The 144179-nt window shown below is 35.8% G+C and overlaps 1 protein-coding gene across 2 annotated transcripts; it reads right to left on the minus strand.

Annotated features, from left to right (window-relative positions):
• Positions 1–13731: 13731 nt before the first annotated feature.
• Positions 13732–115591, minus strand: Atp2b1 (ATPase plasma membrane Ca2+ transporting 1). Of its 2 annotated transcripts, none has more exons than XM_042693293.1 (21): positions 115425–115591; positions 72885–73313; positions 62128–62325; positions 54284–54538; positions 54071–54196; positions 49110–49250; positions 46630–46668; positions 45380–45541; positions 43774–43988; positions 41678–41920; positions 40007–40248; positions 36961–37198; positions 31171–31350; positions 29837–29924; positions 29403–29509; positions 27326–27517; positions 26891–27104; positions 26221–26432; positions 25089–25196; positions 23171–23353; positions 13732–16930 (listed from the first exon to the last, which is right to left on the minus strand). In XM_042693293.1, the coding sequence occupies exons 2-21, from the start codon at positions 73090–73092 to the stop codon at positions 16619–16621; spliced, it is 3663 nt and encodes a 1220-aa protein (XP_042549227.1). In that variant the 5' UTR covers positions 73093–73313; positions 115425–115591; the 3' UTR covers positions 13732–16618. The 2 variants fall into 2 exon arrangements, with proteins under 2 accessions (XP_042549227.1, XP_042549226.1); XM_042693292.1 differs by lacking the exon at positions 115425–115591 and adding an exon at positions 114758–115003.
• Positions 115592–144179: the final 28588 nt, after the last annotated feature.

A 144179-nucleotide genomic window follows, 5' to 3' on the forward strand; every position in this document is an offset into this window, starting at 1 on the left:
TCAAGACTGTTTGATAATAGCCAACTTTGGCATGAAGCAAAAGCTTGAAGCAAAAGCGGATTCTCTCATTTCCTCCGAGGTAGGTACATGTCTATTAAAGGGATTAGGCCCCCCCAAAATGTCTGAGTCTCTTTATTATATAGAGTAGAAGAAAGAAAAAAGTATAACTAACCTTGTGAATAGAGGTAGGTTATCTGTAAGAAACCATTCCAACCTTAGAGGCCTAAGACAATTACTATCGTTCATCGCTACTATTATTTCTCACAATTCTGAGGACTAACTTATAGCCTCCTACACAGTGGCAGGGGCTGGAGTCAGCTCACAGGCTTCTCATCCATATATCTGGTGGTTGATTTTTGCCATCATTTGGGACAACAGTTGTGGCAAAGTTGTGGCTCCCATAGCTACAGCAAATCTTTGCACATACAATGGACTATCTTACAGCTGCTGCGCCACTTCTGGTTTTCTGAGTGGTTTATTGGAAATAAGAGTCTCATGGACTTTCCTTCCTGGGATGGCTTTGAATCATCATCCTCAGAACTCAGCCTCCTGAGTAGCAGGATTACAGGTGTGTGCTACTGGCACCTAGCTAAGCACCAGGTTTTGAATACTTAACTTAAAAGCAGGTACCGAGAATACTTTTGTTAATAAGTTCTTTATGAATTACATACTAAAATTGTAACATTAAAATTGTAAAATTTCAGATACGTTAAATATATATTAGTAAAATAAATTTGTTTGTTCTTGCTTGTTTATTTTAATGTAGCTACTTGAGAATTTAAAAGTACATACGTTGTTTATATTCTATTCCCATTAGACAATTGAGCCACTGAGTAGGAGCCAGAGCATCCCAACTCTCCTATGAAACACCTTCTTGCTATCTAATCTCTGTGAATGACATGTGGCTGGAAAAGGAAGCAAGAGGATGGGAAGAGACAGCATTCTTCCTTACCTTCAGGAGGCTGTGACAGAAAGACAGCATTGATGGAAAGTTCTTCAGTTCACAAACCATTTCTTCTGTGGTGGATTATTTCTACTGCATCACAAGGCAGGATCTGCTTTTTGAAGCGATTAAAAAAAAAGACACATGTCAGCAGCCTACAGTGAATGCTTCAAGCTAGCTTTCCTGAGAAGATAGTCACTTCTTAAGTGTTGAGAGTTATGGCAAAGGGCCCACTCAAACCAGCCACTCTGATGACATTTTAAGAGGAGCCAATTAAAATGGCAGGGCTGTGCCAAGGGTGCCACATTATCTCCTGATTGACTCAGCACTTCCAAAGGAGGCTAAAATGTTTCATGCAGAACAGTGTTGGAGATGCCTGCAAATGAGACAACCAAGAAAATAGCAAATAGAAATAGCAGGAAAGGAAGTTTGCTCGTATCATAAATTATAGTGTGGTAACCTCACTGCCATCGTTTCTGTAATTCCTTTTTATTCTTTAAGTCAGCTCAGTTACATACATGTAAAATCAGACCTGACAGCAAATGCAAAGAAAACTATTAAGGCTGTCTTCTATATCAGAGGCTTTGAGACTCTGGGTCTCAATTAACCTTTGTAAATAAGAACTGACATTGTTGGATGGAAAATGTGGGGAGACTAAAATGTTTCTGAAGAATTTTTGACTATAAAGTAAACAGCCTAAGGGAAAAATATTAAGTCAGAGGCTGCTTCCGCATTCCATAAAACTGAATTCACAGTGAAATGTACTGTATAGTTGAAAGGCTTACACACATACAAAAATCATGGGACAATTTGAGTTTAATGATGATCCAAACTTCATGGAATTGTGTTGCATTTTACTAAGATAATTTTTTCTCTAATCATGTTAGATCCTGACATGAAGTTGTATGGCATTAAAGACATAACTTTGAAGACATTTATCTATCTGTAAGTCCTCTTGACTTTTTTTGGGGGGGGGAGGGGTCTGGTTGTGGGGCCTGAACTCTGGGCCTGGGCGCTGTCCCTCAGCTCTTCAGCTCAAGGCTAGGACTCTACCACTTGAGCCACAGCACCATTTCCAGCTTTTTCTGTTTATGTGGTGCTGAGGAATTGAACCCAGGGCCTCATGCATGCAAGGCAAGCACTCCCCAGACCCTCTTGACTTTTTTGTTACCAAGTTAACCCATGAGAAAACATTTAGTAGGTATGTTTTACTCATTTCACGATAGAAGCATTTTTGGTAATTAAACTGGTATGAGCTTTTTGTATAAATCAGTACACTGTTCTTCAGAGTAAAGATTCACTTTGCTTTACTTGGAAACACAAGGAAAGTGAGCTCAGAAAATTCATAGCATAATGAAGATGGCAAGGGGCAGGTTTTCAGTGCTAGGAAACATCATGTGAGAAGCACATGTGTATGCCACTGTTTTGTGGTCAATTTTCAAAAATCATATTCACCAGCATTCTCATTTAAATGCCTTTGCATATTTAAAAGCCATCAATCCATATCTCAAAGGATCTAGTTAACTAGGTAACTCTTTTCCCATTAGTTAGTTTCAGAGATTTTACTGTATTTTCTGCACTTCCATAAGCTTTAATGGAAAATGAGTTCTGTGCTACTGCTTACCTGATGAACTTGTCAACTAGGAAGGAAATGTCAGTTCCTCCGGCTTCTTTGCTCCAGATGTTTTTCGGTCTAGACTATTTCCATCTTTTGAGCTGGTGAATCTCCCAGTCCATTTGTCAATTTTGTGCCCAGGGGATTTCTCTGAAAGCCTTGCATTCCCTGCTTCCTGGACTTAATCCTGCCAATATCATTTGACAAAGTTATGATTCGACAAAGTTATGCAATGGCACTTACTGTGTCATTACAATGGTTCCTATTTTAAGTCTCAGATACTGGGGTCTGTGACTATGTTTGTTTTATTTTGAATCCCAGTCTCCCTTCTTGCTATCACAGTCCCTGCAAACAGAAGATGTACCATAGAGTTTTCTAGAACAGAATCAAAGACATCATGTTGAGGTTTTTATATGACAAGACAAGTTGGTTTCAGGCTGTGGGGTTCTGGTCTGCGTTCGTGTGGTTGGGCAGTTGGTCTTCCACATTTGTTCTTTGAGACTACTGTTACTTGAAGCTCTCCTTTTTAGTCTACTTCATCTTCCTCTTTCTGTTTATGTCCTCAAAATTTATGAGAATAGCTAGGACCATCAATGCTTCATTTTCAAACCACTGGGAGAGAGGCAGTCTTTATGGCATAATTACTGGGGATATTGTCTTGAAGCTGTGACAGTAGGATTTGAACTCAGGACCTTGCTCTCTTATTCAACTTCTCTGCTCATGCCTTCACCTCCATGTTGGGGAGTTTTAATCACATAATCTTCTCACTCTAGCTTCTTTTTCAGTGACAGCCTCACCCCTCTTCCTCTCAGCTGGCCAATTACTAAAATTGATAGTCTATGTCAATACCTTCATATATCTGTACAGGGTTTTTTTTTGTGCTCCATTGTTCCTTCTTATAATTTGGATTGCATTGGGCTATTCCTAATTTTATCCAAGTTGCCTTGATTTATAATAGCTGTATAATGTGCTAGATATTATATGCACATAGAATAAAAACCAAAATTTTAAGCCTGGATGATGAGGTTAACAGTAGATTTTCTTGTCAATAGACTTTACTAATTTAATAGTAAGCATGGATTATTCTTATAATCTGAAATAATACCCAATGTTATTTATACTTAAGAGAATTTCATAACAAATACAGTGCCATATATTTCATAAAAGTATTTATAATCTAATGTTAAAAGTAATGCTCCAAAAGGGAAAATGTGAAAAACTAAGATGTTTTCTTAATAAGGTTATTAGCTATAATTCCTTTTTCGGAGATATGTTCAAAGTAACTCAATTATCATATGATAGATTTCAAGAGAGCATTTTGTGTGTATATATATATATATATATATATATATATATATATATATATGAATAATGGCTCATTGATTTAGCATAGATCTAATGGTGTAATACTCTTGTCATGTGCTTTCCAATTCTGGCTGGTTTCCTTTCTTGAAACTGGAGGCGGGGGAAGGAAAAGAACACACCAGCAAAATGATTTAATTTGGCCATTTGTTATTTACATTAAGCATTGGAGAAGGAACTTGAAACTACATATAAAAGTGGATCTGTCTTTTATAAGTCTTTGAGTTCCTTAGCCATTCAAGAGGTACTGGAAATCTTTTCCTGATTACTGATTACAACCTACAGCCACCTCTGAATGCATGTTTCAAGGTTGTGAGTTTTCAAGGACAAGTTCTACTCAAGTTGTCTATTCCTGGAAAAAGGAAACCAGTCATACGAATTCAATACCCTCCCAACACTAAGATTTGCTACAAACATTAAAGCTTATTAAACTAAAAAGTTCTTCAGGTTATCAGGAAAATCTACTTTTAGGAAGTCGTGAGTCATATAGATAGTATTTTGTAGAATGGAAATGCATCCAATGGTTATTTATCCTAAAGAGAAAAACATTTATTTTTTGAGACCAAGTTGTACTCTGTAGTTCAGGCTGGCATTGAACTTGTAATCCTCCTGTAAACTTGTTGGATTATAGGTATACCTTACATACTGTAGTCAAGGACCAAAATGACAGAGAGAGAGAGAGAGAGAGAGAGAGAGAGAGAGAAAGAGAGAGAGAGAGAGAGAGAGAGAAGGAGGGAGGGAGGGAGGGAGAGAGAGGAGGGGAGAGGGAAGAGAGAAAAAGAGGGAGGGAGAGAGGCCAGCCTTATTTCAAGAATAACCAGAGTTGCTGGGCTCGCGCCTGTAATCCTAGCTACTCAGGAGGCTGAGAGCTGAGTATCACGGTTCAAAGGCAGCCTGGGCAGGAAAGTCCTTGAGACTCTTTATCTCCAATAAACTATTCAGGAAACTGGAAGTGGCACAGTGGCTCAAGTGGTAGAGTGCTCGCCTTGAGCTGAAGAGCTGAGGGACAGTGCCCAGGCCCAGAGTTTAAGCCCATGACCAACCAAAAAAAAAAAGAAAGAATAACCAGAGCAAAAACAAGGGCTGAATGTCACAATTTCAAAATGACTGTAAGGCTGTAGGCATATAGCAATATACATAGGAAGGAGACCTAAATGATGATGCAACTTAAAAGCAAATAATTTCAGTCAATTAAACAAGAGCATTTTTGAAAGTAAAGGAGTGGGCATTAGTAACAGGCTAAGATGACATAGCAAACTCATCCCTGCAAAATGGAACACGTGGCCTCCCTGCTGCGAAGAACAGACACAAGACACAAGATGGTAAACATGGGAAGAAAACAAGAATGGAGTTGGGGGAAATGCAAAGCTGCCTTTCTGCAGCTAACCAGTCATGAAGAACTGTTGTTTATTTTTTAAGCGATTCTAGTTTTATCAGAGTGACTGACCATGTATGCTGAATCTACTCGATAAAATGACTGTGAATTTGGCTGAACAGTTCTGGATTCACCCCACAGATGTTGCAAGATTCTTAATTTCCTTATTATAGAAGGGAGGTAGATTTATAATGACTTGCTAAGGTAAAATATGAAAGGAAGTAATGCTGTATAAGAAGGTGCTCAATCAATGTCACCATATACACTACAAATCTGCTTGCAATGGTTAAAGAACGGACTTCCAGCTTAGGATATTATGGGATATTTTAAGAGCTAACTGAATGGATGAGTATATGAATGAATAATTTGACATAAATTTCTCATTAAGGAAACAATGATTTTATGCTAAAAATTTAAGTATACTCATATATATTTAATGGTAATCATAAAATATTATTTCAAGTGATAAGTGGGTCTTTTAGCTCTCCAGAAGGCAAAGGATTCTAGAAATAAATTTAAAAATGGCAAACTGTTTGACTTTGATACCACCTCTAAATATAGATTTGAATTTTAAAAGTATTTTTATGTTCACAAAACCAACTAGCTTAATTGCTAATCTTTTTTTTTTTAATGTAAGACAAAAGTTATAAAAAAAACTTCCCACTAGTAAATTTCCACAAAATATACATTTCAGGATAGTTTTTGCCAACATATTAAAAAAATCAAAATTTAACAATCTATATGCTTAATTTCTTAAAACAGACTATTAGATATGTTTTATGGTTTGTGTATTTATGTGTGTGTGTGTGTGTGTGTGTGTGTGTGTGTGTGCACGCGTGCATGCACGTGCTGTGCCAGTCCTTAGGCTTGAACTTGGGCCCGAGTACTGTCCCTAAGCTTTTTTGCTCAAACCTAGCTCCACCACGTGAGCCACAGCTTGACTTCTGGTTTTTTTGGTGATTAATTGAGGTTAAGAGTCTCACAGACTTTCTTACCCAGGCTGGCTTCAAACTGCAATCCTTAGCTCTCAGACTCCTAAATAGGTGGCATGAGCCACCAGCACCCAGTGTATTTTGTTTTACAAAAGCATTTTGAGCAAGTAAACAATTTTTGCTATTAAGCATGTTTTTTTCTTCTGGTTCTGGGGGTGCACTCAGGGCCTCATATTCTTATCTTCTTGGTCACAGCTGGTACTCTATCACTTGAGACATACTTCCCATCTGGGACTTTGCTGGTTAACTGGACATAGTGTCTCTTGGACTTTTCTGCACAGGCTGGCTTTGAACTGTGATCCTCTGCTCTCAGCCTCTTGAGTATTTAGGATTATAGGTGTAAGCCACTGGTACCTGGTTCTAAACATGAATCTTGAGGGGACAAATTTACAGATTACACTTAATGTTTATTAATTTCTTTCCTTTCGGTATTATGGGTCTCAAAGCTTCCCTTGGCAGTTCCCAAACTTGAGCTGCATATTCAAAGATTTTACAAAATGTTAGGCATAGACCACAATGACTGAGGGTGAGCTGGGGTACTTGTATGTGAGCAGAAAAAGTTTAGGAAATACTGATTTATTTCATAGCTTATTATGGGGGGGGGGGGACTAGGAACAACAAAAGTAATTAAACCTGGGTAACAATCTCTAACCATCAGAACATGTATAGCTATTCAATTAGATGATTAAAAAAAAAAAGGGTCACTGATACACTCATTTTTTTCTCCACCATCCAAATGTGCAACAGGTAAGCAAGCCAATTCTCTTTAAAGGAAAATAGTGCTTATTGACTAAACACATAGAGAAAACAAAACAAAAAATAGCGAACACTATTACTTCTAATGAGATGAATGCCCTGGGCAGTTTTCACCAAATATTTGTGACCCAGTTAGGACACAATTTTCTTTTTCTATTTAAAATCACACTTACTAAGGAATGAAGAAACAAGTCTTCACAGTAGTATTTCAATTGCTACCTAATCAGTAGTACCATTTTGTATGGTATTCAAGTGCTTTTGTGTTCCCAAGTTTGTCTGAACTTTGAAGGTAGGGCAGACTGTAATATTCATGGTTCAAAGAGGAATCTGAAGACTAAAGGTACTTGCTGGTGCAAGGCAGAGTAGAGACCAGAACCAGGTTTGCTGACTGCTAGGTAAATGTTCTTCTTGTATAATTTGGCCTCTTCCTAAACCTTTTTGATTCATTAAGCCTTAGCACTTTATTCCACTTTCTGCTTATATGTTTTGTGTGTTGTGTGCCTGTTGCTGAGGATTGAGCCTCTGGCCTTGTATATGTAAGGTAATTAGTCTAACACTACCACTGAATTCCAGCCATCCATCCCCCCCACCCTTTTTTCCCCCTTTTGTAGACCAGGCTGACTTATAACTCACCATCTTCCAGCATCTACAATCTTCCTGCATCTGCCTCCTGAGTGCTAGGCTAACAGGTATATACCATGCACAGCAAAAAACAAATACCGCCCTCCCCCCCCCACCCCAAATCAATAGTGCTGCACTCTTGATCATTTCTTTCAGTCCTGTTATGTGAAGGAAGGAAGGAGGTAGGGTGGGCTGCATGCACATTGAAAATATACAAAAAGTGCAAGGAACATGGAGCTAAGGAAGGACCTTACAGGAGATGGAAAAACCCACAAACCACTTCTTGTGCTCCTGCAGCAGAGAGAAGGGTAGATAGTAAATAGGAGAGGTCACTGCTGTCATTTGTAAAGGGCTATTCAAAGCTTGTTGGGGGTTACATACTAGTTATGTTTTCTAGGAGGAAAAGAATATGGGGAAAGTTGCGATTTCGGAATATTCTTGGTATTGATGGATTGTGATGGAAGATATGGAGGGGAGGATGTGGGGAGAACAGTTAAGAAGCTGTGTGGGCTTGAGATAAAAAGGAACTAGGGTAGTAATGGTGAAAACAGAGATCCTGATAAAACAAAGGTTCCAACCAAGGAAGCCACATTTGCAACACCACAGGAAATGCAGCTGATAGAATTCCAATAAAGCATATCCTACTTGTGGATTTCATACTATTTAAATATAGGCTAAAGAACATTTAATTATGTGAGCTTTGATTGAAAAATTGTGTTAAATATAGGCCTGGTAGTGTTTTTGAGAAGCCAGCAAAGGTGGTTTACAGATCCATCTTGCTTATGTCTTTTACTTTTAGCAAATAGTTGCCTTATTACTAAAGGAAAGCTAACTTTGTCTTGGGCATCATTTTAAGCTGAGAAGGTGGAAAATAAATTAGATGACAAAATCAGAGCTATGAGCCGGGCACCTGTAATTCTAGCTACTCAGGAGTCAGAGATCAGAGGATGGTGGTTCAAAGTCAGTCTGGGCAGGCAAGTACATGAGACTCTTATCTCCAATTAACCACCAGAAAACCCAAAGTGGTGCTGTAGCTAAAGTGATAAGAGTGCTTGACTTGAGCTGAAGAACGCAGCGACAGCACCCAGGCCCAGAGGTCAAGCCCACGACCGAGATAAAAAATCAGAGCTATGAGATGACTAGAACAATGGAACATGAAATAGATTATAATATAGATTCAAAATCCTGCTCTCTGGGACCAAAACCCAATGAACAAAATTATGAGGAACAGAAGTCTCCTAAAATATGTGAAGGAAACAGAGGTCTGGTTAGTAGTAAAATGAAAAATACATACTGTTAGCAGAATTTTGGCTTGAGAGAGATATAAAGGTATGGAATAAGTTCAGAAAGGAATGATCCAGGAAAACAAACAAGAGACAAAATGTTGGCTTGAGTGTTTGTGAGGAACTAAGTATTAATTTTGACTATCAGCATTACTGAGGACTCTGTAAGACTGAGAGGAGGCATGAAGTTCAGAGGCATGATTCAGGTTCAGGTCAGGAGACAAGGCTGTCTAGGACAATGACAGAGCAGGATGAGAGAGCCAACTCAAGTCCCTTGGTGAGGATATAGACAATAAGGGCTAGTAGGCTAAAAGAGATTGACCCAACAAGACAGTGACAGTCATGCCTAGTGTAAAAAAAAAGAAAAAAGAAGACTATCAAATGTAAAACGCTTATGAAAAGCCAAGTAAAAGGCAGTATGGAGGAGACATTGTGATCTTCAACACTGACTAGCTGAGAATGGTCATCTTCTATTTGTAAACATATTGTTAAACATCACAAAAGTGAAGGCTACCAGGATGCATGTAGAAATGGGCATGTAGGCTACAAGCATGTGAGATGACTGATAATGGCACCAGTCTTGTTTCGGCTGGATGAATAAGACAAGCATAAAATTAATAAAGATAAAGGAAATAAAGGGCTCGTGTGAATCTTTGCGGAGGCGGGGACCATAAAGAAGCAGCAAAAGCTGAAGTGGAATAGAACAGGTCTGAAAATGGCAATTGCTTTCTGTGGCTTCCTAGCTTCCAACCCGTTTTTCAACTCACTCCAGCTATAGTGGCCACTATTCCTGCCAGTCCCTTGTACCTGCAAAAGGCTATCTATTGAAACTTAGGCTTAGAAGGCTCGTGGAGGGAGCAAGCAGTGGTGTCTTTATTTCCCTCAAGTTTCTGTTCAAATTTTCTCTTATCAATGAAGACTACATTGTAAAATACAACATCATTCCCTACTACCTGACTTAGGTTTGTCTCTCTCATCTGCTAGCACTCCCTCAAAGAACAGACCTTGTTTGGTTTAGAACAGTATGAATTCCTCACAAGAAGCACCAAATATTATGTGATTATTATATTATTAATGAATGAAGAACAGGAGGTATAGACAAAAGACATGAAAGCAGATAGCGGTTAATCTGGAGCATAGTGCAGGAAAACAGGGACAGATACCAAGGTAGTGTTCTACTTTATTAAAGTGACTCCAGGCTCCAGAGTCGGTGTGACTTCACTGTATCTATACTCTCTCTATCTTACCAAATATTAGATGTGAGACCTATCATCTTCCTTAAGTGTGAAGAAGGAAATTAAAGACTGAAAATTTTAGACAAACTACTGGTTTTTCTTGGAGAGTAGGCTTATGATTAAAAACTTAGTATACTAGATAAGTTCAAAGCACTTGGAATTTCTAGCTTTCAGAAAACACAGCTATCCTTGAGCTCATGTTCTTGGTATTTATTTCCCTTCATTTTCAGGCTATGCTTTAGGTTAAATACTCATAATTTCAAAGCCAGTCTTATAAAAAAAGAATTTTAATACATGTTATCATCAAGATACCTTAATAATCATAAAAAATCAGCAAGCATCTCACTCTTACAGAGAACCACAAACCATATATAAATAGTATTAAGATTGCAGTAAAAAATAGCTACACTTTTTTCATTTAAAAATGGATCAAGTTGCTGGTACTGATGGCTCATGCCTGTAGTTCTAGTTATTCAGGAGGCTGAGATCCGAGCGAGGATTGTAGTTCAAAGCCAGCCCAGGCAGGAAAGTCCATGATATTCTTACCTCCAATAACCACCAGAAAACTTAAAACAGGATTGTGGCTCAAAGTGGTAAGCCCTAGCCTTGAATGAAAGAACTCAATGATAGAGCCCAGGCCCTGAGTGCAAGACTAAATAAATAATTAAATAAATAAATAAAAATTTCCAGGCACTGGTGGCTCACACCTGCAATCCTAGCTATACAGGAGGAGATCTGAGGATCATGGTTCAAAGCCAGCCAAGGCAGGAAAGTCCTCGAGACTCTTACTTCTAATGAATCACTAAAATAAAAAAACGTAAGTGGAGCTGTAGCTTAAGTGGCAGAACTAGTGCTAGCCTTGAACAAAAAAGCCCAGGGGCAACACCCAGGCCCTGAGTTCAAGCCCCAGGATTGCCCACAGCCAGTGGATCATTTAAAATCCAACGTCCAACTCAGTCACTCTTTTGAGTTTAATATTAAAATATTAAGAATTTTCATCAAAGAAATTACTATTTAAAACAATGTATTTCTTGACTTAAAAAAACAAACACTAAATACAAATTTCAAAAACAAAAATGCATAGCATCTCATTGTGACAAATTTTTATTCTAAATTAAAAAGCAATAAAGCAATGACCTGTTACTTATGAAATGTCAAGTAAATACACCCATTAGACTAAATCATGAAATTCCCAAATCAAAATATATTACTAAAAATCCATTTCAGCTGGGCACTGGTGGTGGCTTATGCCTGGTAAACGTAACTACTCAGGAAACTGAGCATTGCGGTTCAAGAAATTCAAGACTCTTAACTCCAATTAATCACCAAAAAGCCGACAGTGGAGCTGTGGCTCAAGTGGCAGAGCGCTAGCCTTAGGCAAAAACAACTCAAAAGACAGCACTCAGGGCATGAGTTCAAGCCCCAGGACCTGCACACATACATGTAGAAATGTAGGCACATGTGTGCACACGCGCATACACGCACACACACCCCACACACAATTCTAGGGTTGAGGATGAAATACCTCATGGTAGAATGCTTGCCCACAAGCAAGCACAACTGAGGTCCTGGGCTCCATTCTTAGTATTGCAAAAAATTAAAATAAAAACTAAAAAAAAAAAAAAATCCTCCATTTGACTGAGTTCTTTCTCATTTTTGGCTCTTCTGCTACATTAAATATTCTATAAGGAATATTTGGATTACTGTAGATGCCTTAAGTTGCCTCAGTCTTTTGACCTATTTCCCAAGAACGGTAGGAAGAGTCCTAAAATAATCTCTTTAGAATCCACTAACAGGAAAGAACAGCAAAGGGAACAACTCAGATGTAAGGTGTATATATATATATATATATAAAACTATAGCAATGACCAGGGGCAACTAGTTCATGATCTTAAAAGGGTCAGCTTCATCTGTAAATCCCAGCCCTACCACCAAGTTATGAAGCCCAGAGCAAGTCATTCATACCTTCAAAGCCTCAGTTTCTACATAAAACAGCAGAAGTTCACATGACTTACAATATACCCATATGAAATGCTTAATTTAGGAAGTACTCTGTTAAGTTTATGTTGATTAAAACCCCTTTTATTTAGTTAAACCTCTTTTATTCCATTTACTTTTTTATTTTTGACATGCTAGGTTTGAACTTGGGGGTCCCATGAGTGCTATGCAAACACTTTACCATGTGAGACACACCCTCACTCCCCCAATAATCTTTTAAAAAGCTAATGATCTACAAGGTGACTTGGAAAATATGTGGTCTTGAAACTCTGACTTAAAAGTAAGAGAACCTTAGTCCTGCACTAACCCAAAGCCAGATGTGTGTTACTGATTTGGGAAGTTGAGGGGTAGTGCCAGGGAAATTGTGCTATAGACTACTACTGTAATAATATTTAAACATTTCAACTTTTAAGTTTTCATTTTGGAGCCATTAAATAATATTATTCAATGATGACAGTATAAACTTAGAGAAAACAGATTACACATGCACACCTTTAATATATTTACCCATAAAACACTTTTTTAAAATGGTAAACATTTCAAAAAAGTTGTTTATGACAAAAATAAAAATAAACTCCTGAGAGTTTAAGGGGCAAGATTATCAACTGCTTAAAGAGGAAACTACATGAATAAAGATAATTTCCTTTTTGGAATATAATGAGAGCAGTATAGAAACACAAACACCAACTTCCCTTATCCACATTCTTTATACTGGAAAAGCACTTAGTTACGAGATAATTTTTAGTTTAGGTGGCTTAATTATGTAAGGAAAAAGTATCTTTTTTGAGGGGGGTTTACCTATGTGTGTAAGAATAATTTAAAAAGATAAAGGTTGATATGGGATTTAGGTGTAAGTGTTTTAGAGTGGTTGGTATGCATAGGTTACAGGAATAAGACAGCTATGGTTAAGACAAAGTTTTATACAGGCATGCAGAAGGAAGTATATCAACAGCAAAAGCTTAAAGAAACTTCCCTTTCTTATTCATTTAGTTTTACAAAAAGAACACAATTTAAAATTCAGTCCTAATATACAATACATAAAGCCTGATATGATAAAATGAAAAATATTCATTCCATAAATATAACATGTGCCCAATAACTTACTAATTTACACTATCAAAATATTCATAATCACTTAAAGTTAACTCAGCATTTCAACATTGTTAATTTATGTTAATAATTTATTATAAAACCCAACTAAGAAATTTTATTCTTTTATCACAGTTAAGATAATTTTAGTGACAAGATTGAATTATGTAATGAAAAACAAATTCTTTAACTATTGTGGAAAACCTAGTCTTTCCTAAAAATGCTGTTCATAACTATAGAACTGATCTATAGGGTTAGAAGGGTTGAGGCTGTGGGTAGGATAGTAGGGGCAATGCACCATTTTCATTTTAGAGGCAACACCAATTCATGTAACATAACCATAACATTCCAAGTACATTATAAACTATCATTAATTAGAATTCAAAAATGTGAAGTGGAAAAAAAGTAATTCCAAAATATGATGTCCAAATCAATTTCAATATTCAAAAAGTTCAGTCCCCATTCAGAAACAGATAAACAGTATATTTATTAAATGAGTTAAGACAAATAAACTTTACAAATAGACAAATAATAAAAGGCTCAGTGGCTAAAATAGATGGTAAGCATCATTAAAAGAAATCAACACCATCACGGTATCTCAGTTGGCTTACATGTGGAAAAAGAAATTTTCAAAGAGCAATTTCACAGAAATGAAGCCAGTTTTTTTTTTCTTATAAACAAATCACCATTTCTTGGTTCAAAACTGACATCTGTTATGAAAATTACCATATCACATATTTGTAAGATGACAAGGAGTAACTCATCTTCAAAGTGCAAGTAAGTCTATTTACAACCACAAAAAAGGCAATGATGAGGAGAAAAGGATTTTTAAAAAATATACAAAGATTAAAAACATTTGGGATGTAAAATTAAACATTTTTTTTGGTTAGAGGATTAAAGAGAAAAAGTGATTGAATTACAGATGCTGATTTCAGCTATACATAATATATAATGGAATCTGAGATCTTTAACAGCTTTGCTTGCATTTTTTTTCCTACTTACATAATGCTCTGGAAATTTCTGGTAGAAATTACAGTGTCTCAAAGAGAGAAATACACACTAAGCATGTCTTGCTACTACTTCATAGATGTCATAAGACCGGTTTATGGATTAGAGTTGGTGTAAAAAGCCATTGCCTTGAGTTGAAAATGAATACTGTAAAAGCTCAATACAAATCCTCCAAAGCACATGCACTTCTAAATCATTTGGTAAGTACATTCATATTTAAGCATAACCAAAATAAAAAAAAAAGAAAACTGAAAACATTTCCCTTTTCTCTATTCCCTATGCCTTATAGGCTTCCTCAGTTAATAGGGTCAATTTTTAGAGTTGAAAGGGTTCTTCAAGATGAGTCTAGTCCACCACCCTCATTTAAGGTAAACTATTTCCCCAAGATCATGCAGAACATTAATGGCAAAAACCAGGACTAGAAGCCACGTCTTGACTCCTAGTCTAAATATGCTTCCAGCATATCATGCTACCTCTTTTTTTTACAGTATGAATCACTATAAATACCTGATGAGTAAATGTACAATGATAAATGCTGACAGAGCCATTGTATTTCTAAGTCTTGCAGAGGATTACTGCAAAGAACTGATGGAGAGAAAAAGATTTCCCCCACCCATCAAAAATATCAAGCACCATCAACTAACATTTCTTTTCTGGGTCAGCACTCTAGGATGTAGTAGTCCTCGTAAACTCTATGTCAGTCTGAGGATTGTGTATCTGGTGAAATCTGGGCCCTGATACAATACCAATTTTTAAAGGGTAAAGACAAGAGGAAAACAGGAGGAAAAGGTAGACAGGACAGAAACAGTTTTTAAAGAATCTAATTGGTTTAGAAATGGGCATTCTAGAATACAGTTAACTATTATATCTAAATATATCTGTTTAGAAGCTTTTCTACTTTTCACCTACTCTCATTTTACCTAATCTGTTTTTTGGCCACTTAATAAAAGACAATGATTACATTAAAAAATTAAAAATGTGAAATAATGTTTTAGGTAAGTTGTGGTAATTTTTGTATTCTGATTCTACTAGATTATCAACAAGGAATTAAAGCAGTACTTCATGGGGCTGTTACCATCTTGAAATTTATTCCAATTGCGATCAAAGAGAAAAGACTGATGCACCATTATATGCAGAATTGAGGAAAGAAGCTGAAATGTCTTTTTAAAAAAACATTGCCGTGTATTTATTTAGTAAAAGGGCATTTTTATTTATGTTTACAAACAAGTTCAAAAAAGAAAGAAAAACATGTATGCTTCTACTTGTTAACCTTTTTCAAAATGCCAACAGCCCTCATGCTGTATGAAGGTCTCTAAGGATTTATTAGAAAAATCAATACAATTCACTCACAGTTCACCAAGACATCACTAAACTAACATATTTAGACAAAAACAAAAAGGACTAAGGTTCTCTTGTAGTTTGATAGTTTGATTTAATTTGATTTGCCTGAAATAACAAAAGCATTTCAAGCATCTTTCATTATGTAGTTGATGTCCTGCATTAAACAATCTACTAAATTTTGAACAAAAGGTTATTAGCAAGTTTTCAAAAATTTTAAAAATTAAACAGTTGTTTCAAAACCATTAAGTAGTAAATGTATTTAAGAAACTAATTAGGACAGATGCCATAACTTTATTAGAACACCACTGCTCATGTTTTTTTTGTTTTGTTTTCTTTTTTTAAACAAAGCATTAGTGTTATCTATTTGGCTATTAGTATTAGCAATTTATCTACAATATTTAACAAGGTAAATTGTAGGCAAAAATTTAGTACAGTTTCAATAGAAACACCCCCCCCCCCTTTTTTTTTCCTGAAAATACAGCAGTATTTGAAGGACTAATTTTTCTTTGCATCAGTTATAAGGAAGCTTCCCATCTATGAACAGGAACAAAAAAAGTATCTACAAACCTTGTAAACAGATCTGTATCATTTATAAACATAAATAATCCAAATTATTAACAGCCAACAGCAGAAATGAAAGTATCAATTCAATGATCCAGGGCTCTTTGTCTTGCCCAGCTTACTCCTCCCTCTCTCCCATCAAGGACTGAGAAAAACTAAAGTTCTGCTAATACACTGTTTAGGACCATTCCACAGGTCACTTATACTGAGTTACTGTTTATCTGTCAGTTCATTTCTCCCACCCCACAAAAAGCACCCTCAGTCTGGCAGAAAGCTTTGCTTTTTTTTTTTTAAAAAAATAAATCTACATTCGTACAAGTGTGTCTTCTGTTGAAGTCCAAAGACAAGAATACTATCTTGTCCATCACAATATGTGAAAAGACCCAGTTTCAATTTGTTTCTTTACAATGCAGCTAGTGTGTTAACATTCAGCTTACAATCAGAGTGATGTTTCCAAACTATGTAGTGGGCTTCCTGGGGATGAAGAGGTAGCAGACTTGTTCATATCTATTGTAAGGTGAATTCCGCTGTCAACAGCATTGTTATTTTTGTTAGGAGAGGGTGGAGGACTGGAGTTACGTTTTGTAGGAGCATCGTCTTCAGCATCAGTGTCATCAATAAGGGGGATATGAGGCTCTGAATCTTCTATCCTAAACTCAGGATGTGTCATAAAGTTGTGAATCGAACTTCTTGATTCTGGTTTTTCTAACCCTTCATATAAAGAACTACGAAATGCATTCACCACTCGAATCTGTAAATATCAGAAAACACAGGAAGATGTCAGTACACTATTCAGTTAACTAAAAAAATGGTTCATTTATGAGTTTGAATCCACAAACAGCTAGGTATGAGTGAATCATATTTGCATGTAATGCAGTGGAACTTGCAATACACTGTAAAAAAATGAATATTTTAGTAGGACACTACAGAACAACAAAACCACATACTCTTAAGAACTAAGAGGTATAGATTCAAAGTAATATTATGAAAACCTCATTGTCAGTGGCTAAAAATTTAATAGCCATTTTATAGGATTTTTTTTTTGCCTAAAAAAACGAAAAACAAACAAAAAACTGAACCATACACAAGCTTAGCTGATTTGTTTTTAAATTAAAAAAGAATGTATTTTTGAAAACAATTCAAATAAGTTAAACAAAGTCAAGCACAAAGGGTTACTATTTATCATGCTAGGAATTAGGGTGTCACCGACTATGAAAAAGCCAAGCAAATATAAGCTGAATGTCACAATGAACTCACATCTACCCCACTACTCCCTTTATTAAAAAGTAAAAATAAAGACAAAACCCAAGTGAATATCTATAAAATGCCATTAAACAGCTATAAATATTTGAGTATATGCCATTTTTCTAAAAATATTCAGTGTGTTTCTCTATCATAGCTTACAACATATCACTAAAGTTCTTTGGAAACAATTTAAAATGTGAAAAATTCTACTGGAATTCTTCTGTCACTCAAGTTTGAAGACACAAAGTTTCAAAGTTTTCTGTAATTCACCCCTATAGACAGTGCAACAATTTACCTTTCTGCTTAGAGATCTGATGTACAAATTTAAAAGATGACAAAGGGTAAACTTTAAAACCAGGTTGTAGTGATGCCATTTCTTATTGTGTTGTTCAGATTAAAAAGTAAGCAAACAACAACAAAAGACAAAATCCAAATGGCTGAGTGCTTTTATATATCCAATGAAATACTGTATACTTCTGTTTTAATTCTAATGACTTGTTTAAAAAATAAAGACAACCTCAAATGCTAAGGGAAGATTATAAAAGATTAAGAAAATAATCTTAAGATAATAATAAATGGGCATTTCTTCATTATTTAACCTGTATCTCTTCATATACGTGTTTCAAAATTGGTTTTAAAAAATGGGATTTAGGGCTGGGAATGTGGCTTAGTGGTAGAGTGCTTGCCTAGCATGCATGAAGTCCTGGGTTTGATTCCTTAGTACCACATAAGCAGAAAAAGCTGGAAGTGGCACTTGGGCTCAAGTGGTAGAGTGCTAGCCTTGAGCAAAAGAAGCTCAGGGACTGGCAAAAAAAAAAAAAAAAAAAGAAAAAAAGAAAAGAAAAGAAAAAGGAAAAAGAAATAAAATGGGTTTCAGTTTGCCACTTACTAATGCAGGAACCCATTCAACGTGTTTCTCTCAGGTATAAAGTAAGAATCAACAATAACTACACCTTCTGGGGCTGTTGTGGGCGCAGTTAGTACTGCTAACTGATAGTAACAGTGTTAGCACACAAGTATCAATTCCAGGGCTTCTCAAAGGTGCAGGGGCCTGAGATCTCAACCTTCCCAGATGCTGTTGGGCCACAATCCACACATGGAGAATAGATGATCTAGTATATCTTCTTTTGTGATTCCATCATACTTTATAGTTATGTTTTACTCATGTGTTTGTATTTGAGCCTTAATCTGACAGAATAATAGCAGCAAATACATTTACTGTTCTTGTTCTGCCCACCCCTTTACTAATTAATTGTTTAAGGAATGTAAACAATATGCTAAACACACTATTAAAATCATCCATTTAATATTTTATTTTGAAATTCTACAATTCATAGTTTTAAAAAGAATGTTTTCTCTAGAGATCATAAAAATAATGATCTTATTAATAAAATGGTATTAATCAAGATTCATTGTACTTAGCCTGATATATGGAATTGTAACCTCTTTGTACAGTTACTTAATTTAATAAATGAAGGGAAAAAAAGATGATCTCCCTGGAGCTGTTTCAAATCTTGTATTTGACAAACTAGGATGGATTACTAATTCTCAGTAAAGCAAGGCCTCCAAATGAACCAAAGATACCTGACATTTAGATATTTCTAAGACTATTCATTATTAGGGCAGAAGTACAGTGAAATAATTAAACTTTTCATAAAACATAACACAGTATTTTGGGTATTCCTCACTAACACTTAGTTAACTCTGTACCTTAATATTCTGTGCCATCTAACACAACGTGCTATCAGCAAGGTTCAAAAAAAATTAAGAAAACAGCAATAATTACTGCATCTGTTTGTATGTAATGATGATCTCATTAGCAAGACGTATGCCAGTTCCTGGATATTTCATGTTCCAGGATTACAGGATATAGAATAAAGAAGTAAAACACCTCCAACTCTGATGAGACAACAGCCACCCTAATTCCTCTGCCACTCTCTGAAGTACACCTCTATTTATGGAAGTATTGGTCCAGGAACCTAGAGGCAGGTCTGTGTGTGACTTTATTTTATTTTTTTTCCAATTGCATTAAATTGCAGTGTTTCTGTAGGGCAAAAGACATAGCTAGCAGGATAAATAGAAAGCCCACAGACTGGAAGATGATCTTTATTGGCTATACATCAGACAAAGGCCTCATACCTAAAATATGCATAGAGCTCAAAAAATTAAGCCCCCCCACCAAAGAAAAAATCCTTAAAGAAACAACCACCTCATTAGTAAATGGGCTAAAGACTTCTCTGAAGAAGAAATAAGAATGGCCAATAGACCATGGCTAATGAAGAAATGTTCAACAACTCTTGCCATAAAAGAAATGTAAATCAAAACAGCATTGAGATCCTACCTCACACCATTTAGAATGCCATTATCAAGCAAACTAATAACAGATGCTGGTGGGGATGTGACCAAAAGGGAATGCTACTACATTGCTGGTGGGAGTGTAAACTTGTTCAGCCATTCTGAAAAGCAGTATAGAGGTTCCTCAAAAGACTAAACACAGGGCTGGGAAGATGGCTCAGTGGTAGAGTGCTTGTCTGGCATGCATAAGGCCCTGGTTTTGATTCCTTAGTAACACATAAACAGAAAAAGCCAGAAGTGGTGCTGTGGCTCAAGTGGTAGAGCACTAGGCCTTGAGCTGAAGAGCTGAGGGACAGCACCCAGGCCCATAGTTCAGGCGGCATGCCTGGCCAAAAAAAAAAAAAAAGACTAAACATAGAGGTTCCCTATTACCCAGCAATCCCCATCATTTACCCAAATAACCACAAACAAGGCTACCCTAAAGCAACCAGCACAACCATGCTATTGCAGCATTATTTACCACAGCTAAGATATGGAATCAACCCAGATGCTCCTCAGTAGATGAATGGATCAAGAAAATGTCACACACACACACACACACACACACACACACACACAAAATGGAATGCTATGCTTCCATAAGAAAGAATGACAAGGGGAGATGGGGAGTGGGAGAAAATGAATGGAGGGGGTAACATTGTTCTAAAAGAAATGTACTCATTACTAATGTAACTGTAACCCTTCTGTATATCTGCTTTACAATAAAATTAAAATTTTTCCCCCCAAGGTAAGAGTTTTGCTGCATTGTCTACAGCCTTGAATTCACAACTCTCCCAAATTTTCAGTCTTCCAAGTGCTTTAGATTACAAGTATGCCTGAATCTGGCTTGATTTGATATTTAACATAAAGTTTAGAACACAACTAGGACACAGAGTGCTGATCATTTTTTCTTAGATTCTGGATCAAAAGCTATAAAGAACATTTTGGAGATATCTGATAAAAACCTGGACCAGATATATCTATCTATCTATCTATATAATACACATATATATATAGATAGATAGATAGATAGATAATATGGCCTAAATATTAAAATTTTTCAATGTGACAATATATTATGACTTTATATTATATATATTATGACTATATATATGACTTTTCATTCTTAGAGATATGAAGTAGGAATGAATGAAATGTCTTGTCACTTTCAAATGGCTCAGTAAAAAATTATTCATTATCTGTATGTGTAGAGATGCCATAAAACAATTAAGATATGGGAAATGAAGGTGAAGAGTATTTGTATATTAATATTTCAACTGATCAATAGGTTTGAAAATTTTCAAATTTAACATTCTAGGGAGAGGGGAAATTCTTTCATGATAATCTCTTATTTTTGGCTCCTTATATGTAAGTAATCTGTGTTTCATCACCTTTGGGAAAATTCCAACTATTGGTCTGATTTTCCTCACCAGACTACAGGCTCTGAGGTTCTACAAAAGCCCTGACATTTAATATGGACTTCTCATGTAGGAATGGCTAGTAAGAAGCCTATAAAACCATCTACCTAATAGGGAGGCAAAGATGCAACTGACCTTTTTTTGTACTAAGCATTAAGCCAGGCATTATACTTACAAGTTCATTCTGGCAAGTAACTTTAAAAAAAAAACCAAAACATTCTTACATGTAAATATAATATCCCAATGTTACAAGGTCAGTTTGTCTTTAGAGTACTTTTTTGCTTTACACCATGCTACCTTTGCTTATTAGTTATATGCAAATCATTTAAATGCTAAGTCAGTGCTACATTTGCTTGTTTTACAATATTTTAGAAAACATAAAATTTACTTAAGCAAACAGTAAACAAACAGGCATTATGAGTAAATAGCTTATACTGTCCTGTTAACTTATTATCTTTCTAGCTTGTCAATATGTCTCTAATCCTTAGCTGACTGAAGAACAAAAAAAGAGAGGTCTCTGAGAAATACAAGTCTAAACTTAGGAATTTCAGCAATTTTGGCAGAGGAGCTAGGTTTATAACTTTTACTGCCTCCAACACACTGAAAATCCACAATGAAATCAGAAGACCCTAGTTACATTAAGATCATACAGGTTATAGGCTTTTGGGTATTTACCGTTTAAGGAAAACCTAAAAGAATGATTCTAGTCAATTAACACATATTAAAACATACAATAGTTTAACAATCAATCAAAATATATTTTCCCTATTTGCTTTTGAAACTTAATTGAACATTTTTAATCTATTGTATCATTTCAAATGAAATAGATTATACAAATGGAAATGAAACTAACTACCATAAAATTTCACCTCCCCCCCCCGTAAACAAAAACATACATACATATATAGCAAGGCAAACTTCAGGCTAAGAAGGCAAGCAATCAGCTATATTACACTCAGAACTTCAAGCTACTACTAACTTCATTTTCAGACTTGATAGGATAGAAATTGTAATACTATATTCATTTTTTTTTTTTGCTTTATAAATGTAATTTCCTTGTTCTATTAGATTAGTTTCAAGTCACATGCTTTTCGGAACCATGCAGTACAAAAACATTTAAAGGCATATACTCAAAAATTTATAGTAGTTTCACAAATTCTAAGCTACAATTTTATTCCCCATATTAACTATTAACATCTCATTAACATAGAGATAAGCTCACAGATTTCATATCTAATCTTTGGTTGCAATTGTTCCATCTGTTATCTAGCCCCCTAAGAAATAAAACAACAACAACGACAACACTTTGAGGTCTCAATCCACTTTACGAAAAGAAAGCTTTATGAAAAGCCTGAACAATGAATTTTAAACATTAAGGAGAAAATGAGAAACGTTAGGTGTGTGAAGTAGGAAATGTTAATTTCATGCACTTAGGAACACACACTCACACCCCACAGTAGTAGAAGCAGTAGAAGAGGAAAACACTACATGTGTAGGGGTAGAAATATTTGTTACATCATGATGCTGGCTGGCGATGGAGGGTTGCCGCCTTAGAGCCCCCTGAATGGAACTTCCACTCTGGAAAGCATTCACTACATCCATCTGCAAGGAATCAGAGATTGTGACAGCTTGCTCAGCAAGAGAGAGAGAGAACAAGAGAAAGGACCATTCCATCTATCAACATATAAAAAGTAAAGGAAAAGGCACTTTTTTTTTTTTTTTTAACAGAGCAGATTAATAGGCAAGAGTAGCATTTTGAGATGAAGGGGGAAAAAACACACTAGGAAAAAGGAACTTAGGGGCATATAAGACACATTCTTTCATAATCAGTTAAAAGTTTCACTCAGTCAAGCCACCAGTAGTATATTTCAAAAGAATACATTTTGTGGGTTGGGAAGGCTAGAAAGGAAGTTAAGGAGCACAGAGAAACCTCCTCCCCAGGTCAAAAAGCCCTTGTTCCCATCATCTTTCCTACCTCTCTACCAGGCCCATACCTGTGTCTGGATTCTGTTCAGACCTCTAAACCACAAGATCTGGCCACGTCGCAACTCCCTCTCGGCATGATCAATCTCCTCAACATCCTCTGCTAATTCCTCCTCAGGTATTTCTTCCTTTTGTGTTCCATGACCAGCTTCTTTTAGAAATTTTAAGCGACTAGTTGGAATTGTTGAAATAAGCTATAACACAGGGGAAAGAACTTAGAAGTAAGTTACATCAATTACAGCCAAACGGATCAACTTTATAAAAGGGTTAAAAGCTGGAAAATTATGACTTTACCAATGAAGCAATGAGAATCTGCTGATCAGATTTCTCTTCCAGAACAACAAATAATTCTTCCCTTAGTAACACAAAAGATTTAAGTTTGAAATATAGAAAGTTTTCTTAAATAGGAATTAGCCTAATTATATGCTTCCATATTTTAATTCACAATAGCAAACTATACAAACATGATTTAATATACACATATTTAAATTCCTATTAGTTATATTTATTTCAAATGAAAATCATCAAAGTTATACTGAGAAGTTTTATTAAATACACTTATTTTTACTTAAAGCTGAATTAATGGTGATTGATAATAACACCAAATAGTAACAGATATCTTAGAAAGCATAAAGGATATAAAATAAAACCACCAAAAGATATGAATTAGCTTATAAATATTAAAGTCATCCTCCCTCTGGAAGTAGAGTTTATCATGAGAAAAACAAGCACACAGTCAGACACAGAGTAGCTTGGAGAGGTTATAGTCAAATATCTCATATCACAAAAGTCAAATTGGTTTAGATATATGAAGTGACTTGTCCATGGAATGTTTTAAGACTCCAGGTTTCCTAGCCACAAAGCCAGTGTTCCTTCTACCACTGCACACTTAAATTCAATGAAGAATGTCAACATAAGCTTGCTACTGTGTGATTATGTATGTTGTATTCCATTTCCTCTTCTTGAAATTGGCCAGAATTTTTGGAGGGTATGTTCTGCCTACCAGAGAACATTATGAAATAATGGTTAAAAAAAAAAAAAAAAAAAAAAAAAAGAATGTGAATCAAGTAGGGATCTTCCTTCTAAGAAATTATCTGATAAGTAAGGAAAGCTTAGAACCTAGAAACACAATAAACAAGAAGATAAGACAAAAAGGAATGAAAAATGAGCTAAATTTAAGTAAAATGTGAAAGTCTAGCTTGCCTTGGAAAATGACAAATTCTCATGCACAAGTCATATAGCATGCTAACATGCATTTACCCAAACCTTAGCATAGATTTTTAGTCAGCTAGTTTTATAGTAAGAATAATGAGTTTCAACTAAACATTGTACAGGTCATTATAACTTATTTTTAAAAACAATGTCATGCATTTCCAAGAAAGTTGATGTGCATCTTGTTTTCCAGGAATTATAATATATACATGTTTATATACTCCTAAAGTTATTCAATCCAAGTACCCTAAAACACCACTCTATTTTTCAGATGCTATTATTTTTATTGAAGTTTTATAGGCAAAAGCTAAACATTTTTACTATGCTACATTTCAGATATAATTGCATAGCAAAATAAAGTGAATATAATCTAGTTTCATAACTTTATTCTGATAACATGAAAGTAGATCATAAATATATAAATTAACATTTTAACCAGTTGTAAATACAACCTATCTGTTGTAAGATTTGTTCTAAAAATAAGTTAAAAATAAACATAAGCATAGAAATAAGTATCCTGAAATAAATATTATATAATATTTGTTTGAATAAAATACAATGAATAAATAGAATAAAAAACCCCAAGGCATATCCTTAACAATTCTCTTACCTGACCCAAATGATTATGTAGAATTAAGTAGCAGAATTTAAATATACTGAAGAATGTTTTTAAAAAATTATTTTATACTTGAGCAAAAATGATGAAATATTTTTTACCTGGCCCCAGAGTAATGTTCCCATTCCTAGGAATATTGACCATAGCCATTGTTCTATTGAAAGTTCTGAACAACTGAAAGGTTTTCCACCAAACTGCACAATTATTATCTGGAGGAATAATCAATAGTAAGTTCATTGTAATTGTTTACTTTAAAAAATTCATGCTCTAAAATAAACTAAATTTATGTCCTCTAAAACTCAAGTTTACAACCACTGTTTTAACAGTCATAGCTAAAAACAGTCAAAGCTAAAACAATTAAAATATCTGCCCCAAATTTAAAATTTATGCTTATTAAAAATTTAAAAAATTCACATAACCAAGAGTAACTTTATACTTTTTCCAATGTAAGCCCATGTAACTACATTCCCTGATATTTTAATTCTTTAAATAACTCATGACTTTCACAAAAGATAATATGCTTTTTTGGAAAAGATCTTACTCCACGGAAAAGAGGACAAATGCAATCTACACAGCATTCATTCCTAGTTAACGTTTCAATGTTAGGATGACTATGAATGGACTGGAAGAGAAGAAAAGTGACCTGCAAAGTTCTATGAGTGTGGGCGAACTGAAGTGGCATGTTCTCAGTTGTCCAATGATATAAGTAAAATTCATATGCATATTCATAAGCATATTCATATGCTTATGCATCCTTACTTATTCTATGTGTCCTAAAACAGCATACATAGGAATATTAAGCATTAGATAACAGAACATTCCTTTCTTATAAGTCTAACAGTTCTCTTTGATATAGTTGTTAAATACTACCAAACATTGAAATTATAAAGAAGAATTTTGGTAGTTAACAGGATCATTTTTAAAATAGTCTATAAAATATTACAAATCTTACTTCTGTATTTATTAATTCTGTGTTTTGGTGTCAAGATTTGTATTCTTGTACAGAATACATTCAGTCAGATTATAGTTGACTTGACAATCAAGTCTGGATTTTAATAAAGATATATAAATCAATGATTATGAAACTGGCTAATTTAATTTTATAAAAAATAATCTTTTGATATACAAAGCCCCAAATCCAAATTAACAATAAATTTCCATCTCAAGGTACCAATTTACCAAATGTCTCCCACACAATAACTAAAATTGAACCTATGCCTTCCAATCACCCACCTGTACCACAAAGGTGCCTAAAACAATTGTGCAGAAGATGGCATTATTAAAGATTCCTTCGAATACATTTCTTTCACCATGAATTTTCCGGGCATTTATTTCATTGAAAAGTTGCATCAGCACAAAGGTATTAAAAACAATAGTATAGTGTTCTGAAGGAGGAGCATGCAAAGGAGCATTTCTTCCACTATCAATATCAAAAAACTTTTCTCCTGAAATAAAAAAAATTAGTTTTGTAATTGCCATACAAAATAATTTAACACTCTTCAAAGAAATACATAATAATAAAACCTAGATTGACTATTTCATCTGGAATGACAGCACCTAGGCCCAGAGTTCAAGCCCCATGACTGACAAAAGGGGAAAAAAAAGGAAAAAAAAAAAGAGAAGAAACGGATGCCCCTCAAACTATGATAAGAGTGTAAAATCACATATCTAATTTAGTGGCAGAGCTAAGATCAAAGATCTAGACTATTTCCCCCTGAATCTACCATTCTCCCAAGTTTAGTAAGTACCTACTGAGAACACGGAGACATTTAAGAAAAATGGGCAGTCAGAAACAGAATTTAGGCTCTTGAAAACAATCATAAGACTAAAACATATTGGAAAACAGTATCTTGGAATAGGGATAATTAACTAAAAAATTTATTTTAATTTATGAAATTCTTACCAGCAAATAAGAGTGTAAAAACTACAACGAGCTGATAGAATGCATGCCCCAAAATATTCTTCATCATTGTGCGTGAGATGAGAGGCTTATTTCTACCATAAGGTTTTCGAAGCAAGAGAGACTCAGTGGGTGGTTCCGTTGCCAGAGCCAGAGAAGCGAGCGTATCCATTATGAGGTTTACCCATAGCATCTGCACAGCCTTAAGTGGTGAATCCTAGAAAAGATATGTTTCCTAATAGACATTCGCAACTATTCAGGGACTCAGCAATTCTCAGGAAGCCTTTAGAGTTTAAAAAACTTAAGGAGTATAGATTTTATGTTAACAAACTTAAAATATTAAACTTCATTTTATTTAACTATTCAAGTACTTTCAAAAGACAGTTATATAGTGTTTGAATTAAAGTAAGCAAATTTTAATAAACAAATGTCACCTACTTGAGTGATACAAGCGCCAGTAAAAGCAACAATCACTGCAACAACATTAACAGTAAGCTGGAACTGAAGGAATTTTGAGATGCTGTCATACACATTTCTTCCCCACATGACAGCTTTAACAATGCTTGTAAAGTTGTCATCTGTGAGGATAATATCAGATGCTTCTTTAGCTACGTCAGTTCCTGCAATACCCTGTTAAAAGAAATTCCGAGTTAAGACTGTTTTATATATTCAACAGGGTAATATATAGTCGGGCACCGGTGGCTCACGCCTATAATCCTAGCTACTCAAGAGGCTGAGATCTGAGGATTGCGGTTCAAAGCCAGCTTGGGCAGAAAAGTCCATGAGATTCTTATCTCCAATAAACCACTAGAAAACCAGAAGTGGCGCTGTGACACAAGAGGTAGAGTGCTCGCCTTGAGCTGAAGAGCACAGGGACAGCACCCAGGCCCAGAGTTCAAGCCCCACAACCAAAAAAAAAAAAGGTAATATACAGTGAACAAAGAAGTTTAACCATTATATTTAATAGTGATCTAATGCTTAAGAAAGGTAATATATTTAAAGTGATATTGTTTTTTGTTTTTGGCTTATAACAAAGCAAATATAAAAACACAGGAAATAAAACTGGTTGTACAACCAAGTTTTGGGAAAAAGTTTTTTTTTTTTTTTAATGTTAAAAAGTATCCTTTGAGCTGGGAAGGTGGCTCAGTGGTAGAGTGCTTGCCTTGCACGCACGTTCCATTCCTCAGCATCACATAAGGAAAAAAAGCCAAAGTGGCACCATGGCTCAAGTGGTAAAGCGCTAGCCTTGATCTGAAGAGCAGAGGGATAGAGCCTCGGCCCAGAATTCAGGCCCCACAACTGACAAAAAAAAAAAAAAAAAAAAAAAAAAAAAAAAAAAATATATATATATATATATATATTCTTTATCACTGCTAATCTTGTCAACTGTCAAAACAGCAGTAAGAAACCTATTAAATGCTCACATATAGCAGTTTGTGACCCAGCATTCCTTATATAATGATGCTACTTACCTACAGAACACAAGGAAGAACACTCAATTAACTATCTAGTATTTTAAAAATATTATTGTACATAGTTGTACAAAGGAGTGGCCATTTAACTGACGAATACAATGCATTCAGTGTTACCCAGAGTAGCCCTTCAGCTATTTCTCACAGATCAAGTCATTCTGATGCAGCTATCTATGTATCAGGGTTGGAGTTGGGTAAGAATCTTTGGGTAAGAATCATTGCCTTTGGAGGAAAATTTAACCATATAATTTTCTGTTATCATTTCTCTCACTGTTGTTGAAAGGCTGTCTTTGGTGGGTCTTCTAAATCACCAATTTAATAGCCAAATTACCAGGGAACCAAACTATGCAAATATACACTTACGTACATTGCATTCTTTCATCTGAACCTTTTATGACCAGATTGTCTCTCAGAAGTCAAAGCTATTCATATTTAGGAAAATAACAAAGTACATAGGCCCCAAACTTTCTGAATGGCGACTTTCAGATATTTAAAAATTAAAAACACATTAATATGTTTACAATAGTTAAGAATATTTACCTCAGTTCAGAATAAATTTTGCAGTCAAATGCAAAACCTTTCAGTCAAATATAAATATTGACTAGGCAGCTGATTTTAAGAAAAAAAAATCCCTCAATGTTTTACATTTTTGGATTTGGCTATTGAAAGATTTTTTATCTGTATATAAAATGGTGGCATTCAATTATTCTTTAGAAGAAGTTTTTAGTTGAGTGGAAAATTCTCAAGTTGATTTTAATTTAAATACCCACCACTATGGTTTTGAAATGACAGAAAAACTAAGGTTTAGATGAAATAATGTATTTAAGTATTGCATAGGATAAAAGGTAAATATAACATAATTTTCTGAAGAAATCTTCTAGATTTCACAGAATCAAATGAAAGTAGAACATAAAACTTTATACTTATAAATCTTTTCTTAAACTAAGCTTGGAAGACATTGCTTAAGACCAGTATTAGTCTAGTTAAAACAAACAACCTTTTTACCATATCATATCTGACAACTTGAATAAAGTAGTTCTTACCATTGCAAATCCAACGTCTGCTTTCTTTAGCGCTGGGCCATCATTCGTACCATCACCAGTTACAGCTACAACTTGGCGTTGTTCTGAGACAGTGCTGTCAATTATACCTTAAATAAAAGTAAATGCTTGTGCTGTAAAATTATTTTAAGAAGGTAACTCTGTAGAATATTCCAATTAGTAACTTTAGACTGAAGGCTAAAAATGCAATTAAATGAACATAGGAATGAAGCTTCCTTATTGAGCAAGAACCAACTCTAAAAACTAAGGTTATATTGGGAATAATATTTTAACAGCTAAAAATAAGTCCAATTCACCTAAAACATCAAAAGAAAATGTATTTAGATCCTATTGGAATACTCAGTATCTAATTTTACGAAGCAGAACACATTTCTGTTACTTAGATATTTTGAAATAATTGTAAAAATTTCTCTCACCTTTAACCAGTGTATGTTTGTCAGTAGGAGATGATCTTGCAAGTACGCGAAGCTTTGGCCAAATCTTATCTATCCGCTCTTGCTCAATCTGTAAATTTTCATCAAAGTTTAAAATAAGCCAAAATCTAGTTTCATAATTCTAAACTATGTATTTCTAAACTATGTATTTTCTAAAATACTGTATTTCTCAGTGATTCTTAAGTGTGGTTAGTAGGGCAACAGCATCAGATACTCCTGGGAACTTGTTAGAAATGCAAATTCCTGGGCATTGGGCATTTGTTTTTTTCTTTTCCTTTCTTTTTTTGTGACAAGGTCTAGCATGTAGCCTGGGGCTACGTGTAAATTTGTGATTCTCTGGATTCAGCCTCCCAAGCACTAGGATTACAAGTGTTTGTTACCACCTTCACCACCAAGCAATTTGTGTTTTAACAAGCTTTTTTAGTGACTCATATATGCTTCAAAATCTATTGTTTGATGTCATTTTAAGATCAATTTTCATGGGCTGGGAAGGTGGCTCAGTAGTAGAGCGCTAGTCTTGCATGCATGAGGCCCTGGGTTCGATTCCTCAGCACCACATAAGCAAAAAGAAAAAAAGCCAAAAGTGGCACTGTGGCTCAAATGGTAGAATGCTAGCCTTGAGCTGAAGAGCTGAGGGATAGCGCCCAGGCCCAGAGTTCAGGCCCCACGACCGGACCCCCCCCCCCCCCAAAAAAAGATCAATTTTCAAAATTTCCCCCCACTGTCTGTGAAATTGGAACTTCCTTAGTCTGAGAAGTTCTAAGAGTTTGGGGGTCTCATAAAATACGTTCCACAAGCCGGGTGCCGGTGGCTCATGTCTGTAAAATCTGAGAATCACAGTTCAAAGCCAGCCGGGGCAGGAAACTCTGAGACTCTTATTTCCAATAAACCACTAGAAGTGGTGCTGTGGCTCAAGTGGTAGAGCACTCACCTTGAACTGAGGAGTGCAGGGAAAGTGCCCAGGCCCAGAGTTCAAGCCCCAGGAACCGCCCCCCCCCCCCCCAAAAGAAAAAAGTTCCACACCAGCCTCTCCAAACACATCTTTTCTTATGTATTTTTTCTTATGTACATTGTACCTAGACTCACAGTAACTACTTTCATAAAGCATTCTAGCAAGACAAGTTCATTCTCCTTAGGACCAATTTCTTTATCACTTGTCTCTTCACCTTCCATAATCAGAAAATTTTTGCTTCCTACAGTGTTAGAAGTTATTCAAGGTGCCTAACATGGTGCTGCACATTTAATATATGCTTGTTAAATGAAATTCTTAATATACTAAAAACATATTAACTAAAAAGCTTAAAAAAACTTCTTACCTCTCCCTTTTCATTTCGTATTCTTCTGTTAAAATCTTTACCTTCTAGACACAGAAAATCTTCCCCAGGATGTAATATACCACATTTGGTCGCAATAGCTCGGGCAGTATTAATATTATCACCAGTAACCATTCGCACAGTAATTCCAGCCCTCTGACATTTCTTTATTGCATCTGGTACCTGGTTTACATAGAAAAAAAATCCTGTTACAATAGAAAACTAAAATTTCTAAAGACAAACATCCTACTGAAACAACATGTATTTCTTCATAGTCCTACAAGTAACTTTACCTCAAGGTGGCCAATATTTCTTGAATTATTCCTAGTTGCCTTTTCTTTCCAATTCCACTGGCACAGGCTTAGGTCAGGTTTTGTTTTTAGCTGGCATCAGTTAATTTGTGTGCACTACTTATTTCTTAAGGCTTTTAAAGCATCTTTCCAGCTGGCAAAAAACCACTAGGCATTTTTTTTGTGGTTTGCTGTCTAAATTTCTGATTTATTGACACTTGAGTAAAATATTAGTGCTCTTTAGACTTAAGAGTTCATATTTTTCCCCTCAATCTGTATCTTTTAAGACTTAATTCACTTAGCTCTCAGGCCATGTGTTAATGACTTTCAAATCTGTATCATTCTCTTATCTCAGAATTGTATTTATATTTCCGCCAGAGAGATGCCAGTATTTGAATGACTAAAAAAGACTTTTTTAATAATAACAGAAATTTGGAGGTCATTTGTACTTTCTCTTCCATTTTCCTGCCTCTATAAACTCTTAAGGACCAAGGATTCCTATGTTTCTATCTCAAGCCTCCCTTGTAATGTCCTTATTGCTTCCTGCAATGCCTTTTTTTCTTGTACATGTGTTTGATACTGGGGTTTGAACCCAGGGCTTTCCATCTGCCAGGCAGGGGCTCTAAAGCTTGAGCCATGCCTCCAGAACTTTTTCTCTGGTTAGTTTTGAGATAGCGTTTCACTTTCTGCTTGAGCAGGCCTGGAATGTGATCTTTCCCAACGTGATCTCTACCTCCCAAGTAGCGAAGATTACAGGCATGCCCCCACTACTAGTATCTGGCTTGAAATGCCTTTTTTTTTTGCTCAAGGCAAGCACTCTTTATCACTTCCCTGCAATGGCTTTTTAACTGGTATCTCTGCCTTCATGCTGTTCTTCCTTTATATTAGCTAATATACCTTAGGATAGTTTTGTTTCACTCATTCATTCACTTATTCATTTATCCATTTTTTTGTGGTACTGGAATTTGAACATATGCCCTTATTGATGAGCCAGACTTCTATCCCTTTTTCACATTGGTTATTTTTTAGATATTTCTGCCCTGGTGCGTACCTTGGCTCCCATCTGCTTATTTTAGATTCCCTTTCATACTTAGGAAAATAGGTGTGCACTACCACATCTAGCTCTTGGCTGAGAAGAGCTCTTGTGAACTTTTCTGTCTTGGCTGGCCTCAAACTTTTGATCCCTTAATCTCAGCATGTAAAGTAGATAGGATTGCATGTGTTGGACATTGGTACCAAGTGTGGTAGAGCTCTCTTAGTTATTTATTAAGTTATTTATTTGTGATACTTGGTATGTCTTGAACTCAGGGACTTGTGCTTGCCCAGGCAGCACTTTGTTGCTTGAGCCATACCTCCAGCCCAGCTTTCTACTGGCCATTTTTAGAGACACAGATGTTTGAACTTCAATCTTCCAAATCTCAGCTTCCAGGGTAGCTAGGATTATAGGTATGAATCACTGGTTCCTGGCTGTAGTTCTTTTTCTAACGTACCAGTATACTTTGTTTAAAATACACAGTAACTTAGTTGTTAAACACAAACCACAAAAGTTCTCAGTGTCAAAGAGTATTACAATTCAGACTCAGAATAGTTTTCAAGATTTACTAAAAACTCTTCTCTAAGGTACACAAGTTGATTGATGAATAGTCTGAATAGTGTATATAAGTTATTTGGATGTCTCTGCTACAGCAGTTTTGTTTTTTTTTGCTTGGAACATTTTTTCCTCTCCCTCTCTAACAAGATAATCCATGTTGATCCTACTAAAGCAGAGTAGCATATTCAAATGGCTACAGGCCATGCAGGTAAAACAGAAGAAAAAAAAAACATGCTGAAAAAGACAAACACAATAAATGCCTATGAAAAAGCCACTCAGCTCTGGCCTATTTATGTCATGGTACAATATTAGCTCCATGTTAATAGACTTTAAGATTATAACAGAAAAGAAGAAGGTTTCAAGTGAGAGGATTTGAGTAGTCTCTCAGTATTTAGTATTTTACTCTACCAACCTTCCTCAATTTGATGGAATGTTATATTTCTGGGGAAATACTGTTGTCACCATAGAGGTAATTTCCAAGGGTAGGGCACAATTCCAGACAGGAAAACACCTAACAACCAACAACTTACACACGTATCTAAATGTAAATATTTACATTATTACATAAGGCCCTCTACCCTACTATCTTACTGGAGGGATATTACATGCATTCATTCAAACTACTGTTTACTGAATGTTAGGCACTGTACTAGGTCCTAGTGATGGAATAGGGTGCTAAAGGATAGAGCCTGATCAAATTATACTTGATAGGAAAACATATAGAAAGTACACAAATGATTTCCGGGTCAGGGGTGCAGGGTAGGGGAGAAGTAGGGAATGGCTACCACTAAAAATGGAATTTCTTAGGTGATGAAAATGTTCTACAAATGAGCACAGTGATGGGGGTACAGGTTTTAGTGAGCATATTAATGATAAACTGTATACCTTAAATAGGCTAAGTATGTGACACTGAAGCTGTATCTCAATAAAGCTGTTTAAAAACATTTTATGGAGTACCTAATAGCCTCAAAAGACTTTTTTAAACTTAAAATTCACAAATTACCTCCACCTTAAAAGGTAAGAATGTGTAGCAAGTTTAAGTACCTCTCTGTATGAAATCAACCTGGGATTGTTCTACATATCAATTAATCAAGTGTTCCAACACTTAAAACTATATATTCTAGAATATTAAAGAAAGCTGTTTCATATTAGTCTCATTTTAGTATAAATGTATCCAATCTTATCTTGTGATACTGAAACAAGTGCTACTAACATATTTAAAAAGAGATAAATCACTATGCTAAGAGCACAATAACAGATTAACAGGTTTCCACTTGAGCCACAATGCCACCTGTTTTTTTCTGGTGGTTTACTGGAGATGAGTCTCATGGACTTTACTGCCTGGGCTGACTTTGAACCACGATCTTCAGATCTCAGCCTTTTGAGTAGCTAGGATTACAGGCAGTAGCCACTGATGCCCAGCTAGACATACTAATTTAATATTCTACTACTATGGATTTAGGCTACAAGTACTTTCCCCCATGATCGAAGGTTAGTGAATATTATGAAGTTTGGATATTCCATGGGCATTTGTAATTCCAAACCCTAAAAGATTTATTTTCATCTCTCAAAATGCAGTTTCTTCTGATTCTCTCATCATAGTGGTAATTTCTACTATTGACCAAGCTATGCAAATTAGAGAGATACTGGTTCTTTTCTTTGTAAATCTTATGTCCTGCTTCCCTGGCTACACATTCCACAAGAAAGCCCTTTGAGTTTCATTGGTAATGTCTCCGGACTAAATCTCTTTATGTCTCTTTAGGTCTAAGTCCTCACTTGACATTAGTTTGGATGTCCCAGGTCTTAATAATATAAAAAACAGAATACTCAAACCCAGAACACTGATACTTATTAGTTTACGTATATTTACTTTCATATCATCTTTTTATTTTCTTCTTCTGTGCCACAACTGTAGTCTAAGTCATGAACATATTTTTCCTAGAATGACTGTAATAATCTTACTGACTCCTCTACCCCTAATTTTATTTCTTTAATCTCTCAAATAGTACTAAAAATGGTGTGTGTGTGTGTGTGTGTGTGTGTGTAAGAGAGAGAGAGAGAGAGTTTTGGAGCTTGACTCTGGGCCTGGGTGCTGTCCCTGAGCTCTTCAGCTCAAGGCAAGTGCTCTACCACTTGAGCCACAGCACCACTTCTGGTTTTCTGAGCAGTTTATTGGAGATAAGTGTCATGGACTTTCCTGCCTGGACTGGCTTTGAACTGTAATTCTCAGATCTCAGCCTCCTGAGTAGCTAGGGTTATAGGTATGAACTCCCAGTGTCAGCTAATGGTATTTATTTATTTATTTATTTTGCCAGTCGTGGGGCCTGAACTCTGGGCTGGGCGCTGTCCCTCAGCTCTTCAGCTCAAGGCTAGCGCTCTACCACTTGAGCCACAGTGCCACTTCTGGCTTTTTTTTTTTTTTTTTGCTTATGTGGTACTGAGGAATCGAACCCAGGGCCTCATGCATGCAAGACAAGCACTCTACCACTGAGCCACCTTCCCAGCCCTAATGGTATTTATTTTTAACAACACAAATGGTGCTACTTCCTAACTCAAATCTCAGAATACAATTCAGATGCCTCAATAAGGCCACAGATCATCTCATCTCATTTTGCCCTTCTTTAAACTTAAGAGCTGGCCTCCTTTCTATGTCTAAAATAGATCAAAACTTTTTCTCACCTTCAGGCCCCGAAATTTTTGTGTTTGCCTGTGAATACTCTACTTACAGCTATTTATGTCTGGCTCATGGTGAGCCATCATATCTCAGTTCAAAGTTTTAATGTGTTCTCCCTTGATTACATTATTTCATCTGTGCAAATCCTTCAGATCTAAAGCCCTAAATACACTTATTTCACATCATACTCCTACTGCTACCATCACAGAGACCACTACCACATATGCAATTAAAAATGAAAAGCCTAAGAAAACAGGAACTAGTACTACTCCTAAGAATTTTTTGTCCACTTGTCCTACTGTTCATGACTATTCTTTTACCTATTTACCTTCTTCCAGAATATTAACTTCAAGAGTATTTATACTTCCCGCCAACATACATAAAGAATAAACTCAATGAGTTAATATACTCATGGAACAAAAGCAGCTTTTATACTTAAGATTTCACACATATATGTTGCTGCTTTAGTCAGAAAATAGTGTGTTCACTCTCTGCTATCTCCCTATTGTTCTCTTGGTTTAGCTAACACCTTCTGATCCTTTAAGATTCCAAACAGGCAATTAACCTTGATAAAGTCTTACTTGATCCTTCCAGTGGGTAATACAGGACAGTAACTTTAAGGATGTGTTTTAAGACAGAGCTTGGCTTTCTATTTTCCAGAATGCTAAACATTTCATTTTTTAGAATTTGTCATGTGAGAGTAATGTATTTCCAAGAGGTGAACACTATAAAAAAATATACTTAAAGAACTTGGCACAGTAGTATCTTGTACATAATGAAAATCCTAGAAAATGATTCCACTTCTTGAGAGGAGGCTTAGAGTGCATGTTCTCTGTTCATGTAGTATGTTTCGTGTATGTCCAATAATGTAGGTCATAATGTTTTTTGTCCTCTCACTCAAGACAGTGAATTTTCTTTTGAGGTCAGAGATAGATTCTAAGCTCTTTGTGCCTTTACTACTACTAGAATAGTGCCTAGCACATTGGTTATGTGGTTGTTCCAGTTCAAGGAATTGTGCTAGTTTATAAACAAGGAGAAGTTGTCTAACTGAACATCATAAAAAGGTACCAACACATCACAAGAATTGTTATTTTGCACATCATGGGCTCACACAAAAAATAGAAATACCACAAATACTAAGAATTTTACTAGAAAACTGGTAATAGGTAACACCTATACTTAATCTCTATACTTAAAAAAAGGATTCTGGACATGCAGAACATAGTATATTTCACTACCTCAGGTCTCACAGGATCTTCAATTCCCACAACAGCAATGCATGTAAGTCCAGTGACAATATCATTTTCATTATCCCACTCTGGTTCTGGTTCTCCTGCTGGAAAATCTCTGAACGCAAGACATATGGTTCTCAAGCCTTCTGATGCCATTGGTTCAATTACAGTTTTTACAATATCATCACGGTCCCTTGGTCTGAATACTTTGGCCTCACCATTAGCACTCAAGATTTTGAAACACCTAAAAGGAAATGTTGAATCCAAACATCAATAGTGAGGAAAAATAATGGTAAATGCCATTTGAGTGAACTGGAAGAGAAATTGTAGGATCGGATACCTAGAATTTAGGGAATTATGTATGTTCCATTCTTACAGACATAAATATCATTTTTTTCCTTTCCCTTTTACAAAACCGACAGTTCTAATTTGTATGGTTCCAAGTTCCTATAGATATTTTCTACATCTCTATATAGCATTAAAAAAAATCATTTTACAGGGCTGGGAATGTGGCTTGGTAAAGTGCTTGCCTAGCATCCATGAAGCCCTAGGTTCAATTCCTCAGTACCACATAAACAGAAAAAGCCAGAAGTGGTGCTGTGGCTCAAGTGGTAGAGTTCTGACTTTGAGCACAAAGCAGCTCAGGGACAGTGCCCAGCCCATGAGTTAAAGCTTCAGGACTGGCAAAAAAAGAAAAAAAAAAAAAGCTATTGTTAATTAATATAAGCATTCTACCACAGAGAGCAATGTCAAAATAGCGCAATGTCAAAATAGCACAATGTCAATGCAGTCAATTCCAAGTTTTCTTTTAACTGTACAGTGCAATCACACACCTTCTTATCCTCATTTTTCTTTCTTTGTTTTCTCTCTTTTTTATTTTTACCAGTTCTGGGGCTTGGACTCAGGGCCTGGGTATTGTCCTTGGGCTTCTTTTGATCAAAGCTAGCACTCTATCACTTAAGCTACAGCGCCACATCTGCCCTTTACTGTTTATGTAGTACTGAAGAATTGAACCCAGGGCTTCATGCATGCTAGGCAAGCAATCTACTACTAAGCCACATTCCCAGCCTATTCATTTTTCTTGACAATGCCACCTCTACTTGCTATTACAGAGGTACCTGTTAAGTACATATCTTGTTTTGTTTTCTAAGGCTTTCTATCACTGCTTCAAACTTTCATGCAATATAGTACGAGAACCTTCATATTACAGCATAAAAGACAGGAAATTACCTTCTCACTATCCATGTAATAGGTACCAACATTACTTTAATACTTTTGATAAGTCTAAAATTTTACCTCAGTACTTATGTTCTTTATTTTCTAGGTAATGTTAATTTCTAAATTCTATATAGCCTTCCTTTGAATATGCCTACTCTTACTATTCTAACTTGCTACCTTCTTCCAGCTAAAGCTATTGTATTAACAACTGTGTCTTCACTGGCTCCAGTCAATCTTTTTTCTTCAATCTACCTTATACCTTGATTCAAGAGTTAATTTTAATAACAGCTTTGATGATGCCACTAATATTAAAAAAAACCCAGTTGCATTACCTAGCCTATTTGTTTTAACTGTTCAGTCTCATATTTAAATTTCTAGAACAAAATGCAAATATTATTCTGGGGAGAAGGGGGTTACTATTTTCTCACTACATATTAGGCTATCGGGTCCATGGTAGACATTTTATACATATTGTTTTATTTCACTGTTATACAGTTGCTGGTTATCACCCCTTTTCCAATAGGAGAAAATGGAAGGTAAAGGAAAAAAAATCTGCCCTATATCTAAAAGGTAATTGGTTGTAGAGAAACAGTACAAATTCTGATTGATTCTGACTGAAAAAAACAAAAAAAAACAAAAAAACCTCTACTTTTACCATTGATCTGCTACCAAGCAAACCTGGGAAAAGACTGATTTCTAGCTTTTCATAATGAAATCCGGCAACCAACTATGTTGTGCAGAGATCTCTACGTGGCTGTGTGCAACAAAAGCCTCTCACTAGTCATCTATACTATACATATAATCAATTAGTCCCCTATTATGATCTGTGTATTTCCATCTCCTTTCTTCTGTTCCAAGTTCCTTCATTATGATGTTCAGACACACTAGCCAACCTTAAACGCTGCATCTCTCATCTTAAAACTCTATCCACTTACCACATTCTGCTTTTTGGTTATTTATATACTTGTCTCTTAAGCTTGTTAAGAGTACAATCTGCCAAGTGTCATTAAGAAAATACCAGTTTATAAGTGAATTAAAAGAAGAAAAATTTTAAATGTTGTAATATCAACTAAGTTCCAATTTTCAAAAACTGTCTTTAATTTTTATTAAAGTTTTTAATGAGAATTAAAAAATAAACTAATTCCAATACCTGTAATAATGGGGTAATAGTAGTGAAATTATGTATAAAAACTGAAGCTACTCATCAGTAAAGAGACAGTAAACAATCAGGACTACTATATAAAATATAAAATAACAGAAGATATTTCTTTGTGTTTTGCACTTAGGACCTGGGTGTTATCTTTTGTTCAAGGCTAGTGCTCTATCACAGTTCTACTTTACGGTTTTTTAGTAGTTTACTGGTGATAAAGAGGCTCATGAACTTTCCTGTCTGGGCTGGCTTTGAATTGCCTCCTCAGGAGCTTGCATGACAGGTGTGAGCCACCAGTGCCTGATGACAGAAGTTATTTAAAAATGACTTCAACAGAATAAATATGATAAACTTCATTTTGATATAAAAAGTGAATTTTCAAGATCTTATAAAACAATTTCAATGGGTATAAAACTAAATATGGAAATTTACTTTATTAAATCCACCAAACAGAATATAATAAGCTTATTTTCATTACAGCAGATGGTAAGAAATAAGAGAAGCTACGTTGAGAAAATAGTAGAACTCAATGGCTAAATATCTAGATAGCATAAAATATGCAAAAAAGTTCTGAGGTCCTCTGCAATATAGGATGCTCATAAAAAGAAAACAACAATAAAAACACAGACAGTATTCTGTAAAGCAAAGATAGCCAAGTTATTCATCTAAGTACTTTACTCTTACTTTTTCAGAATTATCTCAGATGCACCCTTGCTGAATATCCGATAACTTCCATCTGAATTTTTTAGGACAGTACTCATGGACTTCCTAACAGAATTGAAGGTGTAGACTTTGTACAATGCTTCTTCTGGTATTTCATTTCTAACATCCTGATAATCCCGTTTTAAATCCAAAAGAAATCCCAACAAGGCACATTCAGTTTTATTACCAACATGACGAGGCAATCCACCCTCTTTCTCTGGTGGCTGTAAAAGAAAAAGGATTAGAGGCTCACGTCATCTTTACTATGGAAGCTTATAGTGTAAAAAATATTAACATTCAAAAACAAAAAAGTTATAGAAAATGTCTACTAAAGTATTTAAAAAAGTGGCACAAAAAGGTAGATGAAAAATTGCATGTGTGCCAGTCTCAGACCTGTGATTAACTAGTTATGTAAACAGGTAAATTACCAAATGATTGTTGTCACTGGCTTAAGCATCTGTAAAATAGGTGCACAAAGGACTACAAAATTAAATGATGGAAGATCAACACAATTTATAATTGGTTCTGATACATAATGAGTCCCTGATTTCAATTCAATTTTTTTCTTTACTTGTTTTTGCTGAACATTCATATATGAATATTCAAGATAAAATCTACTAATTTTTACACAAAATAAATTGTGGCCTTAACTGTATTAAAAGGCTTTATTTTCTTCATAGTGCTGTCACAAAAATTAAGTCCTTATAAAATCATACTAACAGTATTAAGTGGTTATGATTGTCTTTGTAATTAAAGAAAGGTTAACAGCTCAGAAATTTCAGGTAGTAAAAGGCAAAACGAAATCTAGAACCAGTATCTTATGTAGTTCATTCATCTACTTTGTGTAGGTTTTCATTAAATAACTGGCAATATTATTTTTGTTCATGATTTTCATATAGATTATTAGAAGTTATAAAACAAAAAAAATTTTATGCTCTCTTAAGATTTTTAAAATTGCAAAGTTGAATTTTATCCCAAGGTACATAAGTCTATACTTTCTAAAAAAGGTCTAAGGACAACTTTATAGTTGAGAACAACTTAAGAACCCTACAAAGCACACAGCAAGTATTTGTTAAACATTAATTTAGGGTTGAAATCTAGTTTCATTATTTTCTCTAGAAAAATCAGAGTTGACTTTCTATTAGAAGATACCTTGGTCTTTTCTTTAAAAAAAAAATGAGCTAATAAATAATTTAAAATTGAGAATAGAGTGGCTGAGTATACTTCTCAGGTGAATACCTGCCTACCATGCATGAGTTCAATCCCCAGAACAACAAAAATAAAAGAGAAATAAAACAAAATAAAAACATATGTTCTGGTTATAAAGCTTGCAAGTTTCTAAGCAATAGAATTAAAAATAAAAAGATGCAAATAAAATGTTTTTATCAAGGGGAACTTACTCATAATAAAATATATCAAAAGAATCTTGTAAATCTTACATAGATGTATGTCTTTTTAAAACTAACAGAATTCACTTTAACTTATACATAGCAATAATAGATCTGATTACATACAGCCTAATCTTACAAATCTAGGCATGGCTCAAGCGTTAGAACACCTGCCTAGCAAACATAAGGCCCTGAGCTTCACACCTCAGTGCCACTGAAACAAAATTAATATTCATGTATATAAATTATTTTTTAAAAACCTTACCAATATTTTTGATGTATAAGCACAATTCACAGAAATTCCTGTTACTAGATAGGACAAAATATTTGGTGGAATAGCTTCTGGTTCAGGAACCTTTTTATAATGCTTTTCATTTATGTAAGCTTGAACAACTGTCATTCTGTTCATTGTTAATGTTCCTGTTTTATCTGAACAAATAGCTGTAGCATTTCCCATGGTTTCACAAGCATCCAGATGCCTTACTAAGTTATTGTCTTTCATCATTTTCTAGTGGCAAAAGAAAAGTGGAGTTAAGCTACATATAAAACAAATTACCTCATTATATTAAAATGATAAAAATCAGAATTAAACTTTGCTTTATATATAGTATAAGAAGTACAAATTTGATGTTGAAGTTAGCACCTTTGACCTATTCAGATTCTCCATAGATCTCTAAGAAAAAAAGTAATTTTCATCCTTAGGATAAAAATGGGCTTTTCGGTATCTGATGCTTGCTTTTACTCATTGTCTGGAACTCTACAACCAGAGCTACACCTTCAACCCCCCAAAAGCTGGTTCTTTCTTTTTTTAAAAATTGTCTTGATACTTTAATTTATGACTTAAAAAAATAGGTTTCTTAGAAATCAAGAGTTTCGCAATAGTCCCCAAAGGCATTTAAATTAAAATAATTTATAATGAATTCTCAACACCTATGTACAATGGGTTAAAAACTACACTGAATTGTTCATAAAGCTTCCCCCCACACCCCATGACTAATATTTAAGATCCTTCAAAAACAAATACACAACAGGGGAATATGTACTTTGAAAACTACTTGTAACATACATATAAAAAATAATAAATCCTTAAGTAAAGGAAACAGGCTGTTTAATTTTTATAAAACACTAACATCCAACTACATAGACTGCAGTAAGAAGAACAGTATTGGTAATATTAGGATTAGGATTAAATAAACATTTAAGAAAAGCTAAAAGAATCGTTAAGCTATGCTCTTATTTAAGGATCACATCAATCAACCTACATCATTCTGGTCAATTAAAAATTAATATTAACATCTATTCACAATGAACTAATGACAGTATTGGTAAAATGACTGATCGATGTGTTTAAAATCTGTATTTATCTTAAATGTTTCTAATTGTTTTTAAGCTATCAAAAATTAGATAGCTTATTTTATGATCATTACATACATTTTTGATATTTTATGATACATTTTATTTTTGAAATAAAAGTTCTTAGATTCCTTAAAAGAAAATAAACTCAAATACTGTACAAAACATATTCTTATAATGACAGTCTTATTGCAAAATACTTTAGAATACTGAAGACAAAGGTGCTAGGGCAGAAGCTACGACTAATTATATTTTTTCATTGTCAGCAATGTTATTTAAGGAGAAATGCTAACTAACATTTCAAAGTTTATGAAAGTAGCATTCAGTAATATGTATAATTTTTTTTAACCTGCACAACAATTTTGAAAGAAAGACTGCACCTGGCATTTTTGAATATCAGAAAGGCTAGAGAGGCTGGGCCAAAAAGAGTGGAATTGAGGAGCGCTGAGGTAAATAAGCAAGACCAGACTGGGCAAGGCTCTGCTGGCCATGGAAGGAAGTTAACAGAGATTTACACAGGAAATCATATAATCTGAATTATTTTTTGGAAATGTGATTTGGCACACATATACGAAAAACAGATTGTGGGGCAATTGTGGGAATGCCAGGAGACGTCAGAAGGTTGGACCCAAGTCAAATCTCTTTGCTCTTATACTGTAAGTTAAAAGGTAAACACTCTTATCTTACTTTTACAGGTGAAAAGGAGGAGGTGACAAGACTTGGAAATATAACTATCAAATAATGGAAATCAGGCTAGATTACTGCCTAGCAATGTTGTGTTTGTCACTGTCAAGGCTACGCTCTCAAAAGGAACAAGTCTTTATATACCAAAACGTTTAACCGAGAGTAAGTAGGAACAGGGAACCAATAATTGTATTTCTGAAGAGTGTATAATTTTAGAAGCCTATTTTCAAAAGTGGAAAAGGAGTAACTGGATGTATATTTTAAACACAAACTGAGGTTTTAAACATACGACATACAAGAGCTATTTAAATATTTCTTACTAACCTTCACTGAGTAAGCCAGTGAGATAGTAACTGCCAGTGGAAGACCTTCTGGCACTGCAACCACTAACACTGTAACTCCAATAATGAAGAACTTCACAAAATATTGTATATAGATTGGTGTACACTCAGCAAGCCATGGTCTCTTCTGAACCCAGAAGGTATCGATGACAAAATATAATACTAGAATGATAACTGTGATGGCAGACATCAACAGACCTTCAGGATAGAAAAAAGGAAAAAGCAATTATTTCAATATTCTAAACCCTATTCGTTGTCAGTTAACAATATTACACTGTAAAGAATTTTATAACTAGCTTTCTCTGAGAAGCCCTTTTCTCCTTTTTGTACTAACTAATCACTGGATACTGCTAGACTTAACTTTTGCTTCCAGATACAGCTCTGACTCAGGACAATTAGAAGAAAGGCATTTATCACTCTTAATTTTATCTTCTGCCTTCTATCAAGAATAAAACAATAGATAATAAAAGAGAATACTAAAACCTTAGCATAATATGTTACTTTACATGTTCAACATGCAACTTGTCTGACACTGAAAGAGAATCCAGTAAAAACTGGATCAACTGAGAGGCATGAAATTAAATATTCAACTCTACATGTAAAACAGATACAATATACACAAAAAATTATACTATCTGAATTATTTCTTAGTTTATTTTTGTACTATCCTTACTGCTTCATTAACTTAGGAAAACAAATGTTATCTACGCATTAAAAAACACTTAACTACATCATGAAGTATTTAGCGTCTTAAAAATATACATTAAAAAAATAAAGCAAGTCTATACAGCTGGGACTTACAAAGCAAATCCAAAGACTACTAATGCCATCACCAGAAGTCCACTGTTTCCTCCAATACTAGAAGAGTCACTACTACAATTTAGTTACATAACATAAAAGCAAAATAATGGGGTTTTAAAGAATAAGCTTATTGAGGATAGAAGCAAAACCTTCACTTTTCCAAAATATTCCTGGAAATAGCAGAATGATACAATTTAAGTAATGCATACTGATTTATCCACACAGTGTTGTTTTGAAATGGTGATAATGCTTGGGGCATCCTCTGCTTTTTATGTATGAGCCCTAATTTTTCTTCTAAAGAATGGTTCTATGAGCAGGTGTTTTCTAGCAAAGTCAGTGATTTGTAACTTCAGCCTCACAGGTCTTTTCAAACAAACTATATTTAGAAAAATACATTTTTTTCCATAGATAGCCAGTAACATAACGAGCAATATGTGTGGTGGGTAATCTGTAATGAATTAACTTTATAGCAAGCCCTCTCTTTTTACTGCCCACAGAAATTCAGAAAAATTTAGAGATCCATACATAGGTTTGTAAATTGGGCATATTCAGGCACTGATTCTGACTGCTTATTAACTAGCTAACTAGTTGATAATGCCCCCTAAGCTGCCATATTATGGATATCTAAAAGACTCTTAACTACACTGTGAATAAAAACAAGAAAATATTTCTAACTTTATGTTAAAATAAATTTTAACTCTGCCAATAGACATTTTTAGAGCAAAAAATGCACATATATTTTGAAAACAAAAAAAAAAAACTACCTTATTTTCCTCTACATATCATACCTGCTTTGCCGATCTGAACAGCTAGTTTTGTAAGTTTTCCTTGTAAAACAGATTTTTCCTTTTTTGGCAAATTTGCTTTCTTTTTGTCTTTTTCATCACCATCTCCACCTTCTTCACTCTTTAAAGGCTGCATTTCCATGGCTGCACCATCCTGGGCTTTTGCTACATTTAAGACCAAATATAATTTTACTGCATTTTAAAGGCACTATTCATTATTAACAATTAAAAAAATCAATTTCTTTTTCTTTTTTTTTTCAGAGGAAACCTCAAGTCTTTATTTACAGTAACTCACTCTTGATTTGAACAAATGCTAATAATTTTGGTTGTTTCTTAGTCTGGCTCTAATACATCAGAAAAGAACGAATGAGTAAGGACCAGGCTTAAGTGAGAGGTTAACTAAGGGATAAAACTGATAGCTTAGACTTAACAACAACAATAACAAAAAGAGCCACAACACTTAGTGTGTTGCTGGTCAAGAAGAAAAACACAGTAATTTTGCATATGGAAAAGTAAAACTATATATATTCTATCCAAGAAACAGGAATGTATTCAACAGATTTTGGAAGATTTCTTGAGAAAACTTTAAAAAAATCAATTTCTTATAGAAAATGGAAAAAATCTCAGCATCCACTCTTCCTCTATCCCACCCATAAGCTGTGTATGTTTACACAGAGGGAAAAAAACAATAGTGATATTAGCCTGTGAAACTGTACCAGCTGTGAGGATGTCAATTAGGTGATGGTGATAAAACATAAGATCCTTAAACTGAGAACTCAGGAATTCTAATTTCTTTCCCTCTATGTTATATTAGGTAATACCCAAAGCCTATAAATTCCTATCATTTAATTTATGACTATACTGTACAGAATTATGTATCTGTCTGGAGAAATTTGCATATATTTAAATACTTAAACGCAAATAATATTTATACCTTAAACTTTCATATGCACTTTTGTTACCAACTATGTAGTAGATAACATTTAAAGTATGTTACAATATTTGAAATGCTTAAGTGAAAGCTACCTACTACAGCTAAACTTAATTATCAACAAACCATAATTAAAATATTCTCAATATTGTACAGATATAGCATGACTAAGGTCCTGGAAAGAAAGGTTAATTCAAGTTTGTAACATTGTTGATGTTCTCTGCCATGTGTATCCTAATTTTGGACAGATACAGTACATAATATGTCTATTTCTGGACATAATGAAAACAATGTAACTATACTTTTATTGTCCTGAATTTACCTTTGTTGCGATTCTCAATGGCTCCATCCTGCTTCTTATCTGTAGGAACAAAATGGGAATTAAAGCTTTCCAAAAGAAATGAATACAGCCATGCTAAATTATGCAAAGGAGGCTCACATTTCTATAAGAGAATTGTTGAATAATGGCTATACATCTCTGTGTGTGTTTCTGTGTGTGTGTGTGTGTGTGTGTGTGTGTGTGTGTGTGTGTGTGTTATGATGTATATCAATAGACCAGAAAACATTTGGCTTTTAATAAATTGCTACATCAACAACTCCCTAAATCCTACTGTGGAAGAATACTCTAAAATTACTTAATGCATCTATACTTGACTTTTCCATTAAGATTTTAACTCTTTTACAAGTTGCAGAAAATCCAAATATGGTATAAGAAAATAAAAATTTCAAACTACAGACATACCATAATAAAGGAGAAAAGGACAGAGAGAAAGAGAGGAGGGGAATGTTAATAAAAATATAACAGGAATATAGAAGAACTTTGGTGGGGGTGAGAACAAAGAGCATATACAAGACAGGAGAGTCAAGTTACAAAAAATAGAATACAAATGTATTGAAGAAGCCAGCCAATGTAATTCCCCCAGCTAGCTTAGAACACAGTAAGGTAAGATGTCTGAAGCCATAATCAAGGAAGTAGAGTGCTGATTGGAGTAGGAAATATATTAAATATGATAGAAGAAGCAGAATAAATCAGCTTAGTTTTTTTCTGCCATCTCTAATCAAAGAGGACCATCTTCAAACTGGAAAACATGGAACAAGAAGAGCCAGGAAGGAACAGAAGCTCTGGACAGATGAAGAGATAGTAAGAGAATACTTAGCTACTTTCAATGAGCTCAAATTTGGAGACCAGTAGCATTCAAGGCTACTGAAGGAATGGAGACAGATTACCCTGGACTGAATTTAGTAGTTGCCAAAGCAATCAAAAGGATGAGTCTCTAAGTATACAGAAAGAAAAATATCAATCTATCTTATAAGAAAAAAAAAAGGAAAAACAAAACTAGGTAAGTAAACAAAAAGAAAAACAATGATTAGATGTTAATTCCTCCAAATATTCATATTCTGGACTGGATGAACAAAAAGTTATATAAGACCTTATGGGGGAAAAAAAGGTGCTTACTGGAAAACGCTGGTGTCAATAAGAATAATATTATGATAAAAACTTCTTCTTTTTTTTTTTTAGCCAGTCATGGTGCCTGAACTCTGGGCCTGGGTGCTGTCCCTCAGCTCTTCAGCTCAAAGCTAGTGCTCTACCACTTGAGCCACAGCACCACTTCCAGCTTTTTCTGCTTATGTGGTGCTGAGGAATCGAACCCAGGGCCTCATGCATGCAAGGCAAGCACTCTACCACTGAGCCACCTTCCCAGCCCCAAAACGTCTTCTTTTTAATAGGGTCCAATGGCTTCTGATTTCTGAATATTAGGACAGTGTCTTTTCCTGAACTAGGAAATAAACCCAGAACTTTGTATATGCCAGGCAAGTGCTTTACTACTGAGCTATACCTTCAATCCCAAGAGCTTTCCAAGTATATTTTTTTGTTTAAAATAATTTTATAGCTAAAGATAAAATGCAAAGAAAACATAATCAAACCAAATATTAATAACTGCTGCAGAGCTGGAGGTGTAGCTCAGTGACAGAGCATTTGCCTAGCATGTATGAAGATCTAGCATCGATCCAGAGTACCACAATACTACACACCTCTCAAAAGCAAAGGAAACAAACCAAACCAAAAGAAAATAAAAATTACAGAAGAAAAAAAACTCTACTGTGGTATCTCCCCCAACCAAAAGACTACTGTTAACTCCTTGTGTGTGACACAGTTTATTATAGGACAAACATAAAGCATAAAAGTGAAGTCACAGACAAACTATGCAAGTACAGAATGGTAGAAAACTTAAAAAAGATAAAAAACTCAGAGACCAAACTAACATAGCTGATAAAAACAGTTAATACTGAATAGCAAGGGAAAACAAAATAAACAAAAGCCATGGTATAAAGACAATAAAGCCAAATCAAAACATTTAGTAGGTAGTCAATCAGTCTCAAGCTATGTAAAAGGAGATTGGTGTATTTGCCAAAGGCCTTTAATGGACTACTAAAAGAACAATTTTCTTTCCTTTAATATTACTACTTGAAAGAGTAACACTTGGTAATTAATTTTTTGTGGATTTTTTTTTTTGGAGGGGGGGGTCTGGTCATGGGGCCTAAACTCTGGGCCTGGGCATTGTCCCTCAGCTCTTCAGCTCAAGGCTAGCACTCTACCACTTGAGCCACAGCACCACTTCTGGCTTTTTTCTTTTTGCTTATGTGGTGCTGAGGAATCGAACCCAGGGCCTCTGGCATGCAAGGCAAGCGCTCTACCACTGAGCCACCTTCCCCAGCCACTGTGGAATTTTTCACATCAGATTCTCATGTACATTTTAAGATATACTTGCTCTACTTTAAATGTCAAATTGATAGTCTTACTTTTCTTTTCTTTTTTCTTCTCATCTTTCTTCTCTTCTTCTTCACCTCCAGCTCCAAGTAAGGTAAAGATAATTCCAGTTTGAGAATTCACACCTACAGCTGTAACTACCATTCTTCCAGAGCCTTCCATTACATGAGTACCTACAACAGAGAACTTTTTCAGAAAGTTTTTAATATCCTCAAAACAAGATGTTAAATCCTAAATTCTTTTATGATATTAGAATGTTAGCAGTACAAAACAACTTCATTGTGATAAATTCTTTATATTCAGTGTACTTTGAAAAAGCTCATTCACCCTCATTATATTCCCTTCACCCTTCCCCCTTGTCAGACACTGGTGGGTTTCATTATGCTGTCTTCATATTATGAAATCTACTTCAATACTCTCCACTCTCAGTACCCTTCCCTTTTCCTTCCCCCTTTTACTAATCTCCCCTCCCCCAATCTCCCTTCTACACTCAATTCTATATCTCAATTCCTCTTATGTAAAAGAGGAATACAAATTACTTGTACTTCAAGATGTAGAAAGATATGCATTCCTCAAACAAGCCCATAAATATAAAGCACTTAGCATACTGCTTGAAATTTGTGACTTCTGAAAATGCTTATTAAGTAATAAAATGGGATGTATATTTCTCTGAGAAATGTGCTTATAATCCAATACATTCAGCAGCATAAATGTCCTGTTTTCCACACCCAACTCAAATCCACAACTTCTATCTAACCTAAGCTTTTATTCCTACCAGCCTAGATTATTGCAATAGCTTTAGAATTGTTCTCTCTTCTTTTAAAATGTAATACAGTTTAAATGTTCTAAAATGTGATTTTATTATATGCCCATCATGATTCAAAAACTCCTGATTTTATATTGGTGTACTGGGTTAAGTCCAATATCTTCACTTGAAACCAACCAACCTTTTAAACTTTCTCATCGACTACTCTTATGATGAACTTTCATTGCCTAAAGCCATGTAGCAGAGATAGGGACATGACCTGAATTCAGACAATCTTGCAAGTTGGCAGACATTACTGCTCTTATTTTCTACCAACTTGTACGTGTGTATTTCTGCATCTTTCCCCATCTTTCCTCATTATTAGGTTTTCACTCCTTTATTCCAATCTTTTGTTACTTTTAAGCAGACTTAGAAATTTAGCTTTCTCTTTTAAGATTTGGTAAAGTCCTTTTGGTCATTGTTCATCTGCATCTGGTTTTAGTTCACAACCTTCTGGAGGGAAGTACTTACAATACTTACCATCTTACATACCAAACTAATGCTCAAGGATTATTGGCGAAATATAATTATAAAACTAATGCACTTACTTTGGTATTTTAAGGATTTATATTTGACAATAAACTGCTGAATACCTTATCCAACATGAATTTATTTATTTAATTGTCTTGCTTTAAAAATTTATGTTCTGAGCTGGAAGTCAGTGGTTCACAGCTTTACTCCTAGCTACTTGTGAAGCTGAAATATGAGAATCATAGTTCAAAGCCAGACTGGGCATAAAAGCCCATGAGATTCTTATCTCCAATTAACCACCAAAAAGCCAGAAGTAGAGCTGTGGCCATAGTGGCAGAATGCTAGCCCTGAGCAAAAAAGCTCAGGGACAGTATCAGGTCCTGAGTTCAAGCCCCAGGACTGGCACAACACAGAAAAATTCTGGCTTTATGTTGATCTGAATTTTTATGTTCTGTTCTTTCTTACCACAATCTGATAAGATGTTGGTAGTTAATGTGGTCAGCAAGAAAAACAGTTTCTAGTCAGGTCATATCCTTACTACTAGTGGAAATGCCACTTTTAAAAATCTAAATTTAAGAAGCCAAGAACAGCAGACCAAGATGGCATTGTGAGAGTAAATTTAAAAATAAATGCATGTTGTGTTTTTCAGTACATTTTTGGAATAGAGAAATAGATGAAGAAAAACTTTCCCACCCGTACTGTGATAGGGGACTCTATAAAATTATTTTAGTCTTTTTTTAAATATGGAAAATTTAGAGAGTTCTCTTGGTATACTTGGTGTGCTAGGAACCAGTCAACATAAAGCTTACTAGTTATCACTGTTAAAACAGAAAAGGACCAAAGTTCAGTTAAAGGAAATCAACTTGAACAGCTAAGCACTATGTAAATACCCTAGATGTACATAAAAGTCCATTAAGTATATATATAGCAAAAGGCAAAAGAAAATTATCTCAGTTTGCCAAACATTATGGCAAAGTGAGTCTGTGGTAGGAAGGTATGATTATATATTTTCCCTCCTATTAGGAAATGATACAGTTTATTTCATTAACATGAAAAAATGAATATGTATTACTTAGGTACAATACCTTATATATCCATGGTATTTCTGCCCAATGTGTGATATGAACAAAAAGCACATCAATACAAAGAGAAACTCAAATAGAGGATGTGTATTCTAAGTGGCTAGATATTTGTATATATTTGTATATTTGTATATACAAAACTTAAGATTTTTTGGACAAATGTCTATAATTAGGTGTTTTCTTTACTTATAAATGATGTTCATAAAGGTATACATATATAATTAACTTGTATTTCTCGTAAGATTTTACAGCATATATACATTTAATTACTGTGACATTTGTAGTATCTTTTATCAGACATATGCAAAACTTAAAGAGTAATGGTTAAAATGATAGCTTCTGTTCTGAAATTATGATTAACTTAACTGAAACTTGTGATTAGATAAACAAGTTTGACTTCAGTCTCATTAAAATCACATCTGACCAATTAAGATATAAAGCTCATACAGGATGAAAGATTGCACATGCCCAGTTATTTAATAATTAAATCAGTAGGGATTCTCTGACAATGTATACAATGTGAGAATTTCATCAACAACTGGTAGTGGTAACAGGAAACATGTAATGTTTTGGCTTCTTCCAAACATTAGTAAAAATTCAGTGTAACAAATGCAGTTCTGACAATTTCACAAATTCTAAAAAGTATACCAGAAAATTAAGAGTATGAACCTTAGAAATTCTTTTTTTTTTTTTTATTGTAAAGATACTATATAGAGGGTTACAGTTACATGAGTGAGGTAATGAGTACACTTCCTCTTGAACATTGTTACCCCCTCCATTGTTTTCCCCCTACCATCCCCTCCCTCCCTCCCTTCCCCGAGGTTCTTTTTTTTTTTTTTTTGATTGTGATTAAGTGATTACATAATTTCAAAGTCACAAGTTCATTCTAACTTCCCTGGAGCAAATTGTCTACCACAGTCTGTAATATATAACAGTGTTCACATGTTATATACCATATTTGTGATCAGCAGCATGGGGATATTTAGTAGTGGTTCAACCAGATGAGCAGGAGTTCTTTGTTTCTTAAGTCCTGTTAGTTTTGTTGTATCACCTAACATTTTGGATTTAGCATCCACTTATCAGGGAGACCATGTACCGTTTGTCTCTTCGTTCTTGGCTTACCTCGCTCAACATGATTCCTTCTAGCTCCATCCATTTCCCTGCAAATGCCATTATTTTGTCATTTCTAATGGCTGCATAATATTCCATTGTGTATAGATACCACATTTTTTGGATCCATTCATCTGTGGTGGGGCATCTAGGTTGTTTCCATATCCTAGCTATTGAACCTTAGAAATTCTAAGGTAAAGAATTAACATGGTTTGGGGATCAACTTGTGGTGCTTTGGCTCCTTCTCATTATGCATCTTAGAGGGAAGCTGTAAGTTTTTGCACTTTCCTTTCGACTTCATTTCCAACTAGCCCGAGTTTAAATTATCACACTTAAACTTTGACAAATATCTTAACAATTTCTTCCTTATTTTTTAATTTTTGTTTATTATTACTTTTTGTGGTACTGGGTTTCAACTCACAGCCTCTTGTTGACTAGGGAAGTGCTCTGTACCCCTTAATGCCCCTCCCCTACCTTTTATTTTTGCCAGTCATGAGGCTGAACTCAGGGTCTGCGCACTGTCCCCAAGCTTCTTTTGCTCAAGGCTAGCATCCTACCACTTGAGCCACAGCGCTACTTCTAGCCTTTTCTGTTTATGTAGTACTGAGGAATCAAACCCAAGGCTGCTTCATGCATGCTAAGAAAGTACTCTATCACTAAGCCACATTCCCCAGCCCTCCCTCCACCCCCACAACTCTTTTTATTTTTTAGGTAGGTTCTTGTCTGTGCTCAAGAGTAGGCTTTTGACTGAAATCCCTGGATCTATGATACATACATAAGTGGAATCACAGATGTGAGTCACCATGTTTGCCTCACTAGTTAAGATGAGAGAGAGGTGTTTCTAACAAGCTTTTTTTCCCTGGCTAGTCTGAATAGCCATCCTCCCGATAGATCTCTATCTCCAAAATACCTGCGATTGCAGTCAAGAGCCACTTTATCAAGCCTACACCTCCTTTTTAAACAGTACTCTCTCACATAAACTCTTCTTCATCCTTCAAACATGTCTTAAGCATGTACAAATCCATTTCTGACTAGTCTATATGTGAATGTTGCTCTTATACCTAATTCTGCTTAGTCATATATTCTTAAACAGTTTATGTCTCAAACTCATTCTTCAGCAGTTAAATAAAAGAGCTAGATTATGTGAATATTGAGGGTTTTAAAAATCATTTATTAAAAAAAACAAAATATTGTCCTTTGTATACCATCATATTTATTTGCTTTAATCCTATAATCAATCATCCCTTTATACTTCAACAGTCCTTAAGTATGAACATAAACCGTCCTGCTTCAAAAAAACAAAAACAATAATTCAACAGGCATCATTAAGTTTAGATTCCTGTTCTAGATTCAATATTATCTCTGTTGTCTTATAAGAAAGGTCTCTAATGATTATAAGAGCAAAATATAAGCAAATATTGATTGTGTCATATTTTGCCTCTTATGGAAGGAAACTTGTATTGGTCGACAATGGGTATAGCTGTGCTGGAGGAAATAGTTCAAAGTTTAAAAAAGGAATTCATACCTGATAAAAGTAAGGGATCCTTATCTAAAGATTTCTTAACATGATCAGATTCACCAGTCAACGAGCTTTCATCAATTTTGAGATCATTACCCTGAATAAGTATACCATCAGCTGGAAGAAGATCACCTACAACAAAAAAGCAGTGTTATGGATACACTGTAAAGGAGATAACAGTTTTCCATTTAGTTAGATATGTTGCTTTGCTTTACTTACCATATTTCACTTGAGCAATATCCCCAACAGTAATGTCAGCTACAGGTATCTGAATGACCTGACCACCCCTGATGACGGTGAACTTTTGTTCCTGTTCAATTCGACTCTGCAAACCCCTGAACTGTTTCTCCTTACTCCAGTCATTGAAAGCAGTCACTAATACCACACACACCACTGACAAGAGGATTGCAGCTCCTTCAATCCAGCCGGTTTCACCTTCACCTTCTTCCTCCCCAACAGAAACTTCTCCACAAACTATTTGGAAAGAAAGAAAATGCTTATCAAAACATTTTGTATTATTGATAACATAAGCCACACTGTATTTTTGTTTAATCTTTTTTTGTACTGTATCAATTCTGTGTTTATTTCTTTTACTTTATCAATTTTGTGTTTATTCTAAACATTCTTGGACTCAAATATTCTGTAAGGATAAGATCTTACTCTGTCAATTTCAAACCTAAAGGCATGTTACAGAATGCTTCAAAAAACTTCATGTTACACTCCAGACCACTAAAAAAGTAAATCACAATAAAGTGAGTCACACATTTTTTTTCAGAAACTAAAATACCGAATGTTTTTAAGTAGACAACTTATTCTTAATATTAAGCATGTAATGGTGTTATATATACCTTAATTTAAAATATTTCGTTGCTAAAAATGCTAATGATCATCTTAATAATCACCAAATGATAATTTTTATTCTGGTAGGGGGTCTCAACATGATTATTAATGGTGACTGAATAATTATAGTAGTAGATGCTAAGAATGAAGCAGTAAGAACATTCCTTTTTGCAGAAGGTTTTTCTATAGCATTTGATGCTTGATAACCTTCAACCTATAGAACCTTTTTCAAAGCTTCAGTCAATTCTCTCAAACCTTACTGCTTTTTTATTAACTAAGTTTATGTAGCATTCTAAATCATTTTAACAATGTTCACAGGATCTTCACCAATAGATTCCAAATCCTAAGAACCACTATCCATCTCAATTGAGTTTTGCCCCGAGATTGCATCAGCCTTACAGGTCCAGGTTACACGTTTAGTTATCTTTGTAGTTCTATCACATTTACAATTACTTCCTCCACTGAAGTTCTGAGCCTCTCAAAGTCATCCATAAGAATGGGAATCAAGTGCTAAACTCTTGTTAATGGTTATATTTTTTACTTCCTTCCAGAATCACAAATGTTCTTAATGGCACCTATACTGATAAGTTCTTTCCTGAAGTTTTCAATTTACTTTGCCCAAACCCATAAAAAAGAATCTCTACTTGTGGTATTAGAAGTCTTATGAAATGTATTACTTAAAATAACAGAACTGTGGTCATGGGTTGCAAACCAATGTTGTGCTAACAGGCGTGAAAATGTTTGCGTACATCTCCATCACAGCCCCTCAGTAACCAAGTGAACTGTCAATGAGCAGTAATATTTTGAAGACTTCTACCCACCCAGGGTGGTGAGTCTCAACAGTAGGCTTAAAATTCTCAGAAAACCATGCTGTAAGCAGACGTGATACTTTCTTTGTTGTTTTGTTTACAAATCACTGGCAGAGTAGATTTTGTATAAATCTGAAGATTTCTGTATGGCAAAAGGATTGTTGGCTTCAATAGCTGTATTAGCCCTTAATGAGAACAGGCCTGTCCTTTGAAGCTAGGAACTGACTTCTCCTTTCTAGTTATGAAAGTCATAGATGGCATTTTCTCTTAAAATAAGCATGTTTCATCTGCACTGAAAAATGTGTTGTTTCATCTTCATCAATTATTTTAGGTGGGTCTTCTGGATAGCTTGCTGTTTCACCCTGTACTTTCACTTTATTTCACATGATTCTTTTCCTTCAAATTTCTTTTGTTGCTTCCTTACTTTTCCTAGCCTTCACGAAAGTGAAGGAAGTTTATGCCTTCCTCTAGCTTAGACGATGGTTTACAGTAATGATGTGGCTGCTTTGATATTCTATCCAGATCACTAAAACCTTGTCTGTATGAGCACTAAGACTCTTTCACTTGGTTATTGTGTTTTAAAATTTCCCTCAAAACAATTTTTCCTTTGCACTCATAACTGTTTGGCACAAAAGACCTAGCTTTCAGCCTTCTTTGGTCTTACCATGTCTTCTTTATTAAGCTTAATAATTTCTAAAGACATGTCTGAAAGACATTTAGGAGCCTTCTACTTGGACATTTAGGAGCCACTTTAAGACAATAATTAGTCTAAATTCAGCATGATTATCTCAGGAAATAGAGAGGCTTGAAGACAAAAGAGCACACCCAACATTTTTTTTCATCCACATTCACTATTGTATATGGGTCTGGTAGCAAAGATCATTGATAACAGATCACCGTAACAGGTTTTTATAAAAATTACCAACGTATGACAGATGCAAATGAGCCCATGTAGAAAAATGATGCCAACTGACTTGCTCAACACAGGGTTGCCACAAACTTTTAATTCATTTTGTTTAAAAAAAAAAAGCAATATCCATGAAGCACAATGAAGTCAAGTACAATAAAACAAAGTGTTTGTGCTTTTCTTAATCTGCTAAATTAGGCATTGGTTACACTTAAAAGTAGTTGACGCTTTTAATGATATATTTGATGGGCAAAATATGTATGAAAATTGAAGTATTATACACCACTCATAACTCACAATTATGCCACTTTTACTACACTGTCATAAAAAAAAGGCCTGGCTTCTATAATGTGAAATCAAGAAAAATGCTACTTGTGGCTTCACCTGTATGTGGGCCTACTAGGTAGCAGACACTATTTTAGGAGTATAATATATGTTAGCAATTTATATTCACTTTTTCCTCATAGAACTCACATTCACATTACTTTAATAGTGGGAGTGATATAGAAATCATATAATGAAACATAAATAATTAACTTCAGGTATCTTCAAGTCCACACAAAAAATAATAATGCGCTTAGGTTGAAGGAACCAAGAAGCCCCTCTGAGGTATCTACAGCATTTGGACTAGGAGCCAAATGTTAATAGGGAAACAACCACATAGATCTAAGGGAAAAGAATTCCAGGGAGAGTTTAAAGTTAGTACAAGTGCTATATGGGAAAAAAAGGGGAGGGGGACCAGAAAGGAAGAGATGAGGAATGACCTCTCAAAAACCCCAAACACTCAAATACTGTAGGGTCAGTACAGTAAAATGGAATGGTGTTTTTTTGGACTTTGGGCTAAAATCTACTTTTGAGTCTAAAATCAATTCAGGGGCCCATGACCAACTTGTTAAAGAAAATGAAACAGACTAAAATAGACTAAAAAATAAAAGGATATACATGTAGGAAGTAAAGTATTGTTCCTTGAAGCTTTACTTTTGTTATTTATAAATTCACGGAAAGGGATATACTTTTCTGGATTGCTAGGTAAAATTATTTCTTCCTGAAATGTCTTAAAAGTCACTGGCTGGACATAAACCACAAGAAAAGTGATACAGGAAAATATGTACACAAAAGGCATTTAGAATGATTAAAGCATGTTCTAGAACTCTCCAGAATGTGAGAATGCTTATTAGAGATTTTTCTTGGGAGAGTGTGTGGGACAGGTTAATGACAGAATACAGAATTAAGAGTAAGACTCATTAGGAAAGAAGTTAGAAAAGATGAAGTGAATGATTACACACACAAAAACAATCTGGAGAAACATTAGAATGGAGCCATCAATGAGTATAGAGCATTTTTCTAAGATGAGGTAGAAACAGAATGAGTCATGTGATGTTGTTTCTTGCCCCCCATTCAAATACTGGAAGTTATGTTTTAATTATTTTCAAGCTGAAAATGAAATAACTAGTTGAATGAACTTTTAGTTTACATTCTTTTAAACACTAGTTGTTAATACAACCTCCCTCCCTACCCAGAAGATAGACTAATTTTCTTAATTAGAGCAAGCCTGGATTTGAGATGAAGTTTTAAACACCACATTAAAAACTTTAAACAATCTGGAAACAGCTAAAATATTATCCAAATGAAGCACTTAAGTAGGTTTTATATTATTTATTAAAAACATAAAAATGTAATAATTTATAGTGTGCATGAACAACAGACTGACATTAGAAGATGGAATTCATCAGTTACATGTCAACAAAAAAAATGTAATAATTTATAATATAGTGTGCATCAACAACAGACTGACATTAGAAGATGGAATTCATCAGTTACATGTCAACAAAAATTTTGTGCAATTGATAGATGGGACTGAGAATTGATTTGGTTGAGTAAACTTCCATTTGAATTTATATAATGTGTTCTTCTCAGCTATGAAAAACAATAAAACCGGGTTAAAAAATAAATTTTAGACCTAAATTAGGTTAATATTCCTGTTATTCAGCTATATTAAATAATGAAAAATTCAAACAGTCATCTTTATTTTCCGTTTTGAATATTTTTGAAACAAATTAATGATACATTTCATTTCATATACACTTGTAATCCATATTATACAGATGAGATTAAAGCCATCTTTAAACACATGGTAGCAAAATATTCTAGTAACGAAATTCTTTTCCTACTGATGACCACAACAAATTATTTAAAGGAGTTGTAGGGAAAAAGACCCAGACCATACTTATAAAAGGACTACAGTTTATAGTTATGTAGTTTTTGTTTTGTTTTTATTTTTTTGGTAGTACTAGAGTTTGAACAATGGGTCTTGTGCTTGCTAGGTAGGTACTGCAGTACTTGAACCATGCCCCAAGCCAATTAGTTTACAATACTCTCAAGTGGAAAGACAATAAAAAAAATCTATTTTACCAAAAAGGTTCCCTTGTAAATATCTTCAACTGAGAGATATACAATCTAAGTTTCCCTTAAATTCCTCTGTCAGAAAGCCAATCTTTCATTAAAAAAAAATAATAAAACCCAAAAACTCTTAGCTATTTCTTGTGTATGCATTAACAGTATACAAAAGCCATTTGTAGAGTGCTGTTCAGGAAATTATATAACAAAATTGTTCAAATATCACATTACATTGGATGTATTGAATCAAGATGTGGAGATTAGGAGTCTGTGGTTCAAGGCTAGCCCAGGCACAAGTTTATGGGACTCAATCTCAACCAATGGCAGAGTACAATGTTATGTGCCTGTCACACTCAGCTCTGTAGGAAAACACAGATGCGGGACAGAGATTCAAGCCAGCTAGGCATAAAGCCAGACCCTATCTCAAAAAATAACTAATGGAAAAAAAACAACTGGTGGAGTGGCTGAATGCCTGACTAGCAACTGCAAGGCTTTGAGTTCAATTCTCAGTATTGAAAAGAAAGTAGAAATGATTATTATTTACCATGATGCCAAAGTATCTTTTCATGAACAGTGTTAATTAAAGGATCTTTTAAAAGGGTCTATGACAGGTGTAGATTATCTTCTCAGTTGGGCCTAATACCATAATCTCTAACAAATTCGGAAAAATTTTGGTCACTCTGTAAATAAAGTAGTTTGGATTCCAGAAAGATTTGTCCTAGACATTGTTGGTAGAGTCCATTCTAGTGAAATTGTTTTCTTTCTCTATCTGTAGTACTTGTGTTTTGGCTTTGGGATTTCTACTTGTTGGCAGGCTCTCTACCACATGAGAGCTTGGTCTCACATTTTGGTTTAGATTGGTATGGAACCATGATTCTTTAGATCACTGCTTCTTGAGTAGCTGCAATTATACAAGGAACCACTGAATTCTTCTTAGTTTTCTTTACTTTTCTTATAGCTTTAGCAGGAAAAGTGCTAAAAGTAAAATTTTTAATAATCTAATAACTCAGTGAACTCCAGAACACCAATTCTTAATATCTATGGTAAAAGCTGGATAAATGGAAAACTGGCTAAACCAACTAGGCATCTCTTTTCAGACCAACACACATATCTATATTTCTTGCCACACACCCACACCTCTACCAGGTAAGCACACTTTCACATAGGTAACCAAACAGCCCAAACACAAACATACTTTTAAAATTTGGAAAGATTGGAAAGATACATTAAAAATCATATAGCAGTAATCTCTAGAAAGAATTTTTTAAAAAAATGTTATTACTTCCTTTAGACAGCCTTTTCCCACCTTACCTTTTTATACAGCAAAATATTACTATGTATTTAAGAAAAACACAAAAAATTGCCTACTAATACTGGTAAGAGCATTGCCTAAATACTTTTCTATTTACATCAGTGCTACTCAACCAGAGGCAATTTTACCCCCATGAAAAGACATGACAAACTTTAAAGTATTTGTTGCCTCACCTGGGGTAAAGGTACAAAAACATAGCAACAAAACTATTCTGGCTCAACATTTCAACAGTGCTGCTGCTCCTAGAAACCTGGTTTTATATTGATCTCAGATAAACTGGCTTATTCTTTGACTAGCTTCCTTAAAAAAAAAAAGTAAAGTCTTTACACACCCTTAGGCACAATTCCCTTGAAGGTATTACTTTGTATTACAACTTAAGCAACTTTTAGAGTTAATGAAGATTTGATTCTTCACAGCTTAAAAGGCATCAGAATGCAACTTTTACATGCAAAAAGTACTGTGCTGAACCTCTCTTTTGATCTATAAAATACTACTGTATGACTTTATCATTAGTTGAGTACAGTAACCAAAACGAAGCTAGAATTACTAACAATTATAGGACATACTAACAATAATATTCAAGTAATTTTAAAGAGATAAATGAAAGGTAATGAACAAAACAATGCCTTCTGTGGCTACAAGTTAAAGCAGATTTATTTACATTACAATGCATTTCTTCATTGGTTAGGATACTTTTAAAGTTACTAAGATTCCCTTCTCAACAAATAACCAAGAAGTGGTGGAGTGTTTATGAAATCCCAGCTATGTGGGAGTGCAGTTAGGAGTTATAGGCATAGAAGCATAAGACCCTAATATATATATATATACATATATATGTGCATATATATATGCATATATGCACACCTAAAGCAAAAAAGCAAATAAATAAGGGCTGAGGGCCTGACTCAAGCAATAGAGTATTATCTAGCAAGTATAAGACGTTGAATTGAAAGCCCAGCACTACAAAAGAATATCCAAATGCTCAAAAATCTGAAAGTTTTTTGTTTTTTTTTTGGTTAGCCAGGGCACTGTCCCTGAACTCTTCAGCTCAAGGCTAGCAGTCTATCACTTGAGCCACAGCATCACTTCCGGTTTTCTGGTAGCTAAATGGAGATAAGAGTCGCATGATGTTCCTGTCCGGACTGGCTTTGAACCGCGACCCTCAGATCTCTGGCTCTGAGTAGCTAGAATTATAGGCATGAGCCACTGGTGCCTGGCGATCTAGAACTTTTTGAGAACATGATAGTGCAAAATTCCATACCATGCAACTTTGTTTCATGCATAAAATTATTTAAAATATTAAATAGTGATAGCATAGATCATGTCATATATGTGTAGTGTTCATGTGTAACAACTGGGTCATATATGCATACTATGTGACATATACAACACATAGTGTATATGGCACATTGTTAAACTTCTGTGTTTATTATAAAATTCAAGTAACATTTTCTTTTTTTCTTTTTCTTGTCGGTCATGGGGCTTGAACTCTGGGCCTAGGTGCTGTGTTTTATTGGAGATAAGAGTCTCACAGACTTTCTTTCCTGGGCTGGCTTTGAACTGCAATCCTCAGGTAGCCTCCTGAGTAGCTAGGATTATAGGCGTGAGCCACTGGTGCCCGGCTCCAGTAACATTTTCTAATGCAATTTTGAAAATTATTTCAGGTAATATACTGAGAGCACTCAGAACCGTGCCTAGCACATCACAGTCAGTACTGAAAATTTGGCTTATGTATTAAGCAAATGAATATGCTGAAATAGCATCACATAACTGCCTTTTATCCCCCCTATTTACTTACGTGCATTATCCCCTTCTGGAGGTTGATAAAAAGAAAGGCCCAATGACACTATGGCTGCAATTTCTAAAATAATTAAAGTGACATCTTGTAATGCTTCCCATACTAACTGAAGAAAGGTTTTTGGCTTTTTAGGAGGTATAAAATTCTTTCCAAACGCTGCTTCTCTTCTTTCCAGATCTGCAGGGTTTCCACTTAAACCTAATAAAAAGAAATAAATATCAATGAAAAATACCTGTATCTACTGAAAAGACACTAGATCATTACACCTTAGACTGCAGTTTACAAGGTCCTACAAAAATGTTTATTTTCATGCTTTAGGCATTTCAGTCACTGAAAACATGTGCAGTGCTTTACTTCAAGAATTCATTTCTAGTAGATAACTCAAGAATGGGACTGAGGGTTAGGCATGTATTCTGGTTGTCTAGCACGCACAAGGTCCTGGAATTGAAAAAATGAACTTCAAATATTCACTTTCCCAGTGGTTTATTTCTCATCATAATTTTATACCATATTAAAAGCTGTAAGACCAGAACTAATTATGACCATGTGATAATACTATAATATTTCCATCACCTTTAGGGTATTTTCCCTTTCAAAATGGGACAGTCATACATAATACATATACATACATATACATACACATATTTGAAGATCTGATTTAGTTCTTGAATCCTGAATAATTAACTAAAAGTGTTTGACTTTTATTTACGGAACAACATGGAAAGGTATAATTTGTCACAACGTCTAAAAACTCAAGTGAAATGTCTCTTAGATTGAGAAAAGATTCAGCAAACCATAAAACATAGGAGACTTAGAATGACCTTTGTTTCAAGAAACAGGAAGTACCACTGGCTGACTCTACTTGCTATCACTGTAAGGCAAAAGGCACACTACAGAACAGAATACTTATTGTTTGGAGTGCAGAATTATAAGATATGAGGGAGGAGGTTAAATGAACATTCCTTTGCCTTGTCTTCAACTTATTAAGTACATCCACTTTAACCCTGCTTACCCTGCTAAACCTACATAGATTCCATTAGTATACATAGGTACATGTTATGTGGACACAATAATTCAACAGTGACAAGTTTTACTTTAAATTGAACAAAGGACTGCAGATGCCAGAGGAACAGTACTTTTAATTTGTCACTTTAGACCCAACTTCAACTTGGATTTTTTTGGCAAGAGCCATTTCATGAAAAATTATGAAAGGAAGATACGAAAGAAGATTACTGGAAGGCTCTTGTTTCTAAGCTCTTTAGGTATTAATTTCAAATGCTAAAGGCATATAGAGTAGAAACAAAATACAGAATAAAAAAATGAGAAGTGAACACAAACTTCAAGCAATTATTTTGTTGAAGGTATCTGATGATTCCAGAGTTAAGTTCTTAGTTTCAACTGTAACATGGTTAAACTGGGCAGTTCAAAAAGCATTTTAGATTTCTGATGTGAGAAGTCATCACCCAAAACCTTCCACAGAGCACTAAGCTTGGAAACAGAATCACTGGAAAGGGAAGTAAAGAACTACAGTAATAGTGATGTTATTAGATAATAGGTAATTTGTCTTGTTTCATGTCTTAACGCTCTCAGTAGCATAAAGAAAATGAAAGAGGGTAAATTTATTGTAACTCTTCTAAACTATCACCACACACATAAGCACGCACACACTATATAGTTCATGAACAAAGTTGCTTGGCTTTAGAAGTGCAACTACTGAAATTTGTGTAAATCATTTCTTGGAGTTAAAGACACTACTATTTGTTGGTAAAACCTGTAAAATTGTTTTAATGTACCAAAGAAAATGTACAGTTTATAAATCACAAATTATAGAGATATTGCTATTAAGTCAGAGAAAATAAATTACAAACTAATCGAACACAATAGTCTTAACTACATTTTGAGGGCAAATACTTTCTGAAAAAAATTGTGAGTCTAACTATAATAAAGCTACTGGTTTCATAACAGTAAGTGATTCTCCAACAGTTATTTGCTGAACATCTACTAACTAACTACTTCCACATACTGTTCTATATGTTGAGAAGCCAGTGTTGAAAAAGACAACTTCTCTGTCCAACAAGTACATACTACACTACAGGGAGACAAAAAGCTACACAATTAAAGCAATTAGATACATATAAGAACAGTAAAAAGAGGGCACACTAAAACTCTTACTGGATTGCCACAGCTTTTCGGAAGAGCTAACATATGATTTGAGTCTGAATGATGAGGAGTCATCCATGAGAAGGCTTAGAGCAAAACTCTTCCAGCAGCATAAAAACAAATACAAAAGCCCAGAGACCAAAACAAAGACTACTCAGAAGTCAGAAACAAGCCACTGGGGCTAGAGTCCAGTGAGGAAAAAAGGAAATGGTATGATGGAAGAAGTAGCCAGAGGCAAGATCTTGAGTATATGTAGAGGAATGGCATTTAAGTATGGTAGAAACCACTAGGTTTTAAAGCAGGGAAGTGGTAAATAATCTTCAGTTTAGAAATGTCATTTAAATTGCTATGTAAAGAAAAAATTAAAGAGAGCCAATAGCAGAGGGAAAAGACTAGCTGGAAGGTTATTTCAGTAAAAATAAGAGAGGAGCCTGGAAGGTGGCTCAGGGGTAGAGTGCTTGCCTCTCATGCATGAGTCCCTGGGTTCAATTCCTCAGTTACCACATAAACAGAAAAAGCCAGAAGTGATACTGTGGCTCAAGTGGTAGAGTGCTAGCCTTGAGCTGAAAAGCTGAGGGACAGCCCTCAGGCCCAGAGTTTAAGCCCCATGGCTGACAAAAGAGAGAGAGAGAGAGAGAGAGAGAAAGAGAGAGACAGGGGGGTGCGGGGGGGGGGAGAGAGAGAGGGGAAGGTGGTTAAGTTTGAGTTTTAGAAGTAGAAACTGAGGAATAACTGTATCTACCAGATACCACAGAAGATCAGACAATCTGAGGAATGACTGGATGTGGGATGAAAAGGAGAGAGAAGAATGACAGAATGATATCTAGCACCTTTTTTTTGGGGGGGGGGGGGGTCGGTCCAAATACTAGAATGGAACAGTTTACTGTAATATTAGAAATACGGTTGGTTTCACTGACAAATCATAATGGATGTGTAATTCAGTGGGTGGGCAACTGAGATATTTACGAAGAGAGGGGAGGTTTTTTTTTAGAATGCAAAATCAGTAGAAAGGGTAAGGTAAAAATGATTTTATTTATACTTCTAAAAAAAAACAATTAGAGTTGCAAAGTAATCAGATGTCTAGTCAAAATCAGAATGCAGGAAAAATCCCCTATGCCAGGGAATCATCAATATACAGGATTCAAATGAATCCACAGGACAGATGAGAGCTTCTAGAAAGCTAGTTTAAGAGAACAGGATGGGCTGGGCGCTGGTGGCTCATATCTGTAATCCTAGCTACTCAGGAGGCTGAGATCTGAGGATCATAGTTGGATGCCAGCCCAGGCAGGAAAGTCAGTGAGACTCTGATCTCCAATAAGCCACTCAGAAAACCAGAAGTGGTGCTGTGGCTCAAGTGGTAGAGTGCTAGCCTTGAGCTGAAGAGCTGAGAGAGACAGTGTCCAGGCCCAGAGTTCAAGTCTCATGACTGGAAAAGGGGGAGGGGGTGAGAAGAACTGGTTGAAGGCTACAAGCCCTGGAACACTCCATCATTTGATGGTCAGATGGGAAAAAGAAGCCAAAGGCAACTGAGAAGGAAAAGCTAAGTGGGAGGTGACAATGGGGATAAAGCACAACAAAACAAAACATGTTCATGCAGTACTACTGAAACCCAGGAAAAAAATTTAAAAAGAAAACACGCTGACTAGTGTTAGTAGGCTGAGAAAGATGAAGTCAGAGAATGGATTACTTTCTTTCATTAGATAATAGAGGCTGATGATCTAGATAAGGAACCTTCCAGTGGTATTACATAGAATAAAATCTGATTAGTCAGAACTGAACAGAGAATGGGAATGAGAAAATGAAAATAGCAAGTACAGATAATTTTTTCAGTGAATATGATGTAGTGGGGAGATGTAAAGGTGAGTTAAAGTGGTTTTTATTTGCATTTTGGCTTGCTAACAGTGAATGACAGGCAGTAAAGCAAGTTATTTACCAAAGATAATAAGAAGTAGAGAAGATGACAGCAATGATACAAAACACAAAGGGTAATACTGAAGAACCACCTCTGAAAAAGCAAAAAGGAATGGAACCACAGTGTGTATAGGTGCTAGCCTAATATAGATATAGGAAAATAATTGCAAGGAGAAATGAATATTTGTGAGAAAGATATATAGCAAGACTGATAGGGGAATGAAACTTGGTCCTAGTTTTAAAAATATACAAGATTCATCAATCATTTGGAGGGAGTAACAAGAAAATGTAAAATTCTGTGGGCTGAACTGGCAAGGAAGTCAAGGACATGCATAGACTTGATCTCTCGTGGCTCAGCTTTACAAAGAAAACATAATCCAAACCCATCAAAACAACTTCAGAATTACATGCTTCTGAGGCTTGGATCCACCACTGTTGGAAGTAAAAAGAGCCATGTTCATTTATGAGTAGATAATGACTCAATAGTACTATTATCTTTATATTTGAAAAACAAAGGCCTTGATTTTTTTATCAAGACCTTGATATTTGATATAAAAAAGTAATATCTCAAATTGTTGGGGCTAACTCAGGAAAGACAGGAATGGTTTACTAGAATGTTGGAAGCATGTGGATTTAGCTGAAAATGATTACAAATATACAGCACCTACTAGTCCTCTTAAATTCTGTACCTCAAATTGTGCCTGCATTTGTGTATGTATGTATCTGCATGTGAAGGTAGGAGGAGGCAGCAGCAGCCAATCTGACTTCTCTGTGAGGTCCAAAGCAAAACAATGCAGATCTAGAAAAATATGTGGAAATTTGTGCTCATGTGCACACTTCTTGGTACGCAACCTAACTCTCCCTCTATTCTCAATTTCAAAGGAAGGGCTCATCTCTTCTCTCTTTCCCAAGTTTTAGAACCACCGGAATATTGTCAAACTTACATATTCATTCCTAAATATCTACCAAGTGCCAAGCATTGTGAAGGCAATAAACATACAAACAAGATATAAATTAGCCAGGATGCCTTTCATGAAATATTTGCCTCCAAGGAGTTTGGAAGGCAGAATTTAGTGATTAGTTAAATACAACCAAGTATATCAAGGATTACAATGAAGCCATTGAGGAAACTGAGACATACATATGAAAGTAGAATCCACATGTAAGGTATTGGATAGATGGGCTAATTCTATGATATATTGGAGTTGATATATTAACACTGGTTAAGATATAAACAGTTATAATAAGGTTTCCTATCTTTATTAAATAATGAAGCATTTTATCCTTTATAGAGGATAGTATTTTAGGCAAAGGTCAAGTGTTTTAGATAGAAATCACTAGAAGAAGCCCAAGAGCAAGTTTTTTAAGACAAATTTTTGCTATGCTTCAAAAGTTAAAGATCAGAGGTTTTTTGTTTTTGTTTGTTGTTGTTTTTGAGAGAGATTAGAAAAACAGGGATCAGATCTCAAGAAGATTTAAGCCTAAATGAGAAATCTAAACTCCATTCTGATGATACTATAAAACCACTGCTGGCTTCAAGTAGAAAAGTGAAAGGCAATGTGAAGAAAGGCAAGAGACACTAATTTTACCTAAATTATTGTAAGGCAACATAGTAAAATCTAAGAGGATAGTGGAGATAAAGATAGCTACTCTCAGTTAACAGAAAGTGAGTTATCAGAATTTCCAATAATTGTCAATGAAGGGAGCGAGAGTAGGTGAAAAGTTCATGTCAAACTCAAATCTACAGAAGTTTCTGGCTTAGATGGATAACAATTTTACTGAAAAGAGGGTGGTACTTTTAGAAGGAAACGTTTGAAGAGTATAAAACAATGGAGGTATTAAAAAGGACTCAGGTCTTTATTCCCCAGCTTCAGGAGGAAATCCTGGACTATAGGGAATCACCCAGGAGAGCACAGAAACCTGAGGATAACCTAACGGTAAACACAGGAAGAGAGTTCTTAAAGAGTACAGCATTAATAAGAAAAGGAAGTACGTCTACAGTAATCTGAAAACTAAGGGTAAAAAAATAACAATACTAATGTCCATGCTACTTCACATTTTTTCATATGTGAAAGCACTTGAACATGCTAAAGTTAGCAAAGTAATGTTAAAATTATCTTTTAAAAATTCACAGGTAATGAAAACTAATGATGAGAGCAGTTATGAAAATAATACAGTAGCAATACATTTCTAGGACTAGGTCACGTAAAATCAATATAAAACTTGCAATGGTACCATCCCTCCAAATACTTGCTGAACACCCATGCTAATCTAGATAATCTAGCATAAACAACGAGGCTAGAACATTCCTGTAGTAGTCTTATAAGTTAATAAGGATTTATACTGGATAAAGAATTGATTTTGGGGAAGTGGCATGATATTAGGAACTAAACTCAGTGCAACATGATTGCTAGACAAGTATTCTACACTTGGGCCACTCCTCAAGTACTTTTCATTTTCACATGTTTTTCACACAGGGCTAACTTTGCGTTGGCTGGCTTCAAATTGTGATCCTTTCCCAGTAGCTGGGATTACAGGCATAGGACTTCATGTCCAGCTAGTATGGCAAATATAAGCTGTCATCTGAAACATGATGGGAACTTCAGACAATCAGACAACTTCTGTTAATGCTATCCTGTTTTCTACCACACAAAAAATTTCTTTCTACCATTTTCTCTTTTTTCATTTTGTTCTTTGTCTCTTCTACTTAATTGTTAGCAATCAACACTGCAAAAGCAATGTTTCACTTTATCTTATGCCTTTTCTAAGTCCACGAAGCTAATGCTTCTTACAGAATACCACTTGACACCTGCTTTTAATTTTTATGAATTTATTTTTATACTTTGTTTATTGAAATCTGCTATATAATGAACTGATACTAGAGCTAGAAACTTGCATTCCAGAAATCTTATTATTAGAGGATCTTCCCTACCATTCAACATAAAGAATTCATTGAAATAGGAAAGATACTAAAAGCAATTTTAAAAATAAAAGGAACAAGAAATGCAATTTAGAATATAAGAAAGTCAATGTAAAAAAAATAACAAATATTACAGGAAAAATGTTAAAGTAATTTTACATAATTCAGATGTTATAAACAGGGTATTTTGGTATAAAAATACATTCTTGAATCCCAAAGCCTTTAGGACAGATGCTGTTTTAAGAAAGCTAAAACTAAGAAGTTACAAATCTCAATTTCAGTTAATTATGAAATTTATTGTTCCAATTCCTTTAAGAGTGAGGTAGTAGACCTGGTTCTGGTAAGACCTGGAGGATCTCAGTTCAAAGCCAGCCAGAAGTCCTCAAAACTTCATCTCTAAATAACTAGCAAAAAAACTAGCTAGAGGTTTGGCTCAAGTGGGAGAGTGTCAGCCAAGAGCAAGGAAGCCAACTGAGAATATAAGGCTCAATTCCGAATGGGGGGGAGAGAATAATCATTTAATATGGAAAAAAAAATCACATCTGGCTCAAACATTTCTAGTAAACATTAGTATTCTTCAGAAAATTCAAGAACTATTCTGTTAAGCCTGGTATGGTGAAATATGCTTATAATGCTAGTTATTTGGGAGGTGGAGGCAAGAGGTTTTGAGTTCATGCCCAGCACAGTAAGTTAGCATGACCCCATTCCAAATAAAATATAAACAAGGGTTGGGGGCATGGTTTCAAGTAGTATCATACTTGCCTAGTATGCTTAAGGTCCTGGTTTCAGTGGGAACACTGAATGTATCCTAATGGCCCATGTGTTAAATAAAGGCTTGGTCATCATCTTGGGCTACTATTAGGAGGTAGTAGAATGTTTGGGAGGCTGGACCTACTGGAAGTAACTTGGATCCCTGTAGTGTGCCTTGAAGGGGATTAGTGAACTCTGATCCCTTCTCCCTGTCTCTTTCTGTTTCCTAGCAGTCATGAGATAAATAGGTTCCTTTGCTACATGTTCCTGCTAATAATGTTCTGCTTCATTATAGTCCTCAAAGCAACAAACCAACTAACCATAAACTGAAAACCACAAAGTATGAATCAAAACAAATGCTTCTTTTTTTTTTCTTTTTTTGTCAGTCATGGGGCCTGAACTCTGGGCCTGGGTGATGTCCCACAGCTCTTCAGCTCAAGGCTAGCTCTATCTAGCACTTGAGCCACAGAGCCACTTACGGCTTTTTCTGCTTATGTGGTACTGAGGAATTGAACCCAGGGCCTCATGCATGCAAGGCAAGCACTCTACCACTGAGCAACCTTCCCAGCCCAAATGCTTCTTTTCTTTTGTTATCTTGGGTATTTTGTTAGAGTGACAGAAAATAAAATAAAAATTTCCCCTCGTAATTTCCAGAAGAATTCTATTCTCCTAAAAACTGTGTGAGCTGAACTTGCATAACATGCAGTACATGTGCAGTGGTTTAAAGGCCTGTATTAAAAACCCTTTTTAAAGAGTGATATATAAAACACATACTCTGAAGCTGGATACCCATAGCTCATGTCTGTAATCCTGGCTACTCAAGAGGCTCAAATCTGAGCATTTAGGTTCTAAGAGAGCCTGAGCAGGAATATCCATGAGACTCATCTCCAATTAACCACCAAAAAGCTGAAAATGGAGCTGTTGCTCAAGTGGCAGAGTGTTAGTCTTGAAGAGAAAAAGCTCAGGGCAGTGAGTGCCTAGGCCCTCAGTTCAAGCTCCATACCTGCACAAAAATCAACCATGTAGCCTGATCAAAGACTGTATCAGTTAATGATGATTAATAAATTACAGAACTAAAAGTACATGTAAACTTCATACAAACTCCTACTTGCTTATTCTTGACACTTTAGTTATTACTGTTTGTCTAGTTGATATGAGACAAAATGATCTATAGCTTTCTGAGTGAAATAGTTCTATGAAATTAAACTGACACTATCAAGAGTCTTTTGAAAATAAACTTTTATGAAGGCTATTTGGGTTTTGATTTATATTCTTCAAAACTGTAAATACAAACAGAATGCTTACTATGTTTTTTTATAGATCATGGGGCTTGAACTCAGGGCCAGGGTAGTGTCCATGAGCATTTCTACTCAAACTAACACTTTACCACTTTGAGCCATACTTCACTTAATTGGACTTAAGAGTCTCACAGACTTTCCTACCCAGATTGGCTTTAAACCTCAATCCTCAGATCTTAGCTTCCTGAGTAGCTAGGATTACAGGCATGAGCAACCAGCACCTGGCTACAATGGTTATTTTCATTGTCTTTAAAAACATTTAAAAATGATAATTGTTAATATTTAGTATGTCACTTTAGCTAATATTAAATCTACAATAATAGAATAAGAACTTTATAAAAAAAACCAGAGGAAAAAACAATGCACATTTTTATTTAACAGCATGAATAAGCTGAAAAAGAGCACCCCCACCAAGTAGTGTAAAAAGCCTTTTTAAGACACGTATGACTATAGTGGCTTCCTCAACATCATGTTACCTTAGAGAAATCAAAGAAACTATCATAATAGCAATTTGCATAATTATCTACATGTTTTCTACATAATTTTTCTATAACTGCCTTTAGAATAGTATCTAAACATTTAATCATTAAACATTTAACCTGTATTCCCTTCCATTTTCACCTTTGCCAATATGAAATTGTCTTTCTGAAATGCCTAATCATATATTATATTAAATATGAGCAATGAATAAAACACTGTCTTTTCCAAATAATTTCAAAGACCATAATGCAGTGAAGTCATAATAGTACTTTGGTAGGGGGGGAGGGTTGGGTGGAAGGGTGGGGGGGGGGCGGAGGATGGGATGGGAAGGGGAAACAAGGAGAAGACTACAATGCTTGATAAGAAATGTACTCATTATCTTGCCCATGTAATTGTAACCCTTCTGTACAGTATTTTCACAATAAAAAAATAAAAAAAGAATTATGATACTCAAGCCTTATTTAAACATAGGAAAATTAACTGGGTGCAGTGGTTGTGGTTCACACCTATAATCCTAGCTACTCAGTAGATCTTGAAAGTCAAGGTTTGAAGCCACTTCAGAAAGAAAAATACAGAGACCCTTATCTCCAATTATCTAAAAAAAAAAGTCTGCAAGTAGAGGTGTGGTTCAACTGCAGATCAACAGCACTGAGCAAAAAAGCTAAGCAAGAGTGAGAGGCCCTAAGTTCATGCCCCAGTACTAGCACCAATAAACAAACAAACCAATAAATAGAAATCAACATAATTCAAAAATTGAAAATTATTTTTAACCACAGCTAAGGGAAAAACTGCCCTCTAGTCTACAATGTTGTTTATGAACAGACTAATAAAGTTTAGATTAAGCTCCATAAACTAAAACAACTTGGATAGCTATTTACAGTGGTAACTATTTTAAGTTAGCTGGCAAAATGGAAGATGATGAACTGAGTTTATTTCCACTGTATCCCTTCGGGGGTACCGAGCCTGGTTACATCCTGTATAGCTTCAATGGAAAGACACTCTTTGTTATTGTAAACAGGCAGCACTAATATGAACAATAGAACAAAATATTTGTCTCTCTGGTCTAAAACATTTCTCAGACTAAAGATACTCTATACCAATCTGATAAACACTTCATTTTAATATCACTATAACTATGGCATGATAGCCAACACAATGTAATCATGTTATTTATAATAATCATGTTATTTATAAAGAGTACTCTGCACAAAAGACTAAAACAAACACATACAACTTACCTTCATTGGGAGATGTTTTCAACTTGGTACAAATTCCATAGACATCTCCATAGCTTTCCTGTATTTTTCTTAATGCATCTGTGGACCTGAGCTCCATTAGAGCCCGCAGCTCTGCGAGCGTAATTCCAAAGTCTCCATCATGATTAGCTTCCTTCAAAGAGTTTTTTACACCACTATATGCAACTGAGTTGTTTGCCATGTCGCCCATTATAAGTATAATTTATTAGGAGGAAAATGTTTCCCAAATGAATCTAATTTTCACTTGATTTACTTCCAAGATGAAAATCTTTTAAATATGAAAATCGTTCCCAAACCAAACACTCATTGTAGGACTTTATAAAGCAGCATCAGCAGCAGCATTTCCCAGAGAAGTATCTTGACCTTTGGCCCATGACTTGTTTCTTCCCATCAATCATGAGATGTATACATCTGAAAGAAGAAAATATTTAAAAGTAACTAGGTCTGAAAAGCATTATTGTCATCAAGTAATTAATTCAAGTAAAGTGTTTAATTATAATTTTTCGTGAATTGTGGCTTCATGTTTTAACCTTCATTGCAAGATAAAGATAAAAGATGACTTCTAAATAACAATAATTTATAACAGAAGCCATCACATCCAATCATTATTAAATAAAGTTGCATCTCATATGACTGACTTTCACATTTCAGTTACAACTATTATTTCAGTATTACAGTGCCACTGAAGTACTTAGGTTCAAGCATTAGGCTAGTTGTTAAATTCATCCCCATCAATAAAATTATACTACTTCTTACTGTACTAAAGAATGAGGTCCATAGAAATTGAGCTTTCAGCAAACAAATGGATTGAATATCAGGCTGGACTGATATTAATGAACCTTTCTCTGAACCTTTCACATGGAATAGCTTTTCAAAACACAAAAAGTATAATATTTTTAAAAAAGGTGTAATGAACCCTTTAGTTTAGTATGGCTTCATACATTTCTCCTTGGCCATTTAGCTACACCACCATCATTTGGCTTTCTAAATTTGCCTTCTAATATAACTGTACCACATGTTATTACCTCAGGTCTTCTTATAACTGTCTAGCTGAAGAAATTCTCTACACCTTTGTTCTTTTATCCCTCTCCCCTACCTTCACCAGGGTTTGTACTTAAGGTTTTATATTTGCTCAGCTGGTATTTTGCAAATTAAGCCATGTCTTCAGCTCCACTTTTTGTTTTCTGGTTTGGAGATGGCATCTCACTGACTTTTCTGCTGGGACTGGCTTCAGACCCTCCAGATCTCAGCCTCTAGAGTAGCTAGGATTATAGGCAAGAATTGCTGGGGTGTGGGCTGTTATTTTCTTTGCAAATCTTATTACTATCTGAAATTATCATGCTTATTTATCTACATGTTATTAGTTCTGAAAATAGGGTTTTCCTATCACTATATTTATTCTGAGGATCTAGAATTTTGTCACATGATGGATGGACAATAAAACACTTTTTTTTTTTTAAAGACAGGGCCTCATTATGTAAGCCCAGACAGACTGGCCTTGAATTCATAATTAAAGCCTTGCCTCAGCTTCCCTAATACTGGGATTACACATAATAATATCTAAGGAACAAATGGAGATATCATTATATTTTCAGTTCCTCTTAGTACTCTAATCTACCAAAAGATGACCTCTCAACTCTTCTTTCTCTATAACTTCAAATTAATCTGGGAAGCAATGGATATTTATCATATTCCTTAATAACAGATTCCTGCTACTCTCAGCATTATTCTAAATACCTGGTCTTAAACTGTTATATCATCTTTAATTTCTAGCTTTTCTACTGTAGTTACTGAAATTGGTTCATTCTTTCTTTGTAAGGTCTCTTCTGTAAGCCTTTAGTCCTTGATCTTCAAAAGCCCTCTATGCAAATTAGAATTTTCAGGTTCCTTCTCATTAATGCCTTACATATTTTCCTACTACATTTTAAAAATAGCCATTTTAACACTATATCTGATCTTACAGTAGGAAAATTGTTCATGCCTATTTGACATTCAAGGCCAAGGTAGAGTTAACTGATTCAACTTCCCTTCTTCAAGCAATTTGCCTTGTCCTGCCAAAAATACTTAATAATATGTTTAATGGTTAGGAACCAGAAAAGATATTGGAGGGTACAAGTAATATATAAAAATGTTATGAGGATAAACCATGGTATATGTTTCATATACTTCAGTTTCCAGAAAAGTCAATTGGTATGTTTGTTAAAAGATAAATTGCTGGGTTCCACCTCCAGTGTTTGTTATTCAGTATTAAAAAGGAGCTCCATAATTTGTATTTCTATAGAATTCTCATTTGATGCTTATCTCTCTATGGAACATTATGAGAACCACTAGATTGTAGAACTGATTAAAAAAACTAAAGCATTTATACTAGTGGTCTGAGGGTAACTAAATGAAGAAAGTTTGTCTTGTGCTAAATTTACAAGGATGTAAGTTTACAAGTGATTTTTTTTCCAGTGGCTGTTTCCTTCCATTTCACAAACCCTTCTGCTTGCCCAATTATGACCAATTTTACTCATCTCCTAGGCAAAGAGGGTTCCCTCCTATTCACTCATCAAGCACTATAATAACCCATCTTCAAAAACTAGAAGTTATTTGTTAATCTCCTTAAGTTTCCATATACAAAATTTGTTGGCCCACACATAATGCTAATCTTAAAATATAGTATTATTTGTCTAACATATAAAATAAGTAAGTCTGTTTGGGAGCATGTGTTCTTTGGCTTCTACAAAGAGAAATTTCCCTCTGTAAGTGCTATCTAACCATTTGCCACAGTCATGACAATTGCCTGACAGAGATTATTCTAAAAGAAAGTAGATTCATGTAGCTTAATGATATCTAATATTACAAAAGATAGTCCCAGAGAATGGATCCAATACAGAGGATGTGAAGCTGAGGAATGGGGGTCAGGTAAATATGGGAATTAAATAAGAGCCTGTTAGTCCTGGGTCATCATTTGAGTCTCTGGGTCAATCAATGACTAAAATTTGTCCAATCCAGCTTTACAGCAATTTGTCAATAAATTATTTCTAGGGTTTGAGTTTCGTAGTAAGTACATAATTACCAATCACATTCCATTACTAATCACATAACTTGTTGGGGAGAAAGTAGCTCAGGAAAAGCAAGTAAGTAAGTCATTCTCCAAAAATGGACTATTTACTTACTGACCAACTGCAAGTTACATATCAGGCGGATATCTGTTTCTAGGTGGCTATAGATTTCCCTCTTCTACTATTTTCTTCTTTATCTACTCTTTCATTCATCTAGTTAACTGGGTGACTGATAAAAATGTCAAGGAACAAAAATGTTTTCTTTGCATTTGTTAGGCTCAACATGACAATCAAGTAAGATATATGTTATCTGGGATTCAGATACAACTTGAACGAACACCCATTTTGATTCTCTCTATTCTTCAACAGAATTTACTCTTTCATTTAAAAAGCTAAGGAAGAAGTGTTTAAGTGGAAGTTGAGAACTCAGAAGAGATGTGTTTTAAAGAAAATACATAGCTATTCTCTATCAGACACTTAGCTAACAAAATTCATTCCAGAATAAATGACATCTTTGATCAAACCACAGTTGGTGGTCTTTAAGGTATTATTTCTTTGAGGTATTATTCAAGCTGAAAACTAGAGTTGGGAAAAGATATCTTTATTTTTTTAAAAGGAGTCAAGTAGATTCTACTATCACATAAGCTTCTCTGGGTAAAGGCAGGGACTCAAAAGAAAACAAAGGATAACTGTGAGGTCCTGGTAATGAGTGGAAATCATAGAGACAGCTTTGTTAGTAAAACAATTTCTGTTCTTTCACAAGATCATTTGACTTATAGATCATAGAAAAACATGTATGAAAGTGATCTAGATTCAACAATGATGGCAAAGAAAATCACTCAGAAAAAATAAGTAAACAAAGGAGAATAGTTAAATCAATTATTAAACAGGGAGGTAGATGAGATATAGACCTCTAAAATGATTTTTTAATATTACACAGCAACACAGAACTGTGAGCCAGCTAGAAAATATATGCTAATGAAATTAAGAATATTAGTAAGAAGAGTAACAACCTGTAGAGAGGCATTTACCTGAACTGTTCTAAACTTTTGTTAGTGATTTAAAGATACAGCAACTGAAGACAAAAATTTATTCAATCTATAAATGACTTGAAGCTATGTAAATCAGCAAATATGTTAGATGACAGGATCAGGATCCACACAGATAGAAAAGGGCTACATTTAATTGGTACAAAAATATGCTCTCCTACATTTAGTTCCAGAAACATAGCTGAACAAATATGATATGTAAGACAGGTAAAAACATATGCAAAGACAGGTTGAATCTACTCAAAGCTAAATGTGCATTAACTTGCTATTAATTAGCATGATCACATTAAGGTATTGATCTTTGTATGTTTGCTGGTCTGGGGCTTGAACTCAGGAGCTTCTTTTGCTCAAGGCTAGTACTCTACCATTTGAGCCACATATCTACTTCCAGCTTTTTTGGTGGTTAATTGAAGATAATAAGAGTCTTGGGGATTTTCCTGCCCAGGATAGCTTTGAACTGTAGTCCTCAGATCTCAGCCTCCTGAGTAGTTATGATTACAGCTGTGAGCCGGTAAATCTATTAATCAGAGTAATTGCTAATCTTTTGTGGTAATTAAGCAAGTATTATAAAGGTAGTAAGCCCAAGTCAAAATAAAATACCAATAATAAACTCTGAAATGAAAACATTTCATTATGTTATTACAAAAAAAAAAGAAACCTGGAATCTGACAAAGAGAAGAAATACTGGAGATCAAATCCAACTATTCAGTTTATTTCCTCATAATTATCAATCGGAAAGATGCCTAAAATAAAAGAAAGAATGAAACACTTACAAAATCACTTTAAAACATGGCTACTAATCCTAACAATGTTCAGGTTTTCTTTTCTCTTCTTTCTTTTTGGTGAGAAGGGCATTACTAAAGTTTGAACTTAGAGCCCTGAACCCATGTCCCTGTGTTTGCCAGGCAAGTGCTCCATCACTCCAGGCATATTCCAGAACCAATGTGCAAACTTTAAGGAGGTTCTTACCATCAAGACAATGACTGGCACTGTGCTTCAAAACAAAATGGTTACCCACTGACATCCTAGCCATCAGATACAACACTTGACTGACAAAGAATTAAAGAACAGGTTTTGACTAGAGCCTTCCAATGAAGAATACTCAAGAGAGCTCCATTTTCTTTAATAGAAAATTCCTCTTTAATATAAATCAATTGTATTTTTTCTATACTTAGAAGTAGGGAAGAAGCTGTTTGTAATTTTTTTAAATAAAGTAAGAGCTACTTCATAAATTAAGAAATCTAATTTTACCCTACCCAGTCCTCCTAGGTATCAGCAGTGGTCTTCAAGTCACTGTGTGGACAACCTGAAACTAATCACCTTAAATGTTTCCTATGGGGCTGGAGAGTGTAATTACTACACAACTCAATCTAGATTTAATTTCTCTAATACTGAAATGACTTATTATTAGATCTAAGAATAATGGTAGAAAGAGCAGATGGTCTGATGCTACATATTGAAGAGCAGCACTTTAAGATCATAAATAGTGAGAAAATTTTATTAAATGAATACACTCTACTTCATTAATAACAAGTAACCATGGTATTATATAAATTCAATATTCTGCACTCACCCTTTTCACTTTTCAACATAGCCCACTGACATAAAAGGGCATAAAGCATTTATAGATCAGAGCAGATGAGTGATGAGTGGTAAGAGTAATTTCATAAACAGGGTCTTGGTCAAACAGTAGCATAGAAAATAAGCATTCTAATACCTGACTTATTTTTCTGAAAAGATTCATAAATACCACCCTGTGTATGGGTTGACTAAAATTAGCCCCATTTCCTTTAGTGGTTTGTCAGCTTCCAGAGGCAGAAACTAAGTACAGTACCCTAAAGGCAAGTTACATACAGCAGCTGCCAAGTTATAAATCGGGCATGATCAATTCAGCAAGTCATTTAGGGTGAGAAACAGAATAGGGGAAGCATTAGTTTATTCTACTGCTATACGTTTTACACACAGTTGCAATGATTTGTTTACCTCTATGCCTTTCCAAATGAATATCAATCAAGAATTTGCCTCACTCATTCTTAAACCCCAGCACTCTCTGGGACATAGTGGGGTCTCAGTGTTTATTGAATAGAAATGCCCTTGAGCCTTAAGCTCAAATGAATTCCAAAAAAGGCTTTGCAGCAAAATCAATGATAATTCAAATAGCAGAGCAAAACAAAACTCTGTAACATGCTTAAAATAATATACTGTGTCAGATGAGTCCAGAAAAAGTCAGCATTCAAGTTTTCAATCCACCTTGCTATGAAAGACATTTCAACTTAGATTTCCTTCTGATCTTTTTTGACAATATAAGTCAAAAGGTGTTTCAGATTGTCAAATGAATTATATACTGCTACATGTCAGTGGTTTTTATCAAGGTTTCTGGAACCTTAAGAATATATACAGCTGGAATGCTGGTGGCTCACGTATGTAATCCTACTCAGGAGGCTGAGATCTAGGATCATGGTTCAAAGCCAACCCAGGCAGGAAAGTCTGTGAAATTCTTTTCTCCACTTACTCACCAGAAAACTAGAAGTGGTGCTGTGGCTCTAAGTGGTAGTGTGATAGTCTTGATCAGAAGAGCTCAGGGATGGCTGGGAAGGTGGCTCAGTGGTAGAGCACTTGCCTTGCATGCTCGAGACCCTGGGTTCAATTCCTCAGCACCACATAAGAAAAAAGCCGGAAGTGGCGCTGTGGCTCAAGTGGTAGAGTGCTAGCCTTGAGCTGAAGAGCTGAGGGACAGCGCCCAGGCCCAGAGTTCAGGCCCCATGACCGGACCCAAAAAAAAAAAGAAGAGCTCAGGGACGGCACCCAGGCTGTGAGTTCAAGTCCCAGAACTGACCAAAAAAAGGAAAAGAGAATGCATAAACAATATTGAGTTTCAATATTTAATAAGGTTTAGAGAAAGTGGCACAATTATTTGAGAAATAATTTGTTAGGGTTACTGAGGCTAAATAAAAATATACCAATTAGTGTAAACTTAGCTAACTAAACCTAAATACACAAATATCTTAGCTAGTAAAACTACCATTTTCCTCTTTCTCTCTCTGTTCGTTTCTAGCTCTTGCTCTTCTAGCTCTCTTGCTCTTCTTTTCTAGCTCTCTTGCTCTTGCTCTTCTTTTCTAGCTCTCTTGCTCTTGCTCTTCTTTTCTACCTCTCTCTGCTCTCTCTCTGCTCTAGCTCTTTCCTCTCTCTTTCCCAGCCACGTGGAGTGCCAACCTTGCCTGGTCCCAGCAGGTCTACTGAATAAACCTACCCCTTACCTGAAAAAAAAAAAAAAAAAAAACTACCATTTTCTCTGACATGTACTGTTTATAGTTTACTACTCATAGATCAATCAACTATAATCTAGTTTCTCCTTTGCTGCACTGAAGCTACTCTTCTAAGGGACCAATCATTCCCGCTTTTCCTAATGCACTCTCTGTCCTCCTTATCTGACCAATGGGCAACCTTTGCTACTCCTAACCACTTTGAAACGTGCTGTCTTAATTCCTCCGTTGCTGGACTTTTGTTCTCACATTGTCATCTCTTGCTAGTGTTTTCACTCCATTACTTGTCCTACTTTTTGAATAACTGTCAAGGGAATCAGTAGGGAGAGACTGAGGGGGCATAGTAATTTTCATCAGAATTGTTTTCATCTGGTTCTAGTCAAGGAAAATGAGATCGGTTTATAGATAATAGCGAACATTTATTTGTGTGTGTACCTGTGAGACTTATTTTTCTCTCTCTCCTATTTCAGAACTTCAGAATTCAATAAAATGATGAAACCACACTATAACAGTCTGGCTCAGTGAAAGTGTGAGAAAATCAGTTTCCCTATGCTGACCCCAAACCCAGCAACTATTCTCACAACTTTTAGTCTATAAAGAAATATGCCAGACCAAAGCAGGTACAGTTTCTATAAACTGTGATTCACTGCCCTCCCTTGAGCTTTTGATGGTTGTCATTTCCAACATGGATTATTTGTTTATGCCAATAAAGCCCTTAATTATGATAAAGTTTTAAAATACATGGTCACAAGCAAAGATATCATATGTCAGTTGGTAGGCACCCTTCTGAAAGGAGGTACTTACAAGTCAAAAAAACCATCTCCCTCTGAATTTATCAACACTACAAAAATTTATAAAGTAAATTTCGCATACTGATTTGTGCTTCTCAAACTTCAATGTTTATCATCAGCACCACCAGAAGGGCTCTTCAAAACACAGATTTTTGGAAACTAGAAGTTTCTTCAAGTGATGTGGAATACAGTGTGAGAAGTAACATTACTCATGACTTTTCAGATGACGGGGATGCTGATGCTACTTGTCTGGAAGACCACCAATGAAGATAAATGTCCCCTGACCTTTGACCAGAGAACAAAGTGCTAAACTGTCATTTCAGTTTAAAAGTTTTAGAACAAAAATATGAACAAATTCCTCTTGATTCTTTACTGTGCTATTCTTAATTTGCATGAATAAAAGCAGAATATCTTCTAAAATATTCTGTGAGCTGGTACTTTGAACTGTTTTGGTTTTAAAACCAAACACATCCATTTTTTCCCTAGTTAAACCTTATATTATATGAATGCTGTAATTTTCTTCATAGAGAAGTGTAGAGACTCACTTGCTACATTTAGAACGTAAATTATCTTAAACACCTTAAATATTAATTTCAACAATTTAACAAGAAGCTATAATTTAGATACCTACCCTCATCTACTCTCCCCCTAAACTATATTAAAATGCCTAAACTCTATTTAGGCATTTTAGGAACCTTTCACCTTACAGTAAGCCTAGTTAAAAAAAAAAATCTCAAAAATAAGGGAAGTTAATTTTATATAATCCTATGCAATTTACCAAATATAAGAACAGACTATATCTCCGGTTAAATATGAGAACCAAATGTTCTATGATTTTCTAGTCTCACTGGTGTTGAAATTTTCAGCTATAGTCAAAGAAGAGACTTCTAAATTAAAACAGTTTTTCCCCCTTATGTTCATGAGCTAAGAAGGCAGTATCAAGACTTGAATGTCACACCAGCTGCTTTGTCGGCCTACTCAGTTCTTAAGAGCTTCTATCCTGTCAATTCACAAGAACCTACACTCAAATGCTTAAGGAAACAGGATGCTCATTATGGCACTGAAGAAGCTCACAAAAATAAAAGTTGGCAATACTGAGTATGGCATTTTTGCAAATTAACATAGGCTTTCTGTTTTATTAATTAAAAACTAGATTATGAACCAAATACAGAACTAAAAGAAGACACTTTTTATTTATGTTGCTTGATAGTTGATGGTCTTTTGCAATTTCCAGTATATATTAAAGAGAAGCCCAGTAAACCAATACTCATTTTTGCAAGATATTCAAGTGATCCAGCTGAAAAATAAGGAAGCTATCGTATAAGAGGGTGTTAGACAAGAATTTGATTTATGGTCAGCTCAATATAGTGCAAAGAATATGGACATTAGCGATGTGCTGAAGCATAAAGTAGTCTATCACATCATATTGATGATCCTCAGAACTCCTGTTTCATTCGAATGCTCTGAATTGTATTTTGCAATTGCTATTCACCGTCAGGGAAACATTTAAATCACCACCTGGAATTGTTCTGTTCTTCATCTCTTCTCTGGTACAACTTATTGCTCTTTACTTCTACTGAATCACATACACACATCTGACCTCTACATTTAAATGGCATTAAAATTGTTCTGATCAATTCTTCTATCCTTTGCAAAGCTAACTTCCTGATGATATTTATGTCTGATTTGCTCTTATGCTCCTTCTACACCAACCTGGTTAATTACTCTTTGAACAAACCATATGGCTGAGCAATGCTGGAAAGAAAATTTAAACTAAGTTCCATTAGAAACTTAATTCGGTAATCTATGATACATTGACACATCCCAATTTTCCAAATTATTCCCCTTTTAATTCCAAGTCTTTCCTAAATGATTACTGCTTGTTTGTACCCAGGATAAAAATTCCATCTACGACTTTACTTCCTTGATTGCTACTGCAAGCCTCAGCCATTCAATCATTTTTTTGCTGGTCCCCTCCCTTAGCCTCAACAATATTCAAATATATCCCCTCCCCTACAAAAGCATACTGCTCCTAAATTTTCTTAAACTATTAAGCTATACTTTTCTTTTTACTCCATCTCTTTAAATAGTCTATCTTCAATGCATCCTAATTGTGTCTACACACTGAGATGATTTTACACTGATGAATGATCTCAGGTTGTTTCTCTGTCTTCATTATTTTCTATACTTCTGTGTCAGTATTCTTCCCTACTATCCATTGTGTCTTCCTTGCCACACTCTAAATAAGGCTATCATCTAACAATCTATTTACAGGCCTCACTTCCCTAAATGTTTTCTCTTGGCAACTGATATATCAGGACCTACATCTACCACCTTGACCTAGCTCCAGCTTATATTACAACTGTTTAAAGGTATTTCCACTTGAATATTTTTCAGTACTTCAAATGTTATTATCAACATTAAAGTTAATGCTATCTCTCCTCCTAAATCTGTTGTTTTTAAAAAATTTTATTCTTTTTCTTAGATGTTTGAAACTGTTACAGAGATATCTGAATAAACTCCTATTCCAGGCTCTGTCTTCAAGAAGTTTACAGTCAAAATGAAGGAAAAATATAAGCACTGTGGCAAATACTATCAGTATTATAGGCATAAAGTGCAAAAGGACCATGAATAGGCAAAGGACCAATGTTAAGTAGTATTTCTTTCTTTGAAGAGCTTTTAAGATATTTTCTTCTAAAACAAAACTTCAGCTTCCTGAAGGTAGGGCAGTAGCCACAACTTGCATTCCTTTTGAACCTGGGCCTGGATGCTATATCTCATGCTCTTCAGCTCAAGGCAAGTATTCTACCACTTGAGCCACAGCGCCACTTCCAGTTTTCTGGTGGTTTATTAGAGAAAAGTCTCACAGACTTTCCTGCCAGGGCTGGCTTTGAACTGTGATTCTTAGATCTCAGTCTCCAGCACCCAGCTTGCAGTCTTCTAGAGTCCTTGCATGGGTTAGCAGATTGTAAATTTAAAAAGGATTAATCCTTTTTAATTCTCTCAAGCTTTCTGAAGAGAAAGTACAGGTACACACAAGAAAAAGAAAGTGACTGAAACTCAGGTTAATATAGAATTTAGAGAAAGAAAAGTTTTTTTTAAAGCTTTTGATTCCATAATTGCTTCTCTTATCTTTTACATAAAAACAACTGAAATTACAATACCGAAGTAATTTTAATTCTCTTTTCAGAAAACCAGAACATATTTAGTTTTCTTTCCCAGCAACTGCAGAAAATAAAACTTAGTGAACCAGGGAGATTAGGATTATTTTCAAGATGGTGATGGAAGCTGAATGGCATCTAACTTATGAGCATTAATTCCCCACGTCTTCCGTGCACCTCACATATAAGAAAACTAGCAAAGCTGAGATATTGACAGATGAACATAGATGTCATATGCTCATCAGTATTTCCCACACATTCATTTGTTTCAGTATGGCACTCAAGTTCCCCCTCCCCCTCTTTCATTCTCCTTCTTCCCTTTGTTTTTGGACAAGTAATAGTTCCCTATTGTGAAACTAGTGGGCTTTCCCTTAACAAAGATGGTCTATTCAATTTCATTTTTTATTTCTGAATTTAAGGCTTCATGCTTGCCAGTTACGTATTCTAGAGTTGAACCACTCTACCAACCCCTCTTGCATTGGTTATTTTCAAAATATGGTCTCCACTTACACAGAAACTGATCTGAACAGTCCTTTCCTTTGTTGCTGGGATGACAGGTACATTCCACTGTTATTAGCCATTGTATTTACCCTGTAACTTGAGGTGACAGGCATACTACTGTGCCCAGCCACTGGGTGAGATGGAGTATCACAAACCTTCATGCCTGGAGTGTCCTCAAACTGCAACCTGATCTCTGCCTTCCAAATAGCTAGGATTAGGCCAGAGCTATAGCACCCAGTCCTTTTGCTTTTTATTAACTTCTTCAAGGAATAATTATAATGTTCCTTCTACTTTGACTTCATAGGATGGAACCAATCCATTACTTTAATTCTAGGCTTTTGGAGCCTCTAGAACACAATCAGTATATGCTGTAATTTCTGAGTAGGTAGTTTTATTCTTCATTAAGTTTTAAGGTCTGAGGCAGGATGGTCTTATTCATTACTGTATCTCCTAGTGACCATAGTACTTTGCCCATAGAAACCGTTAACACAGGGTAATTAAACTGCGCTACAGAACATGTGGCAATGACTTTAAAGACAACCAGTGGTCCTTTAGTAAGAGTCACCTCAATACAAGCAAAACAAACCTTTAATTCCAGAGAAACAAAGTTTCTTTCAGCACTCAAAATGATAGCTAGCATATTACTTCAATTACTGAATCATAATTAGGATGATGGTAAATCCATAGCTTTTCAGCTCTTCCTAGTTACCTTTGCTATGAGATCTTGGACAATTACCCCACTATTTCAGCTTCTTAATCTGTAAAACTGGGATAATAGCATCTATCTCAAAATTTTTCAAAATATTAAACAAATACTTGAAATATCTTGAATCATCCTCATGTTTTACAGCCAGTGTCTGATACTTAATAAGGTGTCAATGAAGCTAGATCTAAAATACTGGAACATAATAAATTATACAGTTTTCTAGGGATTCACACACACAGTGAGACCATAAGAGGAGATTCTTAAGAGAGGAACAGAAAGGTACAATGTTTATCTGGATTATACACAATAATATACAAAATAATAATTGCCAAAATGAACTCCAGGAAAAAAAAAAAAGCTATCATAGAATGTATTGTGATAGCCGGGCGCTGGTGGCTCACGCCTGTAATCCTAGCTACTCAGGAGGCTGAGATCTGAGGATCGCGGTTCAAAGCCAGCCCGGGCAGGAGAGACCGTGAGACTCCTATCTCCAATAGACCACCAAAACCCGGAAGTGGCGCTGTAGCTCAAGTGGTAGAGAGCTCGCCTTGAGCTGAAGAGTTGAAGGACAGCGCCCAGGCCCAGAGTTCAAGCCCCATGACCGACAAAAAAAAAAAAAAATAATAATAATAATAATAAAGAATGTATTGTGATAGGCTTTAGCCCACAATAACATTTTGATTAGCTTCCAATAAATTGTCATATTTAACACACACACACACTGTCTGTCTGTCTGTCTATCTATCTCTATATCTATTTTACATAATGCTTAACCTGGTAATGGAAGGAATATAGTAGATATTAGTTAACAAAATATTTAATTCTATTATATGTAATAAACACTTTGGCAAAGTAGCAGAATATATCAGTAGCTTTTAAAAGTAGCACCTAAAAGTCAGGGCACCAATGGCTCATGCCTGTAATTCTAGCTACTCAGGAAGCTGAGATCTGAAAACTGCCTACTCAGGAAAGCTGGTGAGACTTTCTTTTTCTTTTTGATTCTTTCTTGGTACTGAGGATTGAACTCAAGATGTTACACTTGCTAGGCAAGCATTTTGCTACTGAGCTACCTCCCAGGCCCTCAAGGAGACATTTATCCCAAATTAACTATCAGAAAAGCCAGAAGTGGAGCTGCAGTTCAAGTGGTAAAGCTCTAGCATTGAGCAAAAAAGCTCAGGGCCAGCGCCAAGTTCAAGCCTCAGGACACACACACACACACACACACACACACACACACACTAGCTTTTCACACACACACACACACACACACACACACAGAGTAGCTTTTCTATATGCCAATAATGAGCCCTCCCTCCCCACACACACACTCAGTAGCTTTTCTATATGCCAATAATGAGCCCCCCCCACACACACTCAGTAGCTTTTCTATATGCCAATAATGAGCCCCCCCCCACACACACACTCAGTAGCTTTTCTATATGCCAATAATGAGCAGATTAAGAAGGAAATCATAAAAACAATCCCTCACAGTAGCCTTAGGATAAATTTAACTACAGAGGTAAAAATAAACAAATACTACAATGAAAACTGAGAAGTATTTTAGACACTAGAAGATGGAGATTTCCCATCCCATGTTATTGATTGGCAGAATACTATGAAAATGGCTATTCTACAACCAATGGCAACCTACAGATTCCATGTTATACCCCTTAAAATTGCACTGTCATTCTTCACCAAAAGAGAAAAAAATCAATCCATAAGCTCATTTGTAAGCACAAAAGATGGAACAGCTAAAGTAATAAACAATAACAACAACAAAATACAATGCCGAAGGAATCATAATACCTTATTTCAAATTATACTATTGAGCCAAAGAAAGAAAAATGGCATAGACATGAACATCAATGGACTAAAACATCCAGAAATAAACACACACATCTACAGCAATCTGATTTTTGACAAAGGTGCCAAAAACCTACTTTGGAAAAAAGAAAATCTCTTCAACATATGGTGGGAAAACTGGATATGGATATGCACATTTATAAGACTGAAATAGGCCTCTACTCTCTCACAATGTACAAAATCAATTCAAAATGGATCAAAGATCTTGATGTAAGACCAAAGCTTTGCAACTTCTAGAGGAAAAGAAGGAAATGCATAGTTATATACCTGTGAAGGTATAGGTATTGATAAGTGTTTTCCGTACAGAAATCTAATTGCTTAGAAAATGAGACTACAAATTGAAAACTTGAACTGCATTAAATTAAAATGACAGAACAATTTCCAGTCAAAAACACAAAAAATATATAGAAAAAGAAAATATTTTTCCCAGTTATTTACCAGATGGATGACTAATATGAAAAACAGATATATAACTGTGAAACTTAAACATCAAAAGAATAATCCAATTAATAAATGTGCCAATAATTAAACAATTTTCAAGAGATTCAAATTGCTTAACATCATTAGACATAAAGAAATGAAAACCACTTAAATTCCATCTCATCCAAGTTGTGAATGGCAATCAATCATGAAAGAAACAAACAATAAACAATGGGGAAGAAGTAGAGAAAAGTGCTTCCTTATAAATTGTAGATGGAAATGTAAATTAATGCAAATCAATAAGAAATCAGTAGGGAGGGTCCTTAAGAAACTAGAAGTAGCTGGAGGCTGGAAGGGGGGTGGGGATAAAGGCTGTAAACCTAGCTACTGGAGAGGCTAAGGTTCAAAGCCAGCCTGGGGGAAAATCTTAAGGCGCTTATCTCCAATTAACCACCAGAAAACCAGAAGTGGAGCCAAGACTCCAAGGGTTGAGTGCTAACTTTGAGCACAAAAGCTCAGGGACAGCCCCCAGGCCCGGGCCAAACAACAACAAAAACAAAACCCAACAACTGAAAGTAAAATTACCTACTTTACTCCTAGGCATACAGCTGAAGGAATCTACAACCATATACAGTGGAGAGCCCAACAGAAGCATGTTTATATCAACACTACTCATAATACCTAAAACACAGAATAAGCCTGGGTGCCCATCAACTGATGATGGAAAAGAAAATGTGGATCAGCCATAAAGAAGAGTGAAATGTCATTTGCAGGAAAATGGGTGGAACTAGAGATCATTATGTTAAGTAAAATAATCCAGACTGAGAAAAACTCTTCATCTTTTCTCTCATAAGTGGAATCTTAAATCCTTAAAAATGAAGGTGGGGAGCTGAAGTTGTGGCTCAAGTTCAAGAATATCGAAGTATTTCACAATTCAAACACTAGTTAATACTATGGCAAAACAGTTAAGAATAGTTTTCTTTCCCAAATACCTCAAAGACCGTAAGAACTTCAATGGTACCTAGCTATTTGGTGGGTGTTTCTGCAGAAAGATACTGCTTGTAAGACTCAGACAAGCCAAGATTTTATTTATTTATTTATTTATTTTGGTAGCTCATGAGGCTTGAACTCTGGGCCTGGGCACTGTCCTGAGCTCTTCAGCTTACACGGCAAGCACTTTACCACTTGAGCCACAGAGCCACTTATGGTTTTCTGGTGGTTTATTGGAGAAAAGTGTTTCTAGGACTTTCTTGCCCAGGCTGTCTTTAAATGTGATCCTAAGATCTCAGCCTCCTGAGTAGCTAGGATTACAGGAGTGTCATTATTTCAAAATCAAATGATGGAAGCTTTTCAGAAAGAATGTTGCTTAGGGAATACTTGAGATATCAAACTTCAGAACAGATTTTTCAGAACCCAAGAGATTAATGTCATGAAATGTTTCCTCATTAGGGAAGGGATTATGTCTAACAGTTAAAACACAAAACTCCAGGCTTGAATTATGTGTTTTGCATATTAGATATAATTAGAGGGTAGAACTTAGATAAAGAATTACAGAGATAGTGAACTTCCAAATCTCCTTCCATCACCTGATGTACAGATTAAAGGGTGAAAACCAAAAGTTTTCCATTGACTCACTCCTAATGGTAAGTTATTTCCTGAATTCATCTTGGATGTGCAAAGCCATCTAGGTATTTACAAACAAGGTTTATAACTGATTATATATTTTCTTAGACTGTGTGGCAGCATCAGATAAAACTGTATGTAACATGGAACCTTCATTTAAAGATGGTAAGTTATACACAAAATTTGAGGAACACAGTTTTTCCTAACTGAAGACAATCTTTTTTATGTAACCAAGGATATAAAAATTACAAACAAATACAACTCATTCAATTTATAGCTGTTACCACATTCATAGAAAACAAAACCTTCTGGATCCTATATTCTTTTGAGATAATTAATTTTCTAATTACTAATTTTTAAAACAGGTAGCTTGGTTCTGTAATTTCAGTACTTCAGGGACTGAGGCAGGAGAATTATAAGTTGGAGGACAGACTACAAAATGAGACAGTCTCAAAACCAAGTTTTTTTAAAAACCCTATTTTTAAAAGTTATAATTCCAGACCTATAAAGAATGTTTTAAAACTTGTTATTTATTATAGAACATAAAAATATTAGTGCTTTACTATAATGGCAAATCACACCTGTCCTTAGGCTAAAATTCTGGCCATCAGAATCCATATGGATTTTATAAAGTCAGAAGGTACTCCCTAACCAAAACAAAAATCATTGCCAAAAATTCATTGTCAATCTGAAAAGTATTTCACAATTTCAGGAATTAATAATAACTTCCCATATCAATAGTGCCTAGAAAGTACCCAAGAATAGGCCAATAAAAGTTTCCTTTTATTACTGTCAAATGATACTAAATTTTGATCCCATAGGATATTAAACACCGTGTATGTTATATGGTTCTAGGATCTAGCTTTTACAATACTCTTATGCAGAACTCAGCTGTTTTTGAGTAATTTATCCACAGGAGTTTAATTTCAATTGTGTGCTGAAAATGGGAGGCAGTGATTATACCTTCCCCCAATCTTTCTAGCACATTAATGAACATTTTAAGGAATAGTCTCCAACTGAGATTAATTGTCCTTCAAATACTCGTCTATTAACTCACTAATAGTAATATCTAAATCACTACACTTTAACACAGGACCAAGATTACAATAAAACTTATGCTCTATTCATTTTAAGAGTGAAAATACCACAGAGCAAAAATATCCTTTTAGTAAACTCTACTATCTTCAAAAGAAAACTACTGGAAGTAATAGTACTTATACACCTCTTTGAAAATACACTAACTAGTTTTTTCAATTCTTTTTCACTTAGTTGCTCCTTGTAACAAACCTCAAAGCAGTACTCCTTTCTTCTCTATAATTAAAAAAAATCAGGTTGGCTATTAAGGGTTTCATAAGTGACATAAATTACATATTTACCCTTTTCACTGTTTTTAACCAAAAGCCTAATACTACCACTAGCTCTCATACACCATAGACATATGGTAGATGGAATGTTCAAAACTATGGGGGGTGGGGAAGATGAAAAATTTTAAATGCTAATCCTTACCTTAGATTTCTTAAGGGGGGAGGCAGAATGGAGGCAGTGGAAAAAAAAGGGGGGGTGGTTAGTCCACTATAAGCTCAAACCTAAGCCTTCTTGTGAAATTCTATATAGGAAGAGCCAGGCTCCAGTGGTTAGTGCCTATAATCCTATCTAGTCAGGAGGTTGAGATCTGAGGAAGCTAGCCTGGACAAGAAAGTCCATGACAGTTGTATCTCCAATTCACCACCAGAAAACACTGGAAGTGGCACTGTGGTTCAAAGTGGTAGAGCACTAGCCTTGAGCAGAAGAGCTCAGGGAGTTCAAGCCAAAAAGAAAGAGAAAAAAAAGGAAGGAAGGAAGGAGGAAACAAAGACAGACAGACAAAGAAAGAAAGAAAGAAAGAAAGAAAGAAAGAAAGAAAGAAAGAAAGAAAGAAAGAAAGAAAGAAAAAGAAAGAAAGAAAGAAAGAAAGAAAGAAGGGAGGGAGGGAGGGAGGGAAGAAGGAAGGGAGGGAGGATAGATGGAAGAAAGGAAGAGGAAGGAGTTTTCTGAAACAAACAAACAAAAAACCAAACTGGTTAAGGAAGAACATTACTTGCTTAAATGGGTCTTGGATACAGAGAAAAATCTGGCCAACCTAGACAGAAGGTTGAGTGCAAGACTTTAAAGCACCAAAAGATTTTCCTTGCTGTGTGGGTCAATACATAAGGAGACTTCAGAGAGTAAGCCTTTTTTTTTTTTTTTTTTTTTTTACAGAAAGTGAAATTAAAATGTCATTCGGGAAAGGACAGATACCATCCTTCTTGTTTTCCTAGCACTCAAGGAACTAAACATCGAATTGTTTATTTTTAAATAAGATAACCAATTATATACAGACTACCTTCTCGGTTATAGTTACACATACACAGTGTGCAAGCCAAAGACCAGTAAGCAATGAATTGCATGAATTAGAAAGCGCTAGGTTTGTAGGACACAGCAAGGACTTTGATCATTGTTTTAATTGAAAAGTGGTAAGTGATTTGTGCTTTAAGATTATTCTGGAATCTGTGATAGGATCATGGTGGAGGAAGAAGATGAACTTATAGCAATCTAGGTAAAAGACTTTTTAAACACTGACTACATCTGTGTATAATGAACAACAGGATGACTGGTGACCAAAAATAAAGGTGACTAATAGTACCTTAAAAAGTAAAAGAACCGGGGCTGGGAAGGTGGCTCAGTGGTAGAGCGCTTGCCTTGCATGCCTGAGGCCCTGGGTTCGATTCCTCAGCACCACATAAGCAAAAAGAAAAAAGCCGGAAGTGGCGCTGTGGCTCAAGTGGTAGAGTGCTAGCCTTGAGCTGAAGAGCTGAGGGACAGCTCGCAGGCCCAGAGTTCAGGCCCCATGACGGGACCCAAAAAATAAAATAAAATTAAAGTAAATTAAAAGAACCCTCTCCAAAAACAATAACAACAACAACAACAAAACTTAAAGTAGTGTGTGTTCCTATAATAGAAGTCAATCCCTCCTGTAGAATACAAAATGATGGAATGTTATTTTACATGTGGCCATTAGGACTCCACTTCATGTTTTCTTCTGAGTACATAGAAAAAAAGCCTGTCAGTGAATGACATTCAAAAAGATCACCGACTAATGAATGGGCCTGTAAACTAAGCCTTTTTTGTTCTCATCTCTATGGTATTACTCGTGTTATTTACCCTTTCAAAATAATTCCTTTCCTACTTAAGGAATTCTTATGCTTGGAAGATTTGTGCTTGTAGGAAAGCCTCTATTTACTACTTACTGTTGATAGGGGAAAAAAAAAATCAGACATGGGAAGCATGGTCATCCAAACTGTAGATTTCATGCACTTTCTCCAATACATTCAGACAATATGATTCAGCTTTTTAAGACAAGTACATGTCCTTTGGCCATGGAAAACAGAAAGCTTTTGTGTGTCCTTCTTCCTAACACATATCAAGAATTGCCTCAAGAAACAACGAAACCTGTAAACTGCCAGAAAAACTCAATTTCAGCCATGGAAAAGTCAAAACTCATTTGGGTGTACATTCCTAAAATTTAACACATAACTCTGGAGGGATGTTTATAACTTATTCTCAAGAACTCATAATTCACATGTTTACACTCATACCTGATGCTAACACTATGATGTTCACTCTAAGTGCAGTGTTTATAAAATAAGGCATTTTTACAGGATTCATATAAGGTTTCCTGATTGTTTAAAGAATCTAAGCAACAATATCTACATTGCCATTTGCTATTTTATCTTGATGCTCGTATTTTCTGCTTTGTACTTATTTATACCCTAAAGTAAAACTTACTCTTGGGGTATTAAAAACCAAAAACATTCTTTTTTTTTCCCCTCTCAGAAAAAGGTAATATAATAACAATTACAAGGTTGAACAAAAACAAAGAAACAAACATTTCTGAAGATGGTCTGAAGCAGAAGTTGGACAAAACTTTTGATGATGAGGATAACGATTTTATATTTTCAAAGGGCTAAAAGAGAAAAATGGAGAACATCCAATGAAGAAATGAAGACTGCACCTGAACTCTTATCTCTGTAACACAAAATATTTAATATCTGACCCCTTTACAAAAGAGTCTGTTTCCAGGAAAATGAATGTAATCAGAAGGCATTATATTAAGCAACCCAAGACAAGTGTCATACAGTTTCACTTATATGTGTAAGCTAAATCTAGAAGACATACATATTCATAGACATAGTCTGAAAACAACATTAAAAACCTTAATGAAAGCTTTTTATCAATTGGAGGATTGGAGGCTTTGTGGGAGCAGCGAAGAAAACCAGCCTTTTTTTTTGAAGGGTGCTAGGTCTTGAACCAAAGGTCTTGCACATTCTAACTACATGTTCTACCACTGACACTTTTGTAATCCTGAACATTTGCATATTTTTCAATGTAGAAGGACTCAGGAATACTGTATATATGTGCATGCCCCTCTTAGGGAATCTATAAATAGAAAATGTCATCCAAGACAATAGGGTAGCACTATAGCAAAAGGACTACAATGAACATTTAATATATTAAGAAAATATATTTATAAATACATATATAATATATTAAGAATTAAGAATCTATTAAGAAATAATAAGAATTAAGAAAAATGAGATGACATGATTAAAACAAAGAAAGGTACATATTAGAAAATGGTTAAAAAAAATGTACATGCTGGAAGTGGCGCTGTGGCTCAAGTGGTAGAGTGCTAGCCTTGGGCTGAAGAGCTGAGGGACAGCAGCCAGGCCCAGAGTTCAAGCACCAGGACCGCCAAAAAAAACAAAATTAAAAAAAAAAGTTCATGATACTAAAGCAGCAAACAAAACAAAACAAAACAAAAGGTACAGAGAACATTGTGGAAAATTCTACTAAATTTTCAGAAACAAAGTCTTAATGCTATAAAAAATGCTTCTGAATACACAAAATGTAGAAAACCCAACTTTCCAACTGAATTAAAGTAAACTAGTCAAGAATGGAACTGAGTAAGAGAAAGGATTAAAATTAACATGCACAAATCAATAGCCTTTATATATACAATATACAGTTAGAAGAAATAGATTTTGGTACCCTGGGTATTGCATATATGTCTATCTGAACTAGGGAAGGGAAGGGGAACAACAAAATGGTGAGACAAAGGACAAGGGGGAACCAATGCAACAGTGATACTCACAAGACAACATTTTGGAAATGATTTGTACAACTTGCCGGGGGAGATGAGGGGAAGGGAAAGAGGGAGAACAATGAGGGAAGGGGTAACAAGTTAGACAAGATATGTAATCATTACCTTAACTTATTTAACTGTAAGCCCTCGGTACATCAGCTTGACAATAAAGTTCAAAAAATATTTTGAAAATAATAGAAAAATCCACAACAGCAACCAAAATTTTTAATTAGGAATAAATTTTACAAACACTATTGAAAATACAGTATGAACTCCTGAAAGACAATATCATAGTCTTGAAAATAATGTATTCTTTAACCACAATTAGTACTTGTCAACATCAAATGTCAGTTTTCTGTAAGTCAAATCTTTAAATTTAATGTAACCCTACTAAAAACTACAAAACTAGACAAAATGATGTTAATCAGTATATAAAGAAATAAACAATACCAGGGAACCACAGCCAAGGAAGAACTATGCTAAGACATGTAATTATGCCAAATATTAAAACATATTGTCAAGCCCCTGTGAATAAAACAGTGTAGTAAAGACATATGAGAAGACCAATGGATTAAAACAGTAAATTGTAGAAACAGCCAACTATATACAGAAATTAATATTCAACAATGGTAGTAATGTAAATCACTTAAGAGGGACAGAAAGCATCTTAGTAATGCTTTTGACATATTCCAACGGAGAGGAAGAGTCTGTCTCTACCCTTGAATTTGGGCAGCCTTGTGACTGATTCACCAATGCAGTACCACAGAAATGACATTGTAAAGCAATAAAGGGACTTGAAGCTAGGTCATAAAAGGTCTGGCTATCTTGAATGTTTCTACTCTCCTGAGACCCCTTTTCAGAATGTAGGCTCCAAATCTGTGATGTCCAAATTACACTAAGACACCATATATACATCTCCTGGTTGACATTCAGAATTGAAGCAAACAACGTTTGTCCCAGCTTACACACCAGGTATTTGTGAAACTCTGGACATGTAATTCTAGTCCCTAATGAATCCTAGCTCCCCTATTCCCAGCCATTTGAAACTTCTCCAAAAAACTCCAATACTGTGAAACAAAGACAATCCAACCTATTATCCAAATGTATGACCAGGAATCCAGGAGCATAATAAAGTAATTGTTTTATACAATTAAATCTGGAGTAATTTGTCAATCAGAAGAATAGCAAGTCAGTACGACAATAGCTAGTACAACAATATGTTAATTTACCCTTCATTTCAGCAATTTCAGTCCCAAAAACTTACTCTGAAAATGCACTTATAAAATTGTACAATGTAATTTTTTGTAGCATCACTCACAACTCTGAAATGCTAAGAACTATCTAAATATCTAAGCATAAGAAAGCAGCTGCACAGAAATGGCACATAGAAAACCATATAGTTGTGAAAAAAATAATGAGAAATAAGTCTAAGGACTTCCAAAATAGATCAAACAGTGAAAATATATGCACCTTTCATGAAAGAAAGTAAAAATAAAGACAACTTAAGTAAATCTGTATTTGGGGGAAAGAAATGTAAATAAAGTAGAAAAATAGTTACTTGCAAAACAACAGTGGGAGGAAGGACTGAATTTTGTGTGTACATACTTTTGTGTGCAATTCTGATGTTTGGAATTAATGTTCCAATATTAAAAATATAAAACTGAGACAAAGTATTTGGGGACAAGGAAATGAAAACTGAGTGCACCATAAATGAAACTCCACTTCAAATAAGAGACCAATCTGAAAGAGAAGTAGAGGGAAAGCCTAATGAAATCTTGAATTTAAGTAAACTTAAACTCTTTAGTTTACTTGCTTCTGACAGTAGCATGATTATAGAACCTCTCAAATTGTATCATGTGTACAGTAGGCTATACAAAGAATAAAAAAAAACTGCTAATGCAGACAGCTACCATTCTTGTTATGAAAAAATAGAAATATGATGGACAAAAGGCAAGGGAAAACCCAGTGGAGTGAAATTGGAAGGATCAAGGTGAATCATGCCTTCATATATATTTATATAGTTACATACACATATATGTAACACATACATGTCAATACACTTTCTGCTTGATTTGAAGATGACAAATATTTGAGGAACTAAGTTTTTAAAAAAAAACTTTAGAATTATTTTCTACTCCTAACAAACAAGGTAAGTGCTTTAAACTTCCAAACAAATTATCTCTTGAACTCGCTGAATTAAGAGTACATACAACTGTTAATATGCTGAACCAGCAAGACATTCCAATTGTGTTTTCTATGTCTCACTGTAAGCCTTCTTATCACTTCTGTCATAAAGCATGTTCCCATTATTCCAGGGACAGTCGTCTGTAACGTCTCTTAATCCATATAGGAAATACAACATTGTTGATTCTCAAAAGTATGGTCTTGAAACTAGTGGTCTTTAGAAAAGGCTTCATATTTTTAGTATGTAGTATATACATTCACAGATGCATATAAATTTAGTACGCTAAAGTAACTATGTGCTTCTATGGTGTATGTATGTAGATAGAAAAAAGAAGAGGAGGAGGAGGAGGAGGTGGAGAGAGAGGAAGAAAGAAGCAGTAGCAAGGGAGAGAGGGATGATGGGAGGAAAAGAAACATGATCCAGAGACTATTAATCCAGAAAAAAAAAATATGATCCTGTCTCTACCAAATTAATTTAACACCCCTTGGGGTTACTCCACTTTAAATTTATTAAACAACAAAGCCAAGCAAGTGAGCCATCTAATTATCTACTCCTTTTTTCATTTAAGTAATACTGATATATTGTTTTCCTATAAAGATACTACCACACACACACACACACACACACAAAATGCTTTTTCAACAGCCAGGTGCAGGTGGCTCACGTCTATAATCCTAGCTACTCAGGAGGCTGAACTCTGAGGATTGCAGTTTAAAGCCATCAGTTTAAAGTCCCCATGAAGACTCTTATCTCCAAATTGACCACTCAAAAACCAGAAGTGGCACTGTGGCTTAAGTGGCACAGTAGTGCTAGCCTTGAGTACAAAGAAGCTCAGGGACAGTGCCTAGGTCCTGAGTTCAAGCCCCACAACCAACCAAAAAAAAATGGTATAACACTTTTAGAGCCTAAGCAGAAAAAAATTAAATAGAAAAAAATTGCTCCAATTTAGAATGTAAAGATATAGTGAAATTTGCAAGATTTAATGGATTCTAAAGGCTGGGCCCAAGGTCGTGCACATGATTCCTTCTCTTGTATTTTCATTTTGTTTTTGAGATAGCTTCTAACTGATTTTGCCCCAACTAGCCTTATGATCTACTTGTTCCATGTCCGAAGTGGAGTAGCTGGTATTATAGGTACTATGATAGGTATTATCAACTATTAAATGCTACTATGAATAGCTATAAATGTTTTAAAAACACATTCCAAATATTCTTGTACCAGTATATAAATTTAGCTTATTCTTCTCCTTAATGTAAATTAATTGATAAAGAACGTTGAGAATGATAAAATTGGGACACCTGAATAAAAGAAGCATATTCCACTTACTTCATTTACTAAGGAAAGTGCTAATACTTGGAGAGTAAATTTAACATGGGATCAAAATAAATACTATTTGTCCAGCAATTTTTGTTACTAGATTTACAAATTACGATCTTTGCTTTTTCAACATTTAAATCAAACCAAATATACTTGATATATTGGTGAATCACAAAAAAGTGTCATAGAATTCATTAAACTGCCAAAAATAAAGGAGGCAGACATTCATACAGTATGTGTTCCATCAGTTGAAGCACATATAGAATGTTAAAGTACTTACATTGCATTTAGATTCCCCATCACCTTTTGTGGGGACTGACATACACATTAAGTGACTGCTATATGCAACATACTTCTGACACAATCACCAGATTATCTTCATAACTATAAAAGAAATAAATAATTCTTTATCTTTGTAACCTAAAAAAATTAAAGTCAGCAAGCCTAATCTATTTTCTTAACTCAAAACAAAGGTCTGAAACCTGTGATTGCTTTTAGAGCACTCAAACTCTTCATGTCAAAAGCATTAATTATTGAGCAGAACTGAGTTATGAGGTACTTGCTCTAAGTGAAAATTTATCCTTATAAATTATGAGTGAAACATTATTTTAAATAATTTACACAGAAATCTTCTGACAACATACCAGAGAACATAAGTTATAAGAAGCAAGATGCTACCATGATTCATCTATGGCCAAAATGATTTAATTGACTTTAATCTCAGAAAGGACCCAAATGTCTATACTAAAGAAAGCAGATGATACTCCATTACTATGTACAACTTTTACACTTTTATATACTAGTGAATAAAATACACTGGGTTGAAAAAAGAGAATATACTTCTGCCAGCTAATAAACATACTTCTGCATGCATCCTTAATTTTATTTTTGTCTTCCCCACAACTATTACTAAACCAATCCTTTATTTTTTGTCTAATGTTTCAGAATCAAAGACACTAACTTAATACAAAGTGATTTCAACACAAGACATGGAAAAGTCCCTGCCATGGAAGTTGATGGTAATGGCTCCCAAAGGATGGATCTTTAAAGTGAGTCTTCATGAACAGCAGTAGTTTGTGGTGTGAGAAGTTGTGCATGTCTATAATCAGTAACAACTCCTGCTATGACTGGAGGTGATCATTGTGACAATGGGGATTAGAAAATATAGAGCCTCAGAATCTATATAAATCCATACTAATTCAGTGAACAAAATAAGTGAGAAATGATGACTTTCTGGAAAAGTCAGGAAAGGTTCATGAAGGAGTTTCATGCATCCTAAAAAACGATTATCCAGAAGAAGGTATTTCAGATTTGAATAGCTACACAGAACAATACTTTTCAGATCAAATTGTTTAGAACTATTGTTTTATATTATGTTTCATAAACTTATCTTCAGTTGCAATGACTTCCTCTTATACCATCAAATGTCAATTTCTAATTCGGTCTAATTCTAATTTTCTAAACAATCTTTTGTTTCTCAAATTTTCTCTCTCTCATTTGCAAAGCACTGGGAATAAAGTTGTCAAAATGTTACAGAAATGTACCTAAAATATGAGCAAACACATCAAGTAAACACCTAAAGTGGAACAAGACAGTTATGGAGTTTTGATGCAGGGACTTCTGGCTTCTCAGGATGCTTTTTCTGCCAATTTCCTTGTTTTCTACTTTTGTTTTACAAGGTTCAGGAAGCTGGATAAGTAAGAGCCTCAGGCTACTAGAGAAATTATCACACATCTCTTACCACTATTATATTTCTTCTTCCTTCATTCTTTCCCATTCCAGATAACAATTAGTCTACTAAATAAATGGCACCCCTACCACCACCACCAAGACAAGAAGGCTGGTTTTCACTGACTTCAAAATTAGATTAGTGCTATGTTACATCCTAATTTGTTACATTTCATCTTTTTATACCTGTATCTTTTTATAATAAACTAAGAAACAATAATTAGGCAAAGAACCCCACCTGTTCTCAGTTTTACCGTATGTTAAATTTACAATCAATTACATAATCTGTCCTACTCTATCTCCCTACTACATCCTACTTCTTCTGCAGCTGTCATCTTAATTGGTTGGACGCATGGCTCAGGTGGTAGGATATCAGCCAATGAGTGAAAGCATCAGATACTAAGTTGGACTCTTGGGCTTGAACAATAACAAAAGTCCCAACCACAGTAGTATCTGCAATTTTCAATGATAAGCTCAAATTCTTTGTACATCTGCAGCTCTAAGATAAACTATAATCTCTCAAGTCTCCCTAAAAATCAATAAAAATTTCTTTGACCTTTTTCAGGCACCTGCTTTGTGGGCTAGGAGATATCCATGGAGGATCATATCCAAAAAAATCTCATCAAAGGAGTTTTCCCTCCTTCAGGATAAAAACCTACATAGCACCCTTGCTTGGGGAAGCATTCACTTTGAATTCACTATAAATATACATCAGGTAGGGGGAAAGAGTAGGAACAAATCCAACATTATATAACTCAGAACTGATAGCCTAATTTGATAACTTAGTTGTGCATGGAAATATAAGCAATGCCACTTATAAAACCATTTATCAATAACTTTAATAGGATAAGGAGTAGTTAAAACAGTAAGGCTAGAAAGCAGATTCCACAATGCTTTTTTATTTTCAAAAGAATAGGTAGAAACAACATATCCCCTTTCCATTACACAAAGAGATCAAAGACCAGGAAGGGAACATATGCATACACTTTAGTTCCTGGGAGCACACTGAATATAATGAATCATCTTGCAAAAAAGGAAAATGAGAAGGATCACTGGACTGGCACACTTAAAACTGTAACAGTGTCTCTTCTTAGCAGGTTACAGTCATTACTGCCCAGCAAAGTGAGGATGCACTTTTAAAAATATATACTGAATCAGAATCTTATGGTTTCTAACTAAAAATCTGATTTTAAAAATTAGCTGAGTGCTGGTGGTTCATATCTGTAATTCTAGTTACTCAGTAAGCTGAGATCTGGGGATCTCAGTTTGCAGCCAGCCCAGACAAGAAAGTCTGTGAGACTCCATACTCCAATTAATCACCAAAACACCAAAAGTAGAACTGTGGCTCAAGAGGCAGAACGCTAGCATGAGCAAAAACACTCAGGGACAACACATGGGCCCTGAGTTCAAGCTCCAGGATGAGCACCAAAAAAAAAAAAAAAAGCCAACAATACTATATATTTTGTGTGTGCATGTACATGTGCACCAGTCCTGGGGTTTGAACTCAGTGTCTGAGTACGATCTCTGCGCTTTCCCCCAACTTAAGGCTAGTGCTCTGCCACTTGAACCACAGATCCACTTCCAACTTCTAGGTGAGCAACTGGAGATATGGTTTTGAACTTCAAGCCTCCCATCTCAGCCTCCCAAGTAGCGAGGATTACAAAGGTATGAGCCACAATGCCCAACAAACTTTTGTAATTTTTCCTCTATTAGAAAAGGTAGAAGTGGCGCTGTAGCTCAAGCGGTAGAGCACTCGCCTTGAGCTGAAGAGCTGAAGGATAGTGCCCAAGCCCAGAGTTCAAGCCCCACGACTGACCAAAAAATAAATAAATAAATATTTTTTTTAAAAAGGTAGATACAGAGAGCCAGTAACTTAGGAGGCTGAGATCAGGAAGATTACAATTTGAAGCAAGCCTAGACAGTGAAGTCTATAAAACTTTCAATCTAAACCAACCAACAAAATTGTATAACTGCAGGAGTGGCTCTAATAGGAGAGTACCAGCCAAGCAAGCAAGCCAGAAAGTAAGCAAAACAAGTGCAAGTCCATGATCTCAAACCCCAATTGGTGTGGCACATGCAATGGCACATATACATACATGCATTATTCTCTTACAAAGGATTTTAAAAGAACTGCTTGTCAATTCACTGGCATTTTAAATGGTAATTTTATCTGTAAGGTCTTCTTAGTATTTTACTCTATCTCTTTACCAAAGGGGTGGTGGAATTTTTGTTTCAGAAAGGAAGATTCATATAGCATAGTTTAACAAAATACTCTCATTTTTGTGTCATTCAACTGACATAATCATTTGGCTCAAAGTTGAAAGAAGCAGTATTTGGTGATAAATTCTGAGTCCAATCACATTACCATTTCAAAAAAGAACGAAAACAAACATTTTGTAGGATCCAATAACTATGTATTCAAGCTCAAGACTAGACACAAGATGCTTATTCAAGCGTCATTATGTACCCACAGGTAAACCTGACTTAGTAGCCAGGCCAGGAATCCCATCTACTCAGGAGATGGAGATGGGAGCATTATGATCTGAGGCAAGCCTAAACAAAAAGTTAGCAAGATCCATATTTCAACAAATAAGCTGAGTATGGTGCTTCGTACCTGTGATCCCAACTATGTGGGGGGGGAGGGGGTATAGTAAGAGAAGTCAGAGTCCAGTAAAATATCTGAAAAATAAAGTAAAAAAGGAGCTGGAGACATGATTAAAGTGGTAGAGCTCTAGGGCTAGCAAGCTTATTTCAAATCTGGAGTATTTCAAACCCCAATACTGTACAAACAAATAAACATCAAATAGGACACTGTGCCAAGGCCACAGTGATTGATTTCTAGTCCTTGCTCTCAAGCTAAATATCCCACACAAAGGCCATACATATAACTAATTTTTAAAAAGTGCTATGGGAATTTAAGTAGAGCAAAGACCTAAAAATGAGGAGGACACACTGCATATATAGCAAGAATGGACAATGAAGAAAATTTTAATGAAAGGGTCACAACCCACCTAAATTCAAATTACAAAGGAAATAACATAAATGGAGATAAACATCTACCAAGAAAGGTGCACTGGACAATTAAGAGAGGAAAATGTCAAAGTTAAAACATTCGGTAATAAGAATAATGTAGGGTAGAATATTACACTAATGAGAATAATATGAGTGAAAATGATACAAATTTAAATGTCAACTATTTACTAAGTATACCAGAACAAAAATAATTCAAATGAAAAGCTAGCTATTTCTCAGATTTAGGATTAGGAGTGATTCTATTTCACTTTTCAACACACTATATTTTCCAAACATTTTACAATCAGTGACACACTTTTGTTTTCCTTATCTTTTGGCGGCATTGGGGTTTGAGCTCAGGCCTTGCACTTGGTAGGCAGTAGCTACTCTACAAGTTGAACCATTTCTCTATCCTCCTTTTAATTCTTTATTACTTTTTAGATAGTATCTCATTTTTTGCCCAAGGCAGACCTAAGTGCAATGCTCCCAACTATGGCACACTATGTGAGATGACAGACGTGTTCTATCATGTTTCATTTATATTATTGAGATGAGATCTCACTGTTCACTAAGGCAGGCCTCCAACAGCAATTCCCCCCAAATAGGTGAATTTGAGCCATCACATTTAGCCTGTTCATAAACTTCTTTTTTTTGGGGGGGGGGGGGGTCCGGTCGTGGGGCCTGAACTCTGGGCCTGGGTGCTGTCCCTTGGCTCTTCAGCTCAAGACTAGCGCTCTACCACTTGAGCCACAGTGCCCTTTCCGGCTTTTTTCTTTTTGCTTATGTGGTGCTGAGGAATCGAACCCAGGGCCTCATGCATGCAAGGCAAGCGCTCTACCACTGAGCCACCTTCCCAGCCCTGTTCATAAACTTTTAATAGGTACAAAGTCATTGTATTGTACGATATTGTTTTAAAACAATAACCTTTATGTCTCTTTTTGGGAAAGCTCACAAATTCCTTTGAACTCATATAAACATGTTTAATATTTTTAGAAAACAGATCCATAGTTGTTCATTTTTTATTCAGTCATTTTAAATTCCCTTTACATAGTAAACTAAAATGCTTTAGAGCTGGTTGATTTTTCTATTAGGTGCCATGAAAAATAGACCAGCTCTATATGCTATTAAGAACTAGGTTGGAAACTGGGGGCTAGTGGCTCCACCTGTAATCATAGCTAATCAGGAAACTGAGATCCAGAGGATCACAATTAAATTTGCAAGTCCAAGAGACTCCATTTCCAAAATAACCAGCAAAACACATGACTCATCCAGAAAAGAAAGCAAGCCCAGTGAGACCCCGAGTGCAAATCCCAGGTTTTTTTTTTTAAGTAACAAAATATGACAACCAATTGTTCATTAGAATAAAGGAAGAAAGACTTTTAACTTGCAAAACTAGGAATGGACTTTAGGGAGAAATCAAGAAAAGAAAGAAGACCTTAAGTTGCTTGTAGACTCTCCGCTAAAGAAACACTTAATCATTAATAAAAATAGAATCTTTTACTCAATGTAATATAAAGGTATTCATCTGAACTACAAAAGACTACAGACACAGAAATTAAAAACAAATTTAAACATATTCCTCACTTTTAGTTTTAACCAGCTCTTACATACTTGGTTTACAAAAACAAAAACAAAAAAAGGTTCCACAAGCTATTTTTTAAAATAAATATTAGCAGTCCTGTTGGTCCCCAGTACCATGTTCCGCTCAGAGGCAACAGTGCTTTCTGTAACTATGCATTCTAGTATTTATTACAGTTTGGATCTGAAATGTCCCCTAAAGACTCATATGCTAAATGACTAGTCAAAAGCCTGTCATACTCGGGGATGTGGTAGAGCCTTTAGGAAGCAGAGTCTTGTGAACAGAAGTTTAGGTCATTGAGGAGATTCTCTTGAAGAGGATACTTTGAACCTCCCACTCCTTTGCTTTCTAGCTGCCTTGAAAACTCCTCTGCCACATGCTTTTGCTATGGTGCTCAGACCCAAAGCAATGGGGCCAAGCAACCAAGGATTATACCCTCTGAAATCATGAGCCAAAATAGACCTTTCTTTCTTTAAGTTGATTTATTTTAGGTCTTTCGTCATAGTATTGGAAAGCTGATCAACACAGTGCCAAACTCCATCTTTATAAATAATGTTTGGAACACTCCTGCTTACTTTTCCAGTTTTAGGTTTTACATGTCTTTTATCACAACCTTTCCTCCAACTCCCAGACAAATACAAATGCTTCCCCAAGTATTCTCGTAATCTAAATATAGTAAGACTCACTGAAATGTCTACAAACTTAAGTAAATAGGTAAACAAATTGCAACATAGTTATAAAATGAAATCCTTATTAGCAATAACAAACTATTAATAGATGCAACATGGATGAATCGCAAAATTATTAGGCTAAGTGAAAGCCAGATTGCAAGGAGCACATACAGTACGATTCCATGTACACACAATTCTAGAAAACTCAAATTAACTTATAGTGACAGAGAGCAGATGAATGGTTGAGGAAAAGAGGAGGTAGGAAAAGGGTTATGAGAGTCCCAAGGAAAAATTTATAGGAGATAACTATGCTCATTAACTTGGCTGTGGGCAGTGATTTCTCTGGAATACTCACACATCAAAACTCAAGATTTTCACTTTAAATACATGATATTTACTGCTATTAATCACACAATAACGCCCTAATCAAACAACAACAACAACAACCAACAAAAAAACCAACAGTTAAGTCACAAGACAAAAGAACAGGACACCAATAAGATGAATAGAAATTCTGGATCCAAAATGTAGCTTTCTATAAATTTTACTGTAGGGGGATCTAAGGAGAACATTTTCTTTGTTCATATTCATACACATAAATGTGTCAATCTATGGGTCTTTTCCTCTGAGTTGATCAGAGCACTGAAAAGACATTTCTATTTTGGCTAGCACTTAACACCCAAGTGAAAGAAGGCTGGAATCTGTAAGGGCTCACTCAGGTTTCAGAATGGTGCCTTAGTTTTCCTTCTCCAGTATGCTCATCCTCTTCTAGAAAACAAATTCTAGCCTTCTGAAAGGATAGAAAATAAGAATCACAGCTTTAAAGTTAGTTCCCTAGTTTTAGCCCCACTGCTACCTCTTCATCAAACCATACTACCAACCCCAAAGCCCTTGGGGAATTTGGCAATGTAAATTGAGCAGCTACTGGGCTTTTCTATTACTGCCTTAGAATTCAACCTTTTGAGCCTTTTGCACTAGTTCCTTCCAGAAATTTGATGTTTCTGTTTTTCCTTATGGATTCATGGTTTTAGTTGTTTTTTGTGTGTTTTCTTTTCAAAGAATTCCTTTACTCTCATTCAATACTTTTCAACTGGAAAGCTTAAATAATCTACCTTTTCAATAAAGATTTTTACCTTCACGAAGGCAACAACTTATCACAAATGAAAAAAAATGGTAAGGTAGTTCAAAATGATAAGGTAGTTAGAAAAAGGAAAATCAGAATTGAGAAATGACAGGTTGAAAGAGATTGGAGGAGGAATGTCTGCTAAAACTATAAAGATGTTTTTGAAAGAAAATTAATTTAAAAACCCTCTGATATCTTACTTGGAACATTTTTTAGGGAAGCTAACAAAATCAAATGATTTATTTACTAGCATTTTCACTGGCAAAGATAAAACACAAATCTAAATCTGGAGAGTAAGATAATATTTTGAAAAGCCAAAACTAAAAGTTTTAAGTCTAAGTCACACAAAGGAATATCACAAAGATACTCTGGATGAGAAAAAGGCACTTATTGAGAGAATATTAGAATATTAGAAATGACAGAGAAATCAGAAAGGTTTCTGCATTTAACAAATAAAAATTATGGTGTTTAAATACAAAGGCAGGTTAATTTAAACTTCACCCTAAATCCACTGTTGGTATGCATAGGAGAACTAATGCATCACTGCTTTCCAGATAACTGACACAGTCTGATGTTCCTTGTTTCTCCACTTTGCCATCATCTCTTTCCCATTTCACTGACTAGCCTTCCTTGTTTTCAGGCTTATGTGCACTGGTACCCTTTAATTCAGTAGTTTTACATCTTACATCCAGGTATTAGTTGTAAGAGTATACAAAGGACCTGAGTGTCATGAGTTACTTTCTGAACAAACAATAGAGAAGCATCACTTAACTAAGGGGATAGATTATACATCTGTCATACAGTGTGCAGTCAGTAATTGTTTAGTATGCAGTAGTTATTAACTCCAGAAAACATTTCCTTTATGTTCTATATGAATAGCACTCCCCTAGAGAGTGTGCAAAACAGTGATCACTTTTGTATCAATCACTGTAAGTTAATACTACAAAGGGGTTACATTGTGATATTTAGGCATATGCACATAATGTACTTTGACCAAATTCACTCCATCTATATTACTTTGGGGGTGTACTAGAGTTCAAACTCAAGGCCTTGTACTTGCTAGCCTTGCTCAACATAGCTAGCTAAACCACATCCCCAGCTGTTTTCATTGGTTCTTTTTTTTTTTTTTTGTCAGTCGTGGGGCTTGAACTCTGGGCCTGGGGGCTGTTCCTCAGCTCTTCAGCTCAGGCGAGCACTCTACTGCTTGAGCCACAGCGCCACTTCTGGTTTTCTAGTGATTTATTGGAGATAAGAGTCTCACAGACTTTTCTGTCCCAGCTAGCTTTGAACCATGATCTTCAGATCTCAGCCTCCAGAGTAGCTAGGATTACAGGCATGAGCCACCAGCGCCAGGCTGTTCTTTATAGGATAGGGTCTTTCTTACTTGCTGCCCAGGTATAGTGATCCACCTACTTTGGGCCTCCTGTTGTAGCTGGAATCATAGGCTCTTATCACCACACTTCCTTTAGGTGGAGATAGAATCTAGAGAACTTTTCTGCCCTGTTAGTCTCTAACCCCCATCCTCCCATCCTCATTTCCCAAGCAATTAGGATTATAGGCATGAGCCATCAATGCCCAGCTATAGTACTCTTTCTTAAGCTCTTCTCCTATTACCTGTTTTTAAACAGCTTTTACTGGGCTTTATTATGCTTTTTTCATACTTAACCTGCTTTTACCAAGGTGGTAAGACAGTTCATTAAAATTGATAGGTGAGATGCTCCAGTAAAAAGATAGCTGTTGCACTAGGGAGACAAACCAGTAAAAGATTGTTGTTGCACTAGGGAGACAAAACACTAAACACATCTGGGTAAATTCAATCCAGTTTCATATTAAAGCACTGGCAAAGTCCCAAATGGGAAAACTGCACAAGCTACACATTCTAGATTGTAGTTTCACTAGTTTCTCCCAGAAATATTTAGTAGTTTTTAAAACAATACGTGAAAATAAACTTCAGAAAACTGAGCTATTTTTATCTATGGCCTTCACAGTCAAATTGCATCTTGATGGAGAAAAATAAGGACCGGCTGAAAGTTTTAGTGAAGAAATTACAACAGGTAAGTTATTTTAAAACATTATAAAAATTCTGGCACAAATATGGAAGTAGACTAAAGTAGCAGATCTAGGAATTTAAAGAGAAGAAGGTTTCTGATTTTTTGTTTTTATTTTGTCGGTTGTAGGGCTTGGACTCTAGGCCTGGGCATTGTCCCTGAGTTCTTCAGTTCAAGGCTAGTGCTCTACATCACTTGAGCCACAGTGTCACTTCCGGTTTCCTGGTGGTTTATTGGAGATAAGAGTCTCATGGGCTTTCTTGCCTAGGCTGGCTTTGAACCATGATCCTCAGATCTCAGCCTCTTAGCTAGGATTACAGGCATGAACCATCAGTGCAGGGTTTTTTTTTTTTTTTTTAAATGTTCTGTTCCTGGAGAACTCCCTGAGTAAATAAAATGAATAGAACCATACTGCAAATAAAATTATACGGAAAGCATCTTTTTAAGTTAGTCTAATCCTTTTTAAGATCTACTGTTCAGAAAATGTAAAGTTTATACCTTATGTATAAGGCAATTTATCAAGGCTTGTACAGAACTGCCGTGTTTTACAGTCAGGTAGTGTAATCTCAGATTTCACAAAGCACGCAGGCATTGGTCCATTCAAATCTATCCTTACTTTTCCCCCTGGGTCAAGCAGGTGTCGTAGGTTTTAGGAAAGCATTTTGTCAGAAGTTATTAGTAAGTACAGTACATGAGTACTAAATAATGTTCACTAGAGAGGTAACTAAAAACACTATGTACTATTTAGAATAGTTGACAATACCATAAGGAATTTTTTTTTGGGGGGGGGGGGGTCCGGTGTCCGGTCATGGGGCCTGAACTCTGGGCCTGGGTGCTGTCCCTCAGCTCTTCGGCTCAAGGCTAGAGCTCTACCACTTCCAGCTTTTTTCTTTTTGCTTAAGTGGTACTGAGGAATCGAACCCAGGGCCTCATGCATGCAAAGCAAGCACTCTACCACTGAGCCACCTTTCCAGCCCCTCCTAAGGAAATTTTAATAGAAAATAACTTCTATAAAAATATCCCTATAAGGATATAGGGAAAAGCTTGTCCATAGTATCTAAATCTCTCTGCCAAACATACTAATTTAGATTTCCACAATCACTCATGTATTATAAACCAGGATTCCTTAAGATGTAAGCAAGAAGCCTAGGTTTTTAAACGAAAACAGGTTCAGTGCAGGCTTGAGATGGATATGAGTTGAACCTAACTTCATTTTGAAATATATTTTAAGTGGATATATATATATATAGATGAATATATTGCTATACATGAAACATAACAGCAATTGAAGACTGGTTTTAAACAGGAAAATTATTAAAAGTAATCCATATGTAGTATATATTATTATTAAGATAGTTCCAAAAGTCAGATCAAGTGGACCTTACAGTGGATTACTGAACTATACAAACTTACTTAACACAGAAGTAACTTTGCTTTCAATGCACAGAATGGTAAATTTTCAACTAGTATGTTATCATTAATACTTTTTTAAGCTCATTCAGCATTAACCTGCCATTTTTGAAGCAGCTGCTTCCTAAATGAAATGAAAAAGGGTAATTATATATGCTGCAATTTATTCAGTTAGAAGGACTTTTCTTCCAAAAATAAAAACTAGCCTAAAGCCTAAATACATAGTAGTTATGACACACGTGCATTATTTTTATGAAAACAAGTGTACATGCTGTGGAGGCTGGAGACATTAGGAGATGGAAATAAAAAGAATATTCTGTAAGTTTATAGTACTTTTTAGTAACAAATAGAACTCCTGAAATAAGAATATGTAACAAAATTATTTTTATCTGTTTTTTAATTGTCCCTAATCCACCCTCCAAATCTGCTACAACTGTCAAAGCTACTTAAAAGCATAAACTTTGAACTATATTCAAAATAAAGCAATTATGTCTTCTTGATTTGTAAAGGCATCTCTACTACATTAATTTTAACTTACTTACAAATTCAACATTGGTCTTTTTCAAAATGCAGCCTACTGAGTCCCACCCCAAATCTGCTGAATCAGAATTGCAGGGACAAAACCAAGGAATGTGCTTGTTCAATTCCACGCCCACCTTCAGGTATTCTTATGTGCACTGGTGCTGGAAAATCTTTCTTGTGAAATTAGTAACAAAGTTTTCGATTTCAGCAATCAAAATGCCCACATTTGGGACCATTTAAACTGTTAAATTTAATTCTCTAACAGATTAATATCAAAGAGATTTAAAGTAATAAACAGGGCAGAAAAACAAGTACACTGAAACATTAAACAGAAATTAAAAGAAAAAACTTCCAGCACATGTATTTTTAACTTAGTAATTTCAATGTCCAATAGATCTTTAAAAACTCCATATTATTAAGAATACAGTTTTTAAATTTGCTCAAGTTCATTTACTCAGTTGTTCAGTAAGATAAACTGTTTACATTACAGCAAACGTAAGCAATGAATAAGTGAAAGAGCTAAAGCTAGACAAATCTGTTTATATTTTACTATTAAATTTACTCTGATCAGAAGCTTATCTTTCATAAACTTATACAACTGTCACAAATTTGCATAAACATATATAATAGGAAGAGAAAAAAGACAAAAACAAATAACCAATAAACTGTCTTGTTATTCCTCTCCTGTGATTTATTGTGATAATCAAGAGATAGTAAGTTTAATTTTTAAAAAAAATCTGTATATATCACTATTATAAAGCATTACTATTAACATAGCAAAATTTGGAAGACACTACCTTTAGGTACCTGCTTTAAAACACACTCAGAAGAAAAGTTAAAATATATGTTGCATAAACAATGACGAATGTAAAAAACTTGTATTTCAAATTCAGTTAAACACTGTATACTACTGGGTATATTCTCTAAATTACAAACATAAAAATGTAAGGATTCAAGTCAGTTACTTGTCCCATCTGCCCATTTATAACAGATCTATTTCCAGAATGAAAATCTAAGGAAATTACATTGGCCTTGATTTAAAGAAATTACATTGAGAAAATTGGTCACTAAGGTTGTCATTCTCTTACATGTTTGAAAACTGCTATGAAAAATTTTTAATAAGACAAGCATATGTGATGTGTTTAGATAATATTTCTAAAATCTAAAGAAACTTTGTTTGAAAGTTATGCCCATAACTATTATGGATCATTTTCTTTGTAATGTTACCTCAGAATCTGTGAATTCCCAAATAAGCTACTAGTACTTTTTCTAAGATACCTGCTAGATTTCTTCCAACCGATCAAGTACTTTATAAAAACACAATATTTTAAGTCTTAGGTTTCTGTTTCCTGATATATAGTTTCTAAATTGTTGTTTCTCATCCATTACAAAATTTCAGAATTAATAAATGGGAAAATCAGTTTATTGTGTATGTTTGAGATGTAAGGGGAAAATGACACTCTTTTTTAGCTTAATATTACAAAAGTTTTAAGTGACAATTCCTTTTAAAACTTAATTCCTAGGATAAGAAATCTCATCGAAAATGAGGTTAACATGTTTGTCAATAAAAGGCAGGAAACTTAGCTCTCAAATAAAGGATTCTACTCAAAGTATATAGAATAATATATAATTACTCTGCATGAGTCAACGTAATAGCTTAGATAGCTAACGTCCTTTAACCTAGGGTCATATTCCACAACTTGAAAGAGGCCATGAAGCACTAAAAGCATAAACCATTTTCCATCTTAAACAGATTTTTTTTTTGCTTAATCTTAGTTTAATAAAAAGTTAATTACTAGACATGACAGCTAATGCTTTGCAGTGGTTTGAAGAAATCACAAATGTTGAATTAAAACAAATGCAGATAAGATAAAAATACAGTAATATATTGTAGTTTGTAAGTAAAACTGTATTTAGGAAAACCCACATGTTAATTTATTCATCACTTGTAAGCTTCACTCTTTTAGTCTCATGCTCTATGTACAGTTGTCAAGAAGTACCTTGTGCCCAGAGATGGTGTACCTTAAATTTGGAGGAAGGAGAGGGGAAGAAGAAAGGAGGGAAATCTTGCCAGTTCAGCTGTCATTGCATCATTTATTTTCGAAGCATGAAAAACTCCATTATTTTTAAGAGATGTATCTGAGAGGAGCCAAACACAGAAACCACTTTTCCCAACATGGTCTTCATTAAACATTGAATATAAGTACTCTTGCCGAAAGTGCTCATTTGTGTTATTTTTTAAAAAGCTATTGTAAGCCCTTAATAAAACCATAAAAGGCAAAGAGATGGAAGATGGGTAACAAAAAATAATTATTATATCTATCCAAGCAAGGTTAACAATTCTACTAATTTTGACTGTTTTAGAATCTGTTAATAGTTCAGTAGGTTAAAAAAAAATTGTAAGCCATTACCATGCTGGTAATATATCCCTATTATGTAGAATGGCTTTTAAACATCTATGTTAAACATCTTTTATAATGAAGCAATTACTCTCCTTACTTCCTTTTCTAAGTAGATTCCAGGCTACCAGTATCCTTACTATTTAGTACAAATCTCAATCAAAACTAGTTTCTCATATTATATCAGAATACTACATAAATTCCCAAGCTTCAATATTAAAAACATCGCTTCCGTCTGCAAATGCAAAAAATGCCTCTCCAAATAGAAATTAATACAGAAAAATGAAGACAATCCTTCCACATATACTTCTAAATGGGCAGGCCAGTAATGACAACTGTGATAAAGCAGGCTTATTCTAAATTTTCACCATTTGAATAGAAGAAAAAAAAAATCACAAAATTTTAAATTAAAGGTGGCGCTCTGTCCTTAACTCACCCGACTGTGACTCACTTTTGCAGACTATATGGTAGGAAATAACAGTTACTTTTCAAAGATCTTTGCAGTTACACCCAAGCCAAAATCAGGACAGAGATCCACACTTAATTACAGCAATTTAACTGTCTTATCCAAAGCAAGGTAGAAAGTAAAACGTCTCCCTGAAATTATAGCTAAAAAAAACACCCTATTTCATATAGTTGCCTTCAAAGGCTCCCGATAAGAAAAATATTTTTATTATCTTCAAATTTGAACTCATCAGGAGGAAAAAGAAAAGGAGAGGGGGGGAGGGGGTCCAAATCAAATGAAGTGCACAAGTACAAAAAGCAGATTCTTCTCCAATCCCTCTTAATTCCCCCAATCCGCCCCTGCCACAAACAAGGGCAGGGAGTATCCCTTGGGGAGACGGGTGGCAGAGCAAGTGAAGGCCCTTCATTCACTCACATGGGCCACCATCCAAAAGGGATGTCTGATGAGAGCTTCATACAAACCAGGCCCTTACAAGTACTTCTTATTATAAAATACACCCACGCAGAGCAAGAGCCTTATTTTAAAATAAGACTGTCCTCAGGTGGGGGAGGTTAAACACAACAAAGGCTTCCATGTTGAAAGGCAGACAGTCCAGGCAAGTGCATATACCTACACACGTATGAAAAAAAAATCCATATGGCTAATTGATCAGGAACAGCAATCGATACCAACAGGAGCCATTAGATTATTAATAAAGGCAGAGGGGGAAAAAGAGACAAGTGGTGTGCATAGCAGCCAAAGGTGGTGTCAGCAGCGCTAGAACCTAGGGGAGAGGTAAAAATCAGCGTAGTACGGAGGGTCAAGCCCTGGGCAGCTTTGCAGACTCTCCTTGGCGCATCCCGAGGACCCCACGGCCCTCCCACGCGGCGTCAAACACCGCAGCAGCAAGAGCACTCCCAATGCTTCGTGTCCCGCAGAAAACTGGTGAATGAAATGTGCACAGACACGAATCTCGAGAGTGACTGAGGCGCAGACCCAGGGGTCGCTAACTAGCTTTGTACAGGATTCTCCCGCAGGATGGAATAAAGGGAACACGAACACACACACACACACCCAGAACTAGAATGTCGTCCTCCTCCGCTGACCCTTTCCGGGAGGTGGGGACGCCCGTGCTTTTTTAAATTTTATCTTTCTGCTGTCCAAGTAAGTCCATAAACAAGAATCGGAAACAACCCGCGAACATCCTGGGGGGGCTCCCCGAGAGAAAACCTGGGGAGAAAGGCGAGGCGTCTTTGCAACTCCCAGGGAGTCACCGTCCGGTCTGACACGCATCCATCAAACCACTCCGGCCGGGGCCGATAAGGGGCCCCCACTCCCCCGCCCGCAGCGCGTCTTGGGGGCCCAAAGCCGAGGATTAAAGGGGTGACCCTCCCGGGGCTCGGGGAGAGGGAGAATCGGGCACTGCTGCCCTCAAGGTCACCACGCGCCGGGGTGGGGGCGACTGGTGGCAGGATGGGCTGTGGCTCCGCCAAGGCGGTTCCCAAGTCACAGGAGCCCCGGGTGTAGACAACTCAGCTCCACTGAGTCCCGTCCCTCCCGGCCCAGGGCCTGGCGCTGAGGCGCACGGCAAAGACTCTTCCTTCACCTTTAGTCTCTCGGGGGTCCAGGAGACAACCTGTGCGCCCCCCCCGCCCCCCGCAGTGCCCGCCCGGCCAACTTCTCCCGGATCTACCGCAAACCGCCCAGCGCCCACCTGTCAGGACCCTGGCCGCAGCGGCCGGACCCGGCGATCCGCCCGCCCCCCTCCCTCCCCGCAGGTGACCGCCCCCGCTGCGGGCGGGCAGGAGGGCGGGCGGCGGCCACCACTCACCTCGCCCAGCTGCGGGAACCATTTTCCGAGGGGGGGGGGAGAGGAAAGGGAGGCAGCGAGAGGGTCGGGGTGGGGAGGCGGCGAGGGACAGAAGGAAACGGGAAGAACCAGGCTCGGTCCTCCGCGCGTCTGCAGCCGGCTCGCAGGGTTCGGGACGCACGGCGGAGCTGCGAATGCACCTCGGGGATGAGGCGGCCGCAGAGCCCAGAGGCTCGGCTTCCACCAGCCGAGGCTCCCTACTCACGCTGCACCGCGAGGAGGCGGCGGCAGCGGCGGCGGGGAAGGAGGAGGAGGCGGCGCCCAAACCGGCCCCCGCCCAGAGCCCGGCAGCCGCCGAGTGGCCGCCCGCGTCCCCGCAGGACCCGCCTCCTCGGCCCCGCAGAGCCGCGCACAGGGCGCGCCGCGCTCGGTCCGGGCAGCTCCGCCGGCCTCACGCCGCCGTACACAGCGGCAGGGGGCTGGAGGGTGCAGCCCGCTCCGCGTTCCCCCACTCCGACCCCAACCGCAGCGTCCGTGTGCACCCCAGCTCGGCCCACTCGGGAAGGAGACCCGGGAATAGACGGCCGAGCACGAGGGGTTGCGTGCAAGCTCCGGGGAGGAGCTCGCTTGCACCGGGTGGCCCTCGGGATTGCCCGGGTTAGGCAGAGAGGAGGAGGAGGACGCTCACCCGTTCCGGTCTGGCGCTCCAGTCTCTCCACACCCACACGCCTCCCGCTCCACGCTGGCGGCGCAGCTGCCTCCCGCCGCCGCTGCCGCTGCCACTGCCGCCGCCGCCGCCGAAGCTCGCGCGGCCGCCGCTGCCGCCTTGGCTGGGCGCGGTCACGTGACGCGGCCCGCGGGGAGCCTGAGGGCGGGCGAGAGCGCGCGCGCGCGGGCACGAAGGCAGCGCAGCTTGGACCGTGACTGAGAACAGAGCTGCACCCAGAGGGCGTTTAAGGGGAGGACCCAGCGAGTGCGCTCCCGTCTGGCGAGCGCGTGTCCGACGATTAAAAGCAGCCGCGCGGAGGGGAAAGGGTGGCCAGTGTGAGGGGCGGGAGGAGGGTGGAGGGGGGACTCGCGCCCCTCCCTCTCTTCCTTCCCGGAGCGCCTCGGCTCGCTCCTGCTCCCGCCCCCTCCAGTTCGCCCTTTCCTTCTTGCCGCGGCCTGTGATTGGCTGGCCGGCCTCTGACGTCCGTGTTTCCATGACGTATCGATGCGAGGAGGGGAGTGGAGGAGGAGGAGGAGGAGGAGGAGGTAGGGGCGACTGGGGCGCACGGGGCGGTGACGCCGTCAGTCACCGCGGCTGTTTCAGCGTGGGGCCGGGCGGCTCCCGCGACGTGTGGAGGCAGGAGAGCGATGACTGCCGCAGAAGTGAGGACACCCTTACACCTGAGGCCCCGACCGAGCCATCCCGGGTCCCGCGGCCCTCTAGGGCCCCGGAACGGGCTGGCCGGGCGGGCGGGCGGGCGAGGGTGAGCACTCCCGGCGAGGACAGGTTGGGGCGAACTACCCCCCCCCCCCGCCCCAGTCCGCGGACATTTGAGCGGCTCGTGTCCGCGCCCACTGCATACCAGACTCGGTGCCGGTCCCGGGGCAGTGACACACGCGCTGGAAGACCAAAGTGGCTCCCAGCGGGTCCCCTGCTTGGGAACGAAGCCGGGTGCCTGCGGTGCGCCCCGTCTCAGATACCGGGGATCCCCACTGCTGCACCCAAAGGGCTTGACTCAGGTGTGCGGCCAGTGCACACGGGCCTTGCGGGGTTCTTGCTCAGTAGACCTGTGTTTCTGGTTTAGGTTTGCGCTCTCTACCTATGCTAAGCCGGTAGCACTTACATTCACTTTGTAGTATTTTAACCCGGCAGCCCTTCTTTTCCAGAGGGGAAAACGGGTTGTGGGGGTGGGGGAAGGACATGCCCCCCTCCCAACACACACAGAGAGAGACAGACACACAGACAGAGAAACAGAGAGATAGAGACTCAGACAGAGAGACAGAGAGAGAAAAGGAAAACACAGAGTAATGTGCAGTGTTTAAAGGTAATCCTCCTTGCTTCACCCAAGTTTAAAAAAAATCATCCGTCTTGTCATCTACTTTAAAAATAAAATGTTTTTCCTTCCTGTACACACACGCACACATTTAAACGAGTATCATATTCCATCTTTGTCTAATCGCCTCTATTTGAACTTACCATCTCTGCTCACTCAAACCTTATCAGTGTTATTCTCAGTATCGCTTAACCAGAACAACAACAACAAAAAGATAAGTTTTGCAGTCTTCTTTCACCTAACTCTCTTGAGTGGAAGAATGAATTGCTTTTCACTCTTCTCAAAAGCACCAAGGCAATAAGAAATGTATAGTCACTATCTGATAGTGTTTGTTGAAAAATATTATAAGGGCTTAGAGACAAAATACTTGATGACTAAAAGGAAATATTTTGAAATTATTATTCGTTGAGAATATTATTTTTCAGTTTCTATAGTGTAGTAGGTTCACATTCCAACCTTCTGAGCTGTGTCCTTGATGTTCAAAATTAGCCCTGGACATAATGATAGCATTTTTTTCTCTTTAATTACTGTTAGAGAATTGGCTAGTGTAGTACAATAAATATTTTCTACACTGTTTTAAATCTTAATAGAACAAATTAACTAAATTTCACTTAGGTAATTTGAACTATTCTTTCTCCCTGAAATATCTTTCAGAATGGCTTAGACTCATGTAAGATTCGTTGGCTTTTTTCCAACTTTTCCTCCAAGGAAGTCACAGTAGAAAATTGAGTTTTGTATTGTACTTTAGTCAAGAATTTGACATTAAAGTAATATATGAATCATTGCTTTAGTACACTAGCAAAATGGGTAATAGATTAAACTAGAATCTGTTCATTTTGTGACTTCGTTGCAATTTTAAATTATAAAATGCATGCTTTTAAAGTATTGTGATTATGAAAATTGCTGAGCATCTTCATTATAGAACATTATTTCAATCAAGTTGCTATTTCTAGGTATGTAGATGTATCCATAAATGAAAGCCTATGTACCCTAGAACATAGTTGTATGCATTTAAATGAAATGTAAGTCATGTATCACATACATGATAAACCTGTACTCTGACTGTCAAGATACTTAGTGGTTTGTATATTTTCATTCTTTGAATACAAAATAAAAGTTGGAAGCAATATAGAAATAGTTGCACATTGCATAAGAAATTCAGTGTTTTCCTCCCAAAAGTTTGGCATTCAAATCTTCTTAATGGCATATTTATTAACATGAAAGTCCTGAAAGTATCGGATTCTTAATTAGTACTTTTGTTTCTCTTTTTTCCAGTGCTGGGGAACCCAGGGCCTTAAGCACTTTACAAGTGAGTAGACCCTCAGCTGTTGAGCACTATTGCTGAAAAAGAAAATTAACTTTGTGCAAACAGTGATGCCATTGTATATTACATTAACCATATCATCTTAATCTTAGACTTAATTTATCTCATAGATTTAATAGGCTTGGAGATTTATTAGTGTGTAGAGAGTAGCAACACAATAAAGCAAATTACTGTTGAGATTCTTAAGGTTACAAAGTATTTACAAATAAACTTTTTAGCTTCAATATAAAAACCATGAAGACACTTAAGCCCTACATATGTTATTATTTGGGATGGCCACACTGAGTCAAGGTTGCATATTGAAAATATTACACAATATTAATCAGTATATTCCTTTTAATGGAGGAAATCTGGACTATTGACATATTTGGTGGTTAATTGATCAATTCAATATGTGTAACTCATGGAAAGAGTTTTCTAAAATCCTCAATGTAATTAAAAGGAAATACTAGGATCTTTGTTCCTTCAATAACACTATTATATGCATCTTAAATGGAATGAAATAAAGACATACCTATAATAGCATATTTTTAAAACCACATGTTCCCAAATGTACACACACACACATACACACACACACACACACACACACACACACACACACACACACACACACAAAGTGCCAGGCCATTGTGGAATACTAAAGGATTGATGGCTGTACAGAAGGGAGGAGAGATACTAAATGTTTTATTAAATAGCTATATGAAATGTTTCCATTTCTCTCCTGTCAAGAGAAATATTATTTAGTTGAGAACTGTTATTAGCTACAAGTTAATGACATTTGCTAAATTAATTACGAGTATGCCTAAAAGAACAATTTTTAAATCACATAATAGGAAATTTTTATATGTGAAAAGCATAAAATGACCAAATATCACCATTTGGTGAGAATTTTTTAGTTCCTACTTTTTGCCCTTTTAGGTATACGGCAGTTTTTCTACTCCAAAGGTTGTGAAATGTAGGATATATAGACATATACTTGTGCATTTAAATTCCAGAAAGTAGAAAAAGAGAAAGATCATCTCCAAGTATTTTTAAGAAAAGTTGCTTTCTCTTTCTTTTATTATTAAGTAGTTGTATAAAGAGGTTTCACTTCCATAAGTTCGACTATGAATACAATACATGTTGATCAAATGTCACCCTTTTCGTCATTCTTACTCATTTTTCCTTTATTTCTACCCTCAAGCTACGTAGTTCAATTTACATAATGTATATTGAATATAAGTATCTGACTTGTGCCACAAAAGATAATCAGAATTTAAATTAATGCAAAAGAAGATAGGCTATAAAATAAATGTCAAAGAAGGTATCTTAAAGTTAACATATTTACATTTATTTCACTTTTTTTTTTTTGCCAGTCTAGGGCTTGAAATCCAGGCATGGGCATTGTCTCTGAGCTCCTTTTGCTCAAGGCTAGTATTCTACCACTTGATCCACAGCTCCAGTTCCCACTTTTTCTGTGATTGATTTGGAAAGTAAGTCTCAGGGACTTTCCTGCCAGGGTTTGCTTCCAACCACAATCCTCAGATCTCATCAGCCTCCTAAGTAGCCAGGATTACAGGCATAAGCCACCAACTCCCAGCTTTATGTTCTTTTATTATCTTAAAACATATACTTTATGTTTCTTAGTAGTCCTCTCAAGTAGAATCCATTCATTTTCCCATCAATAATAATGAATTATAATGAGGCTTGGGTGAAATATTTATATAAAGTCTTAATAAAGATCTTGTTTTTTGTTTTTTTTGAGACAGTATATTGCTATGTATCCAGACTAGCTTGTCCTGGAACTCTCCTTGTCCCTTCTTCCCAGTGCTGATAGTATAGGTATACACTACCATACCCAGCTTAATATAGTGTTTGGTGTGGTATGATTTTTGAATATATACTCATTATTAGACATGTTAGTTTTTAAAATTGATTACTAAGTAAATATATTGCAAAGAAAAATACATATATATTTTACTTGTTTTGTCAAACAAGTTTGGGATAGAATTGTTTGTTTATTTGAGACTATTTTAAAGCATACCAAATGGCTAGAGCCATGACTCTCAAGTGGTAGAACATGTAAGAGATTCCAGGTTCAATCTCCAGTACCACCAAAAAGCATGTCAAGTTCATCATCAATCATTTAATTTGGATGATGAACATTAAGCCTCCTCCCAGCAAATAACATCATAAATGTATTAAATCAGTTAGATATGCTGTTGACTAGAAGTAAATAGTTGCTTTAATGGATAGAGCTTGTGCTTGGTTGTTGGGGGTTTTTTGGGTTTTTTGTTTTGTTTTGTTTTCATTTTTCTTTTCCCAGTGGTATTAGAATTTGAGTTCAGCCTCATCATGCCTGCTTAGGAAGATGCTCTATCACTTATGCTGCACCCCAGCCCTTTTTTGCTTTAGTTAGTTTTCCAATAGACTCTTACTTTAGTTGTTTTTCAGGTAAACATGACACTGGTTTCAGACAGCAGTCCACATGTGTATGTGTCCTTTGTAGCTGGGATTACAGATATGAAGCACTGCACCTGAGTTATTGGTTGAAATAGAGTCTTGCAAGGTTTTGTGCCTGAGCTAGCTTTGAACTTTTATTCTCCTGATCTCTACATCTGAGATGTAGCCTTGTATCAGCATGCCCCATACCTTGTGTTAACTTTCTGTTCTTGTGATAAGATACATTAGAAAAACTATTTGAAAGAAAGATTTAGCGGGATGCCAGTGGCTCACACCTGTAATCCTAGCTACTCAAGTAGCCGAGATCTGAGGATCTCAGTTCAAAGCAAGCCAGGCAGAAAAGTCCCTGAGATTCTTATCTCCAATTAACCACTCAAAAACAAAGTGGTGCTGTGACTTAAAGTGGTAAAGTGCTAGCCTTGAGCACAAATAGGCTCAAGGGACAGTGTCTAGGCCCTGAGTTCAAGCCCCACAACTGACAAAAAGATTTATTTTCTAAATTTTTTATAATTTAATTTTATTGTCAAAGTGATGTACAAAGGGGTGACAGTTACATACGCAAGGTAATGAGTACATTTCTTATCTCTCGGTTTAAATGTTTCAATTCATTATACACTGAATCCATTGCTTAAAGGCCATTGTAAAAGAGTATCCCGTTGGAGTGGCTGGGAATGTGACTTTCCTTGCTTGCATGAAGCCCCGGGTTTCATTCCTCAGTCCCACATAAACAGAAAAAGCCTGAAGTGGTGCTGTGGCTCAAGTAGTAGAGTGCTAGCCTTGAGCAAAAAGAAACTCAGGGACCATGCCCAGGCCTTGAGTTCAAGCCCTGGCACTGGCAAAAAAAAAAAAAAAAATGTTGGAGAACACGTGATGGAACAAAGCTGCCCTGTGTAGGAGAAAGGTTTGTGGGGAGAGAGTGCTAAGGATAAAATATAGCTTTCAAAGAATCTCCTCCCCCTCCTATTTTTTCCAACGAGGCCCTACTTCCTAATAGTCCATTTAACTAGGAATTTATCTGTGGATTAATTAATGAAATTAGAGCCCTTATGATCTAATAACCTTGGAACACTGTGGTGGGATCCAGCCTTCAACACAGGAACCTTTGGGAACATTTGCTATACAAACAGTAATGGGTAATTCTCATGTCAGAAGTTCAAAGTGGTGCTGGTATGGTTGATTCAGCCAATAAATATGGACATCAAGGATCCAGTCTCACAATTTTCTGCTCTACAATCTCTGATATATACTACCCTTAAGAAGACCAGCAAGATTTTCTCATATTTTTGGTAAATCCTACTTTTTTTACATTAAAAAAAATTTCAGGGGCTGGGAAGGTGGCACAGAGGTAGAGTGCTTGCCTTGTATGCATGAGGCCCTGGATTCAATTCCTCAACACCACATTAGCAGAAAAAGCTGGAAGTGGTGCTGTGGCTCAAGTGGTAAAGTGCTAGCCTTGAGCTGAAGAGCTGAGAGACAGTGCCCAGGCCCAGAGTTCAAGCCCCACAACCGACAAAAATAAATAAATAAATAAATTTACTTTTATATAATCTTCTTTTAAAATGTATGATAATAAATTAGCTGCACAAAAGGACTTCATTGTGGTATTTATATGCATGCATATAACACAATTTGATCAAATTAACATCTGCATATTCTCTACATACTTTCTAAAAAGTTTTATGTGAGTTTTGCATACATATGTTATATATATATATAATGTAGTTTTAAAAATAATTCTAATTGACCTTGAACTTATATAAAATTATTATCTTTATGAGCTTACTGATATGAATTTCTGGGTTCCAACACCATAGCTTCTGATTGAGTCTCTCTTAGGAATGGAGCCAGCAAGATTTGCCTTTTTTCCAGTCTATTTAGGTTATTCTGATCCTCCACACTGTCTGGTTTTTCTTTCTCTTTTTAATATTCTTTTGCATACTTTTTTAGTAGCTCCTTCCCTGACTATTTCAATAGTAAATTATACTTGAGCATTTTGTTGTGCTTACTCTTATCCCCATTTTCATGACTTCAGCCTCTTGAAGATAAGGATAATAATATTCTATTTATTATGTATTCACTGATCCTGACAAATAACTCTCTGAGGTTACTAAGGTAAGAAAGCAAGAATGATTCTGTTTATGAGGCATTAGAATCAAGGTGATAGCCTGTGCCAAGCATAATAGAATTTGGCATCAAATAGGTGCTTAATATAAAATTTTGGCTCAAATGAATGAACAAACAAATTAACTGTCATTTCTCCCATGATGAATTCTAATTTTATGTCTGCAGCTTTATTCTTTTATTCTAATGAAGAAATTTATAGCCAATTTTTTTTCTTTCAGATAGGAATGATAAAAAGAAGGCAGTTCACTAGTCTTCAAAAGCAAGTAACTGAAAACCATTTTTTTGTATTTTATGTTTTTGTTATTCTTTCTTTCCCTCTCTTGTTCAGCTTGCTTGCTCAACTGGCATTCTACAATTTGAGCTATACCTCCAGCCCTGCTCTTTGTGTTGGTTATTTTTCAAGACAGAGTCTCTCAGAGTTGTTTGCCCAGACTACTTTGAACCATGATCCTCTGGATCTCAGCATTCTAAGTAGTTAGGATAACAGATGTGAACCACCAGCACCCTGCTGACCCTGTAATTTTGATGGCAATGGAAAAAGAGACTGGAGATAAGTACTGAAAAATATTGAGGAGATGGAGAGGTTAGAGAAATGTGGGGTCTGGAACATAAAGATAGGATTCACTTTGAAAAGAAAAGTAATGAGAAGAGAAGAGAAAGAATAGGAAAGAATAAAAAGGGGGAAAGCAAGGAAAATATGAAGGAAGAGTAAAAATTGAAGTTGAGAGAGATCTTCATATAGGTAACAAATGCCAATTTTAATATTCCTTGTATTGCTTGTGGCCATCAGTCAGAATTAGGTAAAGGAGCAGACAGATTAAAGAAACTGACAGATGAGCAAAGGATTTAATTTTTTTCAAGACCTGGTAAATTTAGTGATTTTTATAGAAATGTAAGTTTGTATGGCATTCTCTTATGCTTTAGAATTGAGATAAATGTCAAGAGACTGGTGCAGAATGCATATGGCCCCAATAATCAGACTATACTAGTCTATTCTGACTGCTATAATAAAATACCAAGATTGGCTGGTTAAAACAACTGATATTTATTTCTCACAGTTTTGGGGCAGGAAAGTCCAAGGTCATGGTGCTGACAGGTTGGTTTCTAGTAAGGCTAAAAGGTACCTGGCTTTCAGACTGCCTTTTTCTTGCTATATCCTTCATTGTTGCAAGTGAGTGGAGAGTCTCTTCTTTCCTTTTATTGCTATAAGGACATAAATTCTATAAGGACATCAGTTCTATGAGAATAAAGACTGACTCCTAAGATCAAATTTAATTTTAGTTGCCTCCCTAAAGTTCCTTTCTTTAATATAGTAACATGAATTCTGTGGGGACGTAATTCATTCATAGCAGATTCATTTTTGGTGAATCTTTCAGAGTTCACATACAATGATCCTCTTCATCTACTGGATTAGATTTCCTGCATTATGTAATTCCTACATGTATGTAGGTGATATATATATAAATACTGGAGAAACAATATTACTATGAAACTGAGGATAAAGACAAAGAATCTATAGATCTGGAAATAGAGAATTCAAAGGTAGAAAAGTAAGTAAACAGTATATATCTACTAGCCCAGGGTATTAATGAACATGGAAACAAGTCAGAAATGAATAATTGAGTTTTAATGCTAAGGAGATATGACAGAATCTGAGTGAAGCAAGACACTGAAATTGAACCCTGGTGTGTGTGGGGGTAGGGTCTGAATATTATTACCCCACAAAATTAATATGTTAACATCATAATCCTTCGACATGATATTCAATGGAACATTTTGAAAGATGATCAGGCCATGAGTGTTCTACAGTACTTTTGAGAATAATGTCCTTTTAAAATATGCTCATAGACTTCTTCTGTCCCTCTCAACATCTCAGGACACAGAAGATACTATTAATGAACTAGGACACCAAACTTTCTTTACCTTGTTCTTGGACATACTCAAGAACTGTGAAAAGTAAGTTTCTGTGGAGAGTTTTTTCTACAGCAATATCCCTTCCACCATGTAGACCTTTCTATGTTTATTTATATGTCACATACTATGGATATACTGTATGTAATATGCATGGCTATTGCTCTGTTGACATTCAGACTACATTTGTCCATTGCACATAAAATGCTGTTAAGGATTACTTTATACCATTATTTTCTTGATGTGATAGATCTCCCAAAGTATATGTGTTCAGGCAGTCAGATTGATTTTCTACGTGTTGTCAACAGGGTACACAAATGCTTTTCTCTGTATCTTTGTTAAATCTAAAAATAGTCTGTCTTAAATCTTTGTGAATGTAACTAAAAACAACTACTCTATCTTACTTGTTCTTTAATTTATACTCCCACTTATACATGCTGTGTTAACCCAAGTTAAATAAGTGGTTAGTCTTATATAAAAAAAAAAAGTTACCTAGTCTGTAGTATTTTGTTTGCAATATCCATGGAATAAGATACCATGAAAACCAGAATCCTTTCTTTTAGACATGGTACCCTGGTACTAATTTCTACCAACTAACCTACCTTATATAAAAGCATGGAGGAGGCTTGTGTTCTGCCCAGGACTTTAAAGAAGATGTACCCAGGATAAAAGATACACAAGAAATCTAGATACGTCACTGAGAAAGCATGTGACACCAAACAAAAAGAGGTATCTTAGCAGCAACCAGAAAGAATAAAACAAAAACATATAGCTAACTTTGCATGAGCATTGTGACCAATAAATATCTGGATTATATTATTCAAAATTATTCTTGGAGATAATATTCATAGAATTTTGTAGTTAAGTAAAATATTATATGAGAGTGAAAGTAAAGTAACACTTAGAAAAACACTAAGCATACTTCCTATAAACTGGCAGAGCAGGCTCTCCAAGAGAATTGCTCATAGTCATAAATGTTGGGGGTTTCTGAATCCATTTGTTGAATGTCTGCATGGAAAACAGATATGTTTTCAATATCTGTGTTTAACTCAACAGAGTAAAGAGAAATGAATAGAGATGCCAGAATGATTGTGGAAGTGAAAGAAGTTATCAGTTTGCCCATGATGTAGCTCAGTATACAAGCCGGTTTCCCTGTGGGACTATTTGGAAGATATCTACTACCAGGTAAGCACACCTATCAGGAGATTGCCAAGAGCAGCTTCATACAGGAAGTTGAACCGAGAAACAAAGTGTTGGTAAGAAGCCTATCTCTTCCATGATAAGAAAGACCAATAGGAAGCTAAGCTACAGTCCTCCAAAGACTTTCACATCAGAAAGTCAGTATTGGGATTCCTAACACACAGAGGGCATCAAGAACCAGAGGGGATTACCAATGCAATCTGGCCAAGAAAGGATTTTGTTCTTACTTATTCCATCTTTTCTGTCTTCAGAATTGAAAGTGCTACAACTTTGAGAAGGGAAGGAGATAGTAAAAGTGAAAACCTTGAGACTTTCTCTTCTAATAGACACAGTGATGAGGGAGAGAAAACATTTGGTTGTTTGTGTGTTAACCTTTCATAATAGAAAGGTCTCAGAAAATTAAAGTATCCACTTCAGATATTGCTAAGGAATAAGTAAGGGTGATTCATTGCGTCGTGGGTCAACTGTTAAAAAAATTTCAAGGAAAATATAGCATCTAGTTTATCTTGAGGCAATAATCAAATAGGTAGGAAAATGGGATAAATCATGTTTCAATTCTTGAAATCTAGGCTTGTGGTATTCTTTACAAAAGTTAGCTATGATGATGTTGGAGAAACTTCTGAGGATAGCTTGTCACAGAATCAAATAGTTCTGTTCTATCTACTCTATCGATCTGATTATTTGGAGTTGTCTGGTTCCAGTTCACCTGACAAGTTTTGACTTGTTTTCCTTTTCTATTTGGAACCTGAGTTCTCCAGGTTCTCATTTGTTTGCCCCAAACTCCAGTAACCATGTCCTCTATCTGCTTCTTGTCTACCTAGTATCAGATCAGTGGTGAGACTTACTTCTCACATCTATTTAAAATCACTTCTGCTTGATTGTTGATTTGCTTTTGAGCACATTGACCCATCTTGAACTTTAATTATGTCTGTTTCTGGGGAAAAAAATGTTCTGACAGCTGATCTCTTTGCCTTATCCAGATGTTCAGCTCTTCTGCACTTCTAACTTTCCCAGTTTCAAATTCTACTACCCCTACCTACCAGCCCCCACATTTTAATGCTTTGCTACCACTTATCACAATTGCAACATTAAGAATTAAACATGTTTTAAGGGGAATTGGGATTATGCAAAGCAGGACACATTGATTGCTTACCATGTCCCAGGTATTGTTCAAAATGTTTTATAGTACTATTTTATCTAATTCTAATTAAAATCGAGTATTATTGCTGCTCTTTTTTTTTTTTAATCACAGGAGGAAACTGAAGCTAAGAGAGAGTGAATAGTTGGTATAAAGTTATACATTGAACAGTATTAGAGCTGGCAGTCTGATCCAGGCAGTATTGATTTAAAAAACAACAACAAAACCCTGTATGCTCAACTACCCTAAACTGACAATAGACTCTTCCCTAAATCCTCAGCAGAATGAAGCTCTAGTCTCAGTTTGAAACAGCAATTCATGGTATGAGGTTTATAGGATTTGAATTTTGCCAGAAAACTAATCTCACTATTTAAACAGAATTAAAATTGGAAATAAATGCGATTCTAACTTTTATTTTTTTATTTATTTATATTTTTTTTTCAGCACCACTTCCGGCTTTTTTCTTTTTGCTTATGTGGTGCTGAGGAATCGAACCCAGGGCCTCATGCCTGCAAGGCAAGCGCTCTACCACTGAGCCACCTTCCCAGCCGTTTCTAACTTTTAAATGCTATACCTGGGATACTAGGAATATCTAAAATCTTTATTGTATTATAAGTTCATATGGTGAGCTGTGCTCCTATTTTTGTCATTAAAACAAATATCGCTCAAACACACACACAGACATCTATACACAGACACACACAGACACACACAGAGCAAGTTTTAAACCAGAAACAGCAGCTCACAGTTCTAATTCTAACTATTTGAGAGGTTGATTTAGAAAGATTGTGGTTGGAGTTAAGCCCAGGCAAAAAGGTTAGGCAATCCACATTTCCCACCCACCTCCCATCTCAACTAGTAGCTGGGCATTATGGTTATGCACCTGTTACTTAGAAAGTCAAATTAGAGGATCACAGATCAAGCCAGCACAAGTTGCCAAAAAGAGCAGAGCACTGGTCATATTGCTCAAAGGATAGGTAGAATGCCTGCCTAGTAAAGTACAAGGCCCTCTTCAAACAACAAACTGCAAAGAACAGGAAGAGGAAAAGAAAGGAGGAGAAAATTTAACTACATCCATTATCAACTTGATTTTCTTAATTTATTCATCCAATTGAAACATTAATGCTAACTGTAAGAAGTTAGTCTACCATCATACACAAAAGTTTACCAAACAAAACTGTTTTCTCAGTGGCCCTGTGGCTCAAGTGGTAGAGAACTAGCCTTGACCTGAAGAGCTGAAGGACAGCACCCAGGCCCAGAGTTCAGGCCCCATGACCGGCAACAACAACAACAAAACAACAAACAAACAAACAAACAACGAAAACAAAAATTGTTTTCTCAAGTACTTTGTATAGAGGCACACTTCTTTAAAATAATCTGTGAAATATATTGATGATTTCATTTTTTTGAATTGGTCGTTTTAAATCCTCGGGTTACTGTTATTCCATAAATGTAGTTAAATATGTGTATATATATATATATATGTGTGTATGTATGTATATATATATATATATATATATATATATGATGAAGGTAGTAGTCCTAGTTAAGATTTATGTTTTTACTTTAAAATAAACCACCACTTTCTGGCTGTTATTGTTTTGCTTTGTTTTTGTCCTTTTGAAGATAAGTGAGACAGAGTTTTACTATGAGACTCAATATGAATTTGAACTTGCAACCTTTTGCCTCAGGCTTTCCCAAGTCCTGGGATTACAAACCTGGACCATCAACCTGGCCCTTATTTATTATTTTGATGCTTACTTTATATGTATTTTACCAGCCTTATCTGGCTGTGATAGCTATTTTCACTATTTTCAGCTATCCTTTATAATTCCCCTTCATGTCTTTAAAAATTAAGTGTTTGACATTTAATAGCTTCATATTCTTATTCCTATGACTTACCACATCCTTCTTTTGATTTTTAGAAATGAATACATGACTATTATAAGTAAAAAAGTAATTAAAATTCCTCTTTTGACTAGTTCCTTTTTTTGGGGGGTGGGGGGGTCCGGTTGTGGTGCTTGAACTCTGGGCCTGGGCACTGACTCTCAGCTCTTCAACTCAAGGCTAGCACTCTACCACTTCATCCACAGCGCCACTTCCAATTTTCTGGTGGTTTGTTGGAGATAAGAGTCTCACAGACTTTCCTGCCCGGGCTGGCTTTGAACCTCGATCCTCAGATCTCAGCCTCCTAAGTAGCTAGGATTACAGGGCAAGCCACTGGCGCCCAGCACTAGTTCCTTTTTATCTGCAAGAATCTAAATAGTAAAATCAGGCATATTATATAAAATGTGCAGACAAATTTTTGTACTTTTTGAGTATTTCTTTTTTGTTGTTGTTGGTCATAGGGCTTGAACTCTGGACCAGTGTGCTGTCACTCAGCTCTTTGGCTCAAGGTGAGCACTGAGCTACAATGCCACCTCTGGCTTTCTGGTGGTTTATTGGAGATAAGAGTTTCACAGCCTAAATTTTCTTAATAGAGACCCAGAAAGACAACAAATCAAAGAAGGGTTGGACAAATGGGACTGCATGAAGTTGCAGAGCTTCTGCATGGCAAAGGACATAGCTAGCAAGATTAATAGAAAGCCCATGGATTGGGAGAAGATCTTCACTAGCCATACAATGGACAAGGGTCTCATATCTAAAATATACCTGGAACTCAAAAAATTAAATCCCCCAACAACAAATCCTCAAAGAAACAACTGCCCAATAAATAAGTGGGCTAAAGACTTAAAGAGAAACTTCTCTGAAGAGGAAATAAGAATGGCTAATAGACACATGAAGAAATGCTCAACCTCTCTAGCCATAAAAGAAATGCAAATCAAAACAACATTGAGATATCACCTCACCCCAGTTAGAATGGCTATAATCGAGAACGTTAATAACAACAGATGCTGGAGGGGATGTGGACAGAAGGGAACCCTACTGCATTGTTGGTGGGAGTGTAAACTTGTTCAACCACTTTGGAAAGTAGTATGGAGGTTCCTCAAAAGACTCCACATAGAACTCCCTTATGACCCAGCAATTCCACTTTTGGGCATTTACCCAAATGATCACAAACAAGACCATACTAAAGCTACCAGCACAACTATTTTTATTGCAGCATTATTTACCATAGCTAAGATATGGAGCCAACCCAGCTGCCCCTCAGTAGATGAATGGATCAAGAAAATGTATATATACACAATGGAATTCTATGCCTCCATCAGAAAAAATGGCATTGTCCCATTTGTTAGGAAATGGAAAGACTTGGAAAAAATTGTATTAAGTGAAGTAAGCCAGGTACAAAGAAACATAGGTCCCATGGTTTCCCTTATTTGCAATAACTAGTATATATCTGAGACAAGCAGAAAAGGTCAGATAAGATGATGTTAAGCAAAATGAACCCCAAGATAAGGACACAAGTGGTTTTTTCTTTCTTGCTATTGTTTCTAATGTATTTATAAGGTACCATGTGATTTTTTTGTTGCTTTGCATTTCCCTCCCCCACAGTATATCCCCTGTTTTCACTGTGTTTGATGTTGGTATAATTTGTGGAGGGGAAGGGAAAAAACAAATTGTTTAAATAGGGATACAGGTGGACCCATTGCAACAATGAGATGTACAAGATGCTATGTCGAAAAACGAACTTTACAATTTAGGCGGGGGCAAGTGGTGAGGGGGGAGAAATGTAGTTGAGGTGGGAGAGAAGGGATGGTAGGGGAAAAACAAAGGAAGAGGCAACAATGCTTCATAAGAAATGTACTCATTACCTTGCTCATGTGATTGTAACCCCTCTGTACAGTATTTTCACAATTAAAAACTTATTTTTTTTTTTAAAAAAAAGTTTCACAGGCTCTCCTGCTGGCTTTGAACTGTGATCCTCAGATCTCAGCCTTCTGAGTAGCTAGGATTATAGATATGAGCCACCAGTGCCTGGCCAAGTATTTTTATATTAGGCATTTATCATTAGATATTCTCTCCCCTAGCTACAGTCAGCTGTATACATGTGCCTTTCTAATTCGAACAATACAAATACAGTGTAAAAATGAAAGATATCTGTAATCACACTCTGACATAACTAGAGGAAGAAGTTGTTATAATTTTTGTAAAACAGTTCTTCTTGTTGTGAAATAAAAGGAAGTAGAAGACATACATTTGCACTTAGTGATAAGTGATGAAACAGTGAAAAATAATTGCAAAGAAGTATGACTGTGTGACAGTGTGATATGTATTGTATAAATTTATGATGAAGGAATTTAAATTAATTGAAACCTTAAACTTGGCTATGAGGAACAAACAATAGGACATTTCAAAATAATCTGAGTTTAGATGTTAGGTCAGACTGGATTAGAACCCCAGTTCAATTCTTTGAAATTTATCAGCTATATGATCTTAGGCAAGTTCCTTACCTGATCTGATTCTTTAGTTTCCCCTATTTTAAAATGAGAAGACTCTTCCAGGGTTTTTTTTTTTTTTTTTTTGATGAAATTAGACAACCTGCTTTACATAGCAGATAGTCAATGATTAGATGTTTAATCACTTTTCCTATGTAATCTATTATATTTCAGAGTAAGTCTTTATATTCACAAATATATTCAAAAGTAGTATAATTTGGGCTGGGAAGGTGGCTCAGTGGTAGAGTGCTTACCCTGCATGAGGCCCTGGGTTCAATTCCTCTACACCACATAAGCAGAAAAGGCTGGAAGTCATGCTGTGGCTCAAGTGGTAGAGTGCTAGCCTTGAGCTGAAGAGCTGAAGGACAGCGCCCAGGCCAGAGTTCAGGCCCCATGAATGACAAAAAAAAAAGTAATATAATTTACTGAAAAATGTAACAAATATAATCAAAACGTATACAGCTTTAAATAAATTTTATAATGGGTATTCACTAAAAAGAATATTGAAAACATATAAAGAAGGTTAAAGTAGTAAAGAACTTGAAACATATATTAGTTAAACTAATAACTAATCTCTTAATCATATCAGATCCTTCTGAATCTGCATTCAGAAATCATTTTTCTGTGATTTAATGCCAACTCAATAACTATAAAATCATGGCAAGAAAATGAGCAAGTGTTTTCGAGTAATGATTAAGCAAGGGAGCATATGTCCTTCCATAAAACAAAGACAAAACCATTCTTCCAGAATGCTTCAGATGACCATTGAACTCTGAACCAGAGCTCAAATGATGAGTACCAAGTTACCTCTTCAATAAGATGTGTTATCCCAACAGTGCAGCTGCGGTCTAATTAAAGAGCCCAGACTGCTGTGCTGAACTTCAGTACTGCATTTACAGAATTAATTCAGAGGACATGTTATTAAAGTCTTGGGTTTATCAGAAGAAGGAAGCTTTTTAAAAAAAAAACCAGCAATTAAAATTAACATACTGGATAAGCTGCTTATTATAGAGGGAGTCTATGCGATTCTCATATAGATGCCGAAACTAAGCAATGAATTGCTAAGCAAAATAATGAGACCACTGCTCTCTGAGACTAAATTCTAAAATTAGTACTTTAGATAACCTGAGAGTCCTTTCAAAAGTAAATTTACAAGTTTGCATTCCCACCAACAGTGTAGTAGTGTTCCCTTTTGGCCACATCCACACCAGCATCTGTTATTATTATTAGCTTTCTTGATGGTCATTCTGACTGAGGTGAAGTGGAAACTCAGTGTTGTTTTGATTTGCATTTCTTTTATGGCCAGATATGTAGAACTTTTCTTCATATATCTTTTGGCCATTCTTATTTCTTCTTCAGAGAAGTCTCTCCAAGTCTTTAGCCCACTATTAATGGGGTTTTGTTTCTTTGAGGATTTGTTTTGGAGGTTTAATATTTTGAATTCTAAGTATATTTTAAATATGAGACCTTTGTATGATGCATAGTTAGTAAAGATTGTCTCCCATTCTGTGGGCTTTCTTCTTATCTTGCTATATCCTTTGCTATGTAGAAACTCTTCAGTTTGAAGCAGTGCCATTTATCCAGCCTTTCTTTGACTTGTGTTTCTGAGTCTTAGGAAGTTTTAACCTGTGCCAAGGAGCTCTAGTGTTTCCCCTATCCCTTCCCTTTTCAGGGTGTCATTTTACATTGAGGTTTTTGATCCATTTTGAGTTGATTCTTGTGCAGAGTGATACATAAGGATTTAACTCTAGTTTTCTACAAGTGTATAGCCAATTCTTCCAGCACCATTTGTTGGAGAGGCTTTCTTCCATACTGTGACTTTGGCTCCCTTATCAAATATTACATAGCTATAGGTCTGTGGGTTCATTTCTGGGTCTTCAATTCTATTCCATTGGTCCTCATGCCTGTTCTTGTGCCAATACTAAGCTGCTTTTATTACTACGGCTTTGTAACAGAATTTGAAGTTTGGTATTGATATTCCTCTAGCACCATTCTTCCTGCGAAGGGTTGTTTTTGCTAGTTGGGTTCAACCACTGTGGAAAGCAGTATGGAGGTTCCTCAAAAGACTAAACATAGATTACTATGACCCAGTAATCTCACTCCTGGGCATTTACTCAAATGATCACAAACAAGGTTAAACTAAAGCTACCAGCACATCTGTGTTCATTGTAGCATTATTTACCATAACTAAGATTTAGAATCAAACCAGATGCCCCTCAGTGGATGAATGGATGAAGAAAATGTGGTATATATACATAATGGAATCCTATGTGTCCATCAGAAAGAATAACATTGCCTCATTTGTAAGGAAATGGAAAGACTTGGAAAAAATTACATTAAGTGAAGTAAACCAGACCCAAAGAAACATAGGCTGCATGATTTCCCTCACTTGAAATAACTAGACTACGTCTTAGGAGAGGACCACAATAGTTCAATAGCTATGTGCATATGACCATATAAAATGATGTTTATCAAAATAAATTCCAATAAATGGAAACAAGGTTTTTAAAAATTGTACTACTTGCAGTTCTTTTTTTTTTCATTCTTTTTTCCCTTTGGTTTATTCCTGTTGTCATTGTTTTTGATTTCTATACCCTTTGTCTTGTATATATATGTTTCTCTGATTTGGGGATGGGAAAGGGAATCACAGAAATGGTAGAACAAAGGGTGAACCAATTCAACAGTGATATTCACTAGACACTATATTAGAAATGAACTTTACCACTTGGGAGAAAGGGGAATCATGAGCGGGAAAAGTGGGATTAAATGAGAGAAAGAGTAACAATGTTCCAAAAGAAATGTACTCATTACCTGACTTATGTAACTGTAACCCCTCTGTACTTTACCTTTACAATAAAATTTAAATTTAAAAAGTAATATATACTCTATACAATTATTTCTAAGATTCTAAAGGCCATTTTCATCAACACTAATATGCTAGAATCTTTTTATATATCAGAAATATGTAGCAATTCTGTACTTGATTAACTTAGAAATAAACTATGACAATTGGAATATAAGACAAGGATATTTAAAATTATTGTGAAACATAATTACTGAGTTTTAAAATTGATATATAAAATTTGAACATAAACAAAAATATTACTTTATTAGTAAATGTTGATGGCTGCTCTTATTTAACTTACTATGCATGGACAGTAAATTTTAAAAAGTATGATATGGAGATGTTTAATGACTGGAAAATTTTAGAGGCCATAAAACATGTCATGTGTTTTTCATATGCTGATGTAGTATATATTTACAAACACATGGATGGGAAATTGTTTACCATCCTATCCATTTACCTCTAAAATTGGGAGTGCAGCACATTGAGAAAATAGTGCATCGTTTATACTTCTTTCAATACTTTAAAAATGAGATAGTCCTTTTTTAATGTTTCAATTTTTAATATATATTTTTATTGTAAAAATACTGTACAGAGGGGTTACAGTTACATGAGTAGGTAATGAGTACATTTCCTATTGAGCATTATTACCTCCTCTGTTTTTCCCCTATAATCCCTTCCCTACTCACCTCCCCAACTCATCCCTCCTTCCCCCAAAATTGTAAAGTTAGTTTTCAATATAGTGTCTTGTACATTTCATTGTCACAATGGGTCAACCTGCATCCTCATTTAAGCATTCTGCTATATCCCTTCCCCTCCCCAAATTACAAAAATGTATATGCAAGATGCAGAACACTGGTGTTTCAATATTTTTGAAACATAAAATACCAGATAAAAGTCATTCTGAGCAAACAATATATAGATATTTCATATAGACAAATGAATAAACTTTACCTATAACATATGCTTCTATTTATAAGTTAAATAGATGCAGAAGAAATTAAGTAAAACTACAGGGTAATGTAAGGGAGTTTTTTCTAATGTCTTTAAAAAGTTGTTTTTAGTTTTCATATTGAATTATGAAATTCTAAAATCTATATAAGTATAGGATAGTTATAATATCACAATACTATACCTACTTTGATGTAGAGAAACAAAGATAATCTTATGCAGCCTTTTAACAAAATTAATGAGCTGACTGAAAAAAATGAGATACACATATCTACCCTTTTTATTCCATAACTGTTCTACCAGAAGATTAATTTCATTAGTCTTTCAATGTAGGCATACTATATTTTTGTCAAGGAATAGATTTCCTGTCTAGATTATCTTTAAATAATTCCAAGTAGGGATGAAAGACCTTCTCAGTGACTAATGTTTTAAAGTTAATTAAATGAAAACAAAATATTTATTATTTTGATAGATTTTTTTCTAGCAATCTCTATATTTTGAACCATAAAACAGAATACATATCCACAGTAGCTCAGATACTCCATTGATAAGCTACCATCATAAGCTTCTGCCCTTGACCCCAAACATCACTGGAACTGGTTAATCAATGGTTATTTTACTACATTTAGGGCATAGTTTGGAAGAATCCCTGAAGAAAAGATGAAATAACTTGATAAAATGATACAAGAACAGTTTTTTCTTGTAGAGAATAGATTTGGGGGTAAGTATAATAGAGAAAATGAGTTACTAAGAAGTCTACTATATCTCTTAGGAATTAGATAATGTGTTAAGATTTTTTTTTTTGCCAGTCATGGGACTTGAACTTGGAGCCTGGGTGTTGTCCCTGAACTCTTTTTTTTCCCCTCTGATAATAGCAAAAAAAATTGTGGGATTGCAATGATGTTCATTAAAAAAACATGTAGACATTACATTTGTATCTTCAGGTTTCCCTTATAGAAGCAAAAATTGGCAAAAACAAAACCCATACAGATATCTACATATCTTCATATCTAAACTCTTTTTCTCAAGGCTATCACTTGAGCCCAGCACTACTTCCAGTTTTCTAGTGGTTAATTGGAGTCTTACATACTTTCTTGCCTGGGCTGTCATTGAACTGTAATCCTCAGATCTCAGTCTCCTGAGTAGCTAGGATTACAGACATGAACCATGGGTGCCCAGCTGTGTTAAGAATTTTTAAAGGTGAAAGGTCAGAGGGCAACATGATATTAGGCAAGAAATCTATTCAAAAGGATTTAGAAGTTGCCAGGGGAATGAATTACTAGAAGTGTTAAAGTTAGATGAAATAGCTGTCTTTAAGATATCTTAAGGCTATTAGTAGACTCATACATAGTAATTTTTTTCTTAATAGTGACAATTTCTTGTTTAGTCAACCCTGAGTACCTAGCTACATTTCTGGTACTGTCATAATATAAATAGATATGAGATAAAAGGCTCACAGTCTAGAGGAAAAACAAAGAAAAAAGAAACTACAATTCAATGTAATAAATGTCAGGTATCCATCTGTCTCTGGAACTTAAATAAAAAGATGATATCCAGTGAATTTTCAAAATTTAGCTTGGCCATGAATGGTAAGTATAGAGAACTTGTCATGTAACAGGAATAACATACAAAAAAGACAGGAGTTGTGAGGAAGTGCTAGCTTTTTACAAGTTACAGATGATTCATGATGGTTAGAGAATACAATGTAACTGAAAGTTGGGTATAGGAATAAAGTAGGAGAGATTGTTTGGGTCTGGTGTCTTGTATATGATGGCAAAGTAAATATCCCAGGATGTTGGATATTAAAACTTAAAAATGCACATATATATCTCTTCTTGTTATAAAAATCCTAAGTGATATGTATGTATGTGTGTCTGAGAAAGAATTTTAAGAGGAAGAACATATTGAATATGTTATACATAATAGATATAAGCACCTTAGTAAACAATTCTATACTCTATATTTCTAAATTTAATATTTCAGGAAAATATATAACTCTTTAAGGCCTCTGGCTGTCCAGACTTCTTTGTCCTGGTGTTCCAACTGGCCTCATTTCTCAATTCATATAAAGTCTTTTTTTCATGTTGAAAACCTAAAGTGAAGGCATGAATTGTAGACATAGACATAATTTTGGTTAGAGAGCAGGCTCTCCTTTTGTTGAGTCTCAAATCAGAATATATAAGAAACTACCCACTTAGATATGGTTAACATTTTCCTTCCTAAATGACCCATTAGGATATTATATCTGAATTGACATTCACTTATTTTCAATTGTGCAAACTGTAATATCCTCATTCAGCTATTGCAATAAAAAGGATGTGTAGCAATTGCCCAGTTTATAATCCTGCAAGGATGATGACTCAGGGCATTAAAAGACATGTGACTTTCAGACTTTCCCCACTCCACTTTTTTACTGTATCTTGTTTAGTGAGTGTGCTAATTACAAAAATCCTAAGTGTAGTAATCTGTAATATTTTCCATGACTATAAAGGGCATAGAGTTTTAATACCCTCAATGGACAAAAGTCCATTTTCTTTTGTTTTTGTTTCCTTGTTTGGTTGCCAAACTTGCTGATAATAACTTAATGAGCACAGAACAAACTATTATCTCTTTAATTGGTCTCCACTGGCTAATTCATAGGAGGCTTTTAGATATGCATTTATTACACAATTATGAGAGATTTGTGATCCATTTTTAATCATTGGCTGTAATAACTTTATTTAATAATTGTGGCCACCCTTTCTGTCACTGAGGGTCAGCAGCAGAGTCACCTTAAAGATGGCTTTTTTCAAAAGCTAAGCAATCTCCTCTTCCATATTTCTCTTTGAATTCTGCTCCTGTTAAAATACGAGTTCTGTTTAGCTTGGTGGCACATGTTTGCAATCCCAACACTTGGGAATTGAAGGCAAAAAGATCACAAGTTTGACTTTGACCAGGGTTATATAGTGAGAACTTGTCTCAAAAACAAACAAACAAACAAACAAAAACTCCACACAAAACACCAAAAAAACAAACAAAAAACCCCAGCAACAACAAAAAACACTACACCACCACAAAAGTTCTGCTGCTGTTAATGTCATCTGTAGAAAATACAGCTTCATAATTTTCAAGAAGATTGGAAACTTTGTTTTTCCTACCTGTTTTCTTTGTTACTTCCAATAACTTATTGTTTTAGAAGTCCAGAAAGTTTTCATTTTTATGTTTGTTGCATATTTGCCTATGTCTTTATTCTGAATTATTCTACATTTGACCGCCAACTACTTTTTCCTGCTTCTTTTTCTTCGAAAAGCTCCAAGCCTTTTCCTTGAGTCACTGCAACCTAATCTACTTCTTTCCTGTTCAGATTGTACACTTGTATTCTGTATTCCTGGATTGCTTGCTCTCATCTTTGTTCATTATCCCTATTCATAAAGTACAAAATTTGTACTGGGAATAACAACTCAGTGGCAGAATACCACTAAGCATACACAATGTCTTGGGTTCAAGTCTCTGCAACTACAAGGAAATGGAAAGTACAGAATTTGAGAACTTATGTTCATTGCTATATAGTAGGCAAGTAACTAATTTAAGACTTAAAATAACAGTGTAAATTATACATGACAGGCATATGTGGCAGAGTGTCAATCTTGTTCTTTTAGCTGTGGCAAAGGAAATATTTTCATGCAAAACCATGACTATACACTGTTGTCAATAAAATACTGATTTTATAGATATTGTATAGATGTTGGTTAATACTGTGAGAGTGAGAAATACTAGAGCATTTTTCCTTTCTGATATTACTTTACAAATCATTTGAATTCTGATTTATACTAAAAGTAGGCACATTATAAAGCTATTTCTACCAATGCAAAATTGTGTTGACAGACCTCTAATACTGTCTTGTCAATAACTTTCATTTAACTTTTGTTTTTAGCCTTAATTTTGTTTAAATAGTTGATTCTGTAGTTCACATATTCTGTAGTTAGAGCAGAAACTAAACTGGCTAAGGTGATGGATAAATCTAAATTTCTGAAGCACTTTTTTCTTCCTCTGAGTATAAATATTTAATTATGTCATGAGAAATTCTTCTGAAAAATTGTGACACACAATGGGATTGATTCTCCTGTAAGTAGGGCACTAGTTATATATCCAAGAAAGTAATACTTTTTAAGTCTTTCTGTGATGGCTCTATTCTAGGCATTTTAATTTTTAATTTTCACCGTACTTCATCTTTAATCTTCACTGTACCTTACAAACTATATATTAGTATCTCTAATTTTCAGACAAGTAATGAAAGTTAAATAACTTACCCACAGTGGCACAGTTAGAGCTAGGAAGAACACGAGGTTGGCTCTAGAGCTCTGTCCTTTCCACATTCTTAAAATTAGATCCTACTTGCTCATGTATTGGGTAAAAATCAGTATGAGCTAACATACTATTATGAATTCTATATTATAATGCTTACTTTGAAAGTCTTGTGTTTGATGGATAAGTATATGGGTTCTGGGGTTGAACTTTTCTGGTGTCTGAGTTCAGTCCATCACTTGCTAACTGCATGATCTTGAGCATTACTCTGCTTCATAATCTTGTAAAAAGGGAATGATTATAATAATGGCCACTCAATTGTGTGGTTTTCAAGGACTGAGAAAATACATATAAATTACTTATTTTAGTGGTTAATATGTAGTTAGTATTTCATAGTCATTTTCTTTCCATACAAGTTGTTCTTTTGAAGGTGGAGAAAAGATGCAGGGGTTGCAAATTCTTTTCTTTCTGTCTACTTCTATCTGGTTCATTTGGTAATCAGTGATATGTTTTAGGTTCCTGCCAGATTTTGCATATTCATTATCCTTTGATACATGTAGAAGATTAATAAATGTCCAAAAATTCTTTGCTAATCTTCCCTTTGAGAGCATTCTATTCTCTTGAAAATAGACCAGACTTAATGACTTGCTTGATGAACAGAATATGACCAAGTGAGACTTTTTAGACTAAGAAACAGGAAATCTTATGTCTCCTACCCACGTATTTTTGAATACTCATGCTGGGACCTTTCAATCACCACATAATAAGTCTGCTTACACTAAGACATGCACATTGGGATGTCTTTATATAGTTGTCACTCTAGTTTTCAGACCTAGCTAAGCCTATTTGTCTAGTCATCCTTGTCAAAGTAATTTTTTTTATGGATTAACTATAGTTTTATCCTTTTATATTGAGAAGAATTAGACCAAAGTTTAATACTTTAATACATTTAACATAGTTTAAAACATAGAGTTTTGTCAAAAGTATTTTCTTCTCAAATTTGTTAAGATGATGTCTTAGTTTTTTTAATATATATTTTTATTGTAAAGATACTGTACAGAGGGGTTACAGTTACATGAGCAAAGTAATGAGTCCATTTCCTATTGAGCATTGTTACACCCTCCTTTATATTTTCCCTACCATCCCTTTCCTCTCCACCTCCTCAACTCCTTCCTCCCCTCTCCTCCTCCACCTACCCCTTGCAAAGTTGTATTATCAGAGTAATTTAAGTAAAGCTGTCTTAGGGTCTCTAGATCAACAAGTCTATCAGCTGAATATTATTGTAGTTCCTCAGCTGACAAAACATACATTTAGCTAAGCTCTGCTCTAATTGCTGACCTATGGAATCATAAGATATAGTAAAATATTTGTCGTTTTAATCCATTAGCTTTTAGGTTAATTTATTATTTTTTTATTGTGAAAATACCGTATAGAGGGGTTACAATTACATGGGCAAATAATGAGTACCTTTCTTAGCAAACATTTTTGCCTCCTCTTTTGTTTCCCCTTCCCATCTACCTTCCCCACCCCCCCCATTAGGGAAATTTATTACACAGTAAAGGATAACTTACATTTATTTATATTAAAGAAACTATAGTATGAGTAGCTGTTTTCAGTACTTGGGAATTAATCTGTAAATAACCAAATCAAGGTCATTACAATCACAAAGATTACTATACTAATTCAGGTTCTCAAAGAAATTGTGTCTGAAAACCATAGAACTAGGAACGGAAAGTCTACATGTATAGAAAATGGATGTCTCAGCTTAGGCAAAGAAAATATACTCACTTTTCCTTTGCCTTTTTCATTTTATTCAACTCTCAACAGATTAGATGAAGCATATCAACATTGGGTAGGGATATCTGCTCTACTCAGTCTGCTAATTCAGCGTTAATTTTTTTCCAGTGCATCTTCACAGATACACCTAAAAACAAAGTTTAGCTAGCTATCAAGGCAGCCTTTACCCTAGTTGAATTGGAATTTTTTTTTTTTTGGGGTCCGGTTGTGGGGCCTGAACTCTGAGCCTGGGCATTGTCCCTCAGCTCTTCAGCTCAAGGCTAGAGCTCTACCACTTGAGCCACAGCGCCACTTCCGGCTTTTTTCATTTTGCTTATGTGGTGCTGAGGAATCGAACCCAGGGCCTCAGGCATGCAAGGCAAGCACTCTACCACCGAGCCATCTTCCCAGCCCTTGAATTGGAAAATTAAGTACATAAGACTAGCCATCACATTCACATTCTATTGAGAGACACAGATAACAATAAATAAATTCATTCATTAATTTCAGATATTTGTAAATATTATAGAGAAAAGGAAAGCAAGGAAAAAAGGTAGAAACTGAAACACATGTGAGGCTATTTAGATTGGTTGGTTAGAAAAAGCTTCTCTGAAGCTAGCTCATTTGAGCAGAAATTTGAATGAAAATTTAAGATTATGCATTTACTCAGTCACTCCTTATTAATCCATCTACCCATTCATCAAATAAACAGTTATTAACCACTACTCTCTACCAGGCTCTCTGCTAAGTGCAGAATAAGATAATTACACTATCTTGTGAAGCAAACAGACATGTGGAGATAATAACAGCATCTTATGAATGTTATCAAAGAGATATGTACCTAGAGCTTTAGGGCACAATCAAATGATATTTACCCCAGCTGTATGGAAACCCGGAAGATTTAATATGCCTTTTGGTAGTATGTCTTTCAAAGGTGTTAACTTGGGAATCTGAATACTTAAGGTTTGATTCTATTATAGCACAAAACATGGCAGAAGTTTCCCTTTCGCCACTGTGCAGGTCAGAGCACACAGCTCCCTGCATAGACGCTGCATAAATTAAGATTACTTTAAGACTTTGTTTGTTATTCACAGGAGAAAATCTTTTTTTTTGCTACTTGTCACCTCACATTTCTGAGCTCAAATGATCTTACATTTCTATGACTATTCAACAATATATTATCCATATATCCTTCATATTTAGCACCAAAGTTTCTTTTGGTTTTTCCAAATGCATCCTGATAGAGGGAAAATTTGTCACTACTGAATAGAAATGTCTCATTTTCTTTTAAGCATGGCCCCTCAACTAGCATTAGAAGTAGTTTTAACAATCAAAGCAGTATAGTCAGCCATAAGGCAGGGCCTTCTGGGGTGACTTATGTGGATTGCAGCATTATTCACTTAGATGTTTGAGTGATCTGTGTATTTTTTAAAAGAAAAAATAATTGTATTAAGTTATAGCCATGCCATATTGTTGTGGGTGTTCATTCAGATGAGCTCTATCTCATTGTGCTTATGTTTTTAGTGAGTATTGTTAGAGGGTGAACATAATGAAATAGAATTTATCACTGAAGCTTGGCAAGTTTCAGTTACTTCAATAGCCTCAAACTCCAATCTCTTTTTCCTCCATTTAGCAAAAGACTATTTTTCAGTGTTTGTTCTCAACTTTCTTGTGCTGAGTGATAAAGTGCCCTCAGGCAAGAAGCTAGGATGAATGGGGCTTCATTAGAGATTTCTGTACTCTGGAATGATACCCCTGTAGGACCAGTTGTCCAATGTTTGAAAAGCCTTACTGTAACTATTTCATTTAGATTTATATTTGTTAGTGGCTAAATCTTAAGACCTTTCCATCATAGTTAGAACTGATTATTTTATTTTAGAGTGATGCTTTGTAATGAAAATCACATTCTGTCAGTCCTTGACTCTGAGCTCTCCATCTAAATAGAATATTACCTTATTGAGAGAACAATTTTACTTAGCTTCTATGACTAACAAGATTCTGCATGAGCTGGTCTTCTGTTACCTATCTCCTCTTATTCGCACCATTCCTCCTCTTGCTTTGTACAAGCCATACTGAACTGCTTGTTGCTATTTAATATATTAATATTTGTTTCTTCTGTCTGTAAAACGTTCCCAGATTCCCCCATGATATACCTTATTCCACATCTCAGTTCAGATGATTCCTCCAAAGGAATACTCTGAGAGTTCTTAGAGTATTCTGAATACTCTATTTTCATATGATGTTCTGTGTGTGTGTTCATAGATCTTAGCACTCTGTCAAACATATGTAATTTATAATGTCTTCTGGATTTTGAATGCAATGTCTATGTGGGTTGCAATCTATTTTATTCATTGCTATGTCTATCGTGCCAAGAATAATAGTTTACCCATGCTGCACAAATACTCTTTTGAAATAAATGACTAGTATCTAAAAATGTAGGAGGACCTTAGGTACTATCTATGTGAGTTTTTAGAAATGTAAAAGGACCTTACATATTATCTAGGTTAGTGGGTTTCAAATTGTGTCTTGAATTTCTTTCCTTAATAGTTGTTTATAAAAATACAATAGTATGGGACTCCTCATTTTATGACTGTGGGAAACATGCAAGCTTAAAAATATATGCAGTTAGGAGTTTTCTGAACTTTTACTAAAATAATGTACATTATGAATTTTGAATGGGGAATCTACGCCACACTATACAGTGTCTTTAGCTTTTATTTTCTATGAAATCCTGTTTGTGGACACCTCTCTTAATCATCTCGTGCAAACAAAATTTCATTAGAGTAATATGGTAACTGTTGGCCTAAAATAATTGATTAATTATACTGATTACTGTCTTGAACATTAAAAAGTTTCCTGATTTGCCCAAGACCTAAAAACTATTAGCCACCCAATTGCATCTTATTTCCAGGCTTTTGTTTCTTTGACCATAGATAACTATTTCTTGTAAAGCATTTTCTTCTTTCCCTTCCCTCCTCTTTAATTCCCTGCTTCTCTTCTGTGGGATTATTAACCAAATAATACTGC

The sequence above is a fragment of the Dipodomys spectabilis genome, unplaced genomic scaffold (assembly GCF_019054845.1).
Source record: "Dipodomys spectabilis isolate Male_0828 unplaced genomic scaffold, ASM1905484v1 ptg000163l, whole genome shotgun sequence".
Classification (NCBI taxonomy): Eukaryota; Metazoa; Chordata; class Mammalia; order Rodentia; family Heteromyidae; genus Dipodomys; species Dipodomys spectabilis.

Coding starts and splice junctions, on each gene's coding strand:
- Atp2b1 (XM_042693293.1), bottom strand. CDS start 73,092: ATGGGCGACATGGCAAACAACTCAGTTGCATATAGTGGTGTAAAAAAC. Junction 62,326..72,884: donor GAAAACATCTCCCAATGAAG/GTAAGTTGTATG, acceptor TCTTTTTATTAG/GTTTAAGTGGAAACCCTGCA. Junction 43,989..45,379: donor TGTTCAGATCGGCAAAGCAG/GTATGATATGTA, acceptor TCTATCCTGAAG/GTCTGTTGATGTCTGCCATC.